Consider the following 121,896-nt stretch of genomic DNA (forward strand, 5'->3'; position numbering starts at 1 on the left):
TAGAGTAGACTCTACCCCTAGATCTTGTCTTTAGATATATGAGTATATCTAGTCTAGATCTTGAAGTCTACATCTAGATAAGTCGATCCAGATGTCCAGATATAGATTCTAGGTTCTACATTAATTCATGACTCATGGTATGTCACAAAACAAATAAACAGATTTGAATCTAACAACAATGCATTGCGGCAAGGAGTAAAAAAGTAAACATGACATGATTATCATTATGAATTTAATAATTTTAAATTTATTATTTTACAGTGTCCCCTGCTCATACTACTCATAGGAATCCTTGGTATGTAAGTGTAAGCCTATTGAAATTGCATGTGTTTCTGTTTTATGCCGCTAGTCGGCGGCGCTATATCTAGTTAGCAAAAATTTAAAAGGTGATTTTTAATGCATACTCACTGCCATACTTAGATTTAGATCTAGACTTAGATCTAGATTATACTAATTATCTATACTAGTTTAATACTAGTGATACTTTACAATACTTTACTCTTTACATAAATTCTTCTTCACTTCAGTTATTATTTTTAACACATAATGCAAAAGGAAATTACAAAAATATTTAGATGAATTAGTAAGATACATGGCCAAACTAAATATAGAATCTATATTCCTTTCGAAATGGTATTAATACTATTAACTTCTTATAGTCCGACAGTCACGCTGGGCAAGGCACTTTTCTTTTTAGTGAGCTGAAAGGTGGTTAGCCACACAATTTAAACCCTACTTTGGAATACTAACGCAATGTTTTTAAGTGTCTTAGGAAAAATACAATGTGCTATTTTACTTTGCACGCTATACTCTATAACGTAGAGATTTTACATCACTTGATGCTTTGAACTAACGCCATTTAATGAATATACTAATTTCAATTTTAAATGTCAGAACATAACCATTTTAGAAGTTACACTGCGAAGACTTTCTTCCAAGACAATAATAACCTAATAGTTGTGGTTTGTCTAGACCAGTGGTCTTCAACGGGGGCGTTTTCGAGATTTTGGGGATGCTGAGAGAGAAAGGGGCGGTAGGGGGGCGCTGGGCACAAAATAGGGCGGTGAGGGGGCGCTGGGCATAAAGAAGAAACTAAAGGTGCTCTGAAACAAATAAAAAAATTCTTCAACATTAAAGCTGGGAAACTAAATATAGACAAATTATAGTTAACTTGCTTCTAATTTAAGAACAGAAACAGCGTTAGAAATTGAGTTCGGGAATCCCATTTTCTATTTTTAAATTCTTACTGTTTTGCTATGATTGGAGAGTATTTATTGTCCTTGGATCTCGCGCGTATAAACGTTTAAGATTTGATAAACAAAGTAGGCAATAGGCCTTTTAGATTATAGTTTATTTTATCTACATATGTTAATATATTGATATGTAAATGGTAATTGCAAAAAACATTAAAGGTAACATTTAATAGAATAATTTAACTTTTTAAAAACAAAAAACATTGATAAAATGTTGTTACGAAAACTCATTGGTATGTCATGTAAGATTTCCTTGAGATTCTACTTTGATGGCATTTTTTAGATGAGGTTATGAAAACAAGTCGGCTTCACGAACATATAGCGATATCCAAAAATAATATTCATGAACAATTATAAAAATCTACAATTAAAACAAATTAAAAACAAAAAACGGCAAAGCAGGATATGTTTTAATGGCTTCTTAGAAAAATGCATAGCTTTTTAAAAATTCATATGATATTGTTGAAAAATTGATTAAAACTAAATTTATTTTAAAACATATGTAACACAAAAAGACATTTTTTCTGTTAGAGATGAAATATTATTTCAAAATTGTCTAGTTATGTAGCTTATAAGGACATATAGGAAACCATCAGTGGTTGGACGCTACAATGACTTCATATAGGTAATATAGAATAAAGAACAGATTTATTCACTATTCACATTGTGAGTTATGATACACAAGAAAAGTTTAGCCCGCAATTTCATTGCTATTTGAATCTAATTATAAAACTGTAAATAAAATACAAACCCATGCCCAAAATAAGCACATCTTTCAACAGTTTTGTGAAACAAATGATGAAAAAGGTGTTAGACCCTTGTTGTAAACTGAAGTTCGCTGGATGTCGAAAGGGGTATGTTAATTGTTATGGCTCGTTTTTTTAAGCTCTTAAATATTTTTTTTTTTTTTTGAGAAACGGGAAGATTCAACGGTTGGCGATGACTTAAAGCAGGCTAAAAAAAATTGTTTTACATGGTAGGCATCTAACTCAAATGAATGAAACGAACCTCCGACTGCTAGGAAAGAGATTGACTTTTATTGATAATATCATTTTCTCTTTTATCGAGATATTAAATCTATTTTAAAGAGTTTTACAATCTCACAGAACTTGTTTGTTGACAAATGAATTACTGCCCAAGGACACAGATATCTATGCAATTCACATAAAAATGCTCTATGAAGAAATTAAGATTCGCTTCTAAAATAAAAATATATATATATTGTTATAAACCTGGTCGTGGCACAGATGGGGGTAGTGGAGTGTGTGTAGTCAGCCGACGCAAATCGCCCCAGGCCAGCGCTAGACGAGCGGTCAACCGTGACGAGGTACGACTGTCAGCCGAGTCGTGTCAACAGGACGGTTCGGGAAGGATCGCAGCGTCACGAGAATTGTAGTCACCTGACCATCTAGAAACGTCGAGCGGCGTTCTGTCCGGTTCGAGAAGGCCAGTAGGGACCCTATATAAGAGCGGAGGTGTCGCAGTCAAGACGGTCGAGAAAAGGGGCTCATTACAGCAAGGTTCAGAAAGCGGGTTCACGACAGGGGTTCAGAGCCCGGTTCACTACAGTCCAGTCGACTACAACACAGTTCAGCGGTGTGGTTCTGTACGGAGCATTACGACGGTTCAGTGCGGAGTACTATCAAGTACAGTTGAGACGAACGGCGTCTTGATCTTGGTCTGCGATCGAGTCCGACACAACGAGCCTAGTGTGTGAAGTCAGTCCTGAACTGTTGAACCCAGTGCAAGCCCGGAACGAGACGGAGAGGCCAGTGCAAGAGTTGATACTACGGAACGGTGTTATCGGAGAGATATTTGTACAGTGTACGTGTTGCCAATTGTACAGTATTGGCTGTTATTTATTCAACTATTAAAGTGTTACGTTACTTTGGAGCCCTGAGTTGTCAAGTTCTTTACGTTGGTGGTGTATGGTGCAGTTTGCAGAGAGCCTGGATAGAGAGATTCGTAACAACTGGTGTCAGAAGTGGGATCTGCAATGGCTACTACGAAAACGCTAGACCAACTCCTTTTGAAGGAACTGAGGCGAGAGCTCCGTAATCGAGATCTGAAGATGAGCGGAAACAAAGAAACCTTACAAGCACGCCTTCGGGAAGAACTGGTGAAGGAAAAAGAAGATCCGGACACATATCTTTTTGAAGTCGAACCGGACTTGCAGGAACAGATGGCAGCTATGCAGGGACAGATGGCAGCTATGCAGGGACATATGGCAGCTATGCAGGGACAGATCGCCAGTAGCATACAGGAGCAGATGGCAACTATGCGAGAACAGGTGAACTCGGGGCAAGAAAACACCAATTACAAGATAGACAAAATGGACTCGGGAATCAAAACGGAGTTATTGGCAATGAATCAACGCATACATGCTGTGGAGGAGAGAATCACCACCATAGAAGAACAGATGAACCAGAGGGTCTACGCTGTTGAGAAAAAGATCGAAGAAATAAAGACGCAAGTTTACAGGGATTTTACCAAGATGCAGAAAGCAAATGTGATGTCAATCGTACCCGAAGCTTTTATGAAGGTAAAGCCTCCTGTGTTTGATGGATCCGTGTCCTGGTCCGTCTACAAGCTACAATTTGACGCCGCGGCCAAAGTCAACCAATGGAACAGCGATGAGGAGAAAGCAACAGCCCTTATATTGTCCCTAAGAGGAAAGGCCTCCGAACTGCTGCAGTCCATCCCAAACCCACAAGACTACGCTGCTCTCGTCAAGACGATGGAGCTCCGTTACGGTGACGAGTATCTGCCAGAATTGTATCGAGTCAAATTGAAGACCCGCCGACAGCAATCAAATGAAACCCTACGGGAGTTGGAGGCAGACATTGCACGCCTCGCCCATTTGGCTTACCCAACAGCCACGCAAGACCTCCTGGAAATAATCATTACTGATGCGTTTGCCGATGCACTTCGAGACCCCGAACTGAAGAAGGCCATCAGAGTTAGTGGCAAGCACAAAGCCAGTGAAGCCCTTGTGTACGCTCTCTTATACCAAGCTGCTAAAGACGAGTCCAAGAACATTTACCAGGACCAGAGGCTGGAGGTTAAAGATAAAGGTCGCAAGGAACTGAGAAAAACGAACGAGGCCCTAGAGAAATGTAGAACCATCCAGATACCACAAGGTCAACGTGGAGTGAGAAAACGATGCTGGAACTGTGGAGGGTTTGGCCACTTACAACGAAACTGTGCAAAAAGGTCTTTTCGACAAGAAGTGAACCAACACAGATCTGAGAAAGTATACAGACCCTGCAGGAAGGCTAAAGAAACGGGGGTGATCATCGATTGTCGTCGTCTTGAGGTGCAAGCTCCCGAGCCGCGGTCAGACGAGAAAAGCCAAGATGCTCAGCGAAAAGATGAAAATGTAGCCCCCATTTTCCGAATGAAGGAAGGTCATAATTTAGCCTGCAAAAACATCAACAGCAGCAGTGACCAAATGAAGGCAAGGAATGACAATAGGGTCAATGCCTCGAGGTTCCGTAAGAACGACTTGGTCTTGCTATACAACCCCCGGAGAAGAAACGGAAGGTCCTATAAGCATCAAAGAGATTGGGAAGGCCCTTACCATGTAGTTAAAAAGATCACAGATGACGTTTGCCGGATACAAGGAAGCCACCGGTCCAAGCGGAAGGTCGTCCACACCAATCGACTCCACCCGTACTATGGTGAAGCTGGATCTGCCCGGGACGGACAGATCTAAGAAGGGGGCAGTGTTATAAACCTGGTCGTGGCACAGATGGGGGTAGTGGAGTGTGTGTAGTCAGCCGACGCAAATCGCCCCAGGCCAGCGCTAGACGAGCGGTCAACCGTGACGAGGTACGACTGTCAGCCGAGTCGTGTCAACAGGACGGTTCGGGAAGGATCGCAGCGTCACGAGAATTGTAGTCACCTGACCATCTAGAAACGTCGAGCGGCGTTCTGTCCGGTTCGAGAAGGCCAGTAGGGACCCTATATAAGAGCGGAGGTGTCGCAGTCAAGACGGTCGAGAAAAGGGGCTCATTACAGCAAGGTTCAGAAAGCGGGTTCACGACAGGGGTTCAGAGCCCGGTTCACTACAGTCCGGTCGACTACAGCACAGTTCAGCGGTGTGGTTCTGTACGGAGCATTACGACGGTTCAGTGCGGAGTACTATCAAGTACAGTTGAGACGAACGGCGTCTTGATCTTGGTCTGCGATCGAGTCCGACACAACGAGCCTAGTGTGTGAAGTCAGTCCTGAACTGTTGAACCCAGTGCAAGCCCGGAACGAGACGGAGAGGCCAGTGCAAGAGTTGATACTACGGAACGGTGTTATCGGAGAGATATTTGTACAGTGTACGTGTTGCCAATTGTACAGTATTGGCTGTTATTTATTCAACTATTAAAGTGTTACGTTACTTTGGAGCCCTGAGTTGTCAAGTTCTTTACGTTGGTGGTGTATGGTGCAGTTTGCAGAGATAGAGAGATTCGTAACAATATATATAAATGACAATTATTAAACATGGTACTGACGTTCAAATTGAGTTGCAGGAAAAAATAGATTTAAAAAAAAAAACTATGTCTTCAGTAAAAAGAATGTAAACATAGGAGGCACACAGTGGCGTAGCTAGGGAGGGGGGGAATTTGAAAATTACCTGGGCCCCCATTTAAAGGAGAGGGGGGGCAAATTAGTGCTTTTTAAATTAATTAAATTAAATATTACGCTAAATGCATAGCTACTGATGGAAATTCCTAGCTACGCTCCAGGAGGCACAACAGAGATGTGGCTGCATTTAAATGTTTCAGTAAAATTCCAAAACTGTGGTCGAAATTGGAATAATGTTTTAGCTTTTCAGTAAACATACATGGTTAACCTAGATTTAGTGCGTAACGAAGTTAATGAATAAGCAAACAAATAGACTGGATGTAGCAAATAGAGGAGACCTTCGCCTTGCCTTGGCTAACTTAAAGTTTGAAATTTCTAATATTGTCAGACTGCAGGAGGCACAAGGTTACCATTAGCTTAATTTCATTTTGTAGTGAATTCAGCAATAATAATATTTATATTAAAAAATAAAACTAAATTTACAATTAAACCTAAAAACAGAAGGCCCTAATATTAAAAAATTTAAATGGAGACTATTCTTAGGATTTGAAAAAAAGTCTTTACAATTTTTTTTTTTGTGTAATCACTGCAAACTATTTGACATAATTTTTGCATAATGATAATATTGGCTGTTTTTGCCTTTAATTCCGAAGATTACGTCTGAGTCCAGTGTTTCACATAACTACGAAAACCCAACTGCGACCTACATATTTAACAGAGTTTGTGAGTGATACAGTAAAGTGCCTCAGAAACCTACCTGTAGAGAAGTTAATTCTGGACATGGAGACTCATCAATAGATGGAAGAACTGTTCCCAGTTCCAATCAAGTCCCTGATAGCAGACCTCAACTATTTGGAGAGTGGGCTTCTTTGCGATAGACTACCTAGTCACAGCTGTAACAATGAGGGTGCAACATTGTATCGTGGGCAGTTGAAGGGTTCTAAGGAAGGTAAGAGAGATTTTTAACTTAAAGGAGTTCAATACAAAATGTTGTCACTTATTAATGAAATACTTTGCAAACAAAGTTTCACACATTTTAATTTGCAGTATGAGATCAGGTAGCCTAAAAAAAAAATTCACAGAAAATTAATCTATTACAGTTTGTCCAATGCACTTCTAATAGATAGAAAAAAGTGTTTTAGGCTTTCCTTATCAATATGTTTTGTTCTGCAAAAGTTTGGCTATACTTTTCCAGCCTATGATGATCTGTTTAAATCAAATGGTTTGGCTGAAATGTTTGGTCTAATGAGTTGGAAAGTCCCATTTCTTATTATTCTTGCTCACTATTTGTAGGTTCTTGTATCTAGTAATGCAGTGATATAGCCTGAAGTCCAAGTTATCTGCTTTGCACTGTCATGGTAAAGGCTGTTTACTACACCTAGATCCTAAGGCAATATAATGCTCTTCTAGATAGAATAATATTTGGAACACTCAACAATTGACAGTTTTAAATCATTGTTATTATCATTTGGGTAGTGTAATGATCAATACTTGACCAAAGCTACCAAATAAATTAAACTTGTGTAATTGTGAATAAAATATAAAGCCCTTTTCAAAACTAGAATTTACTATTAGAACAAATGGAGATCTGCCTTTTATCTCTCTGCTCTCTTTCTCTCTCTGATGTCTTCCCCCCCCCCCCCCCCCCCCCCGAATCTTATTGTCATCACATTCATGAAGAGACAAATTACAACATGACAACACTAATACCTATATATTGCATTGACAACAATGAGATATGTGGGATGTAATCTGCTTCAAATTAATTAGGATATTATGTTTCTATAGTGAGTACTTAGTTGATATTTTCCTGTTTATTGGGCATGCTTAATTGCTGTATGATTCCAGCCTGTGCTTTGTTAAGTGTTGTATTGACATTGATTGTTGAGCATTCTAAGGGGCCAAACCAGTATTAAGAAGAAAACAAATATTTTGTAATATAAACCCTATGATTTGATATTGTTCTTACTGCTAACTGGCTTATTTAAACCTTTTCTCTAATTTATATCCAGATCAGATGAAACCAGACTTAATAAGTCAAGGACATTATATTCCACCTCATGTGGCGTCCAGACTTCTTCAGTGGTGCAATCAGCCTGGCAATTTTTATTTCCATCCAGCCTATTAAATAATTGCTGAACCTATTCAGGTGATGCCTGCTTTTAAATTCTTGGAAGCTTTCTTGCAGTAATATTACAATGCAAGTTTTTAAACTGTCACTTGTGGGATGTGTGTCTGAGTTGTATAAACCCCTTGGCCACCTATCAAGGGGGAAACTTCCTCCCTCCACATGTCATCCAAAATATTGGATCGAGCATGCATTTTTAAGTACACTATACAAAAGAAATTAAAATAAATATATATACATGGTATATATACAATGTTATTCCTTTAGAAGATTTCAAATATTCATTTTTTTTTATTTAAAAATTATGTTTTTATATTGCTACTGAATTTAGTTGTGATCTGATGAATTTAACAGTAACGATTCCTTTTAAGTGTAGATACTTTATAAATACCAACAGTCCCGCAAAGGTTTAATATTTTTGATAATGGTTTCAGGTGAGACAGAAAGTACTGTTACCTCTTTTTTCTTATGGACCTCCCTACTATGCACCCTTCACTTGATGGCATGGTACATAGCTTGGACCTCATCTCTTTGATCTCAAAGGTTTTCAGGTTTTACTATGGATCATCAGGCCTTACAAGGCATTCAGAAATAGATGGGATATAAATCTAAAGTGATGTACATCAATAGCCTGGCAAACTTTATGAAGACAAAGTATGTATATCTCCTGTACAACTGTATTTCTCAATTTATTTTGAATTAGAATTTTTTTTATCTGTTTCCCATTACATGGTCAACAATATATTTTGTAGCTAAATGTAGGAATCCTCTATACAAAATTTGAGAGGAAGACCACTTTGAATTTATTTAACAAAAAAAAATAAGAACTCAAAAAAAAGTTCAGAGTTTTTGATTGATGGCTAACAATAAAAATATTATATATTTTTCAGAAACCCTGGCCTTACAGTTGAAATATCACAATATTGTCTGGCCAAGCTAGGAGCGAGACTGAACACAATTTAAGTCTGTCCTTCGGAACTGCACTAAAGAATTTCTCACTTCATCATTGACATCAGATGTGGCATCAACTGTTGCCTGACTTGTTAGCTGCAGGCTTGAACAGAAAAGACGTGCTATGAGTGCTAGTAGTTACTAAGATATTTTCACTGTCTTCTCTCTTATTTGGTATGTCACTGATGTCATTAACAATATACTGACAATCATTTAGCTCCTCATTAATTAATAAGACATTTTCAATTTCTTCGCCATTATCTTCTATCTCACTGAAATCATTAACAATAGTCTGATAATCATTGAGTTCCTTATTAGTTAATAAGACATTTTCAAATTCTTCTCTTATTTTGTATCTCACTGACAATAGCAACATTGGCTTTATCTGACTTATCATATTCTCAGTACGACTACTCATGTTATACGTTCTGTTTTCTACAGTATTACAATTTAGATCACAATTATCCATTTCTACCTCATAGGGCCCATCTCCCAGTATGGACAGTATTATTTCAAGTTTTCTTTCCAACTTTTTGTCCCCCACCTCCCTTATTTGTATCCTTTCCATTAGCTTTATTTCCATTTCTAGGGTTCATCTCTCTAAATCTAGTCTTTGCAGATGAACAACAAACTCTTTTCATTCCTCACCCTCAATTCCCATCATCTTAGCCTGTTGTATTAGTGCATCAATCGAACGAGGTTTAAAGTCGCCCATGCTAACCAAAATAAGGAATATTACTGAATTTTAAAATTTAAATTCACTTATAGAGGTTAAGTTAAAAGTAACACTGTTTTACTTATATCTCACAAGAGATTATAAAAAGATCAAGACAAAAAAAAATAATTTCCGGCCTCTATCTTCATTACCGACAAGGTAATGTACGATTTGACCTGAGATGCCCGACACAACAGACAACAAAAGAAAACTCAACTTTTCTGTGCTGTCTGATGCCAGGGAAGAGATGACAACTCTATCCACACAACAGTCTCTTTGAGAAAGCAGAATCTTCTGGGGCGTCAGGTCACCATTCATCCTCCGTGTAAGCACCTCATGATGCACGGCAGACATAAAAAATAAATTTAAAAAAAAGTTTTTTTAAATGGCAAAATAATAGCAATAATAATGATGATGTAGATAAGGAGGTAATTACTTGTTACAAAGATACAAAGTGATACTCCAATAATCTGATTAGTTTAATACTTGACACTATAGTAACTCAATTAGTTCAGTACTCAATATACGGTATGTAATTCAATCAGTTCAGTAATCCACAATATACGGCATGTACTTCAATCAGTTCAGTAATCCACAATATACTGTATGTCCTTGCAATGTCAAAGTATACAAGCAATGAGAAAGTACTCAAATACTCCAATAAGTTTGATGATTGACAATATATAGATCTGGTAGTCCAATCAGTTAAGTAGTCCACAATATACGGTATGTCCTTGCAATGTCAAAGTACACAAGTAATGAGAAAGTACTCAAATAATCCAAATAGTTCAATACTAGAGATGGGAATCGAACCCAACTTTTAAAGTTCGGGTTCGGTTCGATGACGAGTATAGTTCGGGTTCGGTTCGGTCAGGTCTAAAGTTCGGGTTCGGCTCGGTTCGATGCTATGAAATTATGTAATAGCAAAATTAAGTTATAAGGTTTAATGCAATTTATTAGTTAAAACTTTTTTATTTGAATTTTTACATGAAACAAATACTTTGCAACATATAATAGGCCTATGGGCAATACTTTTTCAAAAATAATGTTGCCTAAATACATTTAAAGCGTTGTAAAAATTTCTTAATGGAGATAGAAATGAAGATGCGGCAGGTTTTCGCTCAAGTCGGCAAGTGGTTTAATTCAGGGCGAGACTCGGCGCTAAGCGAATTTTTTAAAAAGGCTAATATCGATGTGCTTTCTTTCAGAAAGCACTATTCATCATAATAAAAAAAAGTCGAGGGCCATATGAAATCTAATAATAAAGAGGCAGACCTGGCCAATAGAATTATGCAAGGGACATTCTAGGTAAGCCTACATTTTGCGCACGTACTTCTATAATGGGCGTGATCTTTTTAAAGAAATATTCTTCGTGTAAAGACGTCTCTATCGAGGTTTTTTTTTCACACATAAGTCGCCACTATTATAAATTGCAATATACGGAAGAAATTCGACTATTCTGAGACAAAAAAAATGCAGAAGAATCACACTAGCGGAGATGTTTAAAAATGTTTTCTTCAAAACGTTTTGACCCATAGGCCCCTATTGTGCATACGCGCCTCGCAAAAAGCAGTCTTCAGTTGACAAGGTCTTAATAGAAGATAAAATGACATCTCCACTTAATATATTTTAATTTTTAAACATGTAATTATACTAATATTCAGATAAGTTACACTAAAAATAAAACTTTTTTTTTTGATGCCCCCTCTCTTTGTTAGTTGGTCGTTGGTTTGTCGCTTACAAACAGCTAGTACAATTGAACCAATATAGGCGTTTTATATTTTTACCGGTAAGGATAGTATAGATGGACTTCTTATGGTCCGACAGTTATGCTGGGCAGGGCACGTATCCCGTATGGGAGACGAACGTATGTCAAAGGCAGTCTTTTTGTTTTGGTGAGCTGAAAGGTGGTCGACGTTACAGAGGCGCCCCACGAAAACGCTTCAAAGACCAGCTTAGGCGTCAACTTTGCTTAGCTGACATAGAAGAGAGCACCTGGTTGCATGCGGCCTTAGAACGAGTCAGTTGGAGTTCACTCCCGAAGGCCGCGGGATACACATTTGAGACCAAAAGAAAATCCGCTGCCGAGGACAAACGCAGACGCGAAAAGAAAAACTAAATCGACCACCTGCGAACAGTGGTTATGCTTGCCCTGGATGTGGCAAAATATGTAGGTCACAGCTGGGCAAGCGCAGCCATGGGAAAAACTGCATTCCTCACTAATCTTCGGACTCGAAGACAAGCCTTATAATAATATATAAACTTAATAAATTTTAAAATAAAGTTCTTATGTGAACAACTCAATATAGGGCTAACTAACTAACTGTTATTACAATATTCACATATTTAATTTGAGATAGAGATGTAATATTAATGAAATATACTGATATTTAAACAAAATCTAGGTCACCACAAAACAACGTCTTTACTCTTTCATATCTCAAGATTGTTTGGCGTTTCACATTTGCATTACGCTAATTTCATCATACTCAATGCATAAACACAAATCAATCGCTTAACCTCTTCTTACCGCCACCAGGAAACACACTTCTTCTTATATAATACAGACGTTACTTCAAAAAAGAAGATGATTACGTCCTACGCGTCATGCATTTAGTCATGCATATTAACCAATGACTTAAATTCTGCCAAGTCACTGGTTTTCCTGGCTAGCTCAGGCAACCCATTCCATGCTCTAATAGCACTAGGGAAGAAGGAGTATTTGTACAAATTTGTCCTAGCATATGGGACGAGGAATGTGCCTTTATCTTTGTGTCTTTCAGAGTATTTTATTAAATTTTGTTTTTGTATTTGAAGATTATGGTTCAGTGTTTTATGTATTATTGCTACTTTACTTTTGAGCCTTCTGTCCTGAAGGCTTTCTAAATTTAGTGATTTTACTAAAGGTGTTACTCTAGTCAAATGTGAATATTCGTTTGTTATGAATCGCACTGCTCTATTTTGTGTCTGTTCTAGTTTCTTAATGTTTTCTTGAGTTGAGGGGTCCCAAACAGAGGATGCATATTCTATTATTGGCCTAACCAAGGTTAAATAACATTTTAGTTTTATGTTCTTATTTGATTTATAGAAATTTCTTTTAATAAATCCTAATGCTTTGTTTGATTTTTTTGTAGTTTCATCAATATGTGGATTCCATGACAGTTTTTCATTTATTATAACACCTAGGTATTTTGCGTTTTTAGTCTGTGTTACTGGTTTGCCATGAATAAGATAAGTGGAATTAATTTGTTTTAGTTTTTTTGTTACTCTTAACAACTGACATTTTTCTGGGTGGAAAGACATGCTCCAATTTGATTCCCATTTCTGTAATTCATCTAATTCTCTTTGTAAAATATCTGTGTCTTGTGTTGTTTTTATTGTTCTATATATTATGCAATCGTCTGCAAATAATCTGACTTTTGTTCCTGAAGTAATGCAATTTGGTAAATCATTTATGTAAATTAAAAATAGTAGTGGACCCAAGACTGTTCCTTGAGGTACACCTGAGTTTACTGTTATCGGTGTTGATTTAGAGCCATTTATTATTACAGTTTGTTCTCTCCCTATCAGAAAGTCTTTAATCCACTGATGCAGTGGACCATTAATGCCGAAATATTTTAATTTTTTAAGCAAACTATGGTGGTGAACTTTGTCAAAAGCCTTAGAAAAATCTAGTAAGATAGCATCTATTTGTTCACTATTATCTAAACCTTTTGAAAAATCATCAATTAGTCCTATTAGTTGTGTTTCACATGATCTATATTTCCTAAAGCCATGTTGGTATGGTGTGAGGACATTATGTTTGTCTAAGTGGTTTATGATGTTGCTACATATTATGTGTTCTAGGATTTTACATGTGATGCTGGTAAGTGATACTGGTCTGTAGTTTCCTGGGTCAGATTTTTCTCCTTTTTTAAATAGGGGGGTGACATTAGCTTCTTTCCAGTCCTTTGGTACTCTGCCCTGGTTAAGTGAAGCCTGAAAGAGTATTTTGAACACTGGGGCTAGCTCATTACTTAGTTCTTTGAGTAATCTAGCTGGAATACCATCAGGCCCAGAAGCTTTATTTGGTTTGGTGTTGGCTAATAGTTTTTGAATTCCATTTTCTTGTACTACTATATCTTCTATGTTGTCTACTTGGTTCAAATTCAGTAATATGTCTTTGTCTCCTGGGGCTGAGAATGCTGATGCAAAGTATTTGTTTAGAATGTTTGCTTTAGTTTCATTATCATTATGTATTATGTTATGTTCATCTTTTAATGGCGCTACGCCTGTTGTTTCCATTTTCTTAGACTTAATGTATGACCATAGGTTTTTGTTGTTGTCTTTAGATATTACATTGTTTATGTATTCACTCTGCAGCTGTCTGCTTACTTTTTGGGTTAAGTGTTTAATTTTTATATACTTTTTGTAAACTCTTTCTGCATTAGTTTCTTTAAATTTTCTATATAGGTTTTCCTTCTGTTTACAAAGCTTCTTTAGTCTATTATTAAACCAGCATTTATTTATTTTGTTTGATGTGTATTTAGTTGGTATTTGATTTTCTATAATGCTTTTAAGATGGTTTTTAATGAATTTCCAGAGGTCATCGACTGGTTGGTTAATGTCTTTTTCTAATAAGAATGTTTGTTGAAAGTTTAATGCAGCTTGGTGTAGTTGTGTTAGGTTACATTTATTCCAGAGTAAGATTTTTCTTTTGGGTTTTGTATTGGCTACTGCTTTTATCTGACTGTGTATTTTTATGATCTCATGGTCTGATAGACCAGGGATAATATCATAATCAACTACTAATCCAGGTCTGTTGGTTAAGAAGAGATCTAATGTGTTGTTTAATCTAGTTGGCTTTTTAATGATTTGATCTAAACTTAGGTTGTGTAAAGTTTCTATGAAAAGCTCATTTATGTCCTTAAGGTTTTGGTGTTTATCTATGGTTAGTGTTTTCCAATTTATATCAGGTAGGTTGAAATCACCCATAATCCAAAAAACTGCATTTTTATTTGTCTCTTTAAGTGTCGTAATCTGATTACATAGTTCCTGCATGTATTCTAAACTAGAATTTGGTGGTCTGTAAATGCTGCCTATTATTAGGGATGTTGAGGTGGTATTAATTTTACAAAATGTTGATTCTATATTTTTTGAGTTAGGTAAGGTAATTTCTTCTGCTATAAGAGTGTTTTTTATTGCTAAAAGAACTCCTCCATGATTATCAGCCCTATCTTTTCTAAAAATTTCATAATTACTATTGAAAATTTCTGCATTATAAATTTCAGGATGTAGCCAAGTTTCTGTGCCTGCAATTATGTCTGGTTTCTCACATTCTAATAAAATTTCTAAGTCTGCTGTTTTGTTCCTAATGCTTTGAAAATTTATTACTAAGGTTTTAAGGTATTTTGGTGTTACTTCTTTAGTAGGTTTGTTTAGTGAGGCTGTTGTATTAATTTTAGTAGATTTAGGTTTAACAGGAGTGGATCTGGCTAGTGGTTGGTGAGTTTGGTTTGGGATGGTGTTTAGGATGTTGTATGGGTTAGAAGTGTCTGCATCAAAGGAATCAAACAGTCCTGATGTAAACTGAGGTAACCCACACGGTACACAGTGCCATGATGCATCTTTATTGCCTAAGGCATAATACACAGGTGTATTCATATGGAGACATGATGCATGGTACCATTCATCGCAGATGTCACATTGAATGGCTTTCTGTTTCATGGTGCATACTTTTTTGCAGATGTTGCATCTATCTTTAGATCTAGGCCCTGGATTTGACTCTACATCTCCTGCTATTAATATTAACAGTGATAGGTATTTATTTCTGCTGTGTCTGATTGAGAACTTCCATTTGTGATGGGTAATCTTCTTTAGTGTTATGGATGTGTATGTTAGGTTATTTTTTAAGTTGCTTTGATCTAATGTGTGATGATTGATTATGACTGTTGTTTCTTTTTTAAGTTTAGTGTTGACTAAGGTAGATCTGGTTCTGTGTTCAGCTAGTATGTATTTAGTAATTATTAGGATAAATAGCCAGAGCAATTTCATGATGACTGTTGTTGATTTTAGTTTTTAAAGGGGTCTAGTCTAAATCTAGTTTAAGGTTTACAATGCCTAATTTATGTCTAAATCAAAATTGAAAGCTAATTTACAATGACAATGAGGTAGTTCCTTATTTCTGACCTACTTTAACCAAAGTCACGTGATTGTTGGACAACAAAGAGAAGAATTGCCTTGTCTTCCTATATTTCCATTGCTGTTGCTCCTCTATTTTTACGAAATTTTACATTTACAAACATTTTAAAATATACAGAGTACATCAACGAACTCCCTAAATGTTCAAATAATTATACGAATGTTTTCATAAAGGGCCAAGAACTGTTTAAGGATAGGTTTAAATTATCAATGATATTTCCTTTATAGTCATGACAAGCGTCAACACTTTGCCGATGATAGAGCTACATTCACATACAGAAAAAGATGTTTTTACAAACGTTCTTGTAAGATTAAAAAAAAGCTTGGTATAAACTACACAAAACACACACACACACACACACATATATATATATATATATATATTTATTTATTTATAAACTTCAGCTTTTTTTAACATTATGTATTTCATATTCCGCTAATTGTAAATACATTATGCACATCGATAACATTAAGAATTATTTTTTTGTGTTGGATACATGATGTATTATTATGTTGTTAAAAGTTCTATCATTTTTAAGAAATTCACAAAATGTTACATTAAAGTTTCAAAAATGCGTCGACGAAATAGATCTTGATCCATTTTATTACTTAGAAACCAAATTTAACAATGAAAGGGCGGGGTAAGACACATTTGGCCTGTGTAACTGTAAGAGTAGATCTCGATTTATCCTTGACTATCAGATGTGTTATTTGTTCGCTAAACAACTGAAGCCTATTACGCACAAGGAAAACTCATGCTAGTCTTTTTATCTTTTATAACAACTAGTCGACATATCGACTACACACTAGCCCTAGAGCTATCTGACCAATACACACTGGTCTGCTGTCCAACTTTTAGTGTTCTACTCAAGTTCAAGCTTGTTTACTTTTGGGCAGAGATGAGGGGGGGGGGTGAAAGTGTTACTTTTTTTCTAGGACTGGTTACCCGAATGCTAAGAACTGTAAGTGTAGTCATTCATTGTAGATCAAGAAATCTTGATCTCAGTATGGCAGATTATAGGCCAACGCTTCGGTACCTTCTATCAAAGGTATAACTATTTGTTTTAGTTGAAACTATTAAAAATATGTATCTCTAGATTCTCCTGTTATTAATAAATTATAGTTTAGCGCTAATGACTAAATTGAAACCACTAAATATTGACTTAAAAACGCTTCAGATTCCCACTACAAACTAACTAAAACTAAGCACGGTGCGCGTTGTATACACACAACCACGTGACTCGGGGGGAATACGAAACTACCTCATTAAATCAAATGAAATGGTTTATTAAATTCAAAATATGGACCTAGACGACCTAGATCTAATTCCAGATCAATATATTTACGTGTATAATTAACTATATAGAATATTACTATTAGTTATTATTAGTAGTATTAGTAGATGATTAGTAGATCTAAAGCCTTATTTAAAGTCTAAGTCTAACACTAAAACTAGACTAGACTGACTTGACTAGGTCTAGACACTCTAGATCTAGTCCTAAGGGCTAAGCTAAGAGTTGTTAATTTGAATTAATTAGTGGAAAAAAAATGCTGAATTAAGTTAAATATATAATTTAAAGATATTAGTTTATTAGTTAAATAGCTTTTTTAATGAATTTGGTTTGATTTTAATACAACAAAACGAAAAATTTAACTCATCTCTTATAACAGTAAACAGGGAGCAGCCATCTTGCCAAGAGCTCGTAACACACACACACTCTATGACACCCCTTTTTGTCAAGAAGTTGCGTCTCCCCATCCTCCAATTCAAGGTACTAACCATCCCCACCCACGGGAGAGGACCCAAAGTTTGAGAAACGCTGCATTAAAAATACTGATGATCAATAATGCAAAACAGAATAATAGTAAAAATATTCAGGGGCGTAGATAGGAATTTTTCATCATTTCTGGGCCCGGGAGGGGCTGGACCTCTTTGGGGGCCCCTGCATTTTGCGTAATATTGAATATTTATTGTAAAAAAACAAAAATTTGGGGCCCCCTTCAAGTGGGGGCTCGGGGGGATTTTACATTTCTCCCCCTCCTCCCCCACCCTTTCTACGCCACTGATAATATTCCAATATGGAATACTTCACAATTTTGTAAAAATAAATCACTTAATAGAAGACAAATAAAATTTATTTTAAACTAGAACACAAATGAACTTATTGTAGATATCTACACTCTCTAATCGGCAAAAAATATTCTACTCTCAACTAACAGTCATCTCAAATAAAAGTGACAATATTTTAATGTTGACTTTCTACTTACTAGGATCTTGAATCTAGATCTAGATCTAATTAGAGGGCACCTATTCGACTCAAAACCAATACTGCAAACAGCCCGTGAAAATTCAAGGTTAGGGGGAGAGTCGGCACGTACGGAAAAACCCATGGGAATCAAAGCGTGACGCTTTTTTTTTTCAAAATACCACCACCCCCTCCCAAGTTTTCAAAGTATAATGGAATCATTAGAATTTAAATAAAATATTTAAGTAATTATTTTTTTTAAACACAAAATATAAAAAAGGGATGCAAAAATTGCAAAATTAGTTCGGTTAAGAAAAGGAGGGTTCGTTCGGTTCGGTTCGTACCAAGCAGTTTCAAAGTTCGGGTTCGGTTCGGTCATAAGTGAGGCTCGAGTTTGGTTCGGGTTCGGTTCGTTTCCCATCTCTATTCAATACTTGACAACATAATAGTCCAATCGGTTAAGTAGTCCACAATATACGGTATGTCGAAATACACAAGTAACGATAAGGTACTCAAATAATCCAAATAGTTCAGTATAATCGACTTGAAAAGTAGCAATAAGTAATATTTTCATCCGTGTGTAGTTCAAGGTGTTATCTACATTGACAAAAACGATATTTGAGTAAAAAAAATTTCATTCAGGTTTACTAACAAAACAAACTTTCATTTGCTTATCGTTCGTGTGATGTCAGGTAAACTTAGGTCAACCAATAAAACAATTGCACGCTTCGGCTAGACTTTTAGACTGGCCTTACTTGTTTATAATCTAATGTCATGTTGACTCATTGAAATGTCGAAAAAATAGTTCCTCCCTGTTCTCAGTGTGCTCAAAAAGATAAACAATTATTAGGTGACTCATACAAATATAGTTTGCTTTGCATCCAACTTTAGTAGTAGACAATTGGCAGGTATAATAGTTAATATACCTGACCAGACGAGATCCCAGATGTCAGATTCCTTTTATTGTAGACTGACTGACTAACTTGATGCATGATAGATGACAGGTACAATAGATACGGTACCTGGACCGGACGAAGCCCTCAGATTTCAGGGGTTCTTTTCTTAGCTTGTCTTTGACTTGGCTTATTAGGCTCATAGGGGTTTACACAATTACTCAATTCCAATTAATTAATACTTGCTACACAAATACTTGTTACACACATAAGAACAATTAATACTCAATATACTTCAACTCTAACTCCAGTTCTCAATTAATAATGATAATACTTAATAAAGCACACAATTATATTAACTCTTAGTAAATATTACAGAAACACCAGTCCAGGAAGTAAAGTCCAACCTTCCTGGAACGGGAGCAAGACCTCACTTACTAACACACTCTCTCGCACATTCAACGAAGACTAAACCATTCAGTTCCTAACACATGCAAGACTATTCACATTCGTAACGTGGGAGTACTTAAACAAGGGGATAGCACTATCATACCAACATATCAAAGTAACTTATTCATTCTCACCATACCTCCCCCTGACAATAATCTATGTCTTTATAGATTTAGTAATGATTAGATCTAGAGTTATAGTAAAGTTTGTGTTTTAATGTCATACACGTTTAGATCTATACAGCTTCAAATAAATCTAGTCCAGATTAGATTTATAGTTTAGTATTTTATTTCAATATTGTCTAGTCAAATTATGACCACTGACAATCAATTCTCATGTGATTTTCAAATCAACTTCGTTGATTTAACGACAGTTAGTATCTAGATTCTAGATTAATAGATCATAGAATGATAGATCTAGAGCTAGAGTACTATGTCTAGTCTAGAAATTATGGTTCTATTTAGCCATACAAATATACCCATACAAAACGTATCTTAAATATTATATTATCAACATTTCAAATATTATACTCCGATTGTCACGATCATCGATGTGCTTGATGTCACGATCTCTTATATGCTTCTTAATACTATCACGTTGAAGATGAACTTGATCTAAACTGCACAATCAATGATCGTGATTGCCGAGGATCTAGAAATAGTCAGTTGATAAGATGATCATTTAGAAGTTGCTAGTTGATAAGAGGATCATCTAGAAGCTGCTAGTCAATAAGACGATCTAACAGTCCTCTTGAAGTTTCTTAAAATAGTTCACTGCTTCTGCGGCTATTCTGGTAGTTCGACGACAGTTGTTGCTCCACGCTGTTTCACTAGACCAACAGTATCCGTGATGTCCAATGTAGACTAGATAAGACCAAGGTCACCTTCGACAACGTCCCTTTATACGACTAACGGTTACACACTAAGTGGGTGGATGTGGCTGCTTCCACAACACCAACACTAAACAGCCTAGATATGGTCTAGAACAGTTTGTGTACGAGATAAACAAATAATGTTCAGCAACGATGAATCAGACTTTTACTGACCTTTTAAAGGTTAACTGCAGTGACCGTTACGATAAATGGCGACTAGTTCAATGAACAAACTGCTCCATAAGGACTTTCAAAAGGGTAAGACAGAACGATTCAGTTGGCTAAAGAACTTGTAGTACTCACAGTACTCCTGACAGCAGGCAAACTGTCCTTTTCAAAACTAATGTGGTAACTTGATATGATTATGTGGCTCTTATGACAGCTTTCACGAAAAAAAAAAATATGTCCAACAGGTTTACTGAGTCTACCTAACTAAAATACAAACTAAGTGTCTAACATAGTCTAACTTATATAGATTAAAAGATTTTGATTCTTGTGGACATGCATCTAAAAAAAACACATTTTGAGAAAAATGCGTTTAAAGTTTTTAAAATGATATAAAATATTTATTGTAACCATAAAAAAACAAAAAGAAGGAATATTTACTTTAAACAACATAAAAGATAATATAAAACAAAAAAACTATTCATTAACTCTTTACATTTCTTTTTAAAAATCCTGAAATTTTATTTCTTCCAATGACTTTTGAAATATTGTATTTATTTATTTTTTTAGTGAAATAGGGATTATTATATGTCGATAGAAAGATAATTGAATGTAGTTTTATTTTATGTCATTGAAAGTTTGATATAACTGTTAACTTTGGTTTGGTATTAAATTAATTATGTAATGACATTTTTTATTTTTTTTAAAATCATAAATATGAAAAACACCATAACGAAAAAAAACTCAGTATGAAAGTAAATTTAAATCAAACATTTTTATTTTGAAGAGAATTCATTTCACTACAAAAAAAAATTAAAAAAATTAATTAAATGTAATTTGTTTAATAAAATAAAAAGGTTATGCAACAAAATGTAAAACTACATTTTAAGGGGACTTAATTAGAAAAAAAATGACAATTTCAAAAAAAAATTTCCAAAGGTAAAATTCATAGAAAATATTACAAAACCAGTTTCATAGAGCATACATTTTAAAGTTAGACACATGTATACAAACTAAACAGTAAGAAACTATGATTGGTGATACTTAAGTAAGCAGTTACTTTTCCCATGGAAACAGAGATAAGTATCACATTCCCCACATTTAGTGCTGACCTTTCTTTCCACCCCTAAAGATCGACAACACAATTTACAGTTACGTCTGGTTTGTGAAAATTCTGGGATTATAGAATGGGTAGGTTTTTTTTGACTGTTTGACATTTGATGCAGAACTTTGGTACTTTTCTATTTTTCCTAATTCATGTGTTAGTTCTTCTGTAAAATCAAGCTGTAAATAACGGTTAGGTCTTTTGAGCTCTGGTATGTCAAAATGGGTTTTTCTCCATTCTTGAAAAAGAATGTAACTGTTTACTCTAGCAATATCTATAAAATGAAAGAATAGAGTTTTCCAATACTTCTTAGTTTTTCTTAAAACATTGTATTTATTAATGAGTTGGTCACTTTTATCCACCCCACCCATATACACATTATACTCCTTGATAATTGAAGGCTGTTTCACCAGTAATTCCCTATATTCTCCATAGATTTTAGTGCTCCAAAACGAGAAGATGGACTGTTGTCTTTGCCAACATAGGTCTCAAAGTCATAAGTATAACCTGTAAGAGAGTCAGCTAGGACCCATATTTTCATCTCCCATATCTCCCTTTATTTTGTACCATTCTCTCATCAATGGAAAGTTACATCATATCATCCTTTATAGACTGATGGTTTGGTTGGTCCGAAGTGGGCAGCATCTTTATTTGTGTACAAGACCAGCATACTGACAAGGTCGACAGTGAAGTACATCTTGAAGAAATCCGATGGATTCAAAAACTTTCTAACTCCAGCCTTTGTCAGAATCTCATCATTCAAATGAACTCTGGTTCTCTGGCTGGTCTAAATTTTGGTGTTGGGGCTGGTGGTCCTTCATCCACATCATTGTATCCCTTGGGACTGAAAAAAAATAAATATAAAAAAAAATTAATTAATTATATGCTCTAACAAGTTACTTAGATTATAAATAAATAAATAATTTATTATGTTTCCTTGCTATATATATATATATATATTTATTTATATATATATATATATAAAAATTTAGATCTAATCTAGATCTAGATTCTATAAAAACATGGTAACAATAACTTTCTAAACTGAGGCTGTAATGTCTAAGTCATTGTATGCATCCAATATAAACAAACCCTTAGCAACCAAATTGGTGTAAAAAAAACAATGATTGTAAAGATACAATGCTTTCTCAAAAAGCAAGATGGCGGCGGATATGACATTTTAATAGACGCGTCTTTATTCGCATTTTTTAAATGTAAAAATAGAAACATAGCGCATTCTTATGAGTTTTATGAATAAAAAAAAATTATTATTAAAAATATTGAACCAAAAAAAGAATTAAAAAAAGGGAAATTCATTTGAAAAATATGCCCTAAAAGCGTTGATCTTTTAAGATCGATTTTCAAGTGAGAGAACTGTAAAGAGTTAAAATGTCCTGATTGATATTTGAGACCTTCTAGAACCTCTCCCTGGTGCTCATGCTCAATTTTTTATTTTTTTCAAGTTTTTTCTCCTGAACACCCACTGATGCAATTGATCTTCTTTTTCTGACAAGATGTAGTTTAACATTTTTTTTCACTAAAAGAAATGTTCTTTGGTGTCCAGGGAATTCCTGATATGTCAACAGGTTCATTATTTGAAGGCTAAATCAGCAAGATATGTCGCGGCCCTAATATTTTTTTTGTAGCAAATTCTGTTGTGGGGCATCTTTGCCAAAGGAAGGAATGAAATGATTCATTGGTATTTTGCGTTTCCATTCTAGAAGAATATCTTTTAAACAGATCTGTGTCTTTGTAGGAAATACAAGTTTTCCTATTTTTGATGTGATGGTCTGATTGTGTTTTTTGTATGGCTGCTTTAGTTCTTCTGATCTCTTAAAGTGACACCAAGATTTAGTGCTAGTAGGACCCAACCTGTGACTGTGATCTGTGATCTCATCATGTGAAAAAATGAGCCCATAACAACCAGCTTCATTTTTTGAATGTCAGGAGAATTTTGGCGCAGAGATTTAGAACAGTACCGTAGCAAGTTATTTTTTCAATTTTTGGCTTTGTGGCCCTATAATTTAGCTCTTTTTTATATGACATTTTTAAATTGTTTAAAGCATTAAACTTTTGTTTTGAGATGTGGTTAATGCACTCCTCTATCAAGATTTCTACATCATATCCTGAGTTGGTCATGGCAGATGAATGTAATTTACTATCACCATCACACAGCATTGTGCCATAAACAAGTTTTCTGGATACCACAGAGTGAGAAAAAATTTTGGATGCTGCTGTGGCCTCCATTGCATTTGCTGAGCCACTGAGGTTTTTTTGGCACATATGCTTAGAGGCATCAAAGTTTAGTTTTGTAGAGTTTGTATCACAAACATGGCAATAGTTTTATAGCACTTCAGTGTCAATAACGAGTCCAGTATCAAAATCAATAACTGCCAATTCCTGAATGAGAGGAGTGGCCACTTTTATGCCATGTCCCATCAAAAGAAGCTGTGATAACAGGACAGCCTGTTGAACTTGTTCTATTGTCTGTAGTTAGAGGCTGTGAAATTTTTCATTCATGCTCAACAGTAGATGCCCTATTCATACATTCCTCACCAGCTTCAAATATAACAGCATCGACTTTGTTAGATATATTGTTATAAGTATTTTTGTGCATGCAGGGCATACTCATTAGTCCACAAAACTTACCAAATTTAGCATGCGAGATTCCACATTCTTTTAATGCAGTGACAGCATGATTATGAGCACAAGCTCTGAAATATTTAAGTTCAAGAAAATTTGTTCTCATGTATTATGTATTATTATGTTCCTCCCATGAAGTTGTACACACACAAATGTCATCAACATATGATTTGACATTGGGGATACCTGATAACAACTTTGACATACATTTTTCAAATGTTGCTGTACTGTTAACTAGACCAAAGGGTATAACATTCCAAACATATTTCTTCTTACCCAGGTAAAGTAAATTTAAATGCAGTGTATTTTTTAGATAAATCTTCCATTTTAATTTGCCAAAAACCTCTGTTTAAATCCATTGTGGTAAATATAGAAGATTTACTTAAGATGGTTAGTAGTATATTCTCTGTGTCAGGTACTGGTTCAGGATCAATAACAGTACATTTATTTAGTTCCCTGTAGTCACAACATTTTAAAACACCTGTATCTTTCTTTTTAACAATTACCATAGGTGATGTATGGGAACAATTCTCAGCTTTTTCTATTCTTCCTTCTTTAATTATATTACTCATTTCTTGTCTTACTGATTCCTCATATGCTTTGGGAATACTATATGCCTTAGTTTTAGATAGTAAATTTTTATTTAATTTTATTGTGTGTTTTATTAATTTTACAATTGTGTTGTAATCTCCAGGACTCGTATTCAACTGTTCCCTTTCTTTTTTCCCAATGCTGACATGCCTTACAAATACCAGTATTTGGAAAGAATTTCTGTATCAATGCACTTTCCATTTTCAACAGAAATTGCAGTTACCACTCCATGATGACTAGAATGACCTTTGCGTTGCCATGTCCCATCAACAGAAACATAACAGTCTGCTATATTATCTTCAGAATTTTCCAATATCTCCCTTAACTCTGTTACAGCTTTCACCATACTTTCCATGGCTACCTTTTTACTAGCTTCAGCAACAGTAGTAAACATTTTTTTGTAGTTATTTCTGGTCATTGGCAGAGTGCTGTTAAGATATAATGTAAACATTTCAAATGCATTATATCCTCTTCCAATGGCTCTTGCAAATGATACCATTCTTAAATTGACATCTTTGTTGACCCAATCCTCTCTACTTGTTTTTGAATCTTGTCTCCCATTCATTGCAATTACTGCATCTTAATACTATTTCATGGGCGAAACCACTTTGTCTTTCGTCATCGAGCTCTACAGATAAGGTAAACATGCAACAGTAGCAGATAAAAAATTAATTGTATTCATTATAATAAATGAATTAGTATGGTTTAAGTTCATTTCTTCTGGTAGAATATTACTTTGCATTTAAATTTTCTTGGCAGAAGGACCAGGAGTGACAGGTGTCTCGCTATCGGTATTAGGGAGCTCTGTAATTTTGCTTCATACAGACTAAATTGTTGTGGTAGGACAAGTGTGTTGATTGCCACGAAATTGTCTTTTTAATGTTCTTTTTTTTTTTTTTTTTAAATTTCCCATTTTTAAATAAACAGTTCAGGCTTTCAATAATAAGCAAAATAGTAACACTCGCAACAAAAATAAATGCACTGACAGCGTAACAAAATTTTTAGAAAAAATATACAACATTTGAAGTTTATATTTTGGAACTATTGTAAAAAAATTTAGAGTTACCTTCCTTATTGCAACTTCTTCCTTTTCAGATTTACTTAGCCTTTCATTATTTCGCATTTTTTATTTTTACATTATTCATTATAATTATGTTAAAGCCTTAGAAATGATGAATAAACAATGGTTGCTAAGGAAAATTGTGTAAGGGGTGGGTGTCTAAAAATGCTCACAGACAAATATTTACAGCAAATAAGTATTAAATAACTAGTGAAACATATAAATTAAATGTTCTAGTTTAAAATATACTGTTAAAAAAATGTGAAATTTTTTTAGTTTTTCTTGAAAGTTAGATGGGTTTGCTACCTTAAATCAGTACAACCCGGTTTTTCTGTTATAATGTCATTTGATTGTTATGTCTTGTATTTTGCTATTTTCATTTTCTAAGTAGCTAGTGTCAGAGCTAACAGTTATGGTATTTACATTAAGTTGTTCTACAATAATCTGTTTCATTATACAAGTATGTACATTTCCGTTTTCAAGTTTGATTAACTTGTCTATGCTAAGAGAACATTCTCATCCATCTTTATCTACTTTATTCACTTTATCATTTACCTTACCTATTATTTTAAATGGACCTTCATTTTTATTTTTACTGTATTTATCTTCTATTTTTAAATAGACTTGGTCTCCTATCTTTAATTCTCTAAGTTCTCTTTTATTTTGTTTTTTATATTTCTGTGTCTTTCTAAATTTTGGTCCATGTTTTCCACCCAAGCCATTATTTCTCTATCAGTTATATCTCTAACACCCTCTACATTACCAATGATTAAGTCCTGTGCTGGGAGTATCCATGACTATGACGTCTACTTCTCCAGTAATCCAGGGAGATTCCATAAATACCTTAGCTGTTTTACAAATATAAAATTTCTGCACATTTGCATAAGTAACTTTAACTTTTTCTGGTTTTACTAATTTTGAATTAATTAATATTGACGAAGCTCCAGTATCTCGTAATGATTTTTTTTATTTTTTTTTCTTTTATTTATTGCTTTCTAAATAATTTTTTTGGTTCCTATTCTTTCAGCATTTCTTGTTTTCTCCTTGTCAATACACTTTATGTCTAAGTTCTGTTAACTTTGTTATGTCTATGTTCTGTTAACTTTGTTATATCTATGTTCTGTTAATTTTGTTATGTCTATGTTCTGTTAACTTTGTTATGTCTATGTTCTGTTAACTTTATGTCTAAGTTCTGTTAACTTTGTTATGTCTATGTTCTGTTAATTTTGTTATGTCTATGTTCTGTCAACTTTATGTCTAAGTTCTGTTAACTTTGTTATGTCTATGTTCTGTTAACTTTGTTATGTCTAGGTTCTGTTAACTTTGTTATGTCTATGTTCTGTTAACTTTGTTATGTCTATGTTCTGTTAACTTTGTTATGTCTATGTTCTGTTAACTTTGTCATGTCTAAGTTCTGTTAACTTTGTTATGTCTATGTTCTGTTAACTTTGTTATGTCTATGTTCTGTTAACTTTATATCTAAGTTCTGTTAACTTTGTTATGTCTAAGTTCTGTTAACTTTGTTATGTCTATGTTCTGTTAACTTTGTTATGTCTATGTTCTGTTAACTTTGTTATGTCTATGTTCTGTTAACTTTGTTATGTCTATGTTCTGTTAACTTTGTTATGTCTATGTTCTGTTAACTTTATGTCTATGTTCTGTTAACTTTGTTATGTCTAAGTTCTGTTAACTTTGTTATGTCTATGTTCTGTTAACTTTGTTATGTCTATGTTCTGTTAACTTTGTTATGTCTATGTTCTGTTAACTTTGTTATGTCTATGTTCTGTTAACTTTATGTCTATGTTCTGTTAACTTTGTTATGTCTATGTTCTGTTAATTTTGTTATGTCTATGTTCTGTTAACTTTATGTCTAAGTTCTGTTAACTTTGTTATGTCTATGTTCTGTTAACTTTGTTATGTCTAAGTTCTGTTAACTTTGTTATGTCTATGTTCTGTTAACTTTGTTATGTCTATGTTCTGTTAACTTTGTCATGTCTCAGTTCTGTTAACTTTGTTATGTCTATGTTCTGTTAACTTTGTTATGTCTATGTTCTGTTAATTTTGTTATGTCTATGTTCTGTTAACTTTATGTCTATGTTGTTAATTTTGTTATGTCTATGTTCTGGGTGGTTCATGTATCCAGGAAAAAGGGTGGCAATTGTGTGGATTGGCTGTGATCTGCATTCATACAAATTGTGTGAGCGGCTGTTGTGAAAATTATACCATTTTCCTAACTTCTGCCTTTTAGGTATGGTGGGTGGATTTTCTGAAACAGGGTGCAATAGACCATTGACAGAACAACCTATAGCACTTGAGTGAATCAAAGTTTCAGGTTGTGACGATTCCAGACATTGATTCGCCACATGTCCAGACTTCCAACAGTTGATGCAGACTGGTGCTCCATCCTCAGCATAGGGGAAGAATCCCCAACTTGTTTGTGCCCAAATCAGTCCTGCAGGTGCTGTGGGGCGGTTAACTGCCCACTGAACTTGGTGACTTGCCTGGGTTTGGTGGAGAGGCTGGTTGGGGTATGGGCTGCTCTGCCCATTTGCTTGTTGAGTGTACTGCAAAGCCTCCAATAACTCCCCGAACCTGTTCAATTGGGAACTTACCAGTTCGCACCACTGGTTTTGTAGTTGGGAGTTTCCTCGGTCCTGGCTTTCCCATTTGAGGGCCTGGTTTCTAACTGCAATGAATGGTATTGCTGGTTCCTCCTCCACCAGTCTCAGCAGTTCCCTACGTAGTGCAGAGTCGCTGAGCCTGTGGATGAATTGGTCCCTCAGCCTTGCCTCGCTGAAGCACTCAACTCTTTCCCGCCTTTGTTGGCTTACCACTACCGAGTGTTCGCCGAAGAGCCGGTGCGAGAAGTCTCGAAGGGACTCTGCTCTCCGTTGACATGATCCCAGGAAGACCACCTCAGCTTCTCGCACTGGCCTAGTCTGGGCGAACGCCTCAAGGAGGGTTTCCAACAAGGCTTCCGGGTCGCTCTTTGTCCTTGAGGTCTGCAAATTGATTTCTTTTCTGGCGGGGCCACTGATGTTGTTCATTATCACTGCCACCTTTTCTTTCGTAGAGTAAGGTCTGAGCTCCCAGGCTTCCCTTACCTCCCTTGCAAACTCTTCAGCCATTGGTCCATCAGCGGTGCCCCCACCGCTGAACTGGCGTATCCGCTTTGTTGGTTCTTAGATTATGTGAGGCCGTTGGCAGGCCAGTTTCAGGGCCTCTAAATGAGCCCTGAGGTCAGCGACTTCGGTTTGGTCCACTCCCGCTCCTTCTGGCTCTCCTTCGCTGCCCAAAGGATCGACCTCACCCCAATCCACCGCATTGTGTTTTGTCCTGTTCTTCTCCATTGGCTGCAGGTTGTTTTTTTTTTGGGATACCTACTACAATTATACTAAACTAACTTAATACAATTATATACTTAAACTAAATAACTACTTAAACTAACCTGAAAGTAAAAGAGACAACAGGAATATCTAGAAATGGTACAATAAAAAAAAAAGTACTTGTTCAACTTCTGACTTGATTGGAAGGGTCTGAATGCTCCACTTATCGTCTGACAGGGAGGTCTGGTAGACTTTCTTCGGATCCTACTTCTGACACCAAAAGATTTTGTGGTGGGTTTGGCACAGAATGTAACAACCAAATGATGAGGCAAGTCAGGAGACTTATTTCTTTTCTCTGTCTTTCCCTAACCCTTTTTTTTTCATTAACCTCTCTCGGCCTCTGCTAATAAGCCATGCCTATCACACCACTACGTCATAGCTTTTATGATCATTAATTACAAACATTTCCACGAAGGCATATCCGCTGCAGGGCTCGTTGCAGAGAACTTAAAATAAACTTAGCTGGTCTGCGCTATGCGTCAATAGTTTTGTATGGACCTAGTGTTCTAATAGGTCTCTAGTATACATTGCACTTTGACATGAGATGATTGGTCCAATGACCATTTTGCACTGCAATCAATTTTAAAAAATGATTACTTTGCTTTCTACTTAACTAATATTAATTTCTAATAGTGGGTCAATAAATATTAAAATAACAAATTGGGAATCACAACACAATTTTTATCTTTTAGATTTTGACAACTCAAAGAACATTCCCTGGAATCATGCTGGTCCATTTTGCTAGCCTCTCTCCTATGCAATGCAATGTACGAAGCACAAGCATTTTCGCAGAGAACGTATTGGATATCCATATTAGCTTTCCAGGTGCCCAGTAGCTGGTTGTATGCGTTGATATAAACTGCATCGAGTTGACTTTGAAGCCTCCGGAGACCTAGCCGGATAACTATGTATTGTTTTTCCATAAGATTCAAATATTCATTTCATCTTTTCGCCTTCCACATACAAGTAACAACTTCTTTATATGTTATAAATTCCAGTAAAATTTTGAGTCGATTGTTAAGTAATCATTGCATTAGTGACTGAAGAGAACTGCAAGGACACTCAATATGGACACCTTATTGGCATGGCCATGTATTTCCATGTATTTGGTAGCTTATGCTTTTTCCTGTAACCCAGAATCCAATGCAGAAAGTTATACAAGATTACTATTGAGCAGAGCATTGTTCTTTGTCTATCAGCTGCTTTAAGATCTCCTCTTCTTACAGCATTGAACTACCCAGTTACCTAAGTAGTTTAGAGGGAATGGCAAAAAAGAAATGTTGTTTTTTGTAAAGTGGTAAACACTTATATCCAGACCAAGTTGTCTGCAATCTTAAGGCCTTTCATTCCCTCTGTAGGTCACTTTTCACATCGAAAATATATTCATTGTTTATACTACTGCTACTCATCAAGCATGTCACAGATTTCTTCCGTTTCCACAAGTCTTTCACCTTTCATCCATTGGGAACAAATGATTCATAAATATTAAGAACTGGCTTTAATTTTACCCAGCTTTGATCGGGTTTTTCTCCCTACAAATAACATGCATTTATTTCGTTTGAATTTAATAATGCCGTGAACAAACAGATGGTAATTTAAAAGTCTAGTTGTGTGTTTGCTACCAGAGTGTTTCTATGTGAAGCTTTGTTGCTTTTTCCCATAAAATAGATTTATAGAAATGCTCATTGGGCAATGGCAACATTGATCCGATAGAATGATAGACCTGACCTCGCACTTTAAAAGTTGGCATAAACCCATGTTCTTGAAGAATTTTTTTTAGCGCCAAATGATGTCATTTGAAAACACGAATTGTAGTTTCTTATTGGTTGATGAAAATGCCTTGCTTTGGGTGTTTTTTCAAACATTAGAGATTTTAAAGGCTCTGGTGGTGGCTGAAGAGATGATAATTTAATCTTGCCATTGGAACAGCACATGCCAAGGGTTTCTGCCCTCCATTTAAATGCATGACAATGTCTACATTCATCTTCTCTAACTGTACTTTTGGATGCTTTGAGTAATCATATAGGTGGTTGTAATTAAAAGGCAAGTCCTTTTAAATCACTCACTTGTTCACATGCCGGGGACACATTGTAGCATTTCTAATTCCCGAAAGCCTGATTTGTTGATGCAGACGTTTCAGCTAGCCTGCTAAAACACCTTTAACTCAAGTCTAGATGACCTTTCTTCTTCCGATTCCTGCACTCTTGAAGTGAAATTACTTTCCCTGTTCTCTTGCAGCCTACTGCTTTTTCTTCCAATTCCTGCAGTCTTGAAGTGAAATTTCTCTGTTATGTTGAAGTCTTTGTTCTCTTTTATTTTCACTTTTAGTGCTTGCGTTGTAGAGCCTTTTTAATTTTTTTTGCCCCAGATGTAATTTTCCCGAAACATCTTTTTTGGTGGCACATTGAACCTAAAAAAAAGTTGAATAAGTGACATTTTATTGCATAGCTTGTTAACACTAACAGTTTTCTAATATCCTTTTACTTTTTTACCAATCAGAAAGGTACAAAGTTCGGAAAAATAACACAAGTTTTAAATAACAATAAAGCAATGATAAGACCATTTTTGTAGACAGAAATATACACAATTTAGCAACACCGAGTATAGTTTTCTCTTTGTGGAGGAACCATTTCATTTCCCTGTTTTGCAAAACCAAACTCTTGACTGATTTCAGACAAACCAAGTCTGTTGATGTTGAGTGTGGGACTGTAGCAAATCTGAGTGATATAAAACTGATCATCAATTTTTGTATGCTCTGTTCCCACATGTTGAAGCAGAGTGTCGAAAATCTGTACTGCTTGTCCGCCATCCTTATTGGCATCAGGATTTTAAGAAGTATTGGTCCCAAAATATGTCAAAATATCAACCGAATCACACAAGCCAAAGATTTTAATATATGATGTTATCAAGGTTTAGTGGCATTAAGCATCTTGTCTTGCCACCTACATCTAAACCCAATAACTATCTCATCAATGCTGAGCCACTGGAAGGGGTAGAAACATTTTCTAAATTTATTGGTAATAAATTCATGAATGGCTCTATTTTTTTTATACCGGTATACAGGGTTACCGCCAGGGTTTTGGTCGCCTGCTTGCAAAATACAAAACGCCGCCCCTTATTTTTTCTAGAACAAAACATTTCTTACTTTAGAATTTCTTATTATTTGCATGTAGATGCGGAATGTGAGGGTGCAAGTGTTAACAGTTGAACACTTGTTGCTAATCATTTAAATAATCAAAATATAGTTTCACAAAGTAAATATTTCACATGAAAAAAAAATCAACACATTTTCACAAAAATTCACGTCAAATAAAACAATGAACATATAAAATACATTAGTTAAAACCTTCAATTTAAATCAAAGAATTTAAAATTTCTTCCTTGCTTTCTGTGAAGCAAATTTTTTAATGAGCGATTCTAAATCGAGTGATTCACTTCTCTGGTGTTCTATTGATATCATTGCTAGCGCCGAGAGTCTTTCTGGTGACATTGCTGGTCTTAGGTCATTTTGGATCAGTTTTAATTTTGAAAAAGACCTTTCGCCACTAGCCACTGAGAGTAAGAAAAATTCGCAGGACAGTTACTAAATTTGAGCAGGTTGAGGATAAATTATTTTTACAAATAAATTCAAGTACTTCAACAGGACCCATTTCTGAGTTTAAATAAATTTTGATTGCTCTTAGTTCTTCATACAGCTCCTTTCCATTTATATCATTTTGGTTTGTCGAAGGATCAGTTAGTTTAACAACTGCAAATTAGAACAATGCTTTTGTAAATCATCGTTGCTCATATTTTCAATGTTACTTATTTTATATACAATCTGAAAAATGTCTGTATGATCTTTCAACATCTCAAATCTGTCATTTAATGCATGTATCGTTGTATCAAGTATGGCATAAAAAAAGAAAATTTTAAAATTGTTTTCAGGGTCATTAACACTTTCATCACAATACTTGTCATTAACACTTTCATCACAATACTTGTCATTAACACTTTCATCACAATACTTGTCATTAACACTTTCATCACAATACTTGTCATTAACACTTTCATCACAATACTTGTCATTAACACTTTCATCACAATACTTGTCATTAACACTTTCATCACAATACTTGTCATTAACACTTTCATCACAATACTTGTCATAAACACTTTCATAACATTACTTGTCATTGAACATACGTTTTCTTTTTCTTATCCGAGAAATTTGTGATTGCGAAAATTCTGTATCAGCGTCTATTACAGAAGCCAGTTCTCTTCCAACATAATTTTAACGAAATTTTCATCAGATCTTAGGTCTTTAAAATAACTTTTTACTTTTTTAATGCTTCCAATGCTGATAAAATATTCAATTTAGGCTGCTGTAACAATTTACTGACGATGTTGATTCGATTTAAATAGTATGCCATAAAACATAATCCTTTAGTTTAGTGCCAAGACCATGCGCCAAAGTTCTAGTATTCATGTCTTTGGAATCGTCTTCACTTATCTCCACCAATGTACCATAAATTTCACCAATTTGTGTTTTGAGAGAAATTATTGCCGCTATCCGACTTTCACATCGTGTTATAGATAAAGGTTTCAAAGTGAATTTTGATAATTTTGTTGTCAAAGCGTTCCATCTTGAATTGGATGCAGAGAAAAACACATATAGCTCTTGAACAATGTTAAATAAATTTACATTTTCAAATGATATTTTTGCAACATCATTAACTTCTAAGTTTAGACTGTGAGCTGAACATGGTACAAAAAACGCCCTAGGATTTAAATCCAAAATTTTCTTTTGTAGACCATTCTTTTTTCCTTTCATATTCGCACCGTTATCGTATCCTTGTCCTCGTAGATTTTTTATTTCCAGTTTTAACTTTACAATTGTTTCTATTATGAAGTCACAAAGTCCTTCTCCAGTTGTATCATTAATTGGGCAAAACCCTAGAAAATGTTCATGTATTTCTACATGAGGTGTACAAGAAACAGAACGAATAATAATTGTAATCTGTTCGGTATGAGACACATCTGGTGTACAATCTAATATTATGGAAAAGTATTTGGATTCTCGCACGATATGAAGGATTTTATTTTCTATTTCACTTGCTATTAATAAAATAATTTCATTTTGTATTTCTGATCCAATATAATGAGGTACATTTTTATAGCTGGAATGTTGAATACGTCAAAGATGTTCTGCCATAATAGTATCAAATTTGGAAATTGTCTTTATTTATTGTAAAAAATTTCCATTGTTTTTTTCGGTGTCAAATAAACGATTGGAAGATCCTCTTAAAGCAAGACATTGTCGAGACAGATACTTAATTGCTAGAATTATTCATTCTAAAACAGATTTCCAATGCTGCTTTTCAATATCATACAATCTTTGCTGAGTTGTTGTTTTATTTTCAAGAGCAAGTAATAGTTCTGACATTTTTTAAACGTTCTTTATATGATCTGCATTGTATTCGTGCCTTTTCAAAATTAATGAAATATGGCCCCAATCATTTACTGCTTTTGTACCCGCAATGTCATCTTTATTTATTTTTTCCTCAAATAACCGACATGGGCTGCAGAACACAAAATTAAGTGACTCTGAATATAAAAGCCATTGCCGGTGTATTTTTTCACCATTTGGTAAATGGCGATAGTAATAAAATGGTGAAAATTTTCTACCAGTTTCGTCGCATGGAAATGGTATGTGGATATTTGTTTAGGATAATTTTGAATTAAAAATTGAACATCATGAGCATTACATTTTTCAGGCCACTTACTAGGATCATTTGACATTAACGTGATTCCTAGATTGACTTGACTGTCCAAATGTTTATATTTAGATGAACTTGTCTGTGGCATTAATGTTTGATCCTCTTCCATAAAAACCTGTTGTTCTACTTGTATTATTTTTTCTTGCCTTTCTGCTGTTACTTTGTCTTTTTCTATGTTTTTGGACCCCCTAAGCCATCTTTCCTCCGTCCAAAATTAAGCCCTAATTTTTCAAATCTCTATCATTATAAACAATAGCAGCATCTTTGCCAACAAAAACAGACGTTGGACACCTATTCCAGATTAAGTTGTGTTATGGTTCATTGCCATTCTGTGTACCACCATGAAGGCATTTTTGTAGCTATGAGTCTGCAGACAAGTCTTCAAACACAGGTTTTATTTCATTAAAAAAAAGTTAAGGCAATTTATTTTTGTCTTTCAATTCTACATCTTTAGGACACCATTCACCACAGTCTTCCATATCGCTATGATACTCTTTTTCATTTTAGACACAGCACTAAAATTCTTCATGATTGCTCCCCCATAATGGCCCTGAATCCTTTATATTTCTTTCCATTTTCTTCAATCCCTTTATATTTCTTTCCATTTTCTTCATAAACCTTTCCTTTGCATTCAGCAACTTTATCCCTCAACCATTTACCCATCCACTTCTGTATATGACAGCAACACTGTAGCTTTTTAATTTCAATACCATCATAAACTGGTGGTGTGGCGACCGTTTAAAAACTTTTGGAGTCTCCATCTCCAAGAAAGTAAACATATTTTAGACCATTATGCATTGCTGATCTATTAAATATTGCTAGCATGACAGATGGTTCCATTTGACCAGATCATGGTCATGGTTGAGTTGACAATTGTTATGATCCTTTCTACATTCAAGTTTTCTGATGAAAGTCCTTTTCTTTAGCTTTGGTCCATGCATCACAATGATTAGACATAACCTCAACATCTCAAACTTTACTGGCTTTATAAGGATTGACAGATAGAACAGTTGCTATTCCATTTTCGCTCATAAAGCCTCTTCGTTGCCATGTACCATCACATGATGCAGTTATCTCATTTGTGTTCATGCTTTGTTTCACTTCATTAGCTGCTGACAACATGCTTTCTTTAGCAGTACTTTCAGTTGCATGTAAAATTCTGGTTCTATAGTTATATTCATATTGGCTAGGAATCTGTGACTTATCTCTGTTGATACTTATACTTTACATGGCTTGTTGAAATCTCATATTTATATTTTCATAGGGAGAAGTTTTAAATAAAATTTCATCTGCACAGTGGTTGCAATGAAAAACTACCTTACCTGACAAGCCACACCTTCTTACAGTCACTGATTAGTCTGGGGATATTGTGTTTACACATGATCTTGATCCTGATTTTATCATTGATGAGCATACATATAATTGAGGTGAAACTTTGAGAATTACAAATAAATGCACATAAAATGAAATGCAATAAATCTAAGCACATAGATCCCATGCGGAAAAAGGTCTTGGACCGGAAAGCTTGCGATGGATCAACCACTTGAAGGAACAAGATGTCATACGTTGAAAAACTTTGTCACAAGTTCTTCTTCATTCTTGATTTCTCTTTGCAAGATGACAATACTCTGTTACATTCATGAGTACATTTACAATTAGAAACATGTAACTTTTATGTTACAGTTTGATAATTGCAACCATTTTAACATGTTCTGATGCATATGATGAATAATTTTATTCACATCTCCAGTTGTAGAGAATTTAATTTCTCTAAATAATTTTCAATAATGTTCCTCAGTTCTACTGTGAGCTTTGTTTTTACCATGTTGTAATCTTTTCGTTGTTCGATACTTAGAGTATCAATAATGTGAAGTGTTTAAGTTCTGAGATTGGCTAATACTTGTTAAACCATTTGTAACATTCCTAAATTGACTTTGACGATGATTGACTTTGACTTTCTGTTTTTTCTTCATTCTTTTCTTTTGCAAGTTTAGCCTCATACCTCTTTCACTTCAGTTAATGCCTTTCTTTCTCTCTCTCTCCAAATGTTCATGTTGTTTCTGTTTCTCATGTCTGTCATGTGATCCCCATGCTTAGCTTTCTCTAGTCTAATTCTCTCCATTTCTCTTTTCTTTATGAATTCAGGTCTTCTTTCAATTTTAAGTTGTCAAGAATTTCAATTGAGTTTTTCACATTCAGCTAGTTATGTAATATTATGAAATGATGTTTAAGTATGTTATTAAAAATATTGTAGTTGACAAGTGTGTTGACACTAAGTACTAATTATGCCAGGATAGTAGATCAACTAACACTAAGTATTGCTCATATTTGTAATGATGATAATATTAATGTAAAATCTGAATGTTTTCTTTGTAAATCTATAGAGTTTATCATTAATTAGAACTGTTTGCTATAGGTATGATTATTACTTTTTTTTTTTTCATATATGTAATTATTATATTTCATTTACTTATTATGTATACATTTTATTGATGTGAAATTTAAATCTTATTTGTTAATATAATATTAGTTTTTTTTTTAATATTTTTTTTATTACATGTTTGAGAAAATGTTTCACCCAAACCAACTCATATTGATGTTATGCTAATACACAATGGAATTTTCTTTATTCTTGATGTACATTGTACTTAAAATTTTGTTTTTTTTACTGTGATAAAGTGGTAAAAGTCTTTAATTGATTATTACAATTATTATACTACAATAATACAATATTGTAATATTATAATGCTATTAGAAAATGACTGTTACTTTTAACATGCTAAATTCAACTGTTCTTAAGTATAAACAAAGACATGTCAAACTTGTATCATGGTGTTGCTGTTAGACACTTGTTTAGAGAAATTCTCTCATCTGTGACACATAGGTATGGCACAGTAGCGACATCAATGCATTTTTCCCTTGCCACGTATGGACATTTAACTTCAATTATTTCCATAGTGCCATCTGGCAATTTAACAATCCCATCAGGAGAAGATCCCAAAAATGGAAATACATAACAAATGAAAATTCCACATCTTTGTACTTTATGGCCACCATATAATTTAAACTTTTTGATAGCAGTGGCTTCATATTTATGTCCGTGTTTAATTGCACTAATTTTTAAGGTAACCTTTTTCAGACATTTTAATGCTAAGTTATCCAATACAGTTATATCTCCTGCCTTACAAATACTACCAAAATTTGATGACTGAACCCTTTTTAGTCTTTCTTCCATCCATGATTTGTTCAATGACTGTCCTCTAGTTATTGTTTTGTTCTATTTTAATAATATCCTCATTTATTTATAACATCTTTTAGTCCTATACTTTTCTTTTAAAATAAATATCTACTAAAGGAACTTTAGTGTACTCATGGTCATTGACATAAGCACAAATATTGGCAGGTTCATATAGTTGGAAAATAGATCTTTGTGGGACATCTTTAGCAGACATCCAAATGTTTCTAAAAAATGAATTATAATTTTCTGTAGGCATTTTGTATGTGCGGGGATCATAGATTATATTGTCTGGAACCAAAAGTTTCAAAGACTCTACTTGTACAGGTGAACCTTTATGTTTTTTTTACTACATGGAATTGTTGTCATTTGTCAATTCTTTAAACTTGTTCAATCTACTTAGTCCATAGAGTATCGCTTGTATGTGTTTACAGTGTGCACTTGGACCCATGCCGACTGGACACTCACATTGCACTTCATAATTATGCCATTTGTGTCCATTTTTAAATCTGCTAGATACTTAACTTTCTTCATTTGGGCAAATATAGCTGCTTTAAAAAATACAAAACTCTCAGTTTGTCAGTGTTTCAAGTACTCAATGTACCTAATTTTAGAAAAATAAAGTAAAAATGTATTAAACAATATACAGTTTCATTTTTTTTAACATATCATATCATCTTTCCAATCTTTCTCTCTCTCTCTCTCTCTCTCTGTCTCTCTCTCTCTCTCTCTCTCTATATATATATATATATATATATATATTGCTATGGTAGGGTAGGACATTACAATTTACTTGACAAAAGTATTAGCGTGGTAACATTATAATAATAGCATTTCTATTTAAAGATGAGAATAAACAATTCCAACATAATAACATAGAATAGTGTACATATTTTTCAAAAGTAAATTACCTTTCATCATAAAGTAGTTTTGCTGATTTGTGCATTGGACTGTCCCAAACAGGATGATATTGATCTTTCTGTGACATCAGGCAACATTGTATCTGGGTTCACATCAAAGTAGTTTAAATTGGGAGTAACCATAGTCAGTACCATCAACTTTTCCAAAATTAGTTTCTTTCATAGGCATTTAGTCTGAAAAAAACAACAACATATCTAAACCACAAGTTCACAATTGTTTTCTTTATTTACATTTAAAACCCTAATAAATATAGCTTGGAGGATGGTTTAAACTATTTTTATATTCGAAAAATGCCTGTCAATAATTAAAAAATAAAAAGAATAAAATTTCATAGAAGTACTATCATATGCATTTATACCAATAGGGCATGGAATTGAGATAAATGCCTGGGCATTATCTGTGGTCGGAACGATGTCGCCCCCCACACACACACACACATCAGTTCCCCCCTTTCCTGCAGCTGGTGTACCCTAGGGAACGGCAGTGCCGATACATTTTTGGGTCGGTCAGCGGCTTCGCAGTTTCTGTCAGAGAGTCGGGTGTCGAACCTCGAGCCCCCTCCATAGGTAGCCAAGCCAATCTAAGTTCAAGTGCACTTAACCTCTCGAACACGCTTCCCAATTAGATATCATTCATTATTTATTCACATTGTTTTAGCCAAACTGTGTAAACTAATAATGTAATTATTTCATATTTTTATTATTAGAGTCAAAATGAATATTTTAATTAATTACTTCATTACATGCATGCCAGATGCTATTTAATGTTGTGGTCAAAAGGAAAACATTTCTACAATTGTACGCAGGGCCGCCGCTACCTATTGTGTAATGTATGCATTGCACGCAGGCGGCCGACTTTAGGGGGCGGCCAAATCATTTTTCTAAGGTTAGTTTTTATAAAAAAATTATTAAATTAAAAACAATAATATTTTAAATAAATTCTTATTATTCCATTATTCTTTGAAAATAGAAACGATATTCGATATTATTTTGAAAACTAGAACAAATAAAATATAGCAGCGGCCGAGGGATTCCCACGGGTTCTTTCCCAAAGCGCCTACTCATTTCTGGCATTAAATTTTCGCTGGTTGCTTGTAATTTTTGTTTTGAGTCTAATGGCCCGCCCTGTAAGTAAATCTATTACTGGTAATTTTAAAAAACATTTTCATTAGTGGGGGGAGGGGGGGGGGGAGAGTTAGTTCCTCTTATATGGAGGGGGGAGAGCGCAACGTCCTGACAAAAAGGGGTGTTATGGAGTGTGTTATGGAGTGTGTGTGTTTCCTAAACGTCGGTGAGAAGAGGTTAAGTGATTGATTGGTTGGTTACACAGTGACGATGAAATTAACGTGCCTAGTGCAAATGTGAGACGATCTTAAGACATGAAAGCGTAAGATTTTATTTTGGTTGTGAGCTAGATTTTGTTTAAATATCAGTTTATGTCATTACTATTATATCTATGATTCATCTCAAGTTAAATCGTAAATAATAACAGTTATATTGAGTTTTTGTTCACAAAGAAGTTTGTTAAAGTTATTCAAAGTTTATTTATCAAAAAATATAAAACGCCTTCATCGGATCAGTTGTACTAGTTGTTTGGAGCTACAAGCCAACAACCGATCAACAACAAGGAAGGGGGGGGGGGGGGCGGCAAAAATAAGGTTCAGATCCGTTGTCGACTTGAACGGAAACCTTCCGCAACTACAGTTCTTTCTCCAGGAATAACTTTTTCCTTAAAAATGATGTAGGCAACACAATTTTGTTTTAAAAAAACCCAAAAAACAACGTTTTAGTGAACGTTCATGACGTCACTTTGGATTCTACACACAGTGTTCAATGAATATCAATGAAAAATAAAACCTACACAATTATGACTAAGTTTCTTTTCTTTTTTATTACATTCTTTAAAAACTCAAGGGCCTCACTGTCGAGGCATACATCGCTCCTCTGGGCTCTAACTTCTATTGTGGGCTTAAAAGAAAATGTTATCTAGTGAGTCGCCACCCGGGAATGTGAGAAACACTGCCTTACTTTGTGTTTTTACAAGTCATTGTTTAAGTGACTTGTACTTAGGATTATTTATTTTCTTTAAACTCAAGAAAAATATTCAGCGCTTAGTTCATTTGTTGGATAAATTTCTAGTCAACTCTGAATCCGTGTATGTCAGATGATTGTGGATACAATGCACATCTCTCCAAAATATAATCGTGATGATTATCATGAAAGTGTACAGAACGTTGAAAAAGTTCCACTGTCAATGGCTTTTGTATTTCGAGCTTTTTTCTCGGATTATGCTTTATTTTACAATAACAAACAAGTTAACATAGCAAGAGTCCAGACCATATAACACTGTTGAGTAGTCAAAGTTATCGAGAAAAGGTATATAGATCATGATCATTTCCGCTGCTCATTGTAATATACCTGCCGCAGCTCATCAATTATAAATTCATCGTCGCAAATACACGAGCATAAGCTAGTAGTCTGAACGAGAAAAGTTTTTTTTAAGTTTATCACAAAAAAAAAACAACAACAAGATGTCAGATTTCTGTAGGCACGTATGTCCGAAATTGTTTCTAGTGCATGATTCATGATTCCTAGTTGTACTTGAGGGGTACAACAACTGTGCAAATATAAATGGGAAAAATAAAACTGGATTTATCAAACTGTAAGGTACTAGTCTGTAATAAGTCAACATTCTGACAAGATAAAAACATGGAGCCGAGGAATCCAGCTCCCTTGTGCCTCATCCTGGTGCCTCTGTGGAAAGGCTAAGAACCATTGGGCTACCACAGTTATGCTCTAGCGAGAGTACTTGCTAGTATTGAGGATGTAAAAAAAGGCTTGCCAACCTGTCCAAATCCGTTGCATGGTTTCCCAGCAGGGTCCATACGGCTGGTGACGGCTGGAACGCAATGGTACATTATAGGAATATGGGGTTAGTCCCCCCTCGTGGGCTCGCCATCCGGCCTCGCAGGGGATGGAGGAACCCATTGGCTCAAAGGACCGTTACCCATAAACAAACGAATGTGATTAAATGATCGTCTTGTTGATTTGGGCCTCCAGTCAAGGGGGTCGGTGAATAGCCAATCCTTCATCCTGGCCACTCGATAAAAGCCTTTCCCTGGTCAAAGGTTCATAAAGGGATATATCTCGAACCTTTTTGGACACCTCAACAGTACAATGGGAGAGTCTATGTTACGTAGTCTGCACATGTATGTCAAACCAGAAAGGAATTGGGACCATGTCACGTTCCGATAGTATTATTTGGAGGTTCTAAAACTCCAACAGCAGACAGTTTTCTGGACATTAGATAAAAAATAAAACCTTATAGAAGTTCCAAACTAAAAGTAAATAGAACTCCTTTTTTGATGTTGTTGTGTTGTTTTATACATCTTACTGCACTCTTCTGCACCAGCTCTGAAAAGGGTAGATGCACAGGGCTTGTGATTTATAGAACAAAAATGGTGTCAATTCTACAAAAATGGTAAACAAATCCAGATGTCACTATCGATTTTTCGCTACAGACTCGGTTGTCGGCCTTATGCGTATTTGTTGCAAGGTCAATGAGGCTGAATGTTACAAACAAGATGATAAGATGATAAGATGATCGCTGTAGGTCTTCTAGTCGTAATGGTATGTACATAGTTCATATTTTGACAGAGAAAGTGAGAGAACAGGTGCACTTTTTGAAAGGAAAGTCTGTACATTTAAAGAAACATAATCAAGTACTTTCATGAACGATTATTCAAAAAAAGGAGCATTAAGATTAATGTATCTACATAATTTTATCTAAGTTTGATTTATCAATTACCTGTGTATAGAGGTAGGCAGGTAACGAACTTGTGTGTCAATATAGATAAACATTCATTCTGTTTGATTTCCAACAGTTCGCTTTGGTAGAGGTTTCTTTTGCACAGCTACTAGACCCACGCTGTATTGGCAAGGTACTGTGATATAATTGTTATTTCGCAGGTGTTTATACTGCAGAGGTCTTACGTTCAGTTCTCTCTGTTAAACAGTCTTTTATTACGCTTTAAGATAAATACTTTTGTATTCTCTACCTGCAATCTCCTATTGCACTCACTACTTAGAGTTCATCCATTTCTTTTAGCATCCTCCATGACCTGGCACTTCCATTGATCCAAATGTCTTGAGCTCTGAACAGAAAATAATGAATACACATTTCTTCCTCTTTGGGTTGTAGTCATTGACATCTAGAGGCGCAGTTACTGAGTGGTAAAGCGCTTGGTTTCTGAGCCTGGAGTCCCGGGTTCGAATCTTGTTGAAGACTGGGATTTTTTATTTTTGGATCTTTGGGGGCCTCTGAGTCCACCCAGCTCTAATGGTTACCTGATATTAGTTAGGGAAAAGTAAAGGTTCCCTCTATATCGCTAGGCCTAAAAGGGGAACACAAAGGTTGAACTTATATTACCGGCATGTTACAAGTCTCAGAAATAGGACATTTGTAGATTCTAGTACATTTGTTAATAGTAGAAGACTTATCAATACAACCTCAGATAGACTTGATGATCTAAGCCCACACAAGATACATTCATAATGTCTTACTACAAGATTGATTGAGCATCGAGCTGATGCCACATTTTAAAAGTCAATCGATACAGTTTAAAACTTAACCTAATTTGGAGCTCAATTTTTTTTTCAATAGGTTGTAATATAATGGTCCGTTTGATCGAACCCGCAGTTTCAAGGTGTACACCTTTCTCTTTACAGGGCTGTCCTCCTGATACAGAGTGCATCATAATGTCTGAATGTCAGGACAAACTCCATTGCAAATCAACAGTCATTTGTTCCCCAATAGGTAGTAGTTTTTTGTAAGGGCTTCAACCATTCTTAATTGAAACGGTTCCTTTTGAACTTTCTTATTCTATTTCAAAACTTACGATATGGAACAAGAGCTCGCTCTCTCTCTCTCTCTCTCTCTCTCTCTCTCTCTCTCTCTCTCTGTATTTATGTGAGTATGTGTCTAAGAGAAAGAGAAGGGGAGGGGGTAATGTTTACAGTGGTTTAGTCATTTTCTTAAACTATATTGAACTACAGCCCACTTACCAATGAAGAAACGTACGAACTTTAACATTGTTTTATAACAAACATCCGTATAACTCTATATTGTGTTATTTCTTTACAGGACAAACTCCTAACGGATAAAGTCGAAGACGCTGATCGATTATCAGGGAATAAATAAAGTGTTACATTAAAAATAGAATCTATTTGTTTTTAGTTTATTTGAATTGATTTTACTATAAACTTACTGTTCTAACTTTGACTAATGAATAGAGAACTAAAGAAAGCAACAAGATATTCAGTCACTTTAATATGTTTTATTTATTTTGGTTTCTTGCTTTTCTGTTGATTGGACCCACCCCACTAGCGGATACAGAACTTTGGAGTGGGCGGGGGGACGATTTTTTTTCCAAACCCTAACCCTAACGCCCTGTAAACCCTAACCATAAGCATAAACGCGCTTACAGCATATATATATATATATAGAATTTTTTTAAAAAGCAGTGTTTCTCAGCCTTGGCAAAAAAAAACAAAAAAACCAGACATATTGAGGCCTTACTCTTGTAAGAACCCCCAGTGGGGATCGGGGCCAAGCCCCGACGCCAAAAGCGTATTCTTGCATTCTTCACTGCATAAAAGAATTCTCCTGACATCTACAGCTCATTATTTATCCTATTAAAAAAGTACCTTGTTTTACTTGAAAAATATTCTAATATGAATTTACAGGCCCTTACTACCTTGCAAATACAACCGATTTATTCCTTGAAAAGATAAGATACCCAACATATTTAGATTAAGACTTTAAGGATCGCCGCCGAAAAAACATTATTCGAAACAGAAGCAAACAAAAAAAAAAGCCATGTTTAGACTTTTCTCTTGACAGCTAGGGGTCTGCGGGAGCGTTGTAAGCTCCCCCCGATGCCCCGATGCCAAATTCGTTTTCTTGCATTCTTCACTGCAGAAACGCATTCTCCTGACGTCTACAACTCATCATTCACCCTATTAAAAAAAGGACATTTTGAATGATGTTTTACTACATGGCAAATACAACCGATTTGTTCCTTGAAAACACCAAACTGTGGGAGATGAATGGACAGAGAAATATAGAGATGCAGATCTTAGAGAAGAAGTGGAGATGGATTAGTCACACCCTTAGAAAAGATACCAACAACAGAGCTAGACAGGCCTTAGAGTGGAACCGCCAGGGAACAAGACGCAGAGAAAGACCAAAAAGAACATGGCGACGCAGAATACTTGAAGAAGCAGAGAAGACTGGGATGAGCTGGGAAACCATCAAAAAACTAGCGAGAGACCGTGGAGGGTGGCGTGTTTTTGTCGAGGCCCTATGTTCCATGAGGAACTCAAAGGAGTGATGATGATGATATATAAATTATATTAGTGAATTTTTTTTTTTAATTTAGTAATTTCTTAACTAAAATACAAAAAGAAAAAAGTGTTGGTTTGTCCGACGGGCGGAAGGCGATTGCACCTGGTACAACCCTTTTCATTTTATATTTACTTATGATAAAATTTGAGATCAGAGTGTGTGTGCGACATAATATACAAATGGGTTAAAACTTAAAACATCACTATGTAGCTTATATTATATAGATATTCAACTAATTTTGTTCACAAACTATGATTTCTCCATAAAAATAGGACCGCCCCCCCCCATCTCACCGAATCGGCTAAGATACCAGAAGTGTAGCGACATAATATAAAAATTATATATTAATTCAACAATTTTTTTTTCTCTATGATTTCTAAATAAAAGTAGGACCCCCCCCCCCCCCCCACTCAAAAAGTTTAGGTGGGAAGGACAGTAGAGGTATTCGCCCTCCCCCCCCCACTCCACCCAATCGGCTAACAGGGGAACGACATAATAAAAAGATCGGTTATCAATAACAAGTTTTAATCATATATATATATATATATATATATATATATATATATATATATATATATATATATATATATATATATATATATATTTAATTGATTGTGCTAGCAAGCTGTGATTTCTACAAATAAATTGGACCGCCCCCCCACTCGAAAGTTTAGTGGGGGGGGGTAGGATTGATGCCATCACCCGCTCCCGACCCCACCAAATCGGCCAACATACTAGAGGGGGGGCGAAATAATATAAAAATAGGTTGAAACATAAATAATTAGTATATATTATTAACATAAGTAATACATTTGTATACAAATTGTGTGAATTCTATACTAAAATTCTTCCGCCCCCCCCCCCCTTCGGTAACACTCAAATAACGAAATCCTATATGACAGGTGAAAGGCCAACAGTATAATTAAGTCGAAGCTGGTAGTGCAGGTCGAACAAAGGAACCGTGGAATGTCGTCAAGCTAAATCTCTTAAGTTCATAAAAACACTGCCTCTCTCTAACACCGTCATACGTAGTCTGTTTAAATTTCGATATTCTTTCTCAAAACCTAGTCTAGAGTTTACTACTGGCGTCATTGTCCAAACTTCTCCTATTTACGAAACAAATGACCGCTTACTAATAGTACTATAACAAGGGACAGATAAATACCAAGAGAGATGCAATACTTATTGCCAGTTAAGAAAGATGATTTTGACTTTAACGGTCCTTTAGCTGAAACGTGATCTTCCATTCATTAAGACTTATCAACAGTTCCAGAACCGAGTTTAATGATTGTGATTAGAATTAAATCGCTTCATTATAATATGTTTATGAAGTGTACAAACACAGAGTAATTGGAAAACAAGGTCTACAACTCTGTGACTTTGTTTTATGGGCAGTGAAAGCTGAAACCAAACTTTATTATTTATAAGAAAAAGATTCAGTTATACACACGTGTATACCCTTGGCATTCATATATTATGATATTATGGTATGGACCTTGACACACAGTAATTAAGAGGAACCTGTACTAAGTAAGTCGAATGTAATTTTATTATGGAAATTATTGGTGAAATCTGCTATTAAATCTGCAGATTGAAGCTGACAATTAAATAAAAAGACTTTCATTTTGCCCACTGTCTTGTATTTCTGGTACCTCATATCCAATATGTGTACTTAAATACTCTGAATAGATTTATACATTTGCTTGAACATGCTTTTTTTCGGTGGGTGGGTGGGTGAATTGGGGCGGGGTAAAAAATTTCATTTTTTAAATCACCAATAGTTATTTAGAGTTAATTAATCGCTCTTACAGAAAAAATGTATCAACTGTACAAAGGAGGAATGATCCATTAAAAACAACAACATTTTTTTGTTACTTGTTTCCCACACTTAAGATGTAGCCTAAGCTAGTCTTTGGTAAGCCATGTGTGTGTTTCCCAAACTTGAGATGTAGCCTAAGCTAGTCTTTGGTAAGCCATGTGTGTGTTTCCCAAACTTAAGATGTAGCCTTAGCTAGTCTTTGGTAAGCCATGTGTCTGTTTCCCAAACATAAGATGTAGCCTAAGCTAGTCTTTGGTAAGCCATGTGTCTGTTTCCCAAACTTAAGATGTAGCCTAAGCTAGTCTTTGGTAAGCCATGTGTCTGTTTCCCAAACTTAAGATGTAGCCTAAGCTAGTCTTTGGTAATCTGTCTGTCTGTTTCCCAAATTTAAGATGTAGCCTTCAATAGTCTATGGTAAGCTGTTAGATTCCTTAGACCTAACAGCGCCAATTTAATTTGAGAAATTTTTGAAACCTAATTCATATGGCCTCACGAGTAGACTCAATATACAACAACAGGTGTTGGCATCAATTTGTTGATCGCTTTGTCTAATTGTAGAGTATCAAACAATGTGCTCGCAGGTCGTATTCAGATAGGGGACAAGGTTCATTGAGTGACAGGGATCTGAACATTCAGTATGGAAGAGGTAGGACTGCATTTGTTGATATTTGTGTAGTTCATGGCTTCTGAGAGTCATTCTGAATATATCGAAAGAGGCCTGCTTTTACATGCTCGCATGGATTGAACTACCGGGATCTTCATTTGATTTTGTGAAACACAAACTCTCGTTGCAATGGTGTATAAGTAGTAACAACCGGAAGGGAAAATGCTGTTTAGTGCCGTCTCAATGTTTCGATTTTGAAATTAAATATTCAAGCCGGTTTGTACAAAGCTTATATTAACCCTATCTCTCCGTCTGCCTGGTACAAATCTTGTACACGTTATTTCTACCATTTTTAGCGGCCCCCGAAATGGGAAAAGATGCTATTAGTTTTGTGTGAAATGCCTGTCCGTCTGTCCGTCCGTCTGTCCGATCTCGTAAACTGAAAAGATAGTGAAAATCCGACTTCATGATATTTTAGGCCTTTCAAAGTTTTTTCTTTTCTGAAAGCGAAAAATCTAAATTTTCCCTTGTATAGCTTTTTTCCCCATAAAAATACACAGTTCAAAACATATTTACTTATTATTTTATATACTACTAAATGATGTGTTTTCTGTTCTACGAGCTACTAACAATAAAGTAAACACGTTTGTTTTCCTATTTGAAAAAGAGCAATTATATTTTGTTTTCCATTTTAAAAAAGAGCAATTATATTTTGTATAAGCGTAAGTTGATGATTTTTAAAAACAAGATTCAATAAGCAGTGTTTAGTACTATTTATGAGTGATTAGACTATAGTGATATACTCCAGAGATTCTTTGGATACTTTTGCAGAGCAGGAAATGTTTTATTATTTTATTATTATTATTATGTTAGAATCGAAAGACTGCCAGGGTCGAGTTTCCTTAAAAAGAAACACATTTCATTGTAGTCTCTTTATCAGTGTCCACTGAGGAATTTTTTGGTGATTTTGGTAGGTCTGCAGCATTAGCGCCCTCTGATAGGCAACGAGAGTCTTCTTTGGAGTGTCCTTGAAGCTATCTGTGAGGTCATTATTTTTGTTATTTTAGATAACTTCCATTAACGCGGTGGCTGAGCGGTAAAGCACTTGTCTTCCGAACCAAGGTCCAAGGTTCGAATCCTGGTGAGGTCTAAGATTCTAAATTCGGGATCTTTGGGCTCCTCTGAATCCACCCAGCTCTAACGGGTACCTGACTTTAGTTGGGGAAAAGTAAAGGCGGTTGGTCTTTGTGCTGGCAAATTGACACTCTCGTTAACCGTGGGCCACAGAAACAGATTACTTTTACATAATCTGCCCAATAGATCGCAAGATCTGAAAGGGGAACTTTACTTCATGAAACGCTAAATCTCCAAGCCTAGGTTCCCATATTTTCTTTGTTTTTCCGTTTCAGTTTTTCTTACATGATGAGACAGTGGTACGGCGATGTCAATAATGGTAGCGTTTTTTTTCTTTTTATCAATAAACAGCAGATCAGGGCAATTAAAATAAATGTACCCTTTATAGGCAATCCCAGTATAGGAAGTGGTCAGTAGACTCAAGAACCTCTTGTGGCGAGTATTTGTGATAAATTACTAGTTTATACTGATTGAATTATGTGTCAAAACCAAGTGTTGGTCTATTAATTTTGCAACTTGGTTATGGCGACATAGGTAGGTAGATTATTATTATTATTACTATTCTATTTGTATTTGCTAGTTAAAGGTTAATATAAAGAATAATGATTTGGTTACCGGAGTTGCCTACACAATAGTATTTGGTTCTGAATTGATGAACAAGATATAGATCATGACCGCATTACAAATGAAGAGATATTTGAAACATAATCACAACGGATATTGGGCCCCACAATGACCTGCTAAACATTGTCAAAAAATCGCAAACTAAAATTTTACGATCATATCAAGAGGTCCTCAGGGCTCGCAAAGATCTTTCTGCAGGGAACAGTACCAGGAAAAAGAGGTAGACAGAAAAAGCGATGGGCAGACAACCTGTTTTTGTTATCCAGGGGGCTGAGGGCTTTGCACTGGGGTTTTATGCCTCCTCATGTGGCTGGTGAGACCTATGTGAGCCCGGAATATTGGGCCGCACACTAGCTTTGTATTTGTGGTGATACCACGTCTGTTCCAGACATTTTTAGACAGTCTGCCATAGGATGCACTGGCCTTGGCGATACGCAGGTCGATTTCACTATCGATTTTTCCGTTTCTGTAGATTGTGCTGCCAAGATATGTTAATTTGTCCACTGCGTTTATATCATGTCCATTTATAGTGATGCTTGTATCCGAGTAGGCTTTCCCAGGAGTAGGTAAATATAAGACTTTAGTCTTGTTTGTGTTAATGGTAAGGCCAAAGTCTGAGCATGCTCTTGAGAATTCACTGACAATGCTTTGCAGATCATTTTCAGAGCAGGCATTTAGGGCACAGTCTTCAGCAAATAGAAAGTCTCTTGATTACTGCTGAATTTGTTTTTGATTTTGCCTTAAGCCGCCTCGGGTTGAATAGGCTACAATAAAATCTGTATGATATATTTATCCCGTTGTTTTCTCTATTTGTGAATGCATCTGTCAGCATAGCGGAGAACATGATACTGAACAGTGTAGGTTCACTATATAGCTCTGGATGTCAATATCTAATTTAAAATAAAAATCCTGCTTCTAAAGAAATGGTTCAGTATGAGCCTGACTTAACGGGTGTGATTAAATTACAATCTAGTTTATTTTTTTAAGTACGGAGAAGGGACGGATAAATGTATGTCATATATATAAACACTGCTTATTTTATCGTGTTTTACAAATGCATAGGATAGTGTATATTCTAAATGCTAAATGATTTTTTTCTTTTTTTTTAAACCAAAATAAACGTTCTTAATAGGTTATTATTAGCTCCAACTAAAGAGAATACATATAATACTGATATATATAACTAGATATTTGTATTTGACAAAACTATATGCGTATTGTTGTAGAACTATAGAAGATAATCACCTCCCATGTTTTTTTTGGTCTCTTTTTCCATTTATAGAAAATAGTTTAATAATTGTAATTAATAATGTGTTAGTTTGAAAAACTACTTTCATATTTAATTCAGGAACCAAACGGCTCGCTTTTACCAGAAGATCAAAAGTAGTCATTTCAATCAAACTCTATAAGCTGCAAAGTATAATGAAATAGAGTTTTTTAAAGTTTTTTTTTAGTTTTTGGAACGGACAGAAAGACGACAAACTTAATGAATAGACTCCCTGCCAGACGACAATTAAAAATGTATAAAGGGGGGGGGGGACACATCGAACTTAAAATTAGCTGATCCAGATCTTTTGTTTTCTATGTATAAAGATATATATATATATATATATATATATATATATATATATATATATATATATATATATATATATATATATATATATATATATATATATATATATACACATTCAGAACACAACAAGAAAAGGTCTTTGTTTATTAGATCCTCATCTATTTCCTCGTATTAATAAAGACATTTTTAGCGGCTCCCATAAAAAGAATAGGTACTATTTGTTTTGTGTAGTCTGTGTGTCAGTATATCTGTCATCTTTAATTTTCCTACCAAAATATTTACGTAGTGGAATTGAAATTCTAGATCTTGATCTAGTCTATATAATCTTAGACTAAACCTAGAAATTCTAGATCTAGAATCTACAACGAATTTCATTAGAATATAGATCTAGATGTAGGCCTAGTCCAAAAAAAAAAACTAGATCAGATCTAGCCTAAAATATCTAGATTAGATTTAAATATAGCTTGTAGATCTAGTAGGATGGCTGCCAGGTCGTGTGGTATGCACGTTGGACTAACGTTGGAACTTTTCAATGGTCCAGGGTTCATAACCTACTCACTGCCATCAGAAGAAGATTTGAATTTAATGTAGATTATCTTCAATTTTTAAGGAAGATTCGAAACATGTAAATCATTTAACCGAAAAACATTTTTACAACGCTAAATGAATCTTTGAAATATTACTTTGGACAATCAAACGAAATTCATACCTTGAATATTCCTTGCCAATCGGCCGCCTGTGAGTGTGTGTGATAACACAAACTCTCTTTGTAATCTTGTTTTATTTATTTTAATTAGAAACAAATAATATTAGAGATGACGAAAGGAAAGACATGTCGAGAGAGACTGAGAGATAACGCTTTCCTTATCCTGACGTCAGTGGGCATTGGGCTGGGATTCCTTCTTGGACTTTCTATACAGAGGGCCCGTCCTAATTCTGATACGTTGATGTGGATAGGTAAGGGCTTTAACTCTTTATTATTTCGTCATTATTTCCCCCGATCCAACGTAATTATTTATTTTGTCTTTTTGTAGTTCATTGCCCTGTTATGATTAAACTTAAGTTTTTGTTATCAGAAAAGGTTATATTTGGTATAGAGTTATAGGGAAATGCATTGCTTTTTTTATATAACACAAATTAAAGTTTATAAAATCAAAAATTAATTTAATGAGGTCAAATCAACGATGATCTTGTCAATTAGGAGAGAAAGAGTTAAATTAAATTTAACTTCCACTTACACAAAAAGATTTACGAATGTTTACATATGTATTTTAATAATAACAACTCTAAAAATCACAAATTGCAAATAATATTAACCACATAGACGATGTAATTTTTTTCTTACAATACCTCTATTTAACTTACATCTTTGTGGAAACATAAGGGTGGGTGGAACCTGGGTGGATAGAGATCTTGAAAACGGCTCTAACGATTTTCTTAGAAATTTGACAGTCACCGTATATTGTTGGGAAATTAATTACACTAGCTCGTTGGCCATATTGGGACTATTCTTGTTTGACCGTTATAATTTCGGAATGTAGAAGAAGAAACAAATTTAAACTTGGCTAGAGAAAGAGAAAATATCTATATTGAAGGTCTTCAAGTAAAGCGCAATAATTGCTTTAAAAAAAAATTAATGCTCAAGAATAGTTTGCGCGTCGTCTTCTAACCCTAGCTCTAAAGGACTATCATTGGGTTATTGTCAAGCCCAGAAGATCTATACCTTCGTTTAACCAAGATTCTTTCTCTGGGTTGGAGTGGGGTGGGGTGAGAAATGGGGCTGGGTAAAAATGTTCCATTATTTAAAAAATATTTATTCATTAAGATAAAAATAATCACTATACGTGATGTATAAGGGAGGTATTATCTTTTAACTATTTAATGTTTTTCTTGTTAAAAAGCTTAAACGAACTCTGCCTGTCTGTCTGTCTGGGTGGAATGCTGTACACGTTTTTCTCCCAAATCCCCATTTTAGATCAAGTAGAATTTATGCACAATTATTTATTATTGATGACAAAAAATTAATCAATAAAACAAATTCACCTTTCAGATTTTGAGAATTTGATCGTGACCGACGGAAAAACGAACACACAGACAGCAGAAATACAACATCATTTGTTTTTCTATGTAGCTGCTTCAAATGCAAGAACCTAACACATTATGCGAGGAACCCCCCTCCATTTCAAAATTAATAAGTAGAAATGACAAATATACCAGGCTAAATGCCAAGCCACCAGTGAGACAGCCACAGCAGATATTGAAACAGGATTACATTGTATAACTTTATAGAGAACGTTATGAGAAGTATCAAATGTTAGTAATGGGACATCTAGATCTAGTAACAGTACCAACAAAAGATAATTTATCACATAGCTCTGCGGGATGTGACCGATGTAAATAAAATTTTTAAAAATGTAATATATTTTAAAACAAAAACGATTCGGACTTAAGTAAGCGGACAATATTGATCTCATGTGTGTCTTCTTTGATTAGGTCTTATTGGTGAGCTGTACATGCGGGCATTGAAAGTTATTATATTACCTTTGATAGTCTGCACAATTATATCAGGTAATACGATAGTCTATAGTCTTTTGTTATATTATATAATTAAGTCTTATTAATATTTAGAGAGTCCATAGTTATATTTGGACGTTTGATAGTCTACAGTTATATTAAGTAATTTGATAATCTACAGTTATTAAGTAATTTGATAATCTACAGTTATTAAGTAATTTGATAGTCTACAGTTATTAAGTAATTTGATAATCTACAGTTATTAAGTAATTTGATAGTCTACAGTTATACCAAGTAATAATCTAAAGTTATAATAAGTAGTAATATGTGCTAAAGTTATATTATCTCATTTGATTGTCTAAAGTTACATAAAAAATTCCCTTTCAGACCTTGCGTTCTATAAGGCATATAATGTAAAAGCCATCTGTTTCTGTGCCCACGGATAATGAGACAAACATCTTTTACATTTCTCGAATTATTGTCAAGTACCCATTAGAGTTGGGGGGGGGGGTGGACTCAGGGGCACTCGATAAAATCTTCACTGGAATTGGAACTCGAGACTCCTCGGCTCGTAAATAATGCACTTCCAACTCAGCCATCACGCCCCAAACGTTACGTAATTGGACGCTATAACCATGCACGTGGTTTTAAGTCGCATTTAAAATATAAATTAAAAACATTATGATGAAGAAGGAGAGGCTAGAGGAGGTTGAGATGCTGGAAAGTTGTTTTTTTAAAGCCTAGACACTATATCTGTTGTAGTTCTAGAGGCCTAATCTCTCCAGAATCAAAGACAATAAAAAAAAATCTTAAAACAATCTGTACAATCTTGAAACAATTTAACACGAACGGATCAATAATAAGATGATATTTTACTTATGTGTGAAACACAAAATAAATGCATTTTTTAAATTAAATAATACGTCTATTTAACTACAGGTACATCTTCTACTGACGCAAAGTCCAGTGGGAAAATTGGGTTTGTGGCCATCACTTACATAGTATTGACGAATGCGCTTGGAGGGATAGTTGGAATAATTCTATGTCTTCTGGTAGAACCAGGTAAGGCAATGCATTTCCTTATATCTAACTCATTGTATGTGTTTCAAAGAGAGACAAGGTCACTTAGGACAGCCTCAGAAGGAATTTACGTTTAAGAGTATCCAAACTAAGACTGGTGCTTCGAACGTAATCGATTTCAAAGCAATCTTGAATTTCTTACACAGAAAATGATTTTTTTTTCCATTCATTTTCCCGGTGACTTGGCAGAATTTAAGTCATTGGTTAGTATGCATGACTGAATGCATGACGCGTAGGACGTAATGATCTTCTTTTTTTGAAGTAATGTCTGTATTATATAAGATAAGAAGATATAAGAAGATATAATATAGTATATTTCATTTTAGTAATATGGGATGCCTTATTTAAAGATTTTATGTAAAAAAAAAAACAAATAATTTAAGTATTTCGTATACATTTTATATTCTAATTTGTTAACTATTTTTCTACATATTCAAACAAATGTCAAAATCATTTTTTAAAGGCTCAATTTCTGGCAACATTGACAAAACTACACAGCTGGATGCTAGAAATTTACAGACTGTTGACATTCTGGCAGACTTTATTAGGTGACATTTTCAAGACAATTTGATTTACGTTTACTTGTATATTTTAAAGAAAAATCTCTTAAATAATAGTTCAATAAGTCACAAAGTTTGATTCCCAAATGTCTTATCTATAGATTTATAATTTACTTTTAAAAATTTAATTCCTTTTAATAATACATTTGGCGCAAAATATTGTTTCATTTTAATTGCATTGTAATATTGTATATAAATAAATAAATGAATATATACATATATACAGTCCTTTTTTTGTAGCAAATAAATAGGTGCCGGTACTCAGTGATTGCGTGCCGGTACTCAGTGATTGGGTGCCGGTACTCAGTGATTGGATGCCGGTACTCAGTAGTTGAGTGCCTAACTTTTAACTACTAAAAATTAATAATATACGCTAAAATACAAGAAAAGTAATACTTTTATTTTTCAAAAAGGTGCCGGTACGCCCAACCGGTGCGTACCATCACAAAAAATATTCTACTTTTTTATGGCCACCTACTAACGAGGGTATCACGTGACCACCACAATTACCAGCATTTTAGTTTCCATCATCAAGTGTTGTATAGATGTAGATTGACTCTGTTGATCTAAGATCCTCACTCGTGTTACTGGAAAAGTACACCATCAATATGTTTATAGATATATATCAAATACTGCAAGTGCTGCGGCACTGTCCCGTTGGTTTCGGCTTAACTTCGAATGACTGTACCCCCTCTGCGTGGAGGAAGAGGTAATCGTGTCTCATATTCTTTTCGACTGTCACATATTTGATGACACAATTTCAGGGGTTTTACAAGAGAGAATTCGGCCCCTTGAGTCCTCATTGAAATGGAGTTTGATGATGACGTAATCTTGACATTCCCTCCACCTCGCTTTTTGAAACAAAAATCTTACCATCATATCACAATATTGTATTGTTAATATTGCTCAGGGAAAATTGAAATATAAATATATAATATAAATATATAATAGCGATTCAATAATCTAGCTTCTTTTTTGTCAAGAACAAAATGTACTGTGTATTCTAGGAACATCTTTCCAGACAATGTGGTTGGAGCAGCATTGCAGGTGTCTCAGACTAAGTACACCGAACGTCCTGTGACCAGATTGGTGAAGCTCAACTCCAGCCACACGTGGGACAATGGAAGTGATGCGATGGTCAATGTCACGGTAAAGCAGCTTACACGGTCACTGGGCAGTGCGTCTGGCACAAATGTTTTAGGTACGTCACAAGGAGACTTTGAGCACAAGAGAACATAATGTACTAAATTTGACCTTTTGACAATCCTTCAAATCCACCGCCAGACAATCTTGTGTCCCTTGTATGAGTGAACTAGTTCCAGAAAATCTTGTGCGAGTGACCTAGTTTCAGAGAATCCTGTGTGAGTGACCTAGTCCCAGACAATCTTATGTGAGTGACCTATTTACAGGCAATCTTGTATGAGTGTCCTAGTTCCAGTTCATTGTTTGTGAGTGACCTTTTTCAAGGCAATCTTGTGTGAGTGACTTAGTTCCTCACGATCTTGTGTGAGTGACTTAGTTCCTCACGATCTTGTGTGAGTGAAGTGACTAACTGAGGCTGCCTGTCTGGGAAAAAATTAAAGGTTATATATATAGACTTCACATGGTTATTTTACAGCACTTAAAAGGAATATTTCAATTTTTATACTGACCAACACCCCTAACACTGTCTAAAACAAATGTGTTTGAAAAGTGTGAAATGTTTTCACTCAAATTGATTTGCATTTTATTTCTGTCTCAAATACGCTCAGTCTGTGAAAATAATGTTCCAAATAGATAAGCCCCAATGATCAAAAATTTTTGGTATGTTACTATTTAGTTTCGTATCAAATGCATAAATTCCATATTGGTTTATCACAAACGTTTAAAAATTACTTTTAGGAGATACATTTGTCTTCCAATTAAGCCTTTGAAACTGAGGCATCCTGTCAAAACAAAACGTTGGTTGATTCTAATTAATTCTAATATGATCGCGAAAATAAAGCTGTATACAACTAATTAATACATGCTGATGATGAGCATTCACTGTACAACCAGAGTGTGCTTTATCTTAGTATTTCTATGGAACAAAATTTGACTCAATAAATGTCAGCCATAGTCCTCTCAAATAGTCTTTAAATTAAAACAAAGAAGGATCCGAAATCAGAAGGACCTAGAGCAAGTGAAATAAATAGATAGATAGACAGACAGATATATATATAGATAGATAGATAGATAGATAGATAGATAGATAGATAGATAGATAGATAGATAGATAGATAGATAGATAGACAGACAGATATATAGATATAGATAGATAGATAGATAGATAGATAGATAGATAGATAGACCTTAATACCAAAAAAAACCGTAACAAACCATGTAAATAATTAAGATGTACATTTAAAAAAAAACTACAAAACTCACCCATATGTCTGTCTGTTTGGTACAATTTTGGAACCCGTTATTAAAATTCTTCCTCTAACTGCCCATTCTCAGATCAAATTTAAACAATTACTATTTTTTTTTTTTTTTGCAAAACATGTATAAATAAACAATTAACAATTAGTTAATTAAATAACGGTAATTAATTTGTTTGTAATTTTAATTGATAGCAAATTGGGAAATAAATCTTACAGTATTGAGATACTGTAAAAGTGGAGTATTTAAAAAAATACAACATTTTTTACAAATATTTTGCTTGTTATGAAATGAACTTGAAATATTACATCTTCCCCCCACATAGGCTTGATAGTTGTGAGTGCTGCGTTCGGTATCGCAGCTTCCAAAGTTCAGGACAGAGCAACAAACTTCATCAACTTCTTCAAGGCAGGCGCTGACATCACTTTCACCATTTTTGATTGGCTCAAATGGCAAGTCACAGATGTGATGCTTACGTAATGTACATAGCCCAGTACAATAGTCTGGAAACATGTTTGTTTTATACTCATTACTTCCACTTAAAACGAATCGTATGAAAGTTTGCACCAGTAATCCGTTAGGGCGTGGGGGTTGCTGGGTGGAGTATGACTATATGAGTTTACACAATCATTGACTTCATGGTTAAGTCAATTTCGAGTAGATGTGCGATGTTAAGTTGTATACCTATTTTAGTGTAATTATTGTGACTGTTAATAAAAATATAAATATACATTTTTGGAATCATAATATAAGTCATTGGTTGACATGCATGACTAGATGCTTGACGCGTAGAACGTAATCATCTTCTTTTTTAAAATAACGTCTGTATTACATAAGACAAGAAGATAGGATATATACAATTTCTTCATGTACAGGTCTACCCCAGTGGGCGTGGCTAGTCTAATTGCACGTGCTATAGCAGGCATGGAAGACGTCACTACTTCCTTCTCCTCCATGGGCGTGTACGTCGTGGTGGTTGCGGGAGGCAATATTGCCTTTCAGATTTTGTTTCTCGGCGCCATCTATGCCATTTTTACTCGACGAAACCCTGTCAGGTTCTTCATGAATGTAGCCAACCCTTGGCTGATGGCTGTTGGACCTCCCAGCTCGTAAGTAAGCTATTTTTTTAAATTGGGATGACAGCAGAGTTGGTTGATTGATTAGCCCTGAGCTAATGTTCAATCAGCTGATTAATTAGCACATATTAACCACGTACTTGGTTCATTGCTTCAATGCGATGAAACTTTCAAAACAAAATTTGAATAACAGATGAAGAAATTAAAACTCGATTTCTGATTAGTTTGAACACACGGTACAAGCCTCATTCCTATGAGCATCACATCTACTAGACTGCTACATTTAGTTTTAGACATGCCCGTTCTCATTTTAATAGGACAGTCACGTGGTTATTTCATGTGTAATAGTAATGCTCTTTGATTTTTTATATTGTTAATAATATGTTAGAGGTCATGGCTTATGTGCTTCCAAGCATGGGCGTAGTCCAGGGTGGGGATTCTTGGGGTTCAACCCACCCCATCAAATGAAATCCCCCCCCCCCCCGCAGGAAGGTGTGAGACTAATTTTTTGTTTTGATTTCGTTTATTTTAGGAGAGATTTGAATATTAAACCATCACTTGCCCCAGCGCAGCCAATGGGGTTTTGATTTTAAAGTCTCTTTCCAAGGGGTTTGCGAATAAACCCACCTCTTATATAAAACAAAAACATAATGCAAACGAAAATCCCGAAATTCCAAGAGCATAGCCAATGGGGATTTTGATTTTTTTTACAATAGAACCCCCTCTTCAATATAAGACTAAAGTCACCAGATTCTATGAGTGTAGCCAAGAGGGGTTTTGTGTTTAAAATTCCCCTGTTGAGGACTTTAAGTTAAAATCCCATACAGAGAGTTATGAAGTTAAAAAGCTAAAAACCTCCTCCTCAATATAAAAGAAAAAGAAAATTACACACTAAAAATTCTATGCACGTAGCCAAAGGGGGGTTGAGTTTAAACCCCCCTCCTCCAGAAGGCTTTAAGTTTAAAATCCCCCTACAGATAGTTTTGAGGTTGAAAACAGCCTCTTCTATATTATTCTAAAGCAAACTACAGTCACCAATTCTATGAGCGTAGCTAAAGGGGTTTTGAGTTTGTTCAAAAAAAAATTTCCAGAGATTTTTTAGTTTAAAACCCCCAGCAGATGGTTTTGACGATAAAATTTCCCTTTTCGATATAAAATCTAAAGCAAAATACATTCACCAAATTCCAAGAGCTTAGCCAGGAGAGCTTACACATTTCTATTAGTCGCTAATAATTAATTTAATAAAGTGCAATGAATAGCATGGAAGTCATTAGCCGAAATTTAATAAAAGGGACTATGCCGAACTTGGAGTCGATCACTTAGTGAGGTTGTGACAGAGCGTCGCATGAGGTTTGCGGGCCATTTTCCTTGACAAAATGGATTACACATATTAAGAGTTGCAATGACATGGAGGCCATTACGAGTAAAGCGAAAACAGGGAAATCCTAGTATAGCTTGGCGCCACGCTTTCAAGGAGGACCTCAGAGCAGCGGACACCAGGTGGGAGGGAAGGGTCTTCAGACATTGCCAGTGATAGATTTTGTGGAGACAGCTTGCTGCTCAATTCGCCGAACGGCGCGGGAGGATCTGGGTCCTAAATAAGTGAGAACAGCAGATTGGGATTTTGAACTGTAGATACCTTAGAATATGGATTTTTTTGTTTTAAATGCCCGAAATGTTACCTGGTGTTGGGGCCCCGCCCTGGGCCCCACTGGGAGAGCTGGCGGGGCTTCCCCAGATCCCATTGCTTGCAAGGACGGGGTGTTTACAGTTTTTCCACTCACTCCAGTAAGAGCCTGTTCTGGGGTTCAATTAACGTCTTCCGAAAGAATGAGGGGTCGGAATGAAATAAAGAATAATTATACACACATTCATATATTAACATATTTTTGCTTATTAATTAATTTATTTATTTATGGCTGGGTGGGGGAGAGGTGGACCCCCCCTCCCCCCGAAGGGGGCTACACCTATGCTACCATGTTCTTTGGTTTACAGAGACACCATACAATATAAGTATAGAATGTTAAATAAACACTTTTTTCATGTTTTAATTTTGGTGTTGTACAAATTCACAGAGCTCTTCCTCTTCCAGTATTGCACAAGATGAGTACAGACATCTATAAAGTGGACCCCAGAGTGGCGGCATTTGTTTTACCCTTTTCTGTGACATTGAACAGAAACGGAAGTTGTTTGTTCGTGTCTGCTTCATGTCTATTTATAGCCCAGTACTCTGGCTTAGCATTAAGCACTGGAGTTATTGTGACCATAGGGTGAGATGTATTTGATTTTCAAGAAAGACCTATCTATCTTTTTCTACTTAATTTTCGAAGCATACTTCTGTAGTTAATGTCATTCTCACTGCCGAGTAAAAAAAAAGTTTCCCTTTCAGACCGACAGAAAGGTGACTCTTACTATCTGGAACTAATGCCAGAGACTCACTAGAATTGGCTATAGGCTTCCTTAAAATCCCAAAGTTCTAAATTAGCAGTATTCATAGGGATTTGAACGTGTAACCCTTCCGTTCAGACACCAGACGTTTTACCAATACCTTTCCTCCAAATCAATTTGTTTATTGTGCTTATATTTGCCCACAGACCGCACACAACAAATAATTTGGCAAGATTTGATAATTTAGCGAATAGCCTAAAGAGAAATGTTGATGGGCTTGGGATATCTGGAGCAAGATTGATTTATTTTATTACTTATTGTATATTTTCAATGTAACACACTCCGAATATTTTTTTCCGTGGCAATTCATTAGGCTTGGAGTTCAATGGGAGTTCAAACTTTCGATGTCGCAGATTGTTTTGATACTTTTTCAAAAACTTTTTTATTTGGGTCCATACATTTGGAGAAGATGAAATGAGTTATTGATTGTCTGGACTACACAACGCCTATGTAAATAATTGTGAAAAAGTGCCGATGCTATGTTGCTTGTATTTTAAACATTGAACAAGAAAAAAACTTTGCTACTTTTTTTTTGGTCACTAATACATTCCTGTTCTTTTTATTTTTAGACTTCTGTCCATCATGTCCTCCCTGGCTATTCCCAACGTGCCGTCTGCCAGTGTTGTGACCATTCTCATCATCTTGTCCACTGTGGGAATTCCTGCCACCAATGTTGGCATAGTGATGGCTTTGGAATGGATCAAGTAAGATAGTACACGAGTAGCCTGTCATACTTGAACACTGAAGAGGTTTACAATTAGGAAACATTCTCAATAGATATTCTCATATCGCTATTCAGACTTTAAGACTAGAGAGTTCTAAAAGAATAGAACTGAGAAATTAACAACTAACATAAAAAGTTGTTTTTTTTTTTAAACAATTCCTTCTTTATCAAGTTGATCACTTTTTCTAAGAGCTATTACTTTCCCCTTAATAATTAATGAATGATAGATTTAAAAGAAACTGAACCTCTTACTCCGCCTCGATTCCACACCCGCCACTGACGCCGTAAAAATGTCCTGGTTATGTGCATGTATAAATAAATCTACTCACAGCTTATAGGATTCTAATGATAGGTCTATAGGTCCAGGCAGACTGTGCCCAAAATGTATTTATTTATCCAAATCTTTAATGAATACATGCGGGAATACCCGCGGACTTACGCATGTTCTAGACATAGACCTCGAGACCAAATTCAAATATTAGAGTATTACACTAAATTATAACGGCCACTCTTGTTTTCCTCATAGTAGACCGTGAACTTATAATTCGTTCCTTAAAGCTATACGTAAACTGTTAATTTTATCATTTCTAGGAAAATCGTTATATCTGATTTCGAGATACGTGTCCAGGCAGATTCCTGGTTCTTCCCATAGAAGAATTTGCTAGCTGAAAAAAAAAGAATTGTAAAAAAACAACAACAATGGAACAAATTGTCGCCATAACATAAACCTATAAACTGATTAATGGGTTAATACATGATTCAAAGTAATATTTTAACATTAAAACAATAAGTTCTACTAATAATTGAAATAATGTTATGTAACAATAAACCTTGTTCTGAAATTTATCAGAATATTTGAATGGTTCTATTAGTGACTCTGGTTTCTAAATGCCCTAAACAGGAGCAAACCTTTTCACAACCTAAGTCTTATGTAACCTTAATAGTGGCGTAGCTACCAATGTGCGGTTGGTGCGGGCCGCACAGGGCACCAAAATTCCCCCAGTGTGTATTAATTTCCTATTTCCCTGAGCTTTTCAGTAAAAACGACTAATTGTATGGACACGAACAAACATAAACTACTGTATTTTAAACATGAACTAACGATTTATAAACTAGTCATGTCGCTATTTTGTTTCATCTCCTTGACTATTTTTTTAATACAATGTAAGCAATAGAACAGTTTGAATCTAATTTACTAGATTTATTTCGGACACACGGTACATGTTGTTACTACACTGATCAATGCTCTGTAATATAAAAAGGAAGAAGAAGATAGGCCAACCTTTTTTTTACTTCATTGTTTATTCCATTGGTTTAATCTAGATATTGAGTTTACAAATATATTTCTAAACTCTAGCTCTGAACAATTGTCTTCGTTTATACATTTCTTTATGATTCTTTATAGTTTAATTTTGGAAATAATTCTATTGTAATGTCAATATTTTTTTAAATAAGCTAACCTTTGTTTTCTACTAGTTTTTTTTCTAACTAGTTAATTGTAATACTGTAACGTAAACAAAATGATGAACAGTGCTCAAGACTGACTAGTCTGGCTGGCGCCTCAAAACCCTTTTAAGCTCAGACGGAGAAATCGGCATCTCTGGTTCTGTCCGGTCTGGGTAGACTATAAGGGCCCTATACCCAGATCTATCGAGGTCCCTCATTACCGACCCATCGGTATAGCAGAAAATGGCATCTGATGGGTAGGACTTTAGTGTAGCTGATGCCAAGTTTTGGAGTATGGCAGGTGTTAATCGCCTCTTGGTGGCTCCCTCTTGCCCTATAAGGGACATGTTTTTTTGTGGGGCCAGCAATCTCCTCCACGGAGGGCAAGTATTAATCCTCCTAATAGGAATTCTATCAGTGGAGAGCCCAGCTGATTTTGACAAATTGGCCTCTGTGTGAAGAAACGATCGCATTTTTATGCGGCTTCTCTCTCTCCACTGTTGCACTAAGATTGAGGTGGGTAGCCTAGAGTCGCCCCTTTTGTAGCGCTCGTAGGCCGTAAGTACCGCCCTCTCCCTCCTTAAATGTAAATGGGCCACGTTTGTTAAGATTTTAGCAGCGTTTGTTGGGCTTTGGGCTTCTCCGAAAGGTGCCACAAGTGAACCTTAGTGCCTGTGATTGTACTCGGTCGAGTGATTCGAGGACAGTTTTACTAGCATATACTTGAACTGTATAGCTGTACTCAATTAGTGATCTGACTGCCCCTAAGTACAATGTGCGTAGCAGGTAAGCTTTGGCACCCCACTTTGTGCTGGCCAGCTTTCTTAGTAACGCTAACTTCTCCGAGGCTTCTCTTTCAACTTCCTGGACGTGCTGGAGCATTGACAGTTTTCTATCCAGGGTCACCCCTAGATATTTTGGCGTGTTTTCACGTTGGAGTCGCAGCCCACCGAGTTGAAGCTCGAATGGAGCCTTAAGAATGTCGATCCCTAGGCTGAACAGGGATCAGGTCGTTTTGGCGACGTTTATCTGAATCTGTCATTTGTCGCAATACGAGGAGATGGTTTGGAGGTCTGCTAGTAATGCCGCCTGTATTTGGTCGGCTTTCTTGCCGGTTGACCAGAGGACAATGTCATCCGCATAAAGCAGTTTCTTTGACCGCAGTGAGGTGCGTTTCTTAAATATTTCTTAAGTCTAAAGAAGCATCTAGACAATTTCAAGTCACATCATTGCCAGAGTCCACCGACTATAGGCGAGCTGTTATTGGGTATGAATTAACTGAACAATTAAAAGCAACAAAGCAAGATGAGACGTTTATCATTGAATCCAGAAAAAAATGATTAAGCCGACATCCTGAATGAGGAAAAAGAAGAAAATATTTCAATACCGCAGGTTCTAGAGACTAAAGGACAGCACACAAGCATGTCTTTAGTACACTCCTCAAAATTCATACTGAAGAAGCTGAACCATCAGACAGTGTAAACAATACAGAAAGCAGGATAATAAACTCTAGACTGAAAGACATTGGAGATTGGCCTGATGTCATCACAGATTTTATTCGCATACACCTTCTCATGGACAGTCAATTCAGAGAGGCGTATAGACATTAAGAATCAGCAAAAGGAAAGGCTAGAAAGCTTTCAAAGGCATGTTGTTGTTTTTTTTTGCAAATGTTAAACGGCGAGAAAGTTCTTAGAAAGTGGATGTGTTATTCGCCAAAAAAAAAAGAATCCCTATTTTGCTTCCCCTGCATGCTCTTCTCAACAAGATCAAGTACCAAATCTTCATTTATATCCAAAGACGGATTCAATGAGTGGTGGAGGTTATCCCCGAAAATAGAAAAACATCAGACCAGCAGAGCTCACATTCAGTCATCGCTTGCTTGGAGGGAACTTGAAGTTCGCCTGAGAGTAGGGAACAATATTGACAACAAGGCCCAAGATTTGATTATACAAGAGACGAAAACCTGGAGAGTTAGTAAAATTACTATCAAAGTACGATCCACTCTGAGGGAGCTTGTGATTCGAACTATGCTTTGTTTCTGACCGAATACATACATGTCTCCACAAATACAAAATGAATTTATTACAATATTGGGGTATCACGCTAAAAAACAAATCATACAGCAAGTAAAACAAGCCAAATATTTCTCTATTATTTTTTACAGTACACCTGACATCTCAAAGCTGGATCAAACTTCCCAAATTTTACGGTACGTTGTCATGGATAATGACGGGTTGCAGGTTCGTGAGTCTTTTGTTGACTTCATCGACACAAAGGACAAGCATGCTGCTGGAATCACTGAGATGATTCTAGAGAAACTGTGTTCGGATGGTTTAGACATAATGGACTGCAGGGGGTCAAGACTATGATAATGCTGCGGTCATGAAAGGTCAAAACTACGGTGTCCAAAAAACGTATTCTAGAAGTCACTATTCATTGCCTGCTCAAACCATTCTCTTAATTTAGCAGAAATTCGAGCTGCTGAAGCTGAAGTCAATTCGGTAATATTTTTTGGTACACTGGACCGTTTACACGCCTTTTTCTCAACTTCAATGCACCGCAATGCAATATTTGATTAATGAATACATATTATTTTGAACAAAAAAGTAAGGTTTTGCTATGTTATTAATTTTTTTTTTTGGAGGGGGGGCATCAAGATGAGGTACCGCACCAGGCATCACATAGTCTAGCTACGCCACTGAACCTTAATCTATGTACTTTACCTTACTCAACCCTAGCAGTAAACCTCTAAAACAGTCCTGTATATGTCATTACAAGCATTAATAACAGAACTACATTTCACCAAAAGATTGACTCGAAACTGTACCAGAGTCATTGATCTACATTAACTTATGTTGGTTACACCTGCTGTGCTCTCGATTGATCCCCGCATGGCCCGCACCACTTTATCTTATCAATGTTTATCACATCAGTGGGTCGGCTCAATAGAAGGTAGATGTCTCGATGACAGCCCATTTACCAAAAAAAAAAAAAAAAATTCAACAAAATGAATCGCGTTACAATTTTTTTTTCTCTCGATGAACCATTTTGATACCCTACTAAATACAAGTCAGAGTAAATGGAGTCATTCAAAGTTTCATGGTCAATGGATCTAGAAACTAAGTAAGTGCACCGAATACCACTGACTGAGTAAATAGATCCAAGCTTTTTAAAACATAACTCAAGATAACATTCTGCCATGTTGACATAAGACTTGTATCCATCATGTAGAACATTTCAAATTAACCTCGCTTTTATTAAATATGTTTATGAGACGTTTGAAGTTCTGGTAACATTTACAAAGTCCGTGTCGCCTATTTGTTTCCATTTTCCGGAGCCCAAAATACTTTATATAGTTCTGTTATTTATAGTTGTTATTATAGTCCTGTTATAGTCCTTTTATAGTTTTTATTATAGTCCTGTTATTTACAGTTATAATCATAGTCCTGTTACTTATAGTCTTTAGTACAGTCCTGTTTCTTATAGTTCCTTATAGTTTTGACGATAGTCCTGTTCCTGTCTCCCTGTTCCACCCACGTGATCACAAGCTCTCTTTGAATCCAGTTTATATCTTTCCTTTGCACAGTGACAGAGCCAGGTCTACAACCAACCTTGTGAGCCATCAGTTAGCTGTACTCATTGCATGGAAGTTTTGTAAGCGTGGCTTGAGGCTTCAAAGTGCTACACGGAGAGAACTTAATGTTCTTGTATAAAGTGTCATGTCTGTAGATTATTTAAACTACTATTGGTATTGTTGGACCAGATTCATTTTTTATATTCTTTTCTAATTTTAAATAAATGTATTCAAAAACAAAAGGCACATTGAGTTGGATTAAGTTGTTGTTATATTTATCATTGTGTTCAGTTTCAGTATTTCATGTCTCAATAAAACTTTAAATGAAAAAAAAAAGGTAAATGGATTGTGTATAAGAACGAAATGCTGGCCACCTAATGTATTAGTGTATGCTCCTTTAAACAAACTCGGTCAAATGAAAGTATTGCGCTAACATAGTCACAGCTTTGATCTAACAAAGCCACAAAGACTTTTCAAAGTGACATAAACTCTACGTGTATGCACTGATCTCTAATTCAGTTTCAGCCAAATATATACCCAATGTTTTTAAATTAACTTTCAAACTTTTCGTAAGGCAAATACTCGCTTTTCTAATGTTGGTAAAACTATAGTGAATTGTACAGACTTTGGACAAGACATCACTGTAAAAGTCAGGTTGCTTACTGTTTCTTTCAGCTGGTTTCCAGATAGACAACATGTAGACGACTTTTCATTAACTGAATATATCACAAATATAACAAGAAACTTTTATCTGTAGATATCAGAAATGAAGACCACAAAAACCACAGTCCAATCTTCCTAGGTTATAGACACTTCCATCTATCAAGTTATTCCAATAGCATACGCCTCACATAACCAACTTTCTCCCGAATTTCACGTGTAGCCCAGATTTTGGGTCCAGCGAAACTGTATCACTCGCACACACAAATAATAAAATGGAGTTGAAATCGACGGCGTCAATACCATAAATCTACTGGCAGGAAGGTTCGTTAGGCTTGATTGGCTACCTGCATAGAAAAATGAAACAAATAGTGACTTTTGGTGACGGAAATGTTCACAACCTTAGTTTGACTGAAGATTCAGATTAAGATGACTTATTCGAACAACCTTAGTTTGACTGAAGATTCAGATTAAGATGACCTATTCGAACAACCTTAGTTTGACTGAAGATTCAGATTAAGATGACCTATTCGAACAACCTTAGTTTGATTGAAGATTCAGATTAAGATGACCTTTTCAAACAACTTTAGTTTGACTGAAGATTCAGATTAAGATGACCTATTTGAAAAAAAAAAGGGGCGCAGAGTTGATGAAGCGTAAAGATTGTCGACACTTGGTCAGACCCACATCATTCGTCTGTTAACATAACACAAATTAGAAGAAGGGTTAGGGTTAACTAGAATTGAATGCAAGCTATTCCTAGCACACTTGGATAGACTGAAACTATAACACTAGAAGGTAAGTAACTAAAATATGTCCATTATATATCTATACCTTGATGAGGATCAAACTATCTTCTATTTAAAAGTAAATCAACTTACATTTAACTTTTTTGGGGTTTCAGTATGTTTGTTAGTATCAAATCTGTCCTCTAGGCGACTAGATACTATTATTGTCTGTCATACTATATTCTATCTTAGTGATGGCCAAATTACGACCTGCTGGTAATATCCAGCCCTGGAGGCAGTGCTATCCGACGCCTCTGGAGTTCCTGCATTACATATTTAAACTGCAGAGGATTGATTCCATGATACTCCGCTTTGCGAATTTTGTTGTTTTTTTTTTCAAAGGGCATTACTGCACTTCTATTTCCATATACACTGTTCATTAGACCAGTTTGAAGTATTTGGCAGAATGTAGGTCATTAGTTAATATGCATGATTAGCACTAGCGGATTCAGAACTTTGAGAGTGGGGAGGCGATTTTGTTCCAAACCCTAACCCTAACGCCCAGTATACCCTAACCCTAAGCACAAACGCGCGTACAGCATATATATTATATAAGCGTTTCCTTGCATTCTTCACTGCAGCTCATTATTCATATTCACATATTTAGATTAGGGATTTCGCTGGCGAAAAAAAATATTTGAAAAACAAACAAAAATAAAATACCTATGATGAGGCCTTTGTCTTGACAGCTAGGGGTCTGGTGAAGCGCTGTAAGCTTCGCCAGTGGGGATCGGGGCGAAACCCACTACGCCAAAAGCGTTTTCTTGCATTCTTCACTGCAGAAACGCATTCTCCTGACTACAGCTCATTATTCATCCTATTAAAAAAGGACCTTTTGAATAATGTTTTACTTGAAAAATATTCTAATATGAATTTACAGGCCCTTACTACATTGCTAATACAACCGATTTGTTCCTTGAAAAGATAAGATACCCCACATATTTAGATTTAGACTTTGAGGAACGCCACCAAAAAAAAATTGCTCCAAAAAAATTTTTTGGATAAAAGCTCATTTGTAAGTTATACATTTAGTTCAATAGGCCTGTTTGTAACTGTTTTGTTACTGAACTATAAATCATTGCTCTAAACAAAAAAAATTCGGAAGTGGGAGGAGAAATTAGGTTCTACTCTAAATGTTTTGCATTTATACGATTTAAGTATAGATTGTGAGTTTTAGTCTCAATTTTTTTTATACAATTGAAACATATCAGTATGAGTAAAGGTTGGGAAAAAAGTGACTAGGAAAAATATAATTGGGTTCAGAACTCATCTCATTTGTTACTCTTATAATGAAATATTTCGTATGAATTATAAATTTTCCAAAACAAAGTCTTTCTTAAAATAATTATGATAAATTCGTGTGCAATTACATAAACTCTGTCGCCATATTTGACTCTTCTGTTTTAAAACGTTTTCGTCTGGAAAGGAGAGGGCGGTAGAGTGAAAACGTTAATCCTTTTTATAATTTCTGCTAATGATTGCATCTAGCATTAAAGAATTCTTCGATATAAGAATTTAATTTATAGCATATATAAATTATATTAGTGACAACTTTTTTTTATTTTGTAATTTCTTAAGTAAAATACAAAAAAGAAATAAGTATTGGTTTATCCGATGGGCGGAAGGCGATTTCATGTATCGCCCCCCACCTGGTACAACCCTTTTTCATTTTATATTTACCAATGATACAATTTGAGATCACAGTGCGTGTACGACATAATATACAAATGGGTTAAAACATCAATATGAAGCTTATATTATACAGATATTCAATTAATTTTGTTCACAAACTTTGACTTGTCCATAAAAATAGGACCGCCCCCCCCCCCCATTCAGAGGGCAAGAGTGGGGAGGGCAGTAGAAGCAGTCGCCCCCCCCCACCTCACCGAACCGGCTAATATACCAGAAGTATAGCGACATAATATAAAAATTATATATTAATTCAACTAATTTTGTTTACAAACTATGATTTCTAAATAAAAGTAGGGAGGATGTGGCCGAGTAAGGGGGGGGGGCGATCGCCCAACTGCCCCCCCCCCCCCCCCGGATCCGCCAGTGATGACTAGATGCATGGCGCGTAGGACGTAATCATTTTACTCTTTGAAGTAACGTCTGTATTATATAAGATAAGAAACGATAAGATTTTGCAAACCAATGTTGTCTGTTTATGTTTCCAGAGTCGGTCAATGATGCCGAAAAGCCAAACCTGCCGACCAAGACTGACCCAAACCTGCCCCCGACCAAGACTGATAGAGAACTTATTTTTAATATTGACAACAATAGGCATCGGCTTTGGATTTCTAATAGGGTTCACACTCCAACCTTCTCGCCCTGGTCCTGACACTCTGATGTGGCTGGGTGAGTCATGTGGTCCAACCGACTAGTACATACACATTCATGTATTTACAAAGTCTGCAAACTGTATGAGTAATATGCGCTGAGTTGAATTTCAACTCATTCTCTCCTAATTAACGATAGTATCGTTGATTTAACCCCATAAAATTAATTTTTGAATTTATAAACTTGTATTTGTGTTTTATAAAAAGAGCATGCATTCTCCTATAATTCTAGACCAAAAGTAACCTTTTCTGATTACAAACAAAACTGTTATTGAAGTTTAATCATAACAGGGCAGAATGTACAAATGTGAAATAGGAACAATTCTGTCGAAACTAATGTGATTATTTCGGAGATAAAGAGTTAAATGTTTGCTTTCTTTAGTGAAAACTATTTTAAATAAAATCCTTTCCTACTTCAATAAATATGCTTTAAGCTTTTTTTGGTGATGATGTAATGAAAGCGCAGTTCTGGTTTAACCAGTGTGAACACAAGAAGATTAATTTCACTTCATTCAGTATAACCAGAGAAACTGTAGATTTTTGTTTCAAAGCTTATATAAGCTAACTCTGTCTGTCTTGGTGGATTCATTTTCACGTGTTGTCTCCCATTTCCTATTCTCGGATCAAGTTGAAATTTTGCACAAATATTATTATCGATGACAGTACATGAATCAATCGGAAAAAAATTGTTTATTTCACCCTGTGTTAGCAATGTTGAGATGTCCAGATTTAGCGATTTTCCTTTAACTTTAAGTTTAACTTGGATACTTTAATTTCGAACCAAAAAGGTTCGTTTCCGTTCAGTTCTATCCAACACTATTTGTCACTATGTTAAGAATGTAAAACAAACATCTCACTTCTAAAAGAGAAATTATTTGTTCTCGTCAATATCACTAGGTCTCGCTGGTGAGATGTACATGCGACTTCTGAAAGCCCTGATGTTACCTTTGATAGCTTGCACAGTTATCTCAGGTTTGTTCAGCATTTTTTTTTGGCACTTAAACAAATAATGTATGTTCCTACATTAAGAAAAAGGCTAGCCTCACAGTGCCAGATTGGAATAAAAAGAGGCCATGAGCACTGTTCTCGTGAAAGCCCTTAGCTCTCTCAAACTCCAATATAAATGTACTTAGTGATAATAATAAATGAAGAAAGATTCTAAAATTTTAGTAGAAATTATATTGTAGTGAAACGACTTTGTTCTAGGTACATCTTCTACTGATGCTAGGTCCAGTGGAAAGATTGGGTTTGTGGCCATCTCTTATGTCTCACTGATTAACGCTCTGGGCTCTGTTGTCGGTGTGATCTTATGTGTTATCATCCAACCAGGTATGACTGATCTGTTCTTTGTTAAGACTATAATATAGTTTTAAATCTACGACATTGTTACTTTACACGTTTTAGTGTAATAATTGTTATATACTGTTCAGTTGTTCATTTCAGGGCTTCAGGCCTACTTTAAGATCTTTGTTTGACACATAGTTCTTAAGTTTGGAGTTACTCCTAGTTAGATCTAAACTGATAGGCCCTTTATGCACTAACATTTCATTGCCTTGTTCTAGAGTTAGATCTAAATTGAAAGGCCCTTAATACAAAAGCATTTCATGAACTTGTTCTCTAAGGCGCGGTGTCTGGTCAAGTGAATGACAACAGTGACAAGTATAACAATGGTCTGAAGACGAGTGACATTATAGCCGACTTCTTTAGGTAGATACTTGAGTGATTACTGTAAGGGTAGACATGTGAAAGAAAGTAGTTTTTAAACCTATTTTTTGACAAAGCTTTTATCAACTCACTCTGTCTGTCTGGTTAGTGTGTGTATGTGTACTTGTTCTCCCTCTTCTCATTCTCGGCTCAAGTTAAAACTACACCATTAGTCATTGTCGATGGCAACAAATTCATCAATAAAAAATTAACCAATTAGATAATTAATAAATGCTAATTTTCTTTTATATAGAATAAGGGAAATAAATCTGACAATATCGAGAGCTTTGGCAGTGATTGTGCGTTTCTTACCTTTTGAAAAATATATTTATATTTATTTATTTACATGTTTGTTTGTTTGTTTGTTTATATGTTTGTTTATTGTTTAGGCCATTGCAACCTATGCGACCGCAGTGGGCCCCGCATTTTCATAGGACCCGCGTTAATTCTATGTGAAAATTATTAAATTAAACCATTTTATAACTAATAACAGATTTCCCGCGGCCTCCTGATTTTTTTCCAGGAGCTCCTGGAAATCTCCTGAAATTATAAAAATCTTTTGAAAACTCATAAAAATCTCCTGGAATGTATAAACCAAAAATTGTCATTTTGGGGTGTCATTAAATATGGAAAACGCCAATCCTACGCGAGAAAAAAAAACGCCATTATGCATTAGCCGTCATTGTGGAATCTGGTGAAAGACGTTTGTCGTGCCTGAAACAAATGAAGAATGACTTATGTAATGACTTATTACTATGTAGGAAACAGATTTCTTATGAGGTCCAGACAGTCCTGTAGGACTTCGACTTCGCTACACAGTAAACAAATTCTGCACGTAGTAAAGAATGAATAAAAAAAAAACTCTTAATTTTCACTTTTTATTTCTACCCCTACCCAAACTTGGCCCTGTGAAATCCATTTCGCATAGGGCCCCACAATGGTTAAGTCCGGTCCTGCTTTTTAGTGACGGGTGAATACAAAGTAGATTACTTGTTCTCCCCCCCCCCCCCGTCTTTTTTTAAAGTTACGTGGGGTAAATCTAGTCCGACTTGCAGACATTTATTTATATGTTTTTTTTCTCTGTTCCTTCTTTTTTTATTTTTTATTTATGTTTATTTATTTATTTATATGTTTGTTTGTTTCTTTCTGTCTGTCTTTATTTATTTATATTATATATTTATTTAGATGTTTGTTTATTTATTTATATGTTTATTTATTTATATGTTTCTTTCTTTCTTTTTATATATGTTTTGAGCGTTCCTCCGTATAATAGCCTACATCTTAGTCCGAATCTCCCGCAAGAGGAATAACTCCGGGCGGAGTTCCAACCCAGAACCTTTGAAACGAGAGTCTAGTCAAGAGCACTTACCTTACGACCAGTCAGCTATGTTTAAGAAAATATTCCCTTAATATATACCCACATTTTTTTTAAACTCTTTTCATACATTTTGGTTTTATAAGGTTCATTAGTCATTATCCATTCATTAGTGAATAGTTATGTATTTATTTATTTATACAATTTTTAAGAAACATCTTCCCAGACAATGTGATTGGAGCAGCCCTACAGGTGACGCAAACCAAATATATAGAAAAATCCAACATCCAGCTTGTAAATTTAGTTGGGGACAACTCCAGTCGTAATGGTAGTGACTTGTGGACCAATGTGACCCAGAATCAGTTAGTGAGAACTTTTGGCAGTGCTACAGGCACCAACATACTTGGTAATCCATGCATTTAGCTAATCAGAACTTAGTAAATAAGAATTTCACATTTTACAAAGTTTATATCAAATCACTTTGACTGTCTGTCTGGTAAAATGTTTGTACACGTTATTTCTCCCACAACCATTTAAAACTTTAAACAAGTATTTACTGTACCTAACAAAAATGAATCAATACAAATATTAAACAATTAGTAAATTAATTATTAAAATACTCAGAAAGACACAAAGATAAAGGCGCATTCCTCGTTCCATATGCAAAGACAAATTTGTACAAATGCTCCTTCTTCCCTAGTGCTATTAGAGAATGGAATGGGTTGCTTGATCCAGCCAGGAAAACCAATGACTTGCCAGAATTTAAGTCATTGGTTAACATGCATGACTAGATGCATGACGCGTAGGAAGTAATTATTTTCTTTTTTTGAAGTAACGTCTGTATTATTAAGATAAGATAACTTCTACTATATTGAAAGATATGGTTGTAAGTGCTGAGCTATTTCCCTTAGATACGCTTTTGTTGTTGTTTTTTAAAAGGATTTTAAAAAAATATTTTGTTTGTTTTAATGTCTCATTCTCTATCTATATTTCTCTCTCTCTCTCTCTCTCTCTCTCTATCCCATCTCTCTCTCTCTCTCTCTCTCTCTCTCTATCCCATCTCTCTCTCTCTCTCTCTCTCTCTCTCTCTCTCGGGCTCTATATTTCTACGTGTCTTTCTCATCTCATAAACTGGCCTTGAGTCTCCATCGTTTCCCAAAGGGTGTTGACTAAATCTCAATTAGCATTTCTTATAAAATTTCGCATGGCAATACACTTCTTTTCTGATTCCCCAATAGAGAATGTCATTTCACTATTGCAACAAATGCTAGCCCCTCGTATTAGTACTGGTAAATATTTCGCTATTAAGAATTGGACTTTAGTCTACCTTCAATACTAATCAACGTCACATCCTTCATGTCATCCTGTTGAGTCCCCTGTTTGGGAGAACTAGCGATGATGACACAGCCTCGACTTAACGTTTGTTTGTTTGCTCAGTGAGACGTCGACTATCTCTGTAACTGTGTGGTCAGTGAGACGTAGACTATCTCTGTAACTGTGTGGTCAGGAGGCGTGGACTGAGATGACACCTGGTTTTGTCTCCGCTCAGAAGGTTCATTCTCAGGTTAGGGAGTCAAGGAGTCAGGCATGGATCCAACAACCCATTCATGAATCGAGTGCTTCTGTCTTGGGGTGAAAACGTACAAATCTGTCTGCGAGGAATGAGACTCGGGTTACAAACCAGCTAGCGTTGGCATAAGTATCAGGTGCAAGTCCAAAAGTGAGAAGAAATATATCATCTACAAGTGACGACCTTCGGGCATTTAAAAATGAAATGAAGACAGATTTTATAATTCTGTGAAAGGAGGAAGTTGATGTGTTCTCCCGAAGTGATGAATTTGAAGATTGACTCGATGTTCATTTAAGAGAGATGTGCACCAAGCGATTAGATGAAGGAAATACTGGATGATGGTCTTAGGTATTTAGATGGATGGCTCACGGATATTAACCAAAAAGACCCATGATATAGATCGCTGGCTAGCTTGGCTCTAAGCTTGGTTGTCCAATGTTGGCGTTAACGTATCAAAGGAAGCTACGCCAGATACTGAGTCTCAAGTTTTATTCATTATGAGTGTCCATATGGTAAAAAAGAAATGGAGGGGCAAGAGTAATACCTCAGCTGGACCATTTTAAATACGTGTTTAAAGTTAGTCGCTGCTAGGGTAAAACAAATCTCTTCCAAGATAATAAATACACTAGCAATCAGTGCGTTTTTGTGACGTTACGCACCGGTAGGGCGTACTGGCACCTTTTTTAATGTGAGGAATAAAATGTTCTTTTTCTTGTATTTTAACGTTTATTATTTGTTTATTATTAGTTAAACGTTAAGCAATACATCACAGAGTAACGGCACCTATTTTTTTTTTTTTTTTTACAAAAAAGCTGCTAACAATTTTTATTATTATTTAAAACGTGTTTTAAATTCTTTTGCTCTGCTAGGATTCATTAAAAAGAAAAGACAATTGACACCAAATCTCCCTAAGAGTTACCATTAGAATATAACTTTTAAGTAACTTTTTTCTCGGTGAGGCAGAGTTTTGTCTCTAGTGAAGTATTTAGCATGTGTTTATCTTCACTTCTAAGGTGTCATTGTCCTGAGCGCAACATTCGGCATTGCAGCTTCGAAGATCGCGAAGGCCTCACCATTCATCGACTTCTTTAAAGTTTGTGCACAAATAGCATTTCTTATCTTTCATTGGGTCAAATGGTAAGTAACTCTGGTATAAGCATCAATGTAAAACAGTTTTCCTAAAGTCTAAAATTCTTTAAGATTAATAAAGAAAATCTGATCGGTCTATGTTTAGTCAGTATCAAATTTAAATAATCTTACATTTTCATATACTATGGCCGAGTATGGCTTCCGTCAGTCCCGAAGCGACTATGGATCACCTCATGGAAATGAGATGAATGCCTGGGCATTAGCTGTGGTCGGAAAAGGTCATGAACAACAAAATTTAAAAAAAAAAATTAACACTGAACAAATTTTTGCTCCAATCAATAAATGTAAAGCTCATTAACTCAATAGTCAATAAAAAAAAGAAAATCTAATATTTTTTTTTGTGAAAGTTTTGGAGCAAAGGGCGCGCAGTGGCTGAGTGGTCAAGTGCTTGGCTTCCGAGCCTTGGATCCTGGGTTTAAATTTTTCGGTGAAGACTGGGATTTTGAATTTTGGGATTTTTAGGGCGCCCCTGAGTCCATCCAACCCTAATAAGTACCTGACTTTAGTTGGGGAAAGTAAAGGCGCTTGGTCGTTGTGCTGGCCACAAGACACCCTCCTCGCTAACCGTTGGTCAAAGAAACATGATCTTAACATCATCTGCCCTATAGATCGTAAGGTCTTTTCTACACACATTAGTAAACAATGGGAACTGAGGTATTTTAATGCAATTTTCAGTTTTCAATGTAAATAAACCAAATCACGTTTTATACAGGGAATATTAAAATAAGTTTCAATATTGTCTACATTCACTATATCCATATTGTACAGCAGAAAGTAAGGCGTATGTCCGGCATAGGAATCAAAACCGTTTGACTACTCTTGATAAAACTTGGCATAGATGTTTCTTGGGTACAAACAGGAACTGTAACGTGTGTATAGTAGCCCTAAAACAAACTTAAGATCCTAAAAAAACAAAAGTTGCCAACTCTATGAAAATATTACTTTTTCATGGATCTAGGCTATGTTTAGGCCTCCACGAGAAAAGATCGAAAGGATCTAGATTTAATTTAAGAACTACACTTTACAAAGATAGTATTTTACTTTGACACATCAAAAATACAAAATATGGTCTATTTATTTCATTATTTAATAAAATTAATATTCAAATGTGTGTTTCAAAAGCATTTTTACATAAATGTGTTCTTTGTATCTGCGAATTTAGACGTCATGACATACGTACTTATGAATTCAAATAGACATGTTTACATGAGACAAGAGGGAAAGGTCACGCATGCGCAGAGCGAAGGCTCCACGCTTGCACACAAACATCCGATGCCTATGCCTAACTCTAACTCTTGATCTAATTCTAAGATGACAGATCTACTTTATACTTTAACACATAAACTTCCAAAATATAGTCCATTCATTTCATATTTAAATCAAAGTACCTTTAATATTTGTGTTTCTAAAGCATTTTTACATACATTTGTTCGTCATGAGTGCAACTTTGTTCTTGATATCGCGCGCTTCTAAATATAGATCTATATGCAAGCCATTGTTTTCATTAAGAAATTGGATTTAGGTCGATTAGCTATTTTTAACTCCATTTATAACATGTATATATTCATGAATTCATGTATTCGCTTTACTCATAACATAATGATTTTCTTTAATTATTTCTATTGCACTATATCAGTGACTATATCAGCAAATACGCAAGTTAAGACCAGAGGGCAGCGGGGGTAATATCTGGCTAGTTATTAATATTTCAAAGTTATATAGAAATGTGATTTGTAAGAGATAAAAAAATTGCCCAACAATATATCTCTTTAGGTCAACTCCATTAGGTGTGGCAAGTCTTATAGCAAGTGCCCTAGCTGGCATGCATGACGTCACTGCTGCCTTCTCTTCCCTGGGGTTGTACATTCTGGTCGTGACTGGAGGAAATCTCGCTTTCCAGGTTTTGGTTTTTGGAACCATTTATGCTATTGTGACCAGAAGTAATCCTGTACACTTTTTTGTCCATTTGGTAAAGCCTTGGCTCATAACGCTGGCACCATCTAGCTCGTAAGTCTTATTCAATAGGTCAATGATTGCGATCAATGTATCAATTAATTAGCTCAATATATCAATTTTTTCAATATATCACTTACTTTGTTCAATGTATCAATTACTTTATTCAATGTATCAATTAATTTATCCAATGCATTATGTCCCCTCCCCCCTTTCCCCGCCTACCAAGGTAATAAAAAACTTAAAATCTTTTTTTTAGAAAGAAAAAAATCGAAGTATTGCTAAAATATTGATCAGGCTATTGCACAGAGATTCTAGCCCAAAACGTTAGTACTAGATACTTTGCGATGTGGCTCCCGAAAACGATTTGCGCCCAAAACAGTACCCCCACCTCACTAGGAAAATATCTAGTATTGTTTATACTCCCTTATTTTCTTTGCTGACAATGTTTCGGGTGTTCCATCAGAATTAAATATTATTACCTAGACCTCTCACAGGACCTGAAGGATGGCGGCTTGTAGAGTTTGAACCTAGGACTATCGAGACAACAGTCTTGAGCGCTTACCATACGACCAGGCCTGTATTTTGGAGTTGACATTATTAACGTCAAGAAATTTCTTTACTCACCTTGGCGGCAGCACGTTCATTTCTTTCATCCGTATGACGTTTAGGTGCAAATAAGTCAGTCCAGGGACAGTCTTAGGCCACTGCATCCTATAAGGCTGCAATGGGCCCCGCACTACTTTCATAGGCCCCGCGCGAATTCTAGGTGTAAATTATTAAATTAAACCATTTTAGCTTATTATTAAAGGATTTCTGGAATCCTCCTACAATTGTAAAATATACGAAAAAGTCATGAAAATCTCCAGAAATCATTTAAATCTTCTGAAAACTCATGCAAATAGACAAAATTGTATTGTCGGGATGTCATTCAATATGAAAAACGCCAATCCTACTCGCGATTTTAAAAAAAGCGGCATTGTCAGCTTTCATAAAATAAAAATGTATTAATAAGACGAATTTTAACCAAAACAAGAAGTTCAAATACTTAATTTACTTTAATAGTCTCTGGCATATAAATATAGATCTAAATCTATCTCGACCTCTTAAAAAAGAAAAGCGATATTTTGCTAGTCGATAGTAAATCTAAAAGGCAGATCTGAATGTTAATCGGCTATTGTTGGAAAACTACTATCTACTGTAGATGACTCGTCAAGTTAATTTGACAGTGATTTTGTACTTAGTAAAGTATGAATAAAATTCAAAGACGAATTTATTTTCTAAAACAAAATCTTAATTTTCATTTATCCTTATGTCTACCAAGACTAAGCCCTCGCAATCCGTTTCGCATAGGGTCCCGCAATCTGTAGGACCGGCCCTGAGTTAGTCATTGTGATATTGGAGGCGCCATTAATCAATTGTAATACTGTTTTCTAGCATTCTTGCCCTCCCTGTCATGCATGAAATCAGTACACAGATCTATGCCATAGACACCAAAGTCACAGGGTTTGTGATAGCAGTGTGCTTTGCTTTGAACAGAACCGGCAGCGCTCTATTTATAGCAGCGTCTTGCCTTTTTATGGCGCAATACTCCGGGATACTGCTGAGTGTAGGAACTATAATGACTGTTGGGTGAGTATAAGATTTGTTCAAGCTTTTAGCAAAGTTTACACCAAAAGATTAGGTCCAGGTTGGCTCATCACTATACTTTGAAAAAAAAAAAAGAAATCTCAGAAGATGAGCTTTTAGGAAGTTACAAGCGACAAAAAAAACTAACATCTATCTATCTATCTATCTATCTATCTATCTATCTATCTATCTATCTATCTACTATCTATCTATCTATCTATCTATCTATCTATCTATCTATCTATCTATCTATCTATCTACTATCTATCTATCTACTATCTATCTATCTATCTATCTATCTATCTATCTATCTATCTATCTATCTATCTATCTATCTATCTCTACTTTGCATGAAAACGCCACTCTATGTAAACACGTATTTAAATTACAAATATTTTTACAAGAACAGAAAATGACCAAAACAAACAACAACAACAAAAAAGTCCTTATTCAAATTTAGATGCGAGTCGAAGAATGTTATCCAATGAGAGAAAGGGCAGAAATAAATTCTCTTAATTAACACTTAAAGTGCTGAGCTGTTTACAGTGTATACAAAATGAAATAACGATTCCAGTGATTAAAGGTGAACTACCACTCGCGTCTTAATGGTAGATATGAACATCCGTGTATCATAAATCATTGTACCAAACAATTTTATTCTTTAAACGTGTGTTTTGTTTTGCTCCTTAGTAATCAGAGTATATTTATAACAATGTCAAGTTCTGTTTTTAAAAAGTTTTATATGGGATTCTATTGAGTGTCTTGAATACGTGCATTGTAACTGAACAGATGAATGTAGTACTATTTATAGTACTGGCCAAACTCTGGACATCCATTAATCTTATCAAATGCAGACATTATTTAAAAAAAAAAAACAAGAAGAAGATAATTGAGTCCTACGCGTTTCCCCAGGTCAATCTAGTCATGCGTGTTAATTTTTCTCTGCCAAGTCGTTGGTTTTCCTGACTGATTTAAGAAACCCATTCCCTGGTTTAATAGCACTAGGGAAGAAAAAGCATTTGTACAAATTTGTCCTAGCATATAGAACGAGGAATGTGCATTATCTTTGTGTCTTGTATTTTATTAGGTTTTGATTTTGTATTTTAATTTTATGGTTCAGTGTTTTATGTTTAATTGCTACTTTATTTTCTAGTATTCTATCCCGAAGGCTTTCTAAATTAAATGATTTTACTAAAGGCGTTACTCTAATCAAATGTGAATATTCGTTGTGTCAGTTCTAGTTTCTTAATGTTTTCTTGAGTTCCATTGTTCAATTTGAATCTGTCCATGTTTTGTCCTCAGGCTTCTTTCGTTTCTTTCCTCTTTCGCCATTCCTTCCGTTCCGTCAGCAAGTATAGCGACCATCATCATCATCATGACTACTTTGGGAATCCCTGTAACTAACATTGGCCTCGTTTTGGCTTTAGAATGGATCAAGTAAGTTTTTGGTTGTCAAATTAAAAAAAAAAAAAAAATTCTAGTACTGACTCCACTTTGTACTAGTATTCTATCAACGTACGGAGAAAGCTATAGCCTATGGGTTCTCAATGGTCTTGGACCGGTAACACTGAACCTCCTCGCGCAATGGATGCAAAGCCACTGGTTCTAGGAGGTCAAATAAAAATTATAGGCTAAGTAAATGTGAGTTTAGGGGTGACCTGTTTGACCTTATATTGACCTAGTTTTTACAAAATCCTTGAAAATATTTATTTCCTAGTAAAATTGTTTCAAACAACAAGTAAATGATTTTCAATAGTTTTTTTTTTCTTCTTTCTACTATATTCGTGTAATAGTTTTTTTTTGACATGATAATAAAATACAGTACACCCCAAAAATAGAGTGCTTACTTCTTTAAAGTTTATACATTTGAATAGTAATATAATAATGTAGGTCAACTGTTTGAATAGCAAAATTGATTTTATATTATTTTGAAAAGGAAAACGGTCATTTAAAAAAAAATCTTTAAGGGTGTAAGAGCATTGGTGACAGACAGTCAGACAGACAGGCCAACTGACCAACTGACCAACTGACCAGTGTTGACTGGCTAGACTTTGCTGATAAGCATGAATTATGATTCATGAGAGTAGATATATGAATTAGTCATATATTGTGAAGCTATATACCTGGGATCTAGATACCTACATGGAAGCTTGCAGTTTCAATAAAAAACATTAGATACTGTAAGCTGCTTAACAATGAATTAGTGTTTCAATGGCTGGGTGAGGAATGGTTGGACGAAGGAATCACAAATCAAACATTTCACAGACCAAATGCATTCAGTAAAGAGCACAAGGTTTGAGGTTTGAAACAAACAGAAACATTGTCACTAATAGATGGGTACCGTTAGAGTTTTAGTATATGGGTACCGTTAGAGTTTTAGTATATGGGTACCGTTAGAGTTTTAATATATGGGTACCGTTAGAGTTTTAGTATATGGGTACCGTTAGAGTTTTAATATATGGGTACCGTTAGAGTTTTAGTATATGGGTACCGTTAGAGTTTTAGTATATGGGTACCGTTAGAGTTTTAGTATATGGGTACCGTTAGAGTTTTAGTATATGGGTACCGTTAGAGTTTGAGTATATGGGTACCGTTAGAGTTTTAGTATATGGGTACCGTTAGAGTTTTAGTATATGGATACCGTTAGAGTTTTAGTATATGGGTACCGTTAGAGTTTTAGTATATGGATACCGTTAGAGTTTTAGTATATGGGTACCGTTAGAGTTTTAGTATATGGGTACCGTTAGAGTTTTAGTATATGGATACCGTTAGAGTTTTAGTATATGGGTACCGTTAGAGTTTTAGTATATGGGTACCGTTAGAGTTTTAGTATATGGATACCGTTAGAGTTTTAGTATATCGGTACCGTTAGAGTTTTAGTATATCGGTACCGTTAGAGTTTTAGTATATGGGTACCGTTAGAGTTTTAGTATATGGGTACCATTAGAGTTTTAGTATATGGATACCGTTAGAGTTTTAGTATATCGGTACCGTTAGAGTTTTAGTATATCGGTACCGTTAGAGTTTTAGTATATGGATACCGTTAGAGTTTTAGTATATGGGTACCGTTAGAGTTTTAGTATATGGATACCGTTAGAGTTTTAGTATATCGGTACCGTTAGAGTTTTAATATATGGATACCGTTAAAGTTTTAGTATATGGATACCGTTAAAGTTTTATATATGGATACCGTTAAAGTTTTAGTAAATGGATACCGTTAGAGTTTTAGTATATGGGTACCGTTAGAGTTTTAGTATATGGATACCGTTAAATTTTTAGTATATGGATACCGTTACAGTTTTAGTATATGGATACCGTTAAAGTTTTAGTATATGGATACCGTTAGAGTTTTAGTATATGGATACCGTTAAAGTTTTAGTATATGGATACCGTTAGAGTTTTAGTATATGGGTACCGTTAGAGTTTTAGTATATGGGTACCGTTAGAGTTTTAGTATATGGGTACCGTTAGAGTTTTAGTATATCGGTACCGTTAGAGTTTTAGTATATGGGTACCGTTAGAGTTTTAATATATGGATACCGTTAGAGTTTTAATATATGGATACCGTTAGAGTTTTAGTATATCGGTACCGTTAGAGTTTTAGTATATCGGTACCGTTAGAGTTTTAGTATATGGGTACCGTTAGAGTTTTAGTATATGGGTACCGTTAGAGTTTTAGTATATCGGTACCGTTAGAGTTTTAATATATGGATACCGTTAAAGTTTTAGTATATGGATACCGTTAAATTTTTAGTATATGGATACCGTTAGAGTTTTAGTATATGGATACCGTTAAATTTTTAGTATATGGGTACCGTTAAATTTTTAGTATATGGATACCGTTAAATTTTTAGTATATGGATACCGTTAAAGTTTTAGTATATGGGTACCGTTAGAGTTTTAGTATATGGATACCGTTAGAGTTTTAGTATATGGATACCGTTAAATTTTTAGTATATGGATACCGTTAAATTTTTAGTATATGGATACCGTTAAAGTTTTAGTATATGGATACCGTTAAAGTTTTAGTACATGGATACCGTTAAAGTTTTAGTACATGGATACCGTTAAAGTTTTAGTATATGGATACCGTTAAAGTTTTAGAATATGGATATCCCTTAGAGTTTGAGTATATGGATACCGTTAGAGTTTGAGTATATGGATACCGTTAGAGTTTGAGTATATGGATACCGTTAGAGTTTGAGTATATGGATACCGTTAGAGTTTGAGTATATGGATACCGTTAGAGTTTGAGTATTATCTTTTTGAAAGCCAACATTTTTTTTATTGTATCCAGTTCGTTTTATCAGCTTTAATCAGGTTGCCTAAGCCTAACTGAATTATGTGCTATTTCGTATGGGAACGAAATATGCGTATACTAGTCCTTTATGAGTGTGTGCGCGTGCATGTGGAGGAGCTTAGGGTGCTCAAATATCAAATGTGCCTAAAATAGACTGTAAATAGACCACATTTTATTTCATTGATATTGAACATTTGTCTTTTTATGTAATGCCGACACGTATATTTGTTACAGTGACCGGGCCCGAACTACAACCAATATGGTGAGTACACAGCTAGCTATCATCGTCACGTGGACCTTTGGTCAACAACGACTCAAACTAGAAACAGACGGGCAGAAAGAGGCTGAGGAACTTGTTTCAATGGCGTAGTGATTTTAGTGTCTTAAATAAATCTTCAAAATAAAAAAAAAAACAATTTCGCAATCAAAATGCTATGTGCGTAGCCAAGCCTTTGGGTGTTTTGAGTTTAAATTTCCTTTTAGAGGGGTTTGATGTAAAAAAATATCTCTTCAATATAAAAAAAGCAAATTACACACTAAAATTCTTTGAGCGTAGCCAAGCCAATGGGGGGTTTGGGTTTCAACCCCTCTCCTCCAGATGTTTTTTTTTTAAGTTTAAAACCCCTCAAGATTGTTTTGAGTTTAAAATCCCCCAACAGTCGTTTTAAGGTTTAAAGCCTCTCTCTTCAATATTATTTCTAAAGCAAACTACAGTCACCAAACTCTATGACCGTAGCTAAATGTGGTTTTGAATATAAAAAAAAAAACAACTCCAGATATATTTTAGTTTAAAACCCCACAACAGATGATTTTGACGATAAAACTCCCTTTTTCGATATAACATCTAAAGCAAAATAGTCACCTAATTCCAGGGGCGGACTGGCTATATGGGCATTCGGGCAAATGCCCAGTGGGCCGGTACCCAAATGGGCTGGTAGGGCCACGAAAGGGCCGCATGGATGCTACTATGGCACGCATCAAATTGTTAAAGGTTTGTTTTATAAAACCTTATTAAATGTCCATCTGAGCGTTGTGTTAAAAAAACCCAACAAACTTTCACATACTCTACGGTGTAATACTGTTTTAATATTACACATTTTCCGAAATATTGTGATGGCCTACATCCCTAGATAGTGCTACTAGAAAGCTTCATCCTTTTAGGGCATACACACTTAGGGATTAAAAAGCAACATAAGGCATATATTTCTATAAAGATTTAGAGTTCACTGTATGAATGCATACCGATACATTATCACACTTAGCATAATGACTTTGAGCACAGGTAGGTCTATAATTAGATGCCCATTATATGATAATATACAATTTATTGGCCGGATTGTACAGAAATGCCCGGGCCGATTTCGACACCCAGTCCGCCCCTGCCTAATTCCAAGATCGTAGCCAAGAGAAGCTACACATGTCTACCAGTGGCTGGGCTCCATTAATAAAGTGCAATGAATAGTCATCTGCCGAAATTGAAAAGCACTTAATGTGGCTCTACAAAGATGGCTAAGACGGATTTTAGGAGTCAGTTATAGAGATCGGGTCTAAATCAAGGAAATCCTATGCCGAAGTGGTTGTCGACCCCTTAGTAAGGTTGTGACAGAGCGTCGCATAAAGTTTGCGGGACATGTTCTCCGACAAAATGAATTACGTATAAGGGTTGCGATGACACCCTAGCACAACATGACGCCACACTTTCATGGAGGTCCTTAGAACAAGTGGGAAGAGGCTTCAGATATTGCCAGTGACAGATTTTTGTGGAAACAGCTTGCCTGCAAATGCGCCGAACGGCGCGGGAGGGTCTAAGTCAGAAAAGCAGATTAGGTTTTTGAAATAAAACTTTTTAATAGCAAAATAAAGCACTGTAGGTACCTCAGAATATGCATGTAGTTGGCTTTCAATACCTGAAATAGTGCTTGGCGGCTGGGCTCCGCCCCGCACTGAGGGAGCTCCCAGCGCTCTCCCAGACCCCTTGCTGGCAAGGGCTAGGAGTCTACTCCAGGAAGAACCTATTCAAGGGCACAATAAACGTCTTCCAAAAGAATGAAGGTCAGAATGTAATAGAGATTAATTATGTACACACATCCATCCATAAAAACATATATATATATACATATATTTATAACTTTTTTCGGGGGGGGGGGCGACCCCAAACCCCCCCCCTCGACAAAAATCCTGGCTACACCCATGCCGGGGATCCCAATTACTTTAAAATACATCTGTTTCTTCCACGACGCTAAGCAGCTTCAGATCTTTAAGCACGAGTTGGATTCCTATCCAGTTAGGTCGTAGTTTTTTTTTTACATAGTTGAGACACTTCACCATCTTGTGTTACTTTGTCTTTCGGGCCGTTTGGGAAACGCATATGATCAATAGTCCCTCTCTCTCCATTATTCTCTTTTTATAAAATAATAGTCTCATTAACATGGCTGTCCACTCTTTACATTATCTTCCTATCGATTCTTGTGTCTTGTGCATTTAACCGTGCTTTGTAGAAGTGTCTTAGCGAGCCTAGAACTGTGTTTTGTATAAGTGTCTTACCTAGTCTATAACTGTTTTTTGTAGAAATGTCTTACCTAGTCTATAACAGTACTTTGTAGAAGTGTCTTACCTAGTCTAGAACTGTGCTTTGTAGAAGTGTCTTACCTAGTCTATAATAGTACTTTGTAGAACTATCTTACCTAGTCTATAACAGTACTTTATAGAATTGTCTTACCTAGTTTATAACAGTGCTTTGTAGAAGTGTCTTACCTAGTCTATAACAGTGCTTTGTAGAAGTGTCTTACCTAGTCTATAACAGTGCTTTGTAGAAGTGTCTTACCTAGTTTATAACTGCGCTTTGTAGAAGTGTCTTACCTAGTCTAGAACTGTGCTTTGTAGAAGTGTCTTACCTAGTCTATAACAGTGCTTTGTAGAAGTGTCTTACCTAGTCTATAACAGTGCTTTGTAGAAGTGTCTTACCTAGTTTATAACTGTGCTTTGTAGAAGTGTCTTACCTAGTCTATAACAGTACTTTGTAGAAGTGTCTTACCTAGTCTAGAACTGTGCTTTGTAGAAGTGTCTTACCTAGTCTATAACCGTGCTTTGTAGAAGTGTCTTACCTAGTCTAGAACTGTGTTTTGTAGAAGTGTCTTACCTAGTCTAGAACTGCGCTTTGTAGAAGTGTCTTACCTAGTCTATAACAGTACTTTGTAGAAGTGTCTTACCTAGTCTAGAACTGTGTTTTGTATAAGTGTCTTACCTAGTCTATAACTGTTTTTTGTAGAAATGTCTTACCTAGTCTATAACAGTACTTTGTAGAAGTGTCTTACCTAGTCTAGAACTGTGCTTTGTAGAAGTGTCTTACCTAGTCTATAATAGTACTTTGTAGAACTATCTTACCTAGTCTATAACAGTACTTTATAGAAGTGTCTTACCTAGTTTATAACAGTGCTTTGTAGAAGTGTCTTACCTAGTCTATAACAGTGCTTTGTAGAAGTGTCTTACCTAGTCTATAACAGTGCTTTGTAGAAGTGTCTTACCTAGTTTATAACTGCGCTTTGTAGAAGTGTCTTACCTAGTCTAGAACTGTGCTTTGTAGAAGTGTCTTACCTAGTCTATAACAGTGCTTTGTAGAAGTGTCTTACCTAGTCTATAACAGTGCTTTGTAGAAGTGTCTTACCTAGTTTATAACTGTGCTTTGTAGAAGTGTCTTACCTAGTCTATAACAGTACTTTGTAGAAGTGTCTTACCTAGTCTAGAACTGCGCTTTGTAGAAGTGTCTTACCTAGTCTATAACCGTGCTTTGTAGAAGTGTCTTACCTAGTCTAGAACTGTGTTTTGTAGAAGTGTCTTACCTAGTCTAGAACTGCGCTTTGTAGAAGTGTCTTACCTAGTCTATAACAGTACTTTGTAGAAGTGTCTTACCTAGTCTAGAACTGTGTTTTGTAGAAGTGTCTTACCTAGTCTATAACCGTGCTTTGTAGAAGTGTCTTACCTAGTCTAGAACTGTGTTTTGTAGAAGTGTCTTACCTAGTCTAGAACTGCGCTTTGTAGAAGTGTCTTACCTAGTTTATAACTGTGCTTTGTAGAAGTGTCTTACCTAGTCTATAACAGTACTTTGTAGAAGTGTCTTACCTAGTCTAGAACTGCGCTTTGTAGAAGTGTCTTACCTAGTCTATAACCGTGCTTTGTAGAAGTGTCTTACCTAGTCTAGAACTGTGTTTTGTAGAAGTGTCTTACCTAGTCTAGAACTGCGCTTTGTAGAAGTGTCTTACCTAGTCTATAACAGTACTTTGTAGAAGTGTCTTACCTAGTCTAGAACTGTGTTTTGTAGAAGTGTCTTACCTAGTCTATAACCGTGCTTTGTAGAAGTGTCTTACCTAGTCTAGAACTGTGTTTTGTAGAAGTGTCTTAGCGAGCCCTGTCGATCTTGTAATTCACCAATTTTAGCTTGCGTATTGTTTTTTGTTTTTGTTTGTTGACAATGGTCAGAAAGTAATCATGGTTCTTATGATCTGGTTTTGGATCTCCTCGTTTGTGATAAGGTCTGAATAGGTGATCGCTAGAATCAACTTGTAGCATCTCGATTCTATATTAGGCTAGATATCTTCTGACGGATAAGTGACCTCAGGAATATCAAAATTAATTAGATTAACTAAAAAAAACTAAAGAAAACACTGTACCTTCAACAAAACTGGCACCTATATTTTCGATCTTTATAAAGGCAACCGAGCGTTAATTCATTCGGATGCACTGTTATAATTCTTGCATACTAAACCTACCAAATATGTTTGTAACGTGCGCAGCATGGCGTGAATGTGGGATGGTGCGAATGTGTGTTGAAAGGGTTAGGGAGAGGAAGAATCCAAAATGGCGTAAAGTACACTAAGTTAGTATTGATATAGTATTAATGGTTGTCTCAAGATTAAAGTCTTCATCATCTACTATCTATGAATCTATTGGTTGATTAATTAAAAGTCCCATCTGCTCGTAACACACTCAACAATTATTTATTTCAATAATGTATCATACAATTTACAAGTCGTTGACGTAATAATATAATTACATATATAATTATACTATAATTACATGCAGTAGTAAAAAAAAAAGTAACTCTGTTACGTTGTTCGGGTGTTCACTTCTGGTACGTGTGACGTAGTCTGGGCATGGGTTGTTTTTTTGCAATAGGGTCTACATTACAATTCTAACACTCAATGTCTGCTCTCTAAGATCAGAGGTGTGGCTAGGCTTGGTGACACTTGGTGCAGTCAGATGGTGTCACCCCACCTCTATCTCTCTTCCTAAATACATTTCTGTACATAAAAGTCTCCTCCTCCACATTTATTCTAATACGTTCTCTTGTCACAATATCTAGATCATGAAAAGTATACTTAAAAAAGAAAAGTCTGTCGTTGCAAAACAAACTCCAATCCTGCTGAATATAGACTAGAACAGTTCGCACCCCGCACACCCAACTAATACCTAATAACGCCACTGGCAAAAACTAGGGTTAGGAGTAAAATCGCACATTTTCAGAAAGTGTTAATTTCTTTTAAAAGCTTAGTTCTTTGGCGCTTACCTATTAAAATAATCCTAAACATAACATTTTGTTATCTTTGAGCCTACATTTTTTTTTGCATTGGAAAACTCAGTGACACTGTATACAGAGTCTATTATAATATAACGATGTATGTACAATACAACAATTTTTGGCTTATTTTTGAACACAAATATCCGTGTCCTCTTAATGTGTGGAGTTGGAGTAGGCGGCATCTTGTGTGGCACCAGCATTCCTCACACCATACTCACCAGGGATGGTATATATGTTCAAGTCACCTGCAATACAAACAATGATAAATACCTGGGAACGAGAGCTCAAAATAGCCTATTTAGATGGACACTAGTAGTAAATAAACTTATAGTCGCCTGTATATAGAAAGCTAATGTATCCAATGGCAATAGTGGGCAGGGTGATTACATTTTGTTTTTACAGCAGTTGAGGTTAATGTAAACGGTTTCTATTTACATAGAATATATCTCGCCATATAACTGAGTAACTTGATTTGATTCAACCAAACGGGCGCTCATTAAGTTTATATCATCGCATAGTTCACACCTTTCTCACACATTCCCCACACATTCCCCACATAACTTACCATACTCTCTTGTTAAATGTGTGGTGTCATAGGGATGCTCACTGGTTTCACCCTTGACTTCTGAACCTTTGACGACCTTGGTTTTGAAAGGGTTCAGACAGAAAGAAATCTGACTAAACTCGTCTGTATTCCCGCTGCTAGATAGATACAAAGTTAAACTTGCATTTATTCCCAACAGTCTCGTGAAATAAAACGTCTCTGTCAAATGTAGACAAGAAAGTTTCATAGCACAACTTTGATTTGCTCAGACACAGCAACAACTCAATCCTTATACATTGGGAACGAACACGTGACATATTTTTTATCAAAAAGACAATTTCTTTTTTTTTATGAAGTTCGTATTTTTCTGCTTAAAAGCGATTACTTGGCTCCTTAATAACTAATGAATGATAGATAAAAAGAAATGGATAATTTTGTACGCCGCCCCGCTGCTTCACCACCCTTTTTTTTTCCTAACAAATTTCTAGTAAAGCGTATGTATAAAATATCAAATTGATATGCCACAGGGATATACAATGCTAATGATAGAGGCTTATAGATCCAGGCTTAGAAGTCAGTGCGTAAAATATTCCAGAGAGTCTATTTAGTGAACTCTAAAAACGTGCGGGAATACCCGCTGACATATGTGTGTGTACTCAAGATAAAGATTGTCTAGACCTGAAGCCAATGTAAATTATTAGTGAATTATGTGTAGCCAATTAGCTAGTCTAATTTCTAGGAAAATCTTCAGATACGCTTTCGAGAATCCTTCAGGTTTCAGTTTTTGCTGAAGAATTTGCAAGCTGATAAGAGGAATTATAATTTATGATTGCAACTTGAGACATGGTCTCTATATAACAACATGAGCACTACAGATAAGATTGACATATACGCTTCACCTCATATTGTTAGTAAATCATTATGGAAGCTAAAATCAACTAGTCAACTTATTCCATGATATTTAGTTTATTATAAGTGATATAATGAGAGAAATTACAGTACATCGAAATATAATATCAAGAAAAATAGAAGAATACATTATAGTTGTCAGATTTGCTCAGTTTTTGCAACTGTTGACATATACAATCATCTCTGTTTCAAATTACCTTTTCTTGATTGGTCTCCCTTGCCTTCTCAGAGCCAGAGTTAATGTAATTAAACCAACCAGCAATAAGAAACTGACACAGCCGAGACCAATGGTGAAAATTAATTTCCAGTCCAAAGAATCTTCTGTTGTAGGTCTTACCAGAACGTCTGTCAAGAAGAAAACATCATTGAGAACTAGTGTAATGTGTCAGATACAGATACAACGTCCTACTCACGCTACTGATACTCCATGCTTTCAAAAAAAAATTGTCTAGTTTTCTTTCGTTTCTATATTTCTTATTAATATCAACTATCCCTTGCTGCCCGGTTCAACTAACAGTCTAGATTACAAATATTGATTCAACAATGGCAGCAAAGGTACACTGACATATAGGACCCTGACTGCGGGGCCTGGCTGCAGATCGCTAGAAGAGGATCCTAGCAATGGAACTAAGATGCTACAGAAAGATCCTAGCAATGGAACTAAGATGCTACAGAAAGATCCTAGGTATCACATACAAAGACCGCATCACAAATAAAGAGATTAGAAACAGGATTAATACAGCGATTGGACCTCATGATGACCTGCTAACCACTGTCGAAAAAACGCAAACTTAAAACTCTATGGCAATATCACAATGTCATTAGGACTCGCAAAGACATTCCATCAGGCATCAGTCCCAGGAAAAAGAAGAAAAGACAGACAGAGAAAGCGATGGTAAGCCAACATAAAAAAAAATGGTCAGTTTTGTCATTGAATGAAATTCTACCCAAGGCAGAAGACAGAGAGGAATGGAGAAAGACGAACAACAGATCTTGTGTGGTTCCCCAACGGTTCAACAGACTAAGAGATAGTTGAATGTGTATAGTCACATAATTGAATGGCAGAAAACAGTGAATTTAAGTTTAGTGACTGGCTGCTTGTTCACCATCATGATCCCCTATTCAATGTCGTTTCAAATCTCTGGCGATTGGGGCATAGCGAACAAATGACCACAACGTAATCAAGGCACTAAAAAAAAAAAAAGGGGGGGGGGGGAGAATGGCAGACAAAAGAAATAATGAAAACCAACCAAAACATGGACTTAGAACCACATGACTGAAGAGTCTAACAACATGACTGAAGAGTCTAACAACATGACTGAAGAGTCTAACCACATGACTGAAGAGTCTAACCACATGACTGAAGAGTCTAACCACATGACTGAAGAGTCTAACCACATGACTGAAGAGTCTAACAACATGACTGAAGAGTCTAACAACATGACTGAAGAGTCTAACCACATGACTGAAGAGTCTAACAACATGACTGAAGAGTCTAACCACATGACTGAAGAGTCTAACCACATGACTGAAGAGTCTAACAACATGACTGAAGAGTCTAACAGCATGACTGAAGAGTCTAACCACATGACTGAAGAGTCTAACCACATGACTGAAGAGTCTAACAACATGACTGAAGAGTCTAACCACATGACTGAAGAGTCTAACAACATGACTGAAGAGTCTAACCACATGACTGAAGAGTCTAACAACATGACTGAAGAGTCTAACCACATGACTGAAGAGTCTAACAACATGACTGAAGAGTCTAACCACATGACTGAAGAGTCTAAGGACGTATGGTAAGAACACTCAGTCCTAGTACAAAACAGTCCAAGAAAATGACAGTCTAGACATTTCCAGCGCCTTACCTCCAGAGTTAGTGATATGTACTACTCCAATTCGACAGTGTCCACTCTCTCCAAGTTTATTGAAGGCTTTGATGCAGTAAGCCTGCAAGACATTTAGTCGCGATGGACTGATATGTACCTCAGACTCCATGACTTTGTAGGTCTGGGTGTCCTCATCGTCAATCAATGTTAGCTCGTAGTAGGCCGCGCCACCTAGTATTGGTTCAAACCTCAGGACATACGGAACTTGAAACAGCGAGCTAGTCACTCTGTTCAGTTTGCCAGGTACTTCCGGAACTATTTCATGAAGGGAAGACACTCCACAAAATTAACTTACTGTAGAAACAACTAAAAAACTCACGTCTGCTAGGTACAGAAAAAGTAAACAAAAAGAATTAAAGTAACATTCTTATTTCAGACCTTGTGGTCTATGCGGCAGATGAGGTTAAGGTCATATAAAGGTCATTTGTTTCTTTGCCACACGGTTAACGAAGGTGTCGCGTGACTAACAGCCAATCGAAATTGATATATTATAGCTTTTTATATAGCGCTACTTTCTAGCTAACAACTTGCTCAGAACGCTATGGACCAATCTCATTTGTGGACCAGTTGGGGGGGGGGGGGGAAGGGGGTATCAGGTTTTTCCGTGCTGCCTTTAGGCGCTCAGTAAACACAACTCTGCCCGAGTCGGGTGTCGAACCTCGAGCCCCCTTCTAGGTAGCCAAGCCAAGCCAGGTTCAAGCGTACTTAGCCTCTCGACCAAGCTAACGAGAAGCATGTTGACCTGGCTTGATATAAGAAACCGGGATGTAGGCCCTATATTCTATTTTAGTATCAAAATGAATACTGATTTTACTTGAGCTTAACAGTCTGCGATTTTTTGGAGACATTACGGAGGTGGGGTAATGAGGTGGTGATAGAACTCTGACAGAATGACACAATAGGCGATTATCTAGAATCTAGAATAAGAAGTTGTAAATACAATTCAAGGCAGCCGAGAAATGAAGACTGCAAGAAAAGATGTAGATGTACATTTAATTGAGCTTTTATTATATTTTGTCAACAGACTGAAAACAAACTTAGCAAAAAGTTTTTCTAATGTTGGCTGGAAAAATTATTCTTAAATATGTAAAACCATCTCTACTCACTTATTTTTGTTTTTTAAATTATTAAATACAACTTCTTAACACAATCGTCATCCAAACAGTAATATATGAGGCATGGAAGTCATTTGCCAAAATTGAGAAGAGACTAAATGTGGCACAACGAAAATGGCTGAGACGGATTTTGGGAGTAAGTTACACAGATCGGGTATCAAACAAGGAAATCAAACCGGGAGTCAACCACTTAGTGAGGTTGTGACAGTGCGTTGCATGAGGTTGGCGGGACATGTTCTCCGACAAAATGAACTATGCATACCACGAGTTGTGATGACATGGAGGTCAGTACGAGAAAAGAGCAAACAGGGACGTCCTCGTATAACATGGCGCTACACTTTCATGGAGGACCTCAGAGCAATGGTCGAGGCTTCAGACATCGTCAGTGACAGATCTTTGTGGAGACAGCGCTGGAGGACCTAGGTCTAAGTCTAAGTCTATATTTTACGATGTGTCTGTGTGGTATGTCTAAATACAATGATTTAATTACATTCGTTAATAAGGGACCTCGACTCGAGCTTGAATCCTGGTGAAGATAAGAATTTCTAACTTCTGGATTTTAGGAAACCCCTGAGTTCACCTAAATCTAATACATACCTGACATACGTTTGGAAAGTCAAGGCTGTTAGGCTGACCCCATGACCCCTACGTAAGTAGTCGGCCATAGAAAGAGATTTTCAACTGAAAAGATCTGAAAGTTGAGCTTTCAACTGAAAAGATCTGAAAGATGAGCTTTCAACTGAAAAGATCTGAAAGTTGAGCTTTCAACTGAAAAGATCTGAAAGTTGAGCTTTCAACTGAAAAGATCTGAAAGTTGAGCTTTCAACTGAAAAGATCTGAAAGATGAGCTTTCAACTGAAAAGATCTGAAAGATGAGCTTTCAACTGAAAAGATCTGAAAGTTGAGCTTTCAACTGAAAAGATCTGAAAGATGAGCTTTCAACTGAAAAGATCTGAAAGATGAGCTTTCAACTGAAAAGATCTGAAAGATGAGCTTTCAACTGAAAAGATCTGAAAGATGAGCTTTCAACTGAAAAGATCTGAAAGATGAGCTTTCAACTGAAAAGATCTGAAAGATGAGCTTTCAACTGAAAAGATCTGAAAGATGAGCTTTCAACTGAAAAGATCTGAAAGATGAGCTTTCAACTGAAAAGATCTGAAAGATGAGCTTTCAACTGAAAAGATCTGAAAGATGAGCTTTCAACTGAAAAGATCTGAAAGATGAGCTTTCAACTGAAAAGATCTGAAAGATGAGCTTTCAACTGAAAAGATCTGAAAGATGAGCTTTCAACTGAAAAGATCTGAAAGTTGAGCTTTCAACTGAAAAGATCTGAAAGTTGAGCTTTCAACTGAAAAGATCTGAAAGATGAGCTTTCAACTGAAAAGATCTGAAAGTTGAGCTTTCAACTGAAAAGATCTGAAAGTGCTATTTCTGCTTCCTTGATCCAAAAGTTGTATAGACATATTTAATAAAATTTATTTCTATGTTTTACAAGAGAGAAATGAGTTAGTAAAAATTGGATAAAGGTTTCCTACTTGTGACCACAGTGAAATCCATGCAAACATAGATCTCTGGATAGAAGTTGTATTGTGCCAAAACTGTGCAAATCTGGACAATGTACTCCTCTCCTGGGGACAGTCCGGTCAATCGAGCGGTTGTATTGGTGGTGGTCATCAGTATCCTATCGCCATCAGCAGCGCTGGATTTACACCAGGTCAGCTGATAAGAGATGTTCGTGAAAACATGGGCAGGCATCCAGACCAGGTCAACTTCATAGCAACCCTTATAGGGAGTGACCATTGTTTGAATTTTAGCAAGGTCGTCTGTAAACGTACAGCAGTATTATCTGCTTTCACTTGTTCACAATATGCGATAATATATTTCTCCCTCTCTCTCTCTCTCTCTCTCTCTCTCTCTCTCTCTATCTATCTATCTATCTATATCTATCTATCTATCTATCTATCTATCTATCTATCTATCTATCTATCTATCTATCTATATCTATCTATCTATCTATCTATCTAATCTATCTATCTATCTATCTATCTATCTATCTATCTATCTATCTATCTATCTATCTATCTATCTATCTATCTGGAAGAGTCAGATAACTTACCAGAGGAGCAAGTATAGCCGTTAAATATCGAACTATCTTTACAAAGACAGCGAGACGTATTCTCGAAATCGGGTCTGCAGACCATTTCTGAACTAAGACAGATGTTTTCTAACTGAAGGCTGCATTCCTCGCCATGAAACAGCCCTTCGATTTTAAAATACAACAAAAAAAACCTAATTATATCGATTGTATGGAAATATTTGACTCACAACAGATCAGAGCAGTGATACTTGAGTTTAAAATATTTCTATAGGTACAATTCATATATTCATATACATTCATATATTTAATATTGCATATACTTGTTAATATTTTCTTTTATATAAATATTAATATAAATTATATATTTTTTATTATTAGATTTATGTTGATAAAACAAAGTATAATAAATAATAATTTGCTGTCAACGTTAAACAAGTCTTCTAGAGTAGTGGTTATATAATAATTTTCTCCATTCCTTCCAAGCCATTTCATATGTGCCTCTTCTGTAACAAAGTTTTAAGCTAAAAGTCTCTATGAAACCATCTAAGCTGAAACATCATTTGAGACTTTGCCAACATGATATAATTGATTGAGATTTGAAATACTCTCAAGCACTTTAAGTTCAGAACAGTAGAAAAAAATGTTTAATTTAACATCCCAAAAGAGGTTTGTGAGCGTCTTACAATATTTTTTCTTAGGCCTATATCAAACTCCAGTAAACTGCACACTATAGGCATAAGCATGAAAGTAGCACTAAATAAAAGCTATATTTTTTTAAGGCAAAAAATTGACTTTCCAAAACCTGTTCTACACATTCCTATATCTGATATCATAATAAAAATTCCTCTAAGCAACAATACAGTTCAAAGATGTAATGGTAAGATGAATTAGGACACTGAAAGGTTCTTATGTAATTACTTGCAAAAAACATACTTCTTAACCCTGCCCGATAATATGTGAAATTATTATCACTTTTTCGTTATTTATGTACTTCAAAAAATAAAGCAGGACTAGTTAACCTTGCCTGATAATATAGTGTTATCATTATCAAGTTTTCTTTTAATTATGAATCAAGAAATCCATAAAGAACTGCTCTTTGCCAGAAACTTTGACCAATTGCTCCTCCAGACTGAAGTATGAAAGTTGTCGAAAGGCTTTTGTTTGACACTATTTATTTCTGAGTTCTTGGGTGCTAAAAATCCTATTTTAAAACAAAAATTAAGGGGAAATCGGATATAGTCAATTTAACAGACTTCTTTTATAAATTTAATGAGGTTAACTTGCAGCTTCAAAGTTATAAACTTAATTTGAATGAAATGTTTCTTGAGAGGATTTAAGTAATGAAGCATACAAAAGACGAGATGAATTTTTCCAATTTTCAAATTTAAAACAGACAAACATCATCTAATCGAGAAGTCATCTGTAGACGCACCACACATAAGTCATCTTATTCTGATCTTGTAAAACACGTACAAGATGAAGAATTATCTGGAATTATTGTCTAACTTTATATGCAATGTTTGCTCTGTTGTATTCTCCAGATGTTTCGGACCCTACATTAGCTCTTACTTCTGATACAGGCAGCTGTGATCACATCAAAGGTTTCACTCTCTAAACACTCACAGTGACCCTGAACACAGGTCAGACTCTCCTGACATTGTCGGGTGTCATTGCATTGGTGGAGCTTGCGATATTCTTAAAAATAATTTAAAAACAAAACATGTTTAGAGATACTATTAAACAAGTTTAAAAACATCAAATGCAGTTTTAAATAACAACAAATCTTTGTTTTGTCAATAGTTAGGAGGCCTACACATTTTATTTCTCAAAATTAATCCGCAGCCGGTAACTAGAATATGTTATACACCCTGGCTGCCCATAGACACCTACATTGGCTACTTAATCATCGTATAAGAAGCTTTTATTTCTTTTTGACTTACTTAAAACACAGGATGTCTGCAGGCTGCCGTAAAACTGATCATCTGGACAGTCACATTGACCCTTGGTACAGACACCAATACTGCATTGATGAGTGGACAGACATTCTGCTCCTTGTGGTAATCCTACAAATATGAGAAAAAGTAAGTTTCTCTCTCAGACATTGCGATCTATGAAGCACATGATGTTACTTTTTTTTCCAATTATTGTCGGGTACCCAGTAGAGCTGAAACCAGGATTTGAACCCTGGACCAAAAGTTTGCTTCGGAATCTGACCTTAAAGATGACTATTTACTCGGATTTTAGCTTTGAAAAGCTGTGGTGAAATAATTAGACTGGTATATGGTAAAATCAATTAGAGTTAGACTGTCTGGTATGTGGTGAAATCATTAGATTTAGACTCTGAATTAAATAAAAGGAATACAGCTCTGTAAATACAATAGACATGGTAAGGGTAGAATTAAAGTGCTGTGACGTGACTGACGTCTGATGTAGAGGAGACTTCAATGTTAAACTAACAGTTACCTTTGCGACTGTTCTAGACTCTAGGCGATAGCTGTAAAATGTCTTAATGACGTGAATGATAATATCAGCCACTTACCCAAGACTAAAAAGGTGACGTTAAATCCTCTGTTTACTCCTACACCGTCCGTGTGGAACAAAAGATGCACCAGGTTTCTAGAAGATTTTGTCCCATTGGCTGAAGAGTTGCAATATCTGCCTAATGATGGAGCTCTGGTGCTGGCACCATCAAACACTTCAACATAGTCACAAGAACAATCCAGGCATGAGTCTAGGGCAACATCGTTAAAACTGAAACAAAGGTCAGACTAAACTTGTTCAATGAAACGCAACGTTTTTAAATGATACGCGTTGCTCTGTGATGATACTTGGCGTTTTTAAATGATACAGATTATTATTAAATGAGAATGCGTTATCTTTTTAGAAGATCTTACATTGTCAGTGTAGACACAAATCTTGTCTAGTCAAGGTAACATTTGAAATTGTTCTTATGTTGTGTTTCGTACGAACTTATAAGATTACTGGCGATTAGGATATAAATAAGTTGATACGTTTCTGGGGGTTGGGGAGGGGGGGGAGTCAAATTAAATGACAATTTACCTTAAGATGACTGTGGTTCCTAGCTGTCCAATAATGGTCATTGAGCATGTGACATTACTTGAGTAGTTCCAGGGATAGCCTGGGCTAGTCAAATGGCCAAAAGTTTGAGTCGTAGTCAAGTTACAGCCTAGACAAATAGAACGAAGTCATCTAGGATTATCTCCTCTTGAGCCTTTCACAGTGTTGACCTTTAAAACGTCTACTAATAATTAGTGTGGTCTAGGGCTATGTCTTGCCAATGGTCAATATCAATGTTCACTGTTTTGAGGTCCCGTTTTATTACATCTACGTGACTTTGTAAAGTTGAACTATGCAGTGTGAGTTTTCAAATATTGACAATAATTTCAATTTGTGGGCATTAAAATCACATTGTCCCTTTAGAATTATTAAGACATTTTTATCTTAAGTAAATCAGGTTAAAACAACATCGCATATTTACGTGTATTCAGATAAATACCAATTTAATTTAATTTACTGACTAAAGATCGATTTAGTATAACTCACTAAAAGCGGTATAGTTGCCAAAGAAACCAGAACTTTCTACCATTCCGTCTGACCGGAACATCACCAACAGAGAACTGGAGCTGGAAATCACGCTTGAAAATGTTCGCCCACAGAATTTCCCCATGGACCTGGTGTCAGTGCTGCGTCCGTCGAAAATTTGCACATTGTCGTATACACAAAGTGAGCTGGACTCGAGGCTAATGTTGGGAAGACTGAAAAGTAAGACGATCTAAAAGACGTTGGGACATGTATTTTACGTCAGGCGTTAACAGAACATTTTAGTTCAATTAGTTAACAGAACATATTAGTTCAATTAGTTAACAGAACATTTTAGTTCAATTAGTTAACAGAACATTTTAGTTCAATTAGTTAACAGAACATTTTAGTTCAATTAGTTAACAGAACATTTTAGTTCAATTAGTTAACAGAACATTTTAGTTCAATTAGTTAACAGAACATATTAGTTCAATTAGTTAACAGAACATTTTAGTTCAATTAGTTAACAGAACAAATTAGTTCAATTACTTAACAGAACATATTAGTTCAATTAGTTAACAGAACATATCAGTTCAATTAGCTAACAGAACATATTAGTTCAATTAGTTAACAGAACAAATTAGTTCAATTAGTTAACAGAACATATTAGTTCAATTAGCTAACAGAACATATTTGTTCAATTAGTTAACAGAACATATCAGTTCAATTAGTTAACAGAACATATCAGTTCAATTAGTTAACAGAACATATTAGTTCAATTAGTTAACAGAGCATATTAGTTCAATTAGCTAACAGAACATATTAGTTCAATTAGTTAACAGAACATATTAGTTCAATTAGTTTACAGAACATATTTGTTCAATTAGTTAACAGAACATATCAGTTCAATTAGCTAACAGAACATATTAGTTCAATTAGTTAACAGAACAAATTAGTTCAATTAGTTAACAGAACATATTAGTTCAATTAGCTAACAGAACATATTTGTTCAATTAGTTAACAGAACATATCAGTTCAATTAGTTAACAGAACATATCAGTCATATTAGTTCAATTAGTTAACAGAACATATCAGTTCAATTAGTTAACAGAACATATTAGTTCCATTAGCCGTGTCACAGACTCAGAACTTTTATATCGACCGTCCAAACGTTTCTTCAGAATTTGAAATAGATTGGGGCTTTAAATCTTCCAAGGGAATAGAATCTTTTATTGAAGTATTTCGTAGCTCGCTTAGATTTGTCAATAGAGTTATATACTATCACTTGCTGATATCAGTCTTTAGTTTAGTTAAATATAGTTATATACTATCACTTGCTGATATCAGTCTTTAGTTTAGTTAAATATAGTTATATACTATCACTTGCTGATATCAGTCTTTAGTTTAGTTAAATATAGTTATATACTATCACTTGCTGATATCAGTCTTTAGTTTAGTTAAATATAGTTATATACTATCACTTGCTGATATCAGTCTTTAGTTTAGTTAAATATAGTTATATACTATCACTTGCTGATATCAGTCTTTAGTTTAGTTAAATATAGTTATATACTATCACTTGCTGATATCAGTCTTTAGTTTAGTTAAATATAGTTATATACTATCACTTGCTGATATCAGTCTTTAGTTTAGTTAAATATAGTTATATACTATCACTTGCTGATATCAGTCTTTAGTTTAGTTAAATAGAGTTATATACTATCAATTGCTGATATCAGTCTTTAGTTTAGTTAAATATAGTTATATACTATCACTTGCTGATATCAGTCTTTAGTTTAGTTAAATATAGTTATATACTATCACTTGCTTATATCAGTCTTTAGTTTAGTTAAATATAGTTATATACTATCACTTGCTTATATCAGTCTTTAGTTTAGTTAAATATAGTTATATACTATCACTTGCTTATATCAGTCTTTAGTTTAGTTAAATATAGTTATATACTATCACTTGCTTATATCAGTCTTTAGTTAGCCTAGCGCAGAACTTATAATCAGGATTCTTTTTTTTTTAAAGGGGGGTGGTGGAATCTGTGAAATCCTGTGCCAGTGACGTCTTGATTTGTACTTAATGTTGGAATTTCTCTAAGTCACGAAGAAGTAATTCACAGCCTCATTGCCATGCAACCTTAAGTTGGTCACTAGGATACGGACTGTTGGGAAGTCAGGAAACAAATTAACTCTTTCTTTCCGTTATTATTTAACACGTTCTGATGGAATCAACGTTGGTATCGTCAGTTAGGAGACAAAGAGTTAAATCATAAGTTTATTACATTAATCTATGTGAAGTTGTCGTTACTTTCAAGGTACTGATTGTAGGCTAAGTAATGGTGGTTGTATGGTGGAAACCAAATTTGAGTAATTGACACTTCAATAAATAGCTACTTTTACTGCAAGAAGTCTATGGTTCGAGTCTTGTTCACATGTCAAGATGACCTACCTTAAAACTATCAGCATCCCAGGGTCGACATTAATGCTCCAGAAGCAACGCAAGTTCGGAAAATATCGCACAGGGTAGCCGGGACTTTGGATACGTCCGCTTGTCTCGGTCATCGTCTGGTTGCATTCTGTGTATGATGGACGGATTAGTCACGTGACTATCTTTCCACAACCAGCAACAATGTAATACATAATTTTTGTACTTTCATTGTAAACAATAATAAACTAATAAGCAATTTGAAAGTATTCTGCTAGATAAAATTATGGTTGTTTTATTAACATTTTCTTTCTATCTTTAAATTCAGTGTATGTATTCACCAGTTAAGATAGATGAACAATAGTTATAAATTGTCAATTAAAAAAAAAAATATACAAATATAATAGTCGTAAATGTATACATTGCTATAAAGTAAGAATCGTTTCACAAAAAAGTATTCTTGACATTCTCGCATCAACTTATCAGTTCTTACACTGCTGCTACAGAAACCGCATGCAGTTCATTGAATCATCATTTTTGTCGATTGAATTACGACGAATGTAACTACTCTTACTTCTGAATGAAGAATTATTTTTAGAAAATCAACGTGTTAAAAATATGTATTGGAAATTGGAAAATCTGAATACAAATCACAGTTTGTTCTAATCGTCAATTTCAAAATGTTGCATAACACAGACAACATAACACAGACAATATAACACAGACAACACAACACACAAAACACAACACACACAACACAACACACACAACATAACACAGACAATATAACACAGACAACACAACACAGAAACCACAAACACAATACACACAACACAACTACAACACAGAATACAACACACACAACATAACACAGACAAAACAACACAGACATTATAACACACACAACATAACACACACAACATAACACAGACTACACAACACACACAACATAGACAACACAACACAGATAACATAACACACACACAACACAACACACAACACACACAACACAACACAGATAACACAACACACACAACATAACACACACAGCACAGACAACACAACACACACAACATAACACACACAGCACAGATAACACAACACATACAACACACACAACATAACACACACAGCACAGACAACACAACACATACAACACAGCACAGACAACATAACACACACAACACACACAGCACAAAATACACACAACGCAAAACACTCAACACAACACAGCCAACACAACACACAGCACAACACACACAACGCAACTTACACAACGCAAGACAGACAACATAACGCACACAACATAACAGTGAAAACACACACAACACACTTTAACCATGAATCTTACAATTATTTAAAGTTCTTTTGAAATTCATGCTTGAAATTTGAAAGCATTAATTTACCTCCGAGTAGGATAAATTACGATCTTAAAAAAGGTGCGTCAAAAACTGTATATCTCTTGTGAAGCTAATAATGTAAAACATGCTGTCAGGTTTTAGTCTTTGTTGTGTGAACGCGTTAAGGAAATCTATAAAGGTTTCTAAACTAGTGACTTTCAACACACATTCCCAATATCAACATGTGTTTCGGGATCCTTGCAAGTTTCATGGTTGACCAATGACATAGACTTTTTAAATGACCGGAAGTTTGAGGACCTCGTTCTGGTTAGCCCGTAAAAAAAAGTGAACTTCGTGATTTCTCGGTAATGTACTCTGACATTAGCTACTGTATGGCTCAGTTTGGGTCCAATCATACTCACCTTACCGGAGGGGGCCTAACATCCTATTTCTGAAACCGGTCTCACGGGTAAATTGCTACTCCACTGCAAATTGAAATCGACACAGCCGTATTGTCAGTCCACCCTTGATCGGAATCTGATTTATGACTCAACCATACTTTGCAAAGTGGTAATGTAAAGCACTTCTTGAATGTTGAAATAAAATTGTCTTAGTTGACTGAATACAAATAAACAAACAAACAAACACATTGCTCTGACCTTGAATGCTGTACCTGGCAGCAAATGTTCCCCCCACATTTTTCGACCTGTTCAAGACGATGTACATGAGGTTGGATGTTGACACGATGCTTGTGGTGTGAGACATTCCACACTGACGACCTAGAGAGCGTGAGCTGGCGCTCAGACCATCGAAAAACTCCAAGTTGTCGTTGATGCAATTGAGGCTGGCTTTCAGGTCTAGACTTAAAAGACTTCAAGAAAGAAAATAAAAATAATACAAATTCTCTTAAGCAATTTTCTTACGTTAAAAATATCTAGCCACTTTAAAAATCGTCTTCAAAATGAGGCTAATATGAAAGTATTTCATGGTACGAAAGTCTTCTTGTCTCAAACATTGTACAATACAAATGTCAATAGCTCAAAAAGAATTAATCTATTAGAAAACCAATGCATTCTATTAGACAGATCTAGCTCATTGTTAAAAATGTGTTTTTACAAAATATAAAACATGTCTTATAGTTGAACTTCAATTACTTGAATGCAACAAATGTATTGGGTCGTCCTCGTATTGACCAAGTACAGAACGTTTCATTTCTGTACATGCTGGAGTTTCTTGGGCTCGCTATAGAGCCGAACGGTTCAGTGACTGTCGTGTGACACTCTGAGGAATGTTAATGAGGAAAAAATAACACAAAAAATGAGATACCAAATCACACTCAAATTATCATTTTGGTCTGGTTAGTTGAATAATAATTTTAAACAGATGCATTATATTATCATTTTAGTATACTAGATACATGTTCTCACTGATTGTGCAGGTTGTGACAAGTCAATAGCTTGCTGTTAGAGTCACTCAAATTTATCACAGCATTAATTATTATTCATTATTATTTATTCATTTTATTTTAATTATTTCCCCGCTCTATTTCCAATTTCATCACCCGCCCACCTTTTCCTCTTCAGGCTAGACTTAGTCCACCACCTTGGCGATAACAAGGCCACGGCTTTCACTTATCTCCCCTTGATCGGGGAAAGATAAACACACAATCTCTTTGGTCTTACCCGCCGGATGTCTGACGGTCGCAGTTGACTCCACCTTGGGTGGAATACAAATCGCTCTTTCTCCCCCCCCCTCTCCCACGTCTCTCTTTGATCTAGGAGATCACTCGGATCAACACGCCCCTCGACACTCCAAGGTGCGACTCCCATCTCGAGTCAAATTCACCCACGTGAGAGATAATTCTTAGCCTAGGACATTTTTTGTTTCCGCCCACCTATTTCAGGACCTTTATAAGGTAGACTAAGTCAAACCAGACCCGCTCATTTCTCTCTCGCTGACAATCGAGTCTGGACTATTTCATTTATTCTTCCTCTTAGAGGAATACCTGAGGAATACCTGGTGGTAAGCCAAACTTAATCACAGTTCCGACTTAATTACTTTGTGTATATTTCTCACTGGATATTATCATGTGTATTTTATTATTTCATTTATATTTAATTAGTGCATTGTGTATTTCTCACTGCCGTAAGTAGAAAACATAAACATGGCATATGTATATATTTATGTATTGCATTAATCTATTAATGTTACGTTGCTCAATTGATCGTTGATACAACCATGTACATATTTGTACATCTCATTTTATTCCTTTATCTCGGCTGACCGCCTTGATAATTTTACTAGCGCACTTATACTTCGCTTAGAAAAGAGATATGAATTATCTCCCCTTTAGTCATTCTACTTTGGCGAGAGTTGCGCCCCTTAAACGGACACTCCATTCAAGCGCACTCCATTGTTCTCGGCCGACGGCCGTATGTAAGCAAACCGTCATGGTCGCTGACCACCGCCCAGCCCGCCCCCCCCCCCTTTCTCTTTCCACTTGTGTTGTTTATTTCAGATTATTATTTCCCCTTTTATGTACATTTTATATTGCTACTATCAGCCATCGGTTTTCCAAATCCCATTTGTCAACAAAAGCAATTTCCCAGTCTGACGAATGCATCTCTGTCGAGGGCATCGATAAGATGCATGAGAGACAAGTCCTAATCTGTCTTTATTTATCCGCAGCCTCCCTCAGGTGTCTGCCTATTTGTTATTGAGTATCATCTCCCGCCTACTGGGATCTACTCACCTATTTGTTTGGATCACCTGCCTACTTATTCGGTATTGTTTGACAGCCACTCGTCAACCTACTCAATTACCTATTTATCGGATCGCTAGCCTACTGCTTTCTAGTATCACCTATGTACTTAGTGTTATTCAGCACTGCGATCTTCTACTTGGCGCTATCGGCTCTACTCGCCTGCCTATTTGACAGCCACCTGTCAACTTATTAGGTACAACGTCCCTACAGACAAAGCGTCTGTGCGAGACGTCATAGCTCCGCCAGATCTCCGCAAGTCACTGGACTTATCCTGCTACGACGCTGCCCACGGCAGATCAGCTCTGCCCGCAGTACCCTTGTGCCCACGGAAGCTGGCCACCCGCCCTACTGTGCCCACTACAGATATCAGAACTTTGGATTGAGACTCCACAAGAACTATATCACCGGCGTCCCTCTACCCGCTAGAGCGCCACCTCCAGCTGCAGAACCTCAAGCTAGGACACAGCCACCTGCGACCCAAGCAGGACAATCAGCTAAGTTCAGAAGACAAAGTGACATACTCTCTTATTAAGTGCAAGAGTGATGATTAAATATAGTATTGATTAGAGATAGATGCAAACCCTCCCCGTTTTTATTCTTCTATGTAAATATTTATGTAAATAAATATTCTTCAATTTTTAACTTTGTATCTTTCTTTCATTGCTTGTTTCGTTGCGTGCCTGCTCCCGATTTATATGCTGATAGGTCGGTGTGTGATAGCTTCAAAAATAATCATCCCCTAGACGTTAAACAAGCCAAACACATGTCACGCGCGAAAACCTGTCACACAGGTCAGCTATTTAGAGAGGTAATTCATGAAAAAAAAAGATACTGTAAACCCTGCATATTCCTCTTTACATTAGTCACGTGATGGGAGATAACCTCTGATTGTAAAAACACTGGAAGAATTAACTCTTCTATAACCTGACAAAAGAAAAGACTCTTTTGTTAGGCGTAGTGCTTTTAACGCTCTTCCACACATTTGGCCTTTTTATGGACCTTTGACTCTCTTATCGACCTTTGGCTGTCGTATGGGCTTTTAGCTCTCTTATGGACCTTAATAAAAGAGCTCCTAAGCTCCTGCAGTTGGGAAGAATCATGCCTGCAAGTTAGCCTACATATCACTCTCTTATCAAGGTGCGCCTATATCGAGAATCGTAGTTAGACCCCAACCAAGTAACCAACCAAGTAACGGTACTTAATTCCCACAACCAATGGAAGTTGCTTATCTCAGAAGTTTCATTTAACAGAATAAGCTGAAGCAAAGTACAAAAAAAAATATGATGCTTCAAAAAGAACCTTAGGCATGAGACATGACCATGTTACGATTGTGATTTAATAACATTTCAGGTGGTGCTGGCTCTTCAGACGTAGAAATAAGTAAATAGCCTTTCTGGTCACTGATGAAGTCATCATTTTGTGATATCTAGCTCAAGTTTTTAAGCACCATTTTCAGCGACATGCCCTCACGTTTTACCGAAGAAGTAGGTCTAAAATTAAAGTTTGATTTGACATGACCTACTTAATCATTTCATGTCATGACATCACGGTGCTCACCTGGGAGGCAATGCAGAACTGTATCGTAATACATGGTCATTGGACATCTACAGGTCGACCTGACACAAGACATTCCATGATCGCAGTTAGAATCAGTTGAACAGGAAGTGAAGTTTGAGCTGGGCTTTGTCTCCACACAACCATGTCCGTCAATCAGCAGTGATAGAAGAACCTAATTAGGGTCAAACAATCTTATAATTCATTGAAGATATTAGAATTGTATAAATCACATTAAGCACATTAAATTTTTGTCATGACTTACTCAAAACAATTAATAAAAAAAAGAATAAAATATTTGTAAAAAAAAATTATATCAGTCTTTATTGGATAACATTTCACTAAAGGTAATTAACCTCAATCATTTGATGATTTGTTATTGAAATATCTGTGAAATCATAGACATCCAGTCATTTACTCAACACCATCATTTGTAAATGATGGAATTTAGCAATAACTTAAATTTAGCAATAACAAAATATATTTGCTAAAAAGATGATTGAATTTAAATTGAAACAAATTTTAAAGTTTCTTGTCATGCAGCTGTATTCTAAACCTCAGGCAATAGATCTCCAAGGTTCACTGTTCCAGCAGGTTCAAGTGTTATATGTCTACAAGGCGAGTAAATAAATTCTAAAAGGTGCGTTATTCTAAGGCCTTTGAAACTTCTGTAATTTTTTCTTGGCAGGTAAACCATTAGTGTATTATCACTGAGCAGGAGTTCACACCCTACACCTAAACCTACTAGTAGTATAACCACAAGGTCTGTAGGCGAATGAACCACGTTACTCTACACCTAAACCTACTAGTAGTATAACCACAAGGTCTGTAGGCGAATGAACCACGTTACTCTACACCTATACCTACTAGTAGTATAACCACAAGGTCTGTAGGCGAATGAACCACGTTACTCTACACCTATACCTACTAGTAGTATAACCACAACGTCTGTAGGCGAATGAACCACGTTACTCTACACCTAAACCTACTAGTAGTATAACCACAAGGTCTGTAGGCGAATGAACCACGTTACTCTACACCTAAACCTACTAGTAGTATAACCACAAGGTCTGTAGGCGAATGAACCACGTTACTCTACACCTAAACCTACTAGTAGTATAACTACAACGTCTGTAGGCGAATGAACCACGTGACCCACCACAATGAAATGAAGAGACGTTCCGTGCGAAGACATGTCCAAGTAGAACTTTGTAGGAAATGAATTTCTCCAAGATGATTAGATCTACATCTTCTTTGTTTGGTCAGCAAGGTCCAAAGCTGTTAATTAAATACACTGACATAGATTCATCTATTTATGCCTTTTAAATTGAGCACAGAACGGCCTGACATTGACTTCATGTCTAAGGAATGTCATTTTGTTTTGTGGCGGGGTCCACGTGAACTATTTAACATGGCGTCTACTTCCTGGTCGACAGATTTTTTTCACGATGACAAAAATAATTGCAGGAGATTTCGATACTATGTATTCAAATATTTATATAGAAAACATTGTTAATATTCATAGGTTTTCAATTAACAGATATTTTGTATTTCATAATTTGTGATATCATTTCTGAAAATAATGAATGATGTTATTCAATATTCAATAATCATCTTCTTGGTCTACTTATTTTGTAAAGCGAAACACTTTCTCATTCAAAGTCTCAATAAAGAAGCTCAACTCTTTAGGCCAGTGATAGTTATAAAATGATATAGTAATTCAACTTATTATGTTCACAAACTATGATTTCTCCATAAAAGTAGGACCGCCCCCCCCCACTCAAAGGGTTTAGGTTGGAAGGGCAAGAGATGTATTCGCCCCCTTCCCCACCCCACCCAATCGGCCAACAGGGGAACGACATAATATAAAGATCGGTTAAAATATCAATAACACGTTTTAAACGATTTAATTGATTCTGTTAACAAGCTGTGATTTCTACAAATAAATTGGACCGCCCCCCACTCGAAAGTTAATGGGGGGCGGGATTGATGCCATCGCCCCCTCCACCCCACCCCACCTAATCGGCCAACATACTAGAAATGGGGAGGGCGAAATAATCTAAAAATAGGTTAATATATATATATATATATATATATATATATATATATATATATATATATATATTATTACCATTCGTAATAAATTCGTATACTAATTGTGTGATTTTTATACTAAAATCCGTCCGCCCCGCCCCCTTCCAACGGGACGATCCGCCAGTTCTCAATAGTCACCTCTCTTACCAAATAGTCTCCCGTGTTTTTTTACTGAAGAATTGTAACATTGGTGTATTTTATGAAAAAAAATGCTTGCATAGTTGATTTTAGAAGTTAATTTTTTGCTTTCGATTAAAAAAACGTTAAAGTTTCTGATTAGTTAGTTTTGTGGGGGCCCCTGTAGAATCTCTGGATTGCAGCCCCGCATACCCTCCCTTAAAACTGGCCCTGAATAAGAAAAGAAGAAAGAAAAACGTGTGTGTGTGTGTGAGAGGAAGGGGAAGATTCAGCATGTGTCCTCAGAACCATTTCTGTTACATACAAAATGACTGGCGCTGTATCAATGTAATTACAAGTCAATACTCTGAAAGTTTGGCTACTAAGGAAGTAAATCATGTGTGCATTACAAGCCTAGCGTCACCTTGACCTTCAAGGTCTACAAAACTATCTTTATCTCCAACAATCAAGAGCTTAGAAGATTCTAGAACTGGTCTATATCTTTTTTTTTGTTTTGAAGTACAAACATTATAGGAGAGACTGTGTTGACTGGTTGGTTTCAGAAAGACACAACTTTTTGCATTAGTTCTAGTTTGAACGGTAAATTTTTGAAAGTAAAAAAAAATAATGTAAATTTGGCTGGAGACTATATCTAGGTCTAGAGCCAACATGGCGTAGTCAGCGCTTTATCGTATAACTGAGTACATTTAAAGTTGCTTCAATTTTATTGAAGTTTATAAGCGTTGCTTTAAGTTGCTTATATTTTTACGTAATTTAATAATGATTACATCTAGATTCTAGAAATAGAAATAGAACTAGATTATGTCTTAAGAGTTGTAAGTCAGAACCTAATGGTTTAGGGTTAGATCTAGATGTCCATTTAATGAAGTAACCAATAACAAATCACAAAATGATTGAGTTTCGTGTTCGATACCCGAATTGAACCAAAACCTTTAAACATTAGTTTGTTTAAATTATTTTATTATATTTGGAGTCTAATAATGGAGGAATAGAGGTATTGTCTTTTTAAAAAATATAAATTTTTTGAAATGTTTTTCTTTTAAAAAACTGGAGTTTTATATATTTGTTTTAATTACTTTTGTATTTTTGTATATATATATATATATATATATATATATATATATATATAAGCACCATTGTGATAATGATGGACATAAAGGTCAATGCGTCTGCTTACAAAAGTTTAGTCAGTTACCTTGCTTTGGTTCACAATGATTTTCCTTTATTTCAAGGTCTTCAGCCAATGCATCTAGAAATTAATTTGCTATTGCTGAATATCGTCTCGATGTTTTCACTACACAGAAACACACACGCACGCACACACATACACACACACGTTTTCTTTCTTTATTTTCGGTTTCTTAATTATAGCTAATACTTTTGTTGTGCAAGTTTAACAAGAGGTGATCAAAATTAACTTCCATTGCGTGAACTTTGGCACTTGACCTTTGACGAACATTCCGCATAATTTTTATTTTTTATTTAATTTGCTTACAAATTTCTAGAAAGAGTTTCGTCTCTCTCGACATTCATTTTGAAGATGCTTTGAAAAGACGGAACTTCTTCCTGTCCTTGACGTTTGCCAGGGAGGAGGCAGCCCAAGAACAAGACAAAAAATCTTCTGGTTATATTACATTCTGCAGTGATTCTTCAGAACGTGCCGACACTGTCCATTTCATAAAATGTAAACACAGAAATCAGACTATTTTGGTCCTGCCTTATTGGCGCTTAATATTTAAGCCACATTATATATGTTTTCATTTTATCAATATGTACAGAAAGGGCAAACTTTACACATAAAGATGAGTTTACATGCAGCGAGGGCGGCCAAACACCGATGACGGCGTTGGATCAAACCCAACAGGATGTCCAATATCCGATACAAGGCAAGCCTTTCAATGGGAAGAAACCGAACCTAATTTGGTTATTTATTATTTTGGGTTTTTGACACATCGGCACAATTTAGGTCATGTCGCGCCCATAATCCCTCAAGTTTATTTTATCTACATATGTTAGTATATTGATATGTAAATGTTAATTTTAAAAAAACTTATTAAAGCTAAAATTCAAATAATTTAACCTTTTTTTAAAGAAAAAACATTGACAAAGTGTTGCGTAACAAATTTAATGACTAAGCAAAGAAATAGACTGGATGTAGCGACTAGAGGAGACCTTCGACTTGCTTTGACTAATTTAAAGCTTGAAATTTCTAATATTGTCAGACTGCAGGAGACACAACATTCCCATTAGCTTAATTTCTTTTTGTAGTGAATTCAGCAATAATAATGTTGGAATTAAAACTAATTGGTAGATGGATGAGAACCCTCAAACACTGCTGTCAACTGGCCCAACGAGTCTGACACCTACCGGCTGGACATTCTTGGAATCTCTGAGATGTAGTAGACATCAGGTGGACAAGTCTTTAAAAATAATGATGCATATCTATGTTTTGTGTGTGTGTCTTTGTGTTCAGATTTATTATATATTTTTTGAAGAACTATAAGTATTTGTGTTCATTATATTTGGGATTTAGGTTTGTTGAGTTATTATTGTTTTGTTACTGATATTCTGGTGTTGGTTTTAATATTGTCCAAAAACAAAATGGAAGATTAAAATTAAAATAAAAAAAATAAACGCAATTTTTTGTTCACACAAAAAAATGTTTTATTTACTTTAAACAAGCAAAATATAAAGAATCCTCTCTTACATAAAACAAAAAAAAAACGTATCTAGACTCCCCAATTACAAATATATAAGATAAGATAAAATAATTTTATTGTTCCAATCAAATGGAAATTCAGTTTGACTACAATTGACAACCTCAGCGAATGTAGAAGTTATTTCCCTTTTTTCGATAGCAAACGAAACAATGAATTACCAATAATTAATTGACTAATCGGTTAATTTTTTTAAAATTGATTCGTGTTTAGTAGGTACATTAAATAATTGCTTAAAGTTTCAAATTGATCCGAGAATGTGTGTGGGAGAAACAATGTATACAATTATTTAAGGGGACAAAACCTGACATATTTAACCATATTTGTGAATACTGAAGAATTAATTTCCCTGCACGTTTCGAGGAACTGTAATATAAGTACTGGGGGGGGGGGGGTGGAGGGAAGCATGTCTATATCGTGGTATCAGGTGTAGGATCGCGGAATATCATAGTTCTCTCTATGTATTTGTAAAACATTCAAATCTTTATTTAACTTACTTCTTTGTACACAGAGACTCAAGTAAGAGATTTATCTGTCATTTATTTCAAAAATACAATCCTTGTTTGATTTTGTAACATAGAGTTTTAAGTTTTTAAATGTAATTACTGTATTTTTTACACTTGTAATTGAAGCTGTCTTTAATCTCTTGATTCTTTGTTTTTCAATTCTTGAAATAATGATAATTTTTTTTATAAACTAAACTAATAATGCGTTTCTTTGTAAATGTACCATTCTCTAGTTTGTAAACTTTTCAGTACATTCGCAAGCTAAATGTGTATTTGTTGTATCTTCACAATGCAGAGAATGTTGGTGTGTTAAACATTTATTTAAAGGACTTTGGTTTATTGATAGATATATTTCACTCACAGAGATATAGTCTGATCAGGTAGTTTAGTAGGGCGTCTGTAGGCTATTGGTTTTAATTGGTTTTTTTTTTTTTTTGTTGCAATTAGATAATGATACATTAATTATATTCAGGTACACCAATGGCGAGAGAAATAACATCCTGAATGACAAGACTGGTCCAGTTATGTGTGTGGGTTTGATACTAAACAAGGGAGATAATAGGCAAACAAAAAGAAAAAAAAAGAAAAAGATATTTGTAGAGTATGTTAGTTGACTTCTCAAGTATTAGAGACTATTACTTTCTTGTTTAGAATAGAGCAGTCACTGATTAATCCTTTCAAGTCTTGAAACTAGTGATATTAGAGTTTTTAGTTCAACAAGTCAAAAAAAAAAGTAGAAGTAGAATGAAAATAATAAATCCAATCCTAAATTTGATATTTGACATGCGTACAATAATTTTCTGTCCAAAGAAACAAATATTACCAACATCATCTGTCCAATAGACCGCAAGGTCTGAAAGGGGAACTTTACTTAAATTCGATCTATTGAGAGCGTCGAATGCCTTCTTTTTTACAAAAATCTAAAACGCATTTACCTTTCCCAATAAATATTTTCATTCGTCATGTTCATACAAATGTATTCAACAAAATTTGTAAACCCTAATCGCTGTCAGTTAACCCTATAAATATCCACAAAGCCATCTGAAAACAAATTATATTTCTTGAAAAACAATCGTCCGTAGAATGTCCACTTGTTGTCCATTTCGAGCCTGCGTGCTTCGGCCTCCCACCTCTGACCATATTCAATGTTGACCATAGTCGAGCGGTATGCATTGACAAAGTATCTGAAACAAAAGAAGTATAGTCTAGGTGAATGTGATTTGATCACAACTAAATTGAGGACGTGGCAATACAAATATCTTACACACCGTTGGCCTGATCTGTGACATGGAAATAATCCAATAAGTCCATGCAAGTATTTGGCAAGTCACCTTGTGTTCAGATCGACTCACACAAATCTAAATAACTGACATTCTCCTAGCTAATGCATATTATGTTTTTCTCCCTTTAAATGTTCAGGAGCTCTGACAATAGACAAAAGAAACTAAGACTAAGACTAAGACTAAGACTGCTTTATTGATCCTTACGGAAATTTGTTGTGATTACAAGGACTCGTTTCTCATATAAAGACAACACAACAGAAACATACACATAAATACAACAGACAACATGAAGAGTTCATTCAGCGACTACACACAGGTATCTTGGTGCATTTCATGTTCCCTGATCAATGAGTGGCGGTGATAGAGTCTGACCGAGTGAGGTACGAACGAGTTTTTGTACCGCTCCGTTCTTGTTTTGATTGACAGCAGTCGCCCACTTCACGGACTTAGGGCTGAGAGGGATAAATTACTTTGAATTAAAGAAGCTCAGTTAACTAGTTTCTATAGACGTAGCGACTTTAAAAAAACTAGATCAGGATTTCAGCTAAGAGTTTTACAGCTTAAAAAAATTCAAGGGCTCGTTTCTAAATCATACAGCGAAAATCCATTTAAAGACTTATCAAAACTCAAAAGACCCGAACATCAGAGAGAATCATTGGGACTGGGCTTAGAAAACTTTACAGGCTTACTACCACATACTAACACATACACATACTACCACGAAGCAATCTCGCAGACCGTGCACTTGAAACTCCGTGGAATGAGAGTCATGAGTAGCACACAAAAGGATTTTGAATCAGCTTAATCATCCGAGATGGAAATAATTGGGTTCACTGGAGATATGTAGTTGGTGACCCTTAACCTCTAGATGGTACACCGTAATAAGTGTCAAATAATCCTTGTCATATAACGTGATAGAAGACAAGTTTCAAGAAGTCCGCGATATTTCCATCTCACTGATTACTTTGATGAAACGTTTAGACAGAACACATCTCAAACAAACAGAATCAGGAGATGTGTAAATCCATTTCACTGAAGCTTATCAAAAGCGTTTACCTGTCTATCTGAAGATATGATGATAAATGAATACTCACCCTCCAGGCTTGATAACTCTAACAAATTCTTCCTGACAGGACGGAGGGATGTGATTCTCACAGGTACCACCGCTCATTGTGATCGCGTCATAAGTATCTGAAGACAATGAACACGTTGACAACATTATAAAAAGTCCATAGCTCCAGGATAATAACGATCTATTGTGGATTGGAAATGAAAATGTATATTTCTTTTTTTAATAATAGTCTCACGACCATCTACATTGTTACAGTAAATAAGAGTTTCTTCCTTTGAAAACAATTGCGTTGTAAGCAAATACAACACTTGCAAAGAACTTCCACCACAATGTCTCGCAGTTTTCCAGTTGCATTGACCCATGATGGCTTCTAACGAAATAGTTCGCAAGATTTAAAGTGGAACCACGTCAGCATTATTTGCATTACAGAGCCCTGTCTCCTCGGCCAACAGAGCCCTGCCTCCTTCGGCCAACAGAGCCCTGCCTCCTCGGCCAACAGAGCCCTGCCTCCACGGCCAACAGAGCACTGCCTCCTCGGCCAACAGAGCCATGAGCCAGTACCTAGTGCTATATAGTTTGAACCTACTGTTAGAGGCTGGAAGTTGTTTTCCTTCTCCTATCAAACAATGTATGAGATGTGAGTAGAAGCCCTTTCGTTTACAGGTCTCTAGCATGTTTGAGGCACCATCGTGAGCGTGGATCTGGCTGAAACCTCTTTTTCTTAGCTCAGCTCCAACTAGACCTGTGCACAGATGTCGGGACATTACACGTTTAGGTAAGTGGCATGATAGATACAAATATATGCTAAATTAATAAAAGCTCAATCACAAGACAATAAAATATGATTGTAACAGGCCATGGCTTGTTATTGCAACGTCGTCTAAATCTAAAACTCTTTGGACAGCCCTTAGGATTACCGTTAATTTGAATCCTGTTTATCGTCAGTCACTAACGTCCTGCAGGAGGATCGTTGTAGGTCTTTATGATCTTTATATCACAATGAATCTCTGATACTTACAAGACTAACTAGTTTGACCCTTTTTTTTTTCAAAGGAAAAGACTTTCAGTAACTCATGACAAACTAAAACTGTTAATCTTCATACAAAAGTTTTGATCTATCTGTTTAATTAGGTCCACCTGTTTGATTAGGTCTACCTGATTATTTGGTCTACCTGATTGGATCTACCTGTTTGGTTGAATCTACCTGTTTAATTGGGTTTACCTAGTTGTTGGATCTACCTGTTAGGTTTCGATCGGCCTGTTCAGTTTAGATCTAATGGTTTAGTTTGGATCTACCTGTTCCTGCAGCCACGTCTAATATCAAAGCATCCTCTTTGTATTTGATCAAACCAGCCAACATGTCAGCACAGTATTGAGGACCTCTGTATGCCAACGTCTCCGCAGACTGGGCATAGAGTTGAACTGACTGGTCATTGTCGTAAGCTAAATTGTGTCAAAAGATTTGTGTTAGAGTCAAAGAAGTAAAACCTCAAACAGAACGTCATCAAGATGAAATAACGAGATAGAGTATTTAAAAAAAAAATATTTAGAAACATTAAAAATGAAAGATTGGCTCAATCTCATACCAGTTAAAACAAAAGTAGAAAACAATACTCATAATTTCTATAATACATTTTCATACAAATTGTTTAATGCAAAATAAAACAATTTTTTTGTTCAGGACAAATGGTGAGGTAACGTCATTTTATTGAACAGAACACACGCGTTGGCGTGAACATTGCCTTTTGGTGGATCTTCTACACTAGTCTTTCAAGTGTTGATTAGCTTTCAAGTGTTGATTAGCTTTCAAGTGTTGATTAGCTTTCAAGTGTTGATTAGCTTTCAAGTGTTGATTAGCTTTCAAGTGTTGATTAGCTTTCAAGTGTTGATTAGCTCTATATTTTTAAAGGTAAAACCTTTTTTTTTCAGATTTGAGCAACGCTGGTAGCCCAAAGTCATTGAGTGTAGTTGGCTGATCAAAGAGTTCCGTCTATATCGCTTTCTCTTCTTTTCTACCTGACTTGTCTCTCAAAGGATGTCCACCAGATCTTGTAAATCCAACTGTCTACAAAGAGTAGGCCTGTGCTGAAGTAGGAACAGCTCCAATGAATTACATGACAGAACGAGATGAAAATCCTATTCCCAAGAAAAACTTGTCAGGAGCTGCTCAGGAGCTATCAGTGTATTGGCATCCCTAAAATATATTTGTTTCCACATAAATTTAAAAAAAAGTAAAGTATCCCCTTTCAGGCCTTGCAACGTAAAGGTCATCTGTTTCTATGGTCATCTGTTGACGAGGGTGTCATGTGACCAGCAAAACGACTAACCGTCTTAACGTTCCCCAACTAATGACAAGTAACCATTACAAAGGTGACCTTGTCAAAGTGACCTTGACATTTTAATGTCTGTGAGAATTCAATAAGAAAACGAACGCAAACAAAATTAAAGAAAATAGTGTTTATCGTTTTATCAAGTAAAACATTACGAGACCAAAGTGTACAAGATAAGATAATGATGTTCGCAAGGTCAACAGCGTAATGATTTGTGTAGACTATTTGCAAAACTATAATATTATCACGTAGATTTCACAATTAGCTAGACCAGTGGCGTATCTAGGGCAGAAGCTGTCTTAGGTTGTGCGCCTTAAGGGAGCTCCGTTATAAAAAGAACCCATCCTACAAATATTCGTGGCCCTGTTATGACAATCGCCCAAGGCCCGTGCACATGGGAAGGCTGCCTCTGCCTAGACCCTAGAGTGTCAGGCGTTCTGGTTAGCAAGGCCTGTCAACGCGCCCCCCCCCCTTTCATTCCCGATCTCTCAACAGTGTACGTAATTCATATTTACACAAAAACATTCACCAGTAAGCAGTAGAATACTTTAATTTAATGTAAAAAAATAAACGAACGTAGCAACAAAAATGTATATTTTATGTAGTGTTTTGATAGCCATCTTTACGCCTCCTACGCTCCGTAGCTCAGGGTGGCTGACCCAGTCACACTCCCCTCGTTACGCCACTAAGCTAGCTCTTTATATAGGGAGTTTAGTTTTTCCCAATATTTCCATGATCGATCTAGTGCAAGATAGATTGCACACAAAGATTTTGAAAGATACATTTTTATTTAAAGTAGTACATTAATAAATATTGATATTAATTATGGAATAGTAGGCCTATATTAACTATGGAATAGAACATTGATTATGATTAGCTGACATAGAAGAGAGCACCTGGCTGCATGCGGCCTCGGAACGAGACAGCTGAAGGTCACTCAAAAAGGCCGCGACATAGACATTTCAGACCAAAAGAAAATCCGCTGCCGAGGACAGCCGCAGACGGTGAAAAGAAAATGTCAATCGACCACCGGGGGACAATGGTTATGCTTGCTCTGGAGGTGGCAAAATATGTAGGTCACAGCTGAGGCTGCGTATCCACGGGAAATACTGCAATCCTCGATAATCTTCGGACTCGAAGACAAGCCTTTTTATTATTATTATGATGTCTTCATCTAGTCCAGACGATGAACGTTCACATCATTCGCTGAAACCGCGCAAGGATTTAATCAACATTTGAATGGTGCTATTGAAGAGTTGAACAATCAACTAAACCTAGTCAAGGAAGCCACAATGAGCTTCAATGCTGCCAACTAGTAACTAAAAGGTACGAAACTAAAGCGCTAAGAAAATTTGATTCTGAAGTACACGAAAAAAAAATATATAACCTATAAAAAAAAACATAGCTCATGTACACTTCCTTTGTTCTGTACACCGGATACCTCAGAAAGCTTGCTATTTATGGATTAGCCTCCATGTATGAACATCTTCGATAGACTTTATAGCTTTAAAAAGAGTCATAAAGTCTTTAAACGAGTCATTAAATTAAAATGATTGATTTTTAACGACAGTGAAATATAAATCGAAAATCGATTGCGAAATACATTTATAACCTTTCGACTTTTTTGTTTCCTGAACGTATAAATGATGATGCCGAAACTATTTTAGATTTCATTTTTCTGTCATAGCTAAAGATCTCAAATTTAGTTATTGTAACGAGAAATGTTCGATTCTTAGCAATGTCTAGGACGCTGTGTATTCAAATCTGAGAGTGTCCAGATAATACAACCCATTGGTTCGTGTTACATGCGAAAGAATTAAGACATTGGATTTGACACAGGGCTAACCATGGGCGTAGCCTACACAATTGATCGTGTGGGTCTTCTAAAGTAGGCCTACATAGGTCATCAACAATTTCTATTCTTCTGTACACTGGAAGCACCAAATACTTAGCCACCAGATATGAAAATGTTCAATACATCTTTTGTGCTCAAATAACATTCTACAACGAGCTGGCACATAGATAATATCTTTATTACAACTTGAAGCTGGCTGTTTTGAGGCAGTACATGGTGAAGTTAGGAAGGGGAAATACATTACAGGAGTAATTAATCTAAAGTTTTTTGTTGTTTTTTTTTCAAATGCATTGTTGAACAAAAATTGAACCAAATTATTTTTATAATTTTTTATACCTAGCTGAGAGATAACTAGATTAAGCATGTGGCTATATTTTTCATAGTATTCTGACATTACCTTGAACACAAGTGTCGTAACCCATGCCAGGTTTTTGGAAACTCAAAACAAAATTTTCACATTCCATTGACAAATGTTGTGTCTCCATTGTCTTCCTGAACAGAAGATTTGAAAGTGATAAAAACAACACAAACAGAAACTCAAGTCACATTTGTGTATCTATTTTATTGCAGTGGCCGTGGGTGAAGGAGAGCCCAAGCAGCCTAGTCACAATTCACATAGTTCCTCAAGGGCCGATTCCATGGCTAGCCCGATCAGGCCCGATGTAGTACAGAGAGGGAAGATGAGAGGGTCTCTCGTACTCTCTTCTTGGGCTCATCAGTTGTTGCTCTTGCAGTGACTGTCTTGCTACAGAAGCGATTAGTTATTCCAAGGAGAAAATAAACAAAGTGCAATACGAAATATTCTGTTATAAATTAAATATATCAACAGTCCGTGTGTAAAGGCCTACAGTAACCTACGTTATTAACGAAAAAATTGTCAAACTATAAACATAACAAACTTCTGTTGCTATTAACTAAAAATTAGAACTCGATCTAGGCTACCTAGTTAACCCCTGAAGTAGATCTAGGCCTCTTCTTCTATCAGATAATACAATTATATAATAAAATGTCTTTAATTAGACCAATATATTTGTATTTATATTAATTTGGGGAAAGCTACTATTGTTTTTATGCTGTCCGTCAAACTCAAAGTGTTTTTTAAAATCCTATCTTACAATCGTCTTCTGTTGTTAGTCAAAGCAACAAGTTGTACATTATTCGTAGAAAAATATTGTGAATTTCCAAAACATTAGAGTTGTTCTGAAGTCTCACAAAGTCTTTGTACCCCAGACTATTTTAATTAGAAAAAAAAAGTCATATTAAAAAAAAAAAGAAATAAACTTACAAACTTTTTAATGCTGTTTACTTCAAAGTTCAGTTGTAAAAAATTTCACTTACTGGACATTCTAGTCTTTTATATTTAAATATTACGCATTAACCTAGAAATGGAGACATAGTTTGTGTAAAGTAGTACAGACTCTTGCAATGATTCTAAAATTATCGTAAACATGACTATTAGGTGAGTATTAGTAAGTAGTTTAAAGTGCATTTTATGAAATGCCCAGATGCTTTATATAGGAAAAGAATAATCGTATAGCTTTGAATAAAACAAAAATTGTGCTCTACCGATTTCCTCGTGTCCACAACTAATTTCAGCTACTTCAAACCTG

The 121,896-nt window shown here is 35.6% G+C and overlaps 4 protein-coding genes, 2 long non-coding RNA genes and 1 pseudogene across 12 annotated transcripts; 4 read left to right on the plus strand and 3 right to left on the minus strand.

Annotated features, from left to right (window-relative positions):
* The first annotated feature begins 6,496 nt into the window (after positions 1-6,496).
* On the plus strand, positions 6,497-10,696 carry LOC106080303 (uncharacterized). The gene is made up of 4 exons (XR_001220167.2): positions 6,497-6,780; positions 7,844-7,980; positions 8,394-8,613; positions 8,850-10,696. It is a non-coding gene; the product is annotated as an uncharacterized LOC106080303 (long non-coding RNA).
* A 27,105-nt stretch (positions 10,697-37,801) lies between these two features.
* On the minus strand, positions 37,802-42,047 carry LOC129926861 (uncharacterized; annotated as a pseudogene).
* Positions 42,048-42,563: 516 nt separating this feature from the next.
* LOC106080302 (uncharacterized) lies at positions 42,564-44,350 on the plus strand. The gene is made up of 4 exons (XR_001220166.2): positions 42,564-42,759; positions 43,014-43,070; positions 43,858-43,945; positions 44,273-44,350. It is a non-coding gene; the product is annotated as an uncharacterized LOC106080302 (long non-coding RNA).
* Positions 44,351-46,845: 2,495 nt separating this feature from the next.
* LOC106059493 (excitatory amino acid transporter-like) lies at positions 46,846-67,360 on the plus strand. Of its 5 annotated transcripts, none has more exons than XM_056032878.1 (12): positions 46,846-47,065; positions 47,913-48,000; positions 52,090-52,249; positions 53,786-53,860; positions 54,746-54,868; positions 55,350-55,434; positions 56,454-56,647; positions 58,172-58,298; positions 58,722-58,955; positions 60,998-61,192; positions 61,940-62,074; positions 67,130-67,360. In XM_056032878.1, exons 2-12 carry the CDS (start codon positions 47,992-47,994, stop codon positions 67,254-67,256), a joined length of 1,464 nt encoding a protein of 487 aa, XP_055888853.1. In that variant the 5' UTR covers positions 46,846-47,065; positions 47,913-47,991; the 3' UTR covers positions 67,257-67,360. The 5 variants fall into 5 exon arrangements, with proteins under 5 accessions (XP_055888853.1, XP_055888854.1, XP_013072572.2 ...); XM_056032879.1 differs by lacking the exon at positions 47,913-48,000 and adding an exon at positions 49,481-49,626 and having other exon boundaries at positions 46,847-47,065; XM_013217118.2 differs by lacking the exon at positions 47,913-48,000 and having other exon boundaries at positions 46,847-47,065.
* A 4,401-nt stretch (positions 67,361-71,761) lies between these two features.
* On the plus strand, positions 71,762-84,930 carry LOC106059490 (excitatory amino acid transporter-like). The gene is made up of 9 exons (XM_056032882.1): positions 71,762-71,876; positions 72,111-72,233; positions 72,527-72,611; positions 74,136-74,329; positions 76,507-76,630; positions 78,416-78,649; positions 80,033-80,227; positions 81,527-81,661; positions 84,759-84,930. Exons 1-9 carry the CDS (start codon positions 71,816-71,818, stop codon positions 84,892-84,894), a joined length of 1,287 nt encoding a protein of 428 aa, XP_055888857.1. The 5' UTR covers positions 71,762-71,815; the 3' UTR covers positions 84,895-84,930.
* Positions 84,931-89,491: 4,561 nt separating this feature from the next.
* Positions 89,492-109,593, minus strand: LOC106070095 (uncharacterized). Its single transcript, XM_056032877.1, has 16 exons — positions 109,451-109,593; positions 108,295-108,466; positions 105,128-105,254; positions 104,633-104,844; positions 102,658-102,784; positions 100,222-100,433; positions 99,718-99,844; positions 99,197-99,408; positions 98,598-98,720; positions 98,227-98,352; positions 96,676-96,819; positions 96,095-96,382; positions 93,424-93,699; positions 91,750-91,897; positions 90,665-90,801; positions 89,492-90,344 (listed from the first exon to the last, which is right to left on the minus strand). Exons 1-16 carry the CDS (start codon positions 109,484-109,486, stop codon positions 90,253-90,255), a joined length of 2,559 nt encoding a protein of 852 aa, XP_055888852.1. The 5' UTR covers positions 109,487-109,593; the 3' UTR covers positions 89,492-90,252.
* Positions 109,594-113,466: 3,873 nt separating this feature from the next.
* LOC106059496 (methyltransferase-like protein 27) lies at positions 113,467-121,672 on the minus strand. Of its 3 annotated transcripts, none has more exons than XM_056032883.1 (6): positions 121,572-121,672; positions 120,684-120,778; positions 117,398-117,544; positions 116,688-116,843; positions 116,124-116,220; positions 113,467-114,930 (listed from the first exon to the last, which is right to left on the minus strand). In XM_056032883.1, exons 2-6 carry the CDS (start codon positions 120,769-120,771, stop codon positions 114,756-114,758), a joined length of 663 nt encoding a protein of 220 aa, XP_055888858.1. In that variant the 5' UTR covers positions 120,772-120,778; positions 121,572-121,672; the 3' UTR covers positions 113,467-114,755. The 3 variants fall into 3 exon arrangements, with proteins under 3 accessions (XP_055888858.1, XP_013072576.2, XP_055888859.1); XM_013217122.2 differs by having other exon boundaries at positions 121,576-121,617; XM_056032884.1 differs by lacking the exon at positions 121,572-121,672 and adding an exon at positions 121,402-121,492.
* Positions 121,673-121,896: the final 224 nt, after the last annotated feature.

The sequence above is a fragment of the Biomphalaria glabrata genome, chromosome 6, assembly GCF_947242115.1.
Source record: "Biomphalaria glabrata chromosome 6, xgBioGlab47.1, whole genome shotgun sequence".
In the NCBI taxonomy this organism is placed as follows: domain Eukaryota; kingdom Metazoa; phylum Mollusca; class Gastropoda; family Planorbidae; genus Biomphalaria; species Biomphalaria glabrata.

Bases quoted from the DNA above. Each gene is read 5' to 3' on its own strand.
- LOC106059493 (XM_056032878.1), top strand. The intron at 53,861-54,745 runs GTAATACGATAG...ATTTAACTACAG, and splicing joins AGTCTGCACAATTATATCAG to GTACATCTTCTACTGACGCA. The intron at 55,435-56,453 runs GTGACATTTTCA...TGTGTATTCTAG, and splicing joins ATTCTGGCAGACTTTATTAG to GAACATCTTTCCAGACAATG.
- LOC106059490 (XM_056032882.1), top strand. From the start codon at position 71,816: ATGTACATGCGACTTCTGAAAGCCCTGATGTTACCTTTGATAGCTTGC. The intron at 72,234-72,526 runs GTATGACTGATC...TTGTTCTCTAAG, and splicing joins ATGTGTTATCATCCAACCAG to GCGCGGTGTCTGGTCAAGTG. The intron at 81,662-84,758 runs GTAAGTTTTTGG...TATTTGTTACAG, and splicing joins TTGGCTTTAGAATGGATCAA to TGACCGGGCCCGAACTACAA.
- LOC106070095 (XM_056032877.1), bottom strand. From the start codon at position 109,486: ATGTCTTCGCACGGAACGTCTCTTCATTTCATTGTG. The intron at 98,721-99,196 runs GTAAGTGGCTGA...TCATATTTGTAG, and splicing joins CGTCACCTTTTTAGTCTTGG to GATTACCACAAGGAGCAGAA. The intron at 90,802-91,749 runs GTAATTTGAAAC...GTATCTATCTAG, and splicing joins GGGAGACCAATCAAGAAAAG to CAGCGGGAATACAGACGAGT.
- LOC106059496 (XM_056032883.1), bottom strand. From the start codon at position 120,771: ATGGAGACACAACATTTGTCAATGGAATGTGAAAATTTTGTTTTGAGT. The intron at 117,545-120,683 runs GTAATGTCAGAA...GACACAATTTAG, and splicing joins TTACGACACTTGTGTTCAAG to CTTACGACAATGACCAGTCA. The intron at 116,221-116,687 runs GTAGGTTCAAAC...CATTGTCTTCAG, and splicing joins ACAACTTCCAGCCTCTAACA to ATACTTATGACGCGATCACA.